The sequence below is a fragment of the Stylophora pistillata genome, chromosome 1 (assembly GCF_964205215.1).
Source record: "Stylophora pistillata chromosome 1, jaStyPist1.2, whole genome shotgun sequence".
Lineage (NCBI taxonomy): Eukaryota > Metazoa > Cnidaria > Anthozoa > Scleractinia > Pocilloporidae > Stylophora > Stylophora pistillata.
This window is the reverse complement of record NC_142519.1, coordinates 2,340,001-2,442,500: the sequence shown is the minus strand read 5'-3', so window position 1 is coordinate 2,442,500 and position 102,500 is coordinate 2,340,001. Positions and strand designations below refer to the sequence as shown.

Here is a 102,500-nt window from a genome sequence, read left to right as displayed (position 1 = left end):
AATGTAATTATTTAATTGTAATCCATTCTTCGTAAATATGTACTTATGACTCATTCAAGGTGTTGTTGTTGTTGTGTAACATAGAGTATATTGTCAATTCAGCTGTCATGCTGTCTGTAGTGCAATGAATCAAAATATTCATTGTACCCCTTTTCATGTAGTTCTTATTAACCGAGCGGGAGGTCTGTATGGGAGAATCTTGACCGAGATCACCAGTACAGACCGAATACAGTGAGGTCTGTACCAGTGACCAAGGTCAAGATTCTCCCATACAGACTGACCTAGCTCGGTTAATAAGATGTTTATTACATGGCTGTGTCTTATATGCCGTTTTTTTGTATACTTTTTACCTGTTTTTCTTAGACTGATGTAGATGCTGGTCTAGATGGAAAAATCTAGACGGCTTTCAACATTGATTTCAGCCAATTGATCAAATTTGTGAATTTGGTAGTTCCTGGTCTTCGTGAGACACAGCCATATAATAATTACTATTTATTAATATATTGCTGGTGTCTCAACTTAAAGTAAGTAATGTGATTGTATATTTTAATTAATTTCAGGAGGGGATGTTCACCCCTTATGTGGTCAACGGATTACCGTTAGGTTTCCAATGCAACTGTGGATCTGCCGAAGCAAGAGACATTGTGTGTTTTGATGAGCACGGTATGATAATTTTTAGCTTTGCACATAATAATCTGTAATTGAAGAAACTAAAAGGTACTTTATTAACTAAAGATAAGGTAGTCATGTACTCTTGTCCTGGTCTGCTGATTAGTATAGATATATGCAACACTGATGACGACCATATCATCTTCATATATGTTGCATTCCATAGATTAAGCAGCACATTATTTTTTTGATTATAATAGAATCTTTTTGGAATTCATTTTGAAATAAATAACATCCCTTTCAAGTTTTCATTCAGTTATCATTTTATTTTTAATTGTAGGCAATCAGTATTCAAAAAAAGTTTGGTTTTGTAATTGCTATCACCCAACCACAACACTAATAAAGAACAACTTGTGGCCAGCATCTCCTGATAAACCTGCCACAGCCTTCACATTTTATTTAATGGATCTGATGGAAACAGTGTTCTTGCACTGCAAAGTTTCCCTCAGAGAATTTTGTGAAGCCGTTGAACTGTTAAGGCCCTCGTTACAACCAAGAATGGTAAGAGCAGTAAATGCACTGCCTAATTATCCACTAGTTTTTCATGTTGATGAAACCTTTCATCATGTGCATTATGATCCCACGAATACATGCACATTGCATGTTGTACATTATTTTAATCACTCCCTAGCTAGAAGATGAGGAAATTCCTGCCAAAGAAAAGATGTTTCTTAAAGAAACAACATAATGGCTATTTATTAAATGTAATTTATTTTAAGCATGAAGTGAATTCTAGTAAGACTTGTAGTCTATACTATATCTATGGCTATGAGGCTAGCATCAAACAAGTACTCTCTCAAATTATAGCTAATATACATGGATGAATAAATTTTGAACTCATTGAAATTTTAAAGTTTTTTGTTATCACAGGTTTTTTCAATATATCAACTCCTAAATCAAGCATCTTTTGAAGAGTACAGGTAATTAATTGCATACTAATTTTTATTATGAAATATGGTACCATGTAGTCATGACTACCAATATTTTCTTATCATGTACCCATATAGCCATAGTCATGGCTACCCAATACTACATGGGTAGTCATAGCTAGCCCTATTATACATGACTAGCATGATACCCCAACGTATTATACATGGCTACCAATATTATTTTCTTATCGTTATGAAAATACAATCTTGTACATGTACATGTAGGTACTTCAAGTATCAAATTAAGAAAATGACTCAGTGCTTCCCAGACCTGTGGAATGGTACAGTTTGTCCGCTTTGTCCAAAGGTATTTCATAAATAATCTTCCTTTATTCACGATATTTTACATGTACACTTGATTGCAGAGACCTTGAATTGTACGCTCTATACATATACCTAGTTTATTCAGTATATTTAATGATATTCAAAACAGAAAACTCCCTTTACAGATTAGGAAACAGTGTTTAAAGTGCTTTTGAGTTAATTATTTAAATGTATAAAAGGTATATGTTGCAGGTAATTTTTTTTCTAAGGTAAATTTAATTTTTCCTTATGTACAATTTTTTAACCTGGGTAATTTTGCACCACAATATTTTTTTCACTTGCAGGAAAATGGAATTTTGATAGAGAGCATGGATGCATGCTTTGGTCTTTCCAGGAAGAAATGCCAGGGACTGAAATCAATAGGAGTTCCAAAACATGGACAGCTGATGTTTGCAGACCAAGATGATGTTGACAATTTTGTAAATGGCTACTGTGAACGTGCTTCTGAGGTTTCAAAGGTTTGTTAATAAAAAAAAATCAAGCCACATCACATTGGAAACAGTAGCCTAAAAATGTCCTGTACAAATATCTTAATTTTACTAGTAGCTATTCCTTTCCAATAACAAGGAGCTATCTGATTACCTCATTATGATGGTCAGTGATAATTATTTGGGAGCCTTCTCTCACCACACCATGGCACATACAAATTTATAAACTTATGTAGACACAAATGAAGCCATGCCGAATGTTAATTATTGATTTTTTTTTTGGTTGGTTGTTGGCAATATATTTCTATATTCCAGTATACATGTAGAGGTACTTTAAAACCCAATTAATTTTGTTTAGGACTGCAGCTCATTTCATACTGGTGAACTTGCAAGCTCCATTAGATCAAAAGGAAGGAATAAACTTTTTGATGAGAAAGGAGTCTTTGGTCGTGTCTGCAGACATGACTTCCCCAAAGGATTTCATAGCATCAAACATGGTGAAAGGTGCATTTCAGTAATTGATAATTATTATGTAATAGCAATGGACAAATGCATTGGCTATCTAGCTGTTATCCTTGAAGTGTTGTCATTACTCTTATTATCTCAATCTCTTTTTAAAAATCAATAATTATTATTTATTGATGAAAGTACTTGCGAAGATTTAGATGTACTTTTTGAAGTTGTAATAAATTTATATTTATGGCAGAGTTTAGTTTTTTATTGTGCTTGTGTTCTCACTTATTGTCTTTTTAGAGCACTTATAACATAGCGCACGTGCTTGCTCTGTGTAAGTGTTATTGAGCTGCTATGAACAAAATGTCCCACTGATGCATGCCGGTGACGTCAAATGCCTCAGGACAATTTGTTTTTCTTGCAGGGGACTTAAGCATTTTTCATTAAAAACCGGGAAAAACTTCGGTAAAAAACTAGACGTGGCAACAAGTGAACAAGCCGATGAAGATCTACCTATCTTTTTTTTGAGAAAGAACCCAGAGGAAGGGGAAGACAATCAATGCTGATTTCATCTCGTTCCTCAACTCTAACTTCATTTCCACGCATGAATGCACTTGTCAGTTTTTAACCAATGTGAGACGAGATCATTGAAGCGTAGCGAAATACTTTCCCAAAACAAAATAAACCACACATTGAGGCATAGGAGAGGGTATTTCCTCCCTTTATTCATAAACTACAGCGAGGAAAATGTTATAAAACAATTGGTACATGTGTCAGCTGGGTATTCATGGAGAAGTTGAGCACTTGGAAGTTTGGAGAGCACTAAAAAAGTTAGAGTTGCTCGAGGCACAGCCTCGAGCAACTCTTATACATCTTTCGTGCTCTCCAAAGTTCCTGCGCAGTCAAATCTCCATGAATGCATGCTGACGCATGAACCAATTGTTAAATTTAAACCACAACATATATACATCAGTATTGAAAAGGTGTGGTCACCTTCATTTTTTCCACTTTTTCTTATTTTTGATCTTTGGATCTTTTGTTTAATTTCAGGATTGGTTATCCACTTTATGAGGTTAAGCGCTTTCTTGATGAGAACGATAAAAGTCTAAAGTTTGTCATGCTCTATGACATTGCATGCATATTGTCTTCACATATGAAGGTAAACATTGTTGTTGTTATTGTTGTTTTCTACTACTAAATTTAATAGTTATAGTTATCGGAGTGTTTCTTAAGTTCTTTATATCATTTCATTCAGTTTATATTGAAATTATAAATTTAAGGCTTTTTGGGTGAAGTGTCCAAAGGCAGCTATAATATCTGTGTTTGTAATTACAATATACTAGATAATATAGTGTGTGGTTAGATCACAAACTTTTAAATTTTATGCTTGTGAATATCAACAATAATAACAATAATCTCTGTTTTAGAAAAATGCTCAAGAATTACTGTTCAACCCAACCCAGTTGACCTTGGGTATACCAATTTTTCACTGTTATGGTCACAAAGCTTCATGTCAGCTAACAAAGCATTCTTAATTTTAATTAATGGTAATAATAATAACTTAATTGTTATTGCTATGTATCAAATTAAAATTAACTCTTAATTCTTCAGATCAAGTATTCACCAAGATGTATTGATGGAATTGGTCTCACAGATGGTGAGGGTACTGAGAGGCTTTGGGCTTTCCTTCGTGACTATTCTAGGATAACAAAGGAAATGGCAGCAGATAAAAGAATTGATGTCCTTACTGATGGTCTTTTGCACTACGGAGATCAACTCCGTGAAAAGTTTGGTAAAGCTTGTTTAATCTATAAATGGTCCTTTTTGAGGGTATTTAGTGCTACTTTATAACAAATAAAAAAAGTCAACCTGTAAATGTTATGTGTTCACTTCTTCCTACAGTTTAGTTCAAAACAGCATTAAATGCCCATATGTAACAATGTTTCATTAATTTTTTTTTTTTACCTAGAGGTTTCATGCACAACAGCCTCGTATGTTTCTTCATACTTTTTAAAAGATGTGTATTTTGGTAAAATGAATGATGTATTTTTAGATAGTGTCCATCCATTAATTTATAATTTTAATGGACAATATCCAAAAATAAATCATTTGTGGTAACAAAATACACATCTTTTTTCTGAGAGTATGTTTTTGTTTTAACTTTATTTTTAGTGTTTAAGTTCCCCTTTGTGAAGTAGTATTGTTTCATAATTCATTTGATAATTAATATTTATCTTTCAATTTGTTTATTACAATTTTTGGAATGTTTTCAATGTTCCACAGGACCTTCATTGAAAAGAAAGTTTAGACGAAGTAAAGAAATTCTCCAAAACTCAACTGAAAAAATTGATTCCCTGTGCAAGTCTTTGTCAGGCATGTATAATATAGCAAAGTGATATTTATTAATTATACACACTTTTTGTTATAAAATACAACCTAGTGTTGCTATAATTGCACCATAGTCATGTACCCCATCTGCAGGTATAGCTAAAATTCAAGTGTGCACAATATCTTTAAAATTAAGTGGTTATACATATGAAAAATCTCTTAGTATATTAAATATTCAGAGTTTTTCTTGCTGCACAGGATGAAATTAATCCATTGTCCTTATTACACAACAGAACCTGTTACAGAGCAAGATATTGAGATGTGGATTGAGGCAGAAGTGTCCACTGAAAGCAGTGATGAAGGTATTGGGGTTAATCAGTTTTTTCCAGTGTGGTGAAATGTTCACTTTGGAGCTCTCACTCAAATCTATAGATTTGAGTAGATAGCAAAAAGTAGGGAGCAGCATCTCAACAGAAGAACCCAGCTTCTCACCACTGTTATGGACATTTCATTCTTTTATCAATCTTTTAGATGTTTTATCATGTGATATGACTGTGGCCATTAGTTTTAACCAGTTGATCTCAAATTGGCATGTGTTTTTACTAAAATTTAGATTGATTGTGTTAAATAGGTACAGTCATTACTACATAGATCTGAATAGTAGTAACTAAATATACTGTATGTTATTGCATCAAATCATCGTGGAATTATTGCAGATATAATAATTTACTATAGTTATTTTATTTTCTATAGAGCTGGAATGGGATGAGAAGTATGTTGAAAGCCTTAGCACTGCAAACGATCTTAAGTAAGTTACAAGGAATTTTGATGATGATAATGATGATAATGATTGTTATTTTTTTATTATTATTATATTTTCCAATATTATTTCAATTATTAACTTTAATAAATATAAAGTTAGTCATTCTCCCCAACTGCCCTTATTTAATACATCACATACATTTTGGCAGTCAAATATGGCACATTTATACCAGAGCCCACAAATGAAATTCAAATCATTCAAGTTACGCATTGGATGATCAAGGACAATCTATACAGTACTAAACTCAAACAAATGACCGAAGTTGATTGGTGCATGGCATGTTTGAGTTTCCATGGGAGGCTTAACAATCAGTAATAATTATCTACTATTCAGGGAAGTGATCACTGCAATAAAATGTTGTTGTAGCTGATTAGTGCTGTGTTACAAGTACTTATGATGCAGTATAAACAATGATAAAACTTGACATTATTATTTCTACGTTTAAATTGCAGTCCAATTCTGAGATTACTGCTCAGGAAGTTGAATCAATAAAGAAACAGTTACAGAGGTTTGTACTGTAAATCTCACAAATAAATCTCTAAAATTCATTCATCCACTACACCTTTGTATAACAAAAAATGTTTATAGGTAGGAAATAAGTGTGAATCAAAATCAAAACAGTAAAATGCAAAAACATTTGACACTGATGTATAAACAAATTATTATGTAATATTAGATTCATTAAATTCTTCAACTGCATACTCATGTGTATGGTATTTAATCTCCTTTATGGTTCTTCTAAGGAATCAAATTTTGTGTCAAGGAAAAGTATCTTAAAACTTAATTGCATGCTTGCTTCAGTATTTTTAACTCAGTGCCAGTTGTGATATTTCTTTCTGATATCCTTGTTTGTAATATATTATTTAGGCTTGAGAAGTTGCAAACATCTATTGAGAGACAACAAGGAATTCAAAGGAAGTGGACTGTGGCAAGTTCTTTGTACAAAGAGGTTCTTGCTCGCCTCAAGCTTAAACAAGGGTGTCAGTTACTCAAAAAACTACACCACCTAGCAGCGGAGCGGATTTTTGTTCTGGAAATGAAGAAAAAGTATGCAGGTAAATGATAGGTTCTTGATATGACATGATAATGGTGATAAACACTCTGAAGACCAGCTTTATGTGTGTGTCTTAGACAGGTGCACAGAATGATTAAAACAGAGGCTCAGGAAGTGTCTGGCTTATCTGGTTGTGGGCTTGGATAGGTTGTAGTGTAATCAGATTATTTATTTAATTGATATTTATTTACCTTATTTTATAATCTGCCTTTGCAGATGGACAAGCTATTGCTAAAAAGCTGAACAAAGAACTTACCAAGATAACAGCCAGTGTCAAACTGCTCATACCCCAACTGAAAGCTTTGAGAACAGCCCAATTTGGTGATCTGTCAGATGATGAAGTTTTTGTTATAGTGAAAGATCCGCAATCAACCATTTACAGCGCAGTCAACGTGGATCCTCAACGTAACACCCTAGCCCATTCTACAAAAATACAAATCATAAATGTGTTTTTGTTGAAAAAAAGGGCCAACGAAGAAATCATTCTTCTTAAAGCAGAGGTTGAAAGGTTTCAGACCTTTCTTTCTGAGGAAGTACAGAAAGTTGATTCTTGGATCGATAAGGCTTCCACTCAAAATAATCCAAGTCACAAGAACCTTCTTCTGGTGAAGAGAGCATCCTTAATCCAAGAACTAGCAAGCCTGCAAAGACTTTGGAAGGAAGAAGTCTTGTTTGAAACAGATTATGAAGAATTGCTGAAAAGAATTTTGGATGGAAGTGGAGAATCAACACTTTCTTTACTTGAAGATGAAGCTGCAAATGATAATGATGACGTTGATGATGTCAGTAGTGTTAGGGATGAAACTGAAGCTGATGAAAACGAACAAACAGACAATCTAGATCAATGATGGTGCATTTTCATTGTAAAAAATGTTGTTATGATAATAATAAGCCATTTGGTGACGATGCATAGTCGATACCTCATAAAAGAGAATATTTTATAACTATAATTACTAACTCGCATGAATATTATAACAACATGACTTAAGTGAAACATTTGGGCCAATACAATTGCAGCTTCGATTGTAATGCAATAAAACCTCTTGTTAAGAGAACCTACATTTTTTTCAAGTCAGCTTGAACAGGTTCCTATATAAATGGTGCTTGACTGAAAATCAGACTCGCTAGGTTCTTAAATAGGTTTCTTAATTCTCGCTAATAAAAAGTGTACTTGTATAAATGATTTGTTTTTCTGCTTTTTCTGAACCTTTTTCTATCTCTTTCCTAATGTTCGCAAAGGCGGATACAGGGAGGGGGAACGGGGTGACTTGTCCCTCCCTCTTCCACGTGAATTACAACAGGAATAACAATGCCTATCCCAAAATAATGAGTGCTTTTGGTCTCAATTAAAGAAAAGTTTCCCTATTTTGATTTTTTTTCTGCATCCGCTTTAGGTTTAGATCTTAGGTTCTACCCCTACGAACCTGCCCGGATGAGCACACAGCTTTATATCCCTGTAGGATCGATGTTGGATAGCGTGAGTATGAATGGAAACTGAGACCCTGAGTATGAATGGAAACTGAGACCCTGAGTATGAATGAAAACTGAGACAAAGTCGGAAATAAAGTTGAATAGGATACCCTTCGCGAACCTTGAAAAAGCATACCGTGTTCAGTGGATCATCCCATACAGTCATATATGTCTTGAAAGTGACTCTGCTGATAAGAAAGGTTGCGTCTGCTTTGAAATAGCTAGATCAGAGGTGCATGCATCGCCACTTAGAAAATGAAAATACCCAAGTATTTGTAAAATGCGGTACTCGCGTGCGATGTCTAATACTAGGGACTTTAAACAAACCACGACGGCTACGGCAACGAGAACGTGTGGAAAAACAATAGATCTAATTGGCAGAACAATAGCCCAGTACGTGCGTTTTAAAACTTTGTACATTTCTTAGACGTCCTTTGCAAAACAACAACGTGAAATCACCAAAATTTGCGTCGTATGCGAAGCGAAACCGCGCGGAAAATTATTTTGATTTACATTTGGAACTCAATGCTACTTGTATGCGTTATGTTGTGTTTGAGGTCTGGCGCCCTATGAGATGGTAAACACATGCAGCCATTTTCGAAATTCTAACTAAAAGTAGAAACTCAGTTTTTAATCGACGTCTTCTGTGGCGTTGCCGTCCTGACTGCTTTAAGTCCCTACTGGGAGCTTTTCTACGGGTAATTTGTGTTAATATTAACATTGATTTTACTGTATACGTTTTAACATGATCAGCATGTCAAAATCACCTGTTCACGTTATGGTGATATACGGTCCTGATCGATATGACTATGTTAGCATGTATTTACAAAGTTATTACACGAACGTCGATAACAAAATTAGCACACCGAAAACAAAATTAGCACACTTACAAAATCAGCTCGTTAACACAAGAAAATAATTTTGAGCGAATTTCATCAGCATATTTAAACCAAAAACAGTCTTTCAATATTTTTTGCTTTGTTAGCTATAATTTTTTTGCAAAGAATTAAGAGCTTTCGGAGGAATTGTGCAACGCTCGTACTTATGCTACGGGACTTGCGTTCAGTCAATACTGTTACCTGAGCCTTACTGACCAAATAGCGCAAATCATACGATATGTCCTTAAAGCAATCTTTTTATTAGGGCATCGTTTTTATTCTGTCTACACCATTTAATATTAAAGAACAAGCAATGAAAGACATATTTTTTACTTTCAAAATATCAGTAACAAAATTGGCACACATACATACAAAGTTAGCCCAACTCAGTGATCTCAGGGTTGTTTCAGGTTGTGTCACATTAATCAAGACATACCAAATTGATAATATACGTAATGCGATATTGCACTTTTTAATGACGATAGCCGAAAGGTTAAAAATGTTTGAAATCAGCCTGCATCAAGCGTGCAATCTGTCGCATAATATCTAGTCCGGGCGCTAGTATTATGCACGGGACTCTTGATATCTATTACGTACAATTAGAGCTTTAGGGTGCGAATGAAAATTGAACAGTCACCTTAGATGTGTCAGGATTTGTCAAAGAAAAAATAAAGCTTTCAGTGCCTTAAAGGTAAGAACTTATATTTTAACGATAATACGTTGCTTTTACAGGTAGCCAGTGAAGCTCTTTAAGGACTGGCGCAATTCGGTCATATTTTCGAGTGGCCGGACCAACACTCAAGGCCGGACCAACACGCAAGGCCTTAAAATAATTGAGAAGAATATGCTGCCTTTCTATAACATCGAGAAATGGTTTAGATATTCTAGTCTCGAATAGGGACAAACAAATGGAGGTCCCATCTCCTGCAGGGTTAGGGGTAGGAGACGTTAATTTCCCACGCACGAGATTACTGTGTGATGGATGTCTTCCCCTGGGGTGGGATGGGTGGGTGTTGTCTTGCGATTATATGAGCTTCTGGCTCGGGCAATATGGGCAACCCTGCCCCACGCAAATACATTAAACTTGATTACAGGAATTGCAGGAGACGAGACGCACTGCAGCATTTTGTACCCGCTGAACCTTATCTAATAAGTATTGTGGCAACTCACCCAACAAAGAAATGCGATTGTCCAGCTTAGATGTAATAAAAGCATGGCTAACGTTTCAGTATCTTTCTGTGAGTAAGACGTTTCTTGATTTTAGATAAATTGCGTATGTGAAAGAGAGCTACTTTAGAGATATTTTGAACTTGATGCTCGTGATTCATAACATCGTTAAACATTACTCCTATGTTTCTAGCTGACTCAGTTAAAACTACCCTGACACCAGCAATTTTGATGTGACATATTGGTGGTCGTGGGCGATGTTTGGCATGTATAACCAAAAACTCAGTCTTATCGCGATTCATCCTAAGCCCATTACATGCCATCCATGCATAGATCTCTTTAGCACAGGCCTCTATTTTCAACAGAGCAGCAGATTCATCATTAGGCATAAATGGCACATAAATTTGGCAATCATCGGCATACAGGTGGAACTTAAGGCCCTGTTTTCGAATTATGTCACCAAGGGTGGCCGTATATAAGCTGGAAAGGATTGGACCCAGTACTCATACTTGCGGCATAATAACCCAGAATGTTATTATATAACGGCAAGAAAAAAGGTAATTTGTAGCACCGTTGAGAAAGTTGAAAAACTTACGTTTCGGACCTTTGTCTTTCGTCGGAGTAAAAATGTGCGTGATATACGTACATTTTGCCGGGTCCTGTAGTCTGAATATTGTTTCTGGTTGTTAATAATTGTTGGTCAAAGAAAATGTAAACTGGGGGCATGGATGCTCGCCGAAAATGTTAACGCCCGCAAGAGAGACTTCTTTAGGTATCGCTGACCCAATAACTCGAAGGCTCTACAGTTTCGATGGAATAGCAACGGCATCTACGTTAGTGGCAGCAACATCCTAATTCCATCAAAATGTATTTTGACTACAGGCCAGGGTTTGAGAACAGTGATTTCCTGGGACAGTTGCGAGCTGAAAGAAGAATTGCAAACGAAATAGGTCTACACCTTCGTGCCAAATTCCTCAAAAATGTGGAAACGCTGTTACAGTCATTTCACCAAAGCGGCACATGTAATACACGCGATCTTAAGCCCACTAATGGCGATGCAATTGAAGTTATTAGAATGAAAATGAAGAACGAGGCACAGAAAGTGCTCCGTGTACTCGATGGTCGGGTTGAAGATGATTTCTCAGAGTCAGAATTCGAATTCGTGAGGCGTGAGTAGTCCAGTGGTCAGTGCGCTGGACTCTGGGTTAAACGGCCCGGGTTCAAGTCCTGGCTGGGGCTTCACTTTGAGTCCTTAAGCAAGACACTTCACTCACATTGTTTCGTCTTCTCGGATAGAACGTAAAGCCGGAGGTCCCGTCTCTTAAAGGGTAAGGGGTAAGAGACGTTAATTTCCCACGCACGAGATTACTGTGTGCTGGATGTCCTCCCCTTGGGTGGGTTGGGTGGGAAAACAGCAGGTCCACATCAGCTTATACAGTTGCCAATAAATTCAACCTGCTTGAACAAGTAAACATGATGATGATGATGATGATGATGAAAAGCCACACGATGAAGAGTTAGAAGACACAAGCGCCAGAAGCCACGTGGGTTCAGACTCACCAAAACAGCCTGGCTCGAAAAAGACGTATCGATACAAATGTCCAGTAAGTAATACTGTTTGTTATCAGCATAATACAGATTAATGTCGTCTCCGTAAGTTAAAACCAAAAAATTAATAGATAAGTCATCAAAAAGCAGTCATGTATACAGTCGGGTTACCATGGTGATATTTAAAGCTACATCACTTCTGTTGACTTATAGTTCATCTCAAAGTTTGATTTTCTAGTGACATCATTTATGACTCGGTATATTATTTTGATTGCCATGCAAAGGGCATTGTTTGTTATTTTTGTGATTCATGGATGTGGAGTTCAGCATGTGGCTCCTATAAAAATATTTTGTATTTACCCAAAACTTTGTGTGTTTTATTCATTTTACAGCTTTGTAACGAAAACTACACACACATTGCGAACCATTTGAAGTTTTTTCACAAACTCAAAAAGGAAGATGTCTCAAAAATAAGACTTCAAGAAAAGAGCAAAAAAATCAGGTGAGATACATGTATATAGTTGTGTCAATAAATAGATATCAGTGTGCATTGATCATTCATATTTGAAAACTTTTAGTAATATTTCAAATTTGTTGATACAATGCATTGTTCTTAGTTGACTTATCTCTAAAAAATATTTATTTCATTATTAAAGATATTCATTTCCTAAATTTTGTGGTTTTAAAACACATACAACTTCCAAAATTCCATGTCTTCTACTTTTTTAAATAAAAGAACTTGGAAAAATGCTACTTTGCAAGCACTGTGACTGTACAGTGTGTGGTTCTTTCTGATGTAACATCCATGAGAATGTTATTGAATTTCTTACTTTTAATCTAAATTAGAAAAGTCCTAAGTAATCAGCAAGAGGAAAAAGTAATATCAAGATTATTACAGTAGCCCACTACTCATCAGAACAAAGATTGTGAGTCGCCCAAGCAACAAAGAAAGGCAGATAGAACAATGACTACAAAAAAGAAGAGGCATTGTTCAACATTATCCTGCTTTTCGATGATTTTATTCTTTTTGCCCTATCACCAGCTTCATTCTAACAGTAGTGGGAGCCTCGATTATTACAATAGAAATCTAGTAAATGTTTTTTTCGGTATGTAATGTCCATGCTGCCTCATAATCACAAATAGTGAGTAAAATATTAAGCTATTGTGAAAATGCAAATGTGGATGTTGTAAGGCCAATATGTTTTTTGTATATCCAAATTTATCTAAAACAGCCTATTCTTTGTAACAAGAAATCCCTTTTCACGAATCATATTATTCATCTTACATCTTCAGTAACAAACAGGTATTACAACCATTTTAAATTATTGTTTTCTCTTCTAGAGAAGCAAAGAGTGGAAATAAGAGGCCATTACGACCTTGCCCAGTTAAGACATGCAAGTGGGAAGGTTACCGAATGGATTATCATTTGCCACAGAAGCACAACATAAAGAAAGGGTCAAAAAGGTACAAGGCTCTTACCTCTCTATAATTTAACCAAAAATCAAAGACTGTACTGATAAGTCAGAGACTGCATACAAGTATACCCCAGGCTCATACCAAAAATGGAAATGAGATGTATGTTTTACAGTAAGAATCACAAAACCATGACCAGACAGAAATATTTCAGGAATGGTTGTATCGGTCCTTGGCCAATCACAGACAAACAACATTCCTGAAAAATGTAATTGATTTGCACTGTAATGATAATGATGAATAAATTCATAATACCATAATTAATGTACCTAAGTGCCAAGATCTATTTTATAGACTGACAAATTATTTCATTGTGTTGAAATATTCGAATATTGTTAAATTTTTGTTGTAGTGTACATGTTTTCAAAACCAAAAATAGACTCAAGTCAGATAGATTTTTAGGTTATTTTGATAACACATTGAGTTCATTTTCCACTGTTTCAGTGTATTTGTTTCAATAATAGGGATATTCTGCCGTCCTGTAAGTCTGAGTATATTATGTTTTTGTTGAAAGGAATGAAATTGTCTAGTTGTTCTTTAGTCATTGAAAGGAAATCTTTTTTACAGTTGTGAAAAGTTACTTTGAAATTCTCAAATTAATCATATATCAATGTAATAATATGAACTGTCATAGTAAATTATTAATAATTTTACTGATTTTTGATTGCATGCACAATTACAAATACATTTATACAATAATTGTACGTCAGTAGAGCATTTTCACAAGTTCCATATTATTTATTACTTTAATATTGAACAACGAACAGTATCAACAAAATATAATAAATTGTTTTGCCCGTTACTACTGCTAAACTACGATTAATGCTGTATGCTAACATGAAAATAAGCTATGAAAATTTGTACATGCTTCCCAACTAGATTATGAGTAGTCTTATTAATATTTGCTGGTAAGATAAGAAACTTTCTTATTGCTGACAATGAGTTTAAAACGTCCACAGGAATAACATTTGGCAAATTCTGTTGATCGTGGCACTGCAGTATTAATTTATCAAACTCAACAATTACATTTGATGTGCCAATTAAAAGACCAACATCTGAACTATTTCTTGTCCTTTGTTCTATTTATATTGTTAATGTTAAATGAGCTCTAATAAAAAGTCAAATACCAAAATGGAAAGCACTGTTTGAGTGAATGATACCAATAGTGGCCAATAATTAATTGTGCAGCTGTGATCAGTTTATCATCTCCAGCCTTGAAATGATTCGTTGTCTGCAACCTTTATTATCACTATCCTTTCTAACTATGCACATTTCACACAACTACAGACAGTAGTCAAGTCCTAAAGAAAACATTGCACACTATTGAGGCTGGATATGGCAAACCCAAAAGTGTAAATTGTGTTTTTAAGTAACCCGGGTATCAGAGGTCTGAGAGCTAGGGAAAGAGGAACCCCTTATCTCAATCTCATTCACAAGTACAGATGTATACTGACAAAGTGTTGGAAAAATATCAAAAATACTCCCAGACCAAAATATATCAATTAACAGCAAATTAAAAAATTACAAAAACAAATAAATAAATAAATATTGTTTTCAGCAAATAAATTTCACAATCAGGCATTCCTGTCAAATTAATCACAAAATGTATGAAAACCTTTTTTGTACAATATTTGTGTAAGTTGCGGTTTTGAATGTTATAGTAACTTCCTAAAAGATATAATACATAGAGGCTTACAATAGAAGCTAAGAAAGAAAAATGGAAAGGGTTTAAAAAATGCAAATTAAAGTCTTGTCTGTATAAAAGTAGGTGTTTCAGTGTTGTTATTTCCCTTACTCCAAAAGTGGAGATATCAATGAATCAATTTTTCTACAAATAAGCAAATTTTGTTTAAAAAGTTAGAAATAAGTTAGCTACTGTAACAGTAGCTAGTTTTCAAAATAAGCAATAATAACCCATTAAAAATTGTTTTGCAAATTGTGAGAAACTAGAATGTTTTACAACCATGTTTGCTTATTATGAAAGTGGTACTCACTCACTCCCAGGTAACCATGCAAAGATACCCTCTTCTAGCTCTGTTGCCCAGGGGTATCAGATTAGTAATTAAACTGAGATACAAGGAAAGAATGCTTACCAATATAAAACATGTTGATCTTGACATTTCTGGAAAATTTTATAATCTCAGAAGAGTACATGTAGAAGGAACTAAAATTGAAATTGTGTAAATTTTCCTTTAACACAAACATTTAGTTCTCAAGCTTGATTTGTTTCATAAGAATTGATACGTAACTAGTACTGCAATTATAATCTCAAAATAAACAAATTTTAAACATCTTCAGGGTTGACTCGAGTTAATCCTCTTATGGCTTGCTCTATGGCAGTTTCGAACAATGCATCCAATTTGTATGTGCCATTTTGGGATGGCATTGCATAATACAAGTGGTAGAGGGGTGTGCCATTCTCGAGCTTGATGGCATTAAGCTTGGTGACACTGTTTGTCATGTCAGTGAGTAGTCGATATTCATTAGATGATGATGGAATCCTGTCTAGCCAGTGTCCTTTTAGTGCTTTGCCACTTGATGCTTTTAGAATAGTGCCCAGTTTCAGCGAGCACAAAAAAAGCCAAAACTTCTCATCCTCTCCTCCACTCAGCACAGGAAGAATAACACCACCATCATGCTATGTGTCATATTGAACATTGTGCCAAAGCCCTTTCCATGCATCTGTATCAAAATATGTGATGCCAAATGACTGTAGGATCCACATTTCATGATTACTGAATGTGAGATCTACAACCTCGGTTTCTTCTTCTTTTATGACACCACCACCACTAAGTGCACGCTTTGACACTCTGTCTCCAGCAATATGGGCTAAGAGGGATGCCAGTATTTGTTGAGTTGCTTCTGTTGGGATGGGCTCTTGTTCAATTGGAGTCTCAACAGCATCATCACTATTTCCTTGCAATGGGGCTGGTTTGAAGATGATGCTTTCTTTAGCCTCAAGAATTCTCCTCATTTGCATCCCGCCATGCATGAAAGGCTTCCGAAAAGGCAAATCTTCAGGAAGTCCCTCAACCTCAAAACCACCCTTGAGGTATGGCACTCTTGAAGGTTTTCCAACCATTTGACCTAAAGGTAATGAGAAAACGAAGCCAACATATAATAGTTATGTGTATATGGGATTCATCATACAGGTGTTATTTTTGATGATTACAGTACATTCTTCATGATCTTTTAATGGTAGCTAACATACATCATATTCATGATTCATACATGCACTTACAAACTCTCAAGATAATTTTAACCTAAAAACAAGTTTCTGTATATAATAATTCTGTTTCTACTGTGAATAGTCTATCAAAGAAAATATATGGGTAAGCAAATAAAAAGTTGAAGTTGAAAAACGAATTGATTACTACCAGTATTTGTGAACCTGTTCTTTTTTGCAATTTTAGCACTAAGATTTCGGAGAATGTAATAGTTTTCTAGGGCTGTTGAGACTTCCCAAAACTCGCCTATTTTGATTAAAATATTGTCTGGTGTATCCTTTTTTTTAGAGCTTTTTTGTGTTATATTTAGCATAGCTCCATAGATACCCCTGATAACAAGAATCTAAAGGCTTTCAATTGGCTGTACCAGTAAAAGCAACTATAGAATGATTAAGAAACCTGTATCACTGAGAACAGATAGTTTTATATAACGTTGGAGGACCTCTAATAATTATTCATTACGGCTTGCCCTTATAGGAAAATGGCAATATGACATCAATAACATTTTTGAGTAATTATGATATTAATGATAATGTAAAAGTTAAAATATACATTCTCAAACCATAACAAGATTGAGTATATTGGTGGTATTTAATGATGTTGGTCCCAAGACCCAAACAACAATATCTTTTACAACATCTATGAATAATAATGTAGCCTTTATAATAATTAACTCGTGGGGTATACTCCATGTGGACTTGGGTTTGGGTGTTCAGCCAGAACCCTGAAATGGTCAACCTGAAAATCTTAGATTCTTATATCGTATTTATGACAAATAAAAAGGGTTATTGCTAAATAACTGCCAGAATAGAAATATTTTTACAATTTAACAATTGTAGGGTGGAGGCCACATATAATTCTTTTGGTAAAGGTTGAGATTTAAAAGTGCTTAATTTGTATATAAAGCTATACTCTGAATGTGACAGAAAAAAATTGGAAATGGATTTGAATAGTCAATACCCTATTATTTGACACAGAGCTTGAAACCATTACAACCTTTTGGATTCCAGCACAAACCTTTTCATTAATAATTATTAGTTAATTATCTGGGAGTGTGTACTGTCATATATTTTGCTATGATAGCTAATATATATATCTTATTAACCAAGTACGAGGACCGTATTGGGAGAATATCAGCCCGAGGTCTTGACAGTACGGACCGAGCGCAGTGAGGTCCGTACAAAAAAGACCGAGGGCCGATATTCTTCCAGTGCGGTCCCGAGCAAGCTTGGTTAATAAGAGATTTATTATACGACTGAGGTTCAAAGGGACACAAGCGTGGTATCATTCGGGACAGTGCCCCGTCCAATACTTAGAGAATATTGGACCGGCAATAGAGCATTTTGATTGGTTGATTTTAGTTATTGGTCCTCTGACTGCCCGAGTCGTGTAATAAATGGGATTACACACTCCCAGAGAATTAACTAATAATTATTAATGAAGAGGTGTGTGTTGGAATCCAAAAAGTTGTAATCACAAAAACGTGCATGGAATCACACAAATGCATGCATACAATAATCATTGCAATCTTACTGTATTTTTGGTTGAATAATGCTGTTATGTCTTTATATGTAACATCTTTGTTGTCTGCACCTGCAAATAGATAAACATAATTTACTAGATGTTAGTAACTACTCCGAGGGGATATTCCAACTGGTTTAGGGAATATGGGTGTTCCACAGGATTCTGATACTATTACCCTTGTGACAAATAAAAATATTTTTTGATAATGACCTATCAGATCCGAAAGAGTTTAATTCTTGGGTGGTGGTCAATATCATTGAGGATAGTTGGTTATTTAGCATTGTAATGGTATATGAATACCCTGAATTACTTGACAGGAACTGTAGACAAAGTTGGAAATGTAGTTCAAAAGGATACCCTATTTATGACTCAAAGCTTAAGCTTGAAAAACCATACCCTGTCCAGCAGATCATTCCCGTATTCCGGAAGTCAGTATATGGCACAACCCCAAGCATCTTACACTTTACTCATGAAACTTTATTACATGTGACCTACATGGAGGTGTTAGATTTTGCAGAACTAAAACAATAGTGCAGAAATACTGCAAAAAATTAGTGAAAAGCTTACCACCAAAATGGCTTTTGAATTTAAACATCAACTCGGGATTCCTTGACAAAAAGTCTTGACCTGCAGGGGATCCAAAACCAAACAACTGTCCATGAGGATCTTTTTGTAGTACCGCAGTGCAACAGCCATATCCATCAAGAATGTTTACCTATATGAGACAGTTCAAAAGTTTCAAATGAACAGGCCAATATTTTTTCAGCATTATGAAATAATGATGGAGTTAACAAGAAGCTTATTTAAGCTGACAGGAAAGAATTTAACAAATCAATGATTAAGGATTTAATTCTGCGACTATTTTATTCTTTTTTCCTTCTTTCTTCCTCTTCTCCAGCTTTCTATACTTCAATCTTTGTTTTTTACCCTATTCATATGGATTTTTTTTCTCTTTGTTCGTTTTTTATGCAAAATTTATATGCTCAATTACTTACAGGATCTATCGATGTGGGGATTTGAAGATTTAACTTTTCACATTTGCCCCGACCCGTGTTGTTGAAGTATTTTGAGAACTGACTGAAATAAGTCAATGGAATCAATGTGGAATATAATATTTTGATTCTCGTCAAACGCCGAGGAATTGAAAATAATATAATATGACTCACCAGCTTAATTATTTGATCTCTTATCTTTTTGACGGTCCTTTCAATATCTTCGGGATTCAACTCGCCCGCTATATTCTGCGAACTCTTATATAAATTTTTTTCTTCAGCAGTGAGTTTCGCCCACTCTTTGGCAGCAAACGAATTTTTTTCTACCATAGAAAGGTTTCGACACTGATCTAGAATTTAAATACAAAGTGTGCATGAGCGTTTAGTTTAATTACTCTCTTGTTTAGCTCTAAACTATTATCCAATTACTAAAGAACGACAAAACCCCTACTCGATCAAGCATAGCTTGGATTAATTTCACATTGAAAAGAAACATAAAGTTTAAAACGGGTTTAACTTCTGTGTAGTTTGTTCGTAGTATTATATATGGCGTAGACGAATATTTCATGAACTTTTACCCTTGCTGAACAGCTCCCCACAAAAGTTATTGTATGACGTGGGAGCTCGTATGTAAGGGATGCTTTTTACGCTTTTTGCTGACGGTGCGGTATCTTGATCACTCGAAGTCGAACTTGCCGCTGCTTTTCTCTTCTTTCGTTCGCTTCCAATCCAATTCTAAATATTCAATACCAAATAAAGAACTAATAGTAAATCGAATCGGTTTTCATTGAATTCAAAAGTGTATAACTAATTTATTTCATAGTAAAAGCGCCTGGAAGATTTCACTACGGTGCGTGACATTCGCGGCAACCACCAGTAAAAGGGTCCGAAACACCCGCCTTACCAGCGAGATCACAGAAAAGGATCCAAGCAACATTCCATATTTACGCTACTATCTAACATAAATATATGGAATCTATAAAAGCATTTTAACCAATGCAAGTCTTACCTTTACAGTTTCCTTAGTCACTTTAGCTTCTGCACTGGCCTGTTCAATGAGATCGTTGTGGGCTTGACCCTTTCCAGTCATGCCTTGGTCAAAATACCGAGACAAAATGGATCTTTGAACATCAGTTAACAGATTATTTTTCCTTGATGAAGCCATGATGAAACGATTGGCACAATACTTAAGTCACGATTGACTATGATCTAGATTAGCTATGGTCACGATCAAACGCTGGATAGAGGATATGCGATCTCTTGAGGACGATCAGCTCTTGTTGACATGCCAACAGATCGACCGAAATGAAATCTGGGAATGTTTGACAACGAGAATGCTAAGAATGTATTTTGAAGTGGGCTGAGCCCAGCAAGGGAAATTTCTTTCTTCGGGGTGAGCCCATTTCCTTCGAGTGAACCGGGTGCATTACCACTACCACGCACTAATTATTACAGAAAAAGCTTTGGCTACAATGGCGCCACATTATGGAACAGTCTACCAAGCGATATAAGGAACACAGAGTCTCTGGGGTTATTTAAACGTAAGATCAATGACATTCTTTAAGTCTAACGCACGGCATTCACGGAAAACAGCTTTAGTGTTATAGTATGTAGTTTTAATTTTAAATATCTTAGCGTATGTGATATGTATTTTTATAGGCTGATGAATTAATCGTGTTTAAATAAAGATTAAATAAATAAAAAATAAAATAAATAAGCTTTATTTATCCTCGGATTTCAGTGTAGCTTACAAGCTAGTATCTCCGATCCTAATTACTAATTTTAAAAGTTACAGCAAGAACAAGGCTAAAAAGATAAAAAAATAATTCATAATATAATCATCATAAATATAATAATATAATGTAATATTAATGTAATATTAACAGAAACCGTGCACTAACAGCTTTAAACTCTTTACGGCGGCCAATTTGCATTAGCAGCGTAGCTGAGAAAATCCAATTCTCTCAAGAGAAAAACAGTTTCGGAAAAAAACTAGTGTGATTTAATGTTTCAATATATAAGTTTTACTCGGGCTTCCGTTGGAAAGCCCGAGTCTGAAAATGCAGGCCGTTTTGGTCGCCAAAAGGTGGGTCACGGTCCCAGGCGTTCCGTGCGTAAATCGCGGAAACTGGGGATAAAAGTGCGACAGCTTGTGTTATCGTGAGCTCGGTCTTCGCAAACAACGTAATTTACAGAATTCTGTGTTTTATGAAGACCGCTTTGCAAAGATTCCTGTCTTTTAAGCTCATCCCACATGCAATGATGTCGATTGTTTTCGGAATGGCTTGAAAGCTAGCCAAATGTGGAAAGTTCATACAAGTTCTCACGAGATAACAAAGGAGCCATATGTGAGTTCAAACTACGAAAAACTGGCAAAACTGTGACGGCCGATTTAGCAACAAACTATGACGCTGAGACGAACACCTCACTTGCTGAAAAAATCAAGAATGTTCGCGAACACAACTTCGAAGGTGGCGCTAACAACAGCGAATTGGATAATGATACTGACAGAAGCAACTTTAATAGTAAATATCCTGTTTTTGTAATTGGTTTTTATTGGGTTCAGTACTTGTAAAGTACGATTTGGTATTTCGCACATAGTCACTATTAACAATTGATTCATGCGTTAGCGTGCGTTCATCAAGATTTGAAACACGCGGGAAGTTTGGAGAGCACAAAAGATGCCTAAGAATTCCCTAAGAAATGCCTAAGAGTTGCCGGGAGCAACTCTAGCTTCTTGAGTGCTCTCCAAACTTCCCAAGTGCTTCAAGTCTCGATGAACGCACAGCTGAGACATAAACCAATTGTTTTATAACATTTTCAACGCTGTAGTTTATGTATAAAGGGCATAGATTCCCTCTCCTACCGTTCAATGCGTTGTTTATTTTGTTTCGGAAAATTATTTCGCTATGCTTCAATGATCTTGTCTCAGATTCGTCAAAAACTGTCAGGTGAATTCATGCGTGGAAATGAAGTTAGTTGCGAAACGAGATGAAGCCGTTGATTGTTTTGTTTTCCCTTTCTCTGGGTTCTTTCTCGGGAGTTATTAGCGGGACGAAAAGTCTTAGCGCATCCATTAGTCGTAGTCAATGAGATTCTTATTTCAGATTCATATTCAGTATCAACCAAATATGTACAAAAACAAAAATAACTTTTTAGATAACGAAATTTTCCCCTGAAGGCTCAGGGTTTAATATATGAGTCAATATTCTAGAATAAGCGGCCACTGAACTAAACGCTTATTCGTTTCGAGCATCTTTAATCTCAAAACATTTTAATAGCCTCTTGCAGTTCTGTTGACAAAGCCTGATTTTTATTCTATAGGTCATATGTTATTTTGACCAGAAGCAGGACTTATAGGTGGCTGTTTTTGTCATCCCGAGCTACTTCTCTCTAAGGTTAACGTCACTGTGATTAATAACAAGAAACAGGAAAAGGATAAAATCTTACTTTGGTGATGAATCGTTCAAAGAAGACACAAAGTGATGAGTCAACCGGTTGCTGAATGATAGCGGATGGGCAGGCTAGCTGACCTGATAACTCTTAGTGACTTCCGTTAACGTGAATCACTTTTAAGAGCTACGTGCTTCATGAAGTATCCCACGCAAATTCCTCAAAGCATTATTCGTCACTAGCACGCAAGAATTGCGTGTTTTGATTTGTATTCAACTAAATCGTGGGGAAGCAAATCGTTTCAGAGCGAAGGACGCCGATAACTATCCTTCCATCAAGTTAAATTGCATGTTTTTTTTAGGGATAAATAAATAACATCAGTCGAGGAGTTGTCTCTATCATATAGCTAAACTTTGGTGCATTCAAATCCATTTGCGCTAACGTAAGTCATCTTCCATTGTATGAAAAACTATATTCGAAGTTTGATTAATTTTTGCTTTTGATCATAGCCTGGAGGACAGACATACAATCTGACAATATTTTTTCCTCATTCCGTGGGCCTGTTGTGGGTGTTATGCCACTCTTTTGATCTTGCGTGTGATCTATATTAACAAACAGACGCATGGTAACTTGGAATCTATTTTAATGGTCATGAAACATGTGCCTTTAAAAGAAGCTTTTTTTATCACTATTGACTGCAAAGTTCCCGTAAGGCCGCGCGTTTTAAAAGTTTTCGAGATGGTTTTTCCGTTCCGTCCCTATTAAAATCGACTTTTAGGAGCTCAACATGAAAAATGATACTCGATTTGGAAAAAAAAGGTATACATTCATTTCTTAAAAGTAACAAAATCAGTTTTCGATCCTACAATACTTCCATTCACAAAAGCAATACGAATGTGAAGGTAAATTTTGTACGTAAATTTCACTTAACAACGGTTCAAGCGGAAGATGGTGAATTTCTTGACTGGGTCTCTTCCACGCAAGTAATTATGACAGTGCTCTGCGCTCGCTTCTACATAACATATTTAGCATTTCTTGGAATAAAGCTTCTTTCTCTTGTCTTCTTCTTTTCATCAAAACTTGACTGCTGAGTAAATATTTTGACAAAAACTTCCATTTTCATTAGCATAAATTATTTAACAGTTCTTATCATACACAACGAATATATGAAATTATTAAAACTGGATCACTGGATAATGCAATTCAAGACTTTTTATTGGCTTAGCCATTATGATATATGAGCCAATATACCATAATCTAATATCTGTACATTGTAACATCCGCTTTCTTCTTACAAAATAAAGTCGAGAAGATTTGTGCAATATCTTGGGGGCGTTTTTTTAAAAAAAAAATTATTCCACTCGCGCTTGTTGGATATGAGATAATTATAGCCAACTCGGCGCTACGCGCCTCGTTGGCTATCTATCATCTCATATCCAACGCGCGCTCGTGGAATAATTGTTAATCATCATATAAGGGCTAGCTTGTAAAAAGACGATTTATCCTGCTGTTATATTTTTCGATTACGCAATTTCAAGATATTTGTTTCAAACATAACGACATTTTCAACGATTTTGAAATTTGTCTAAAAGTTATCAGCCGGTTTATGTCGTTTAGGTTTTACTCAAGCGGGAAACTTCGGCCGGCTCATCAAAGGAACTCCTTTAGGAATGAATAGATGTACATACGACCACAAAAATCTTCGCTTAGGATCTTCCTACCTGTTACGGCAGCGACGACGGCATTGAGCATCGCCAGCTCCAGTAAAAAGGCACACGAAGTGACATCAGTGCTGTTTTTTCTTTAACCTAATTTTAGGCCTTATCCCTTTTAAAGGGGTTCTTCTGGACAAATTTAATCACAAACTTTCTTCCAACTGTCAGTTGAAGACGATCTTTTGGGTACGCTTTTAAAACCTAATAAATTTTAATGTTCTGGTTGAGCGTTTAGGTTTTAGTCAAGAATTAAGAATGAAGAGGAGGCTTTTCAAACACACTGACATATGATTTGCATAAGACGTTTTCCTGGAGGGAAGGCAAATTTTTATTAACTAATGAGGCCGTTGCTATGCTGGTACGCAATGTTAGCATCTTCACCTTTGGCAATTTTGGCAAAGAATATTTTATCTACCAGTTATCAATCAATCAATTTTAATGTTTGTCAATCTGAAGCTGCCATTAAGATAACAATCACCTAGTGAATTATTCAAAATATATCGGGCAAAACTAGCGAAACACAATTAAAAAAAGGAAAACTATGAAAGCTGGCATTTGCCAGAGCCTTTGCAAACGTTACTGTGGTAAAAACAGTCATAAGATACCCAGAATTTTAGCACATAACTTACAACCAAATCACATGGCTCACCCCGAAAAAATTGTCAGACATATTTTAATGACGTTTGATGTCTCACCAGCTCCTAGTGTGTCTCGCACTTACGTGTCACTTACCGCCGTTATCGTAAGTGTTTGGGTGCGGCAATCCGTCTAGAGGACAGTTTCTAACTGGGATTTCAACTTTTCAATCCGAAGCTTGACTCTGTCTCTAAGACCATGTTTTTATTTCTAAAAACGTCCTGGAAAAATCAACACATTTTTAGGCAGGCATAATGTCTACCTTGATGGCGTGATTCATTCCTCCGTTCGACTGAAAAACGCAGAAAGCTAAAGTTACGCCTCCCAGTGCTCTGCAGACTCTCTGGTGTGTTTGGCCTGCCAGATATGTTTGTCTTGAGGGCATTCAGCTCGTACTACGCTCGATATAAACAAGGGATTGATTAAAGATTTCGAAAGATTTTATGCGAATTTTTCTCCGTGAACACCGTTAGCGGCAAGTTTAGGAGATTATAAAATTAACAAATTCTTAGTTGCCTCTTTTAGCAATGCTTGATTATGAATGTAATCTTTTCTACCTAAGGTTTATATACTCGGTATACCTCGACAAGGTTGGTAAAGGAAATGTTTATATAATTTTCGCCATCTTTTAGTAAACGAAAAGGTTTATCTTGTCATTTCATTTTCGCCATCGATGCTTGCATGAAGCAGTGGTTAAGAATCAGTATTATGTTTTACAGTTAAAGATATATAAATTATGTTTGTAAGTAGCCGAATCACGAGGAATGTTCTTTCTAGGAGTGATGACTGTGACAAACTTGAAAACAACGATTCAAGTAATCTCTATGATGAAAAAGAACTTTTCAGAAATAAGGGCGATTTCATTTCTCTTTTCGCGAATGATCGTAGAGTAGATTCGCAAGGGAGACAAAACGTAGTCTCTCCCTTTCAAAATCTTTGTTGCAGCAATAAAATGGAAAGTGAGAGCAGCAATATTTGTACCATGAGTTAGTAAGTGCTACTTACGTTAGAATGTGACAGGTGATAAAAAATTCGTCGGCTTCAACGTTCTGTGACAAAGCTAGAGAGAATAAAAAGCAATTAAGTAAGATAAGAAAAAACGAAAGTAATACGAAAACATTTGACATTGTGCCTAATTTGACTACTTAAAGAGAACATAATTCTACTTATATGTGACAAATTTGACAAACAAGAACGTTACAGACAGGACTACGCGTTGGGAATTCAAGATGATAGGGTTATCGCAAAAACTAGAAAAGAAGGTAAAAGATATTTATAACCTTACTTTGGGGACGACGAGTTGGAAAGAACAGTCAACGAACGAGGATTTTTAGTGGCAGCCTTCAGCGGATTCTACGACGACTTTTTAGATATCTTACATATTCTTATATCTAATAGTGCTTTATCATATACTTCCGAATATTCTGGAAGCATGTAAACTGTTTATCAATGAGAAATTAAAAATAAAACAAAGACACCTTTGACGTAAATAGATGTGCAGCGTTTGATATACACCTAGCTACTTAAAAACAATGTCGGTAAAATTATTGCACTTCGTGAATCTCATTTCAGCTAAAGACTTACCTTGCGACAGTTTTTCACCTTGTTACAACAAAGTCTTTTGAATTCCTAAATTTCTCTATTTGCCGTGATGTATGGAAATTATGAACCAATCGCTGTGCGACTCAGAAAAAAACACCTTCCCAATTCACTTTACATAGATTTAGACGCGTTTTCGGAAAAGAAGTTCCGTTGTAGACATCGACTCGAAGATTCCAAATGACGTAATTAGGAAAAGGAGAGTCATTTTCTATTTGCGTTTCAGAAATAAGAACGCATGAAAAGGTATCAAGATACGATCTGCTGTGACACTTTTCGCTACAACTGTCTTAACATCTCTGGAACCGTCCGTTGTTGTTGAAAACTCTGCGAATAAACAGTTTCATACGAAATTTGAAACTTCACAAGAATTTCACTTCGTTTGCGTGCACTTTCGATTAAGTTCGCATGGCAATCTTTCCGACAACAAAGTTTTTAATAATCCTAAAATTTCCGCATCTAATTGTGACTACAATGTTTGCTTGGAATCGCGTTCCAAGATTTCCGTTTCAAAATCGACCATCGTGTCAATGATGGTGTTTACCAGATGTTACTATCATAGAGATTTGTAGAAATTTAAATAGCAACTTCAGTGATGAGCTAGACTTGGGATATATTTTAAAGTTCACACAACAACCCGGTGGACAATCAGACATGGTTTGATGCTACTCTGATTTAAAGATTTAATAAATGTAACCGGGGAAATCACATTTCATCGACCCAACGTTTCGTCACTGTCTAGTGCCATCATCGGGGGTGATCTGATCGTTGCAACAAGAGCTCCTTTACCTGCCCACTAATTTGCTGCCCTTTTTTTCTTACGAGGTGTAAATAGGCGTCAATTAGTGAGTCGCCATCATCACGATCTAAAGGAGTGTGGGCCAAGCTCCCAAACGTAGGCGTTGGTGGTAGCGGCGTTTAGTGTTGATAATTTTAGAATTATAATTATAGATTTCGGTGTAGATTCTTGTGGCTTTCAGGGTTGATATCTAATGGGAATATGCAAAATAAGTCTTTGAATCATTTTCTAACGATTGGGTTCAGACAATGAGGATCGCAACATTTCGACAGATGTACTGCCAGTCCGGAAACCACGAAAAACGGACATCCATGTATCATTTTATTAATGACAAACAAGCTATTCTTTTTCAACGAAAACATTCGAATTGATTAACGATACTTCTTTCCATGAGACTAAACCACAAATGCAGGAAATGAATGTTCGTTACAAAAGAGAAAGTAGGGACCTTAAGGGCAGTCAGGACAGCTTTAACGAGGAAGACTTCAAGTTAGAATCATACTAGAAGCTGGAGGTATATTAATATTGCGAGGTAGCCGCTAACTATTTGGCTCTCTATCAAGGACGCGATCCCGTTTAAGAAACCCGTGTTTTATCTGCCCGATGTTTTCTTACAATTTTATCACTATTATTTTTTTAAACAAATTTTGCCAACTTTGCACATGTAAAGGCTGTTAAGAATAGCATGTGATGCAAAATTTATTCCATCACCATTAATGAAACACACTCTATCAATGTTTAATCACAGGCTAGGCCAACAAAGATGTTATGCGGTAGGCGATTCTAGTCCAGCAACAAGCAAATGGAAAAGAAACTATTATAGCAGACTAGCTGCTATAAAATATGGGCTTTGTTATAGGCAAGCTTTGGAGGGTCGCATGTTTCCTTTATAAAGGCATATGTCTGGCATGAGCCTTCCAGTTTCACTGCTGTGATCTGAAGTATCTTCTTCAGTTGAAGTATCTTCTTAAAACCACCCGATCAGATTCAATACCGGATCAATTTACACGGCAAACGAAAGCAATCTCACTTAGTGTTATGGAATCGAGCTTCGAATAATAGCTCCAGTCTGCCGACAATAACATTAACAACCTTTACTACTTGGTACTGGCGATCGAGTCCTAGTTTGCAATTACGAAGTCTATTTAGTCGGGAAACTTTGCGTGGTAGTCGCGTGGTAGTTTTACGAGACAAACAATTCTAGAACATCTTTCGCATCTCCTGATTTTCTAAAAACTTTCAGAAACTTTAAGAGTCCAGTACGTTTATAGTACTCCATAACACAGTTTTTGACGTGATCCTGCTATTCGAGCATTACATCATAGTAACAGTTGTGAAGACAATTTGGTTGTACGTTTCCACCCAACAAACAGGTAACTGGTGAGTACGAGTTTCCGGCTCGAGGCGTAGCCGTATGTAGATCTGGCCACGTGAATATTAATGTTCCCAAAACTTCTAAATTTAGTACCTATTATCATACTTTCGATGAACACGCTGCTGAAGCAAAATCAAATTTTTACAAAGCAATGAATCGCAGTAGTTTACTTGTTCTAGAAAAAGAAGTTTCCTTTGTTACACTCGATGGATGAAGTGTCATTAGCGAGCACGAATATTTATCAAATATATTGAATAATGAACATGTTTACGTATCAAAAGTCAATGTTGAATATTCATTTCTGCGAAAGTCCGGAGAGGGTTTCCAAATGGCTCAGGAAAGAGGAAAGCTGATGACCTACAGTTTTTTCTTCTTCGCGTTTAGAGGGAAGGATCTCTTTTCATCTGTTGGATTTATCTTTGAATTATGTTACTGGGAAAGGAAAACAATCTCTCAAAATAGCATGTGTTTACGAGAAATAAATGTAAGCAAATTATCGTGAAGCAAATGATACCAGATCCCATCTCTACTGTTCTACGCCGGGGAACAGCGTATCCCTGTCTGCCGCTAAGGAAACTGCTTGGAATCTGAATTAACGCTTGAAAAGGAGAGTTGAATATATTTCTTGCCAAAAAATTTTCATTTAACAAAAGTTGTTTTAATTGAGGCTGCAACGTTGTGTTCCATTCTGTGCTGTCCAGTTGACTTTTCGTGTTAGAGTGGGGTCTGGTGCAGGGTATACTAGCAACGAGAAGCATAAGGAGAATTTCGAGATCAATCTCAGCTCCTTGGCATAACCTACAGCTTTTCGAGCACGAGTTTCATCTCACAGTCCTACATTATAAGACTAAGTAGGAGGATTTTTATGAATCTCATTTTGCGATGGCGTGCGAAATCTAGCATCTGCCACCGATCTTGAATAGAGTGAGAGTGTGACCTGCAAGGGTTACAGGGGAAGCCAAGAGCTCTAGGAACCAACTCGAACGCACTGCCCAAGCGCACAAACTTATAATAAGACGAAAACAACGTGTCGATCCACAGAAAATTTTTAATATAGTAGTAGTGATATAGCAGTGATAGCAGTTGTGATAACTAATTGCGGCGCGAACGAAATGGCAATAACAAAGAAACCATATTGTACTCTCTGTTATACTATATATATCTTCTAACAAACTTATGGAAATCACTTTGGTTATAATGAAATATATGAAGTTGATGTATTTTGAACTGCGGTATTAGATACGTATGATGCACGATCCTCGCAGTAGATAGCGCTATTTAAGCAATAGCGAAAATCAGACCTGAAAAAAATCAGGCCTGTACGGGATTCGAACCACTGACCTCTGCGATACAAGTGCAGCGCTCTACCAATTGAGCTAACAAGCCAACTGGGAGCAGGCCGTTAAGTTGATTCGTAATAAATCCGTGAAAGTGATAAATCAGATACAATGAGATATATGAATATATGGCTTGTAGCTCAATTGTAAGAGCGCTGCACTAGTATCGCAGAGGTCAGTGGTTCGAATCCCGTACAGGCCTGATTTTTTTCAGGTCTGATTTTCGCTTTTGCTTAAATAGCGCTATCTACTGCAAGGATCGTGTATCATATGTATCTGATACCGCAGTTCAAATATATGAACTTCATATATGTCATTGTATCTGATTTATCACTTTCACGGGTTTATTACGAATCAACGCAACGGCCTGCTCCCAGTTGGCTTGTTAGCTCAATTGGTAGAGCGCTGCACTAGTATCGCAGAGGTCAGTGGTTCGAATCCCGTACAGGCCTGATTTTTTTCAGGTCTGATTTTCGCTTTTGCTTAAATAGCGCTATCTACTGCAAGGATCGTGTATCATATGTATCTAATACCGCAGTTCAAATATATGAACTTCATATATGTCATTGTATCTGATTTATCACTTTCACGGGTTTATTACGAATCAACTCAACGGCCTGCTCCCAGTTGGCTTGTTAGCTCAATTGGTAGAGCGCTGCACTAGTATCGCAGAGGTCAGTGGTTCGAATCCCGTACAGGCCTGATTTTTTTCAGGTCTGATTTTCGCTTTTGCTCAAATAGCGCTATCTACTGCGAGGATCGTGTATCATATGTAAATAATAATAATAATAATCATAATAAAAAAGTGAGTTTCATTGAAAATGATTTCGTGTAAAACAAATAGAGCTGTTTGGGAAATTAAAGTAGCAGTTGTAGTAACAAGTACAAGCAAACGTACCAAAGACAAGTAATGGAGATCTACAATCGATTAATATCAATAAAGACTTAATTAAAGATAAATTGTAAATGAACCAATCATGTTGGACAGTCTCAAATACAAACAAGTCACAATTTCTTCGATTTCCACTCCCTTTATAAACATCACGATTATATGAGCTTAAGTCAGGCGTTATTCTGTTCATGAGAGATAACTTGTTGATAAAACTGCAAGTATATGAAATGAACAAATGTTTTCCTATTTTAATTTGGATATTTCAACAAAGTTGAAATGGTAAATTGGCAACCGTAACGATTACAAAAGCTGATGTTTCGAGCGTTACAGACACCTGTTCTTAAAGGCACAGAAAATTAGAAAGGTGGAATGGCGAAAAATCAGTCTAGAAAAGTAAATTCTCAACGAAGCGAATGATTTCAAAAATGAAAAGGCACCGCACGTCGGCGCAAAGTGAGTGTGAATATTTTCACAACTCAATAATTACGTGTATTGCTTCATGCTAGTAACACTTAAAAATCCAACAAGTCTTCAGACTCGCCGGAAAATTATCTTACAGAACTAATCTCTTGCTTTGTCTGGAAAACTATCGCTGTTTTTGACAATTCTGAAGGCGAGGGCGACTGACGAACCACGATCGCACTTCGTAACGACGGCCAGCTTAAGTCAGCAAACAGCACAAAACTCCAAACAAAATGACTCCCCAGTACCGCTATTCGTTAAGAAGTGGTTTTAGTATTAAAAAGCCATTCAAAGGATCAACCATAATAAACAAGGTGAAGTATCATGGATATTTTCCGACTTAAAACCATGCAAAATGCCGATGTTTTCATCGAACTCAGTCCACAAACACATGGAAGCGCTTGGCAGCCTAATGTTGATGACCACTGACCACTGTGACGTCACCAAAACCTATTTCCGCGGTGTCGGTAGCGTGTATTTAGCTGAAAAGTAGCTGTAGAGCATACCACGCTTATTGAAAGGCATCAGAAATAAGACTCTCCATCGACAATTCTTTCTCAGTCATCTGCAATCTCTGTTCTCGCAAATTCACTTCTCTAACCTCTCTTCTCCGACTCTAAATGACCGTCGTATGCTACGGAACTTACCATATATATCGAACAGAATTTTCGGAGAGAGTTGACTAGAGTTGATTAATAAGTGTAAGTAAGAGGCTCTTTGACTTACTGCGAATTCTATAGTGCCACTATTGGCAAAGAGGATTGGGCACGCTGGCCAACTGACTATGGAAGACTGAATATTTTGCTGTCACAACAGTAGCCAGTACCTTCGTCTCATCCCATGACAAAACATTCCCAAAACGGACGAAATCGCCCGAAACCACGTTCGAAACTCAACGAGTGAGAGCGTTTTACTGACCTTACGAGTAAAGTGTTCAAACTTTGGAATAAACAACAGCCAAAAAGATCTTGGAAGCGGAACAGAATTATGGAAAATCAACGAAAACACTTGGAGTAACCAAAAAGGAAAAAGTAAAGAAAAGAGCGAATGAATATCCGTTCTATATTTAGAATATGAGCATTCCAGACAGATAAAGAAACGAAAGCCATTGACTTGATAATGCTTACCGGTGGTCCTCTCAGATATGTACACGACATCACCATGTGTATAACTATCGAATTATTTGAAGGATGTGGAAATAAAATTGAAAGCTTTTTTTCTTATCTTTAGTGATACTAGCACTAGTATAAATGCTAAATCAATGGTCTTAAAATTCTCTTCGAAATTACTTAGTGGGGTTCTCAAAACCAAACGCGATATACAGGGTTATCATCTAATTTAAGCCTGGCAACTAAGATCTTCCGGATCCAAGCCACTATCTATATTCCCCCCTAGCCAAGCTAATAATGACCCCCATCTTGTATGTCCCAAGACTCCTTTCTATCATTAAATTCCTTCACTTAGTTTTTTTGTGGAAGAAAATCCGATGAGGAAATTATCGAAATTAAACACTTTGTGCTCTGTATTAAACAGCAGCAGGGTGTAACAATATTTCGATGGATCTGTTTAGGATTGTGCTATTATGATCTGCAGCCCTTTGATTAACTCTTGTATAATCTGTTTATGATTTCTGTAATTGATCCGATCAAATGGAAATTATTCATGTCATATCTTTATTTAAATGCGTGTCATCTATTTTCACTGATCAGAGACCTATTTCCGTAGTTCAGGCTGCTTCATTTCATAAATCTTGCAAGGAGTCATTTATAATCGCCTTTTAGACTATTTAAAAAAGCCCGAGAAAATCTGCGATAATTTATTTGGGTTTTTCAAACATCACTCCACCGAGTATATTTTAATTCTACTTATAACATCTTATCTTTTGTTATGAATATCGAGTTTACTATGTGGATGTTTATCGATTAATCTAAAATCTAGACACTATTAATTAATCACAAAATTTTTTTGGATAACTTAATGTATTATGCCCTTAGCCCTTCCTTTGTACGCTTTATCCTTTAAGAATTTGGTCATGCTTAGTGTACGTTTATCGAGTTATGGATGCACGCGGAAAGTTTGGTGCGCCTCGTGCTACTCTATCTTTTTGAGAGCTCTCCAAATTTCCCGCGTGCATCCATAATTCGTTATACGCACAGCTAATAGCATGAACAGATTCTTTTATAATAGAGCGACAACAAGGATCTGTGCGAGGAATCTTTTCTATTGTGATAGAGTGCAAAACTCGCACAAAGCACAAAAAAGTAAACAAACGTCCTTATTGGCTGGCCAAAAATAGGCCACATTTAACCTTTGGTTTAAGCGAGCGCATTTGATCCAGTTAATCGACAACTGTGAATAAAAAGCTTAAAATTAATGGCCGGGAAAAATGGAGAAAATCAATGCTAAATGAAGTCAAGTGTCACTATAGAATGTTTTAAAACTCAACGGTCCAACAAATTTGTGAAACGTGGAACGCGCGAGTTTTTTTCGGCTTTCTTTTTTCTGCTTGTTAGATCAGGACCTAAAAAGTCAATGCCGATAGAAAAATTGGGCAGTTCTTAGCTAGTTTCTTCCACATTTTAAAGGGAAGGAAAACTGCCCTGCAAATTAGCAGGATGGCAACTCTGTAGCCAGGTAAAAAACAAAACAAAACAAAACAAAACAAAAAAAAGCTCACGTCATCTTATTTACGCACGGACGTGCGTAAATAAAGATGTTGTTCACTGTGGCTCAATAGGACTTATATAGGGTAAACACGCGCGCTATGTTATAAAGCTTAGTTTATCCTTATCGTGTATATTGTGTTTTGCAGAAGGTGCCCCGTGTGTCTGCTTGCTTGTTCTTTGTGCATTTTTATGTATTTTTTGTCACTGTTATTATAACTATTATTATTATAGGTATTATCATTTTCCTTTTTGGTCGATCAGTTTTATTTATTATTATTATGATAGTTTACACCTTTATTGTATGATTAATGGTAGTTGAGAATTTTAAAGTAATAATGACAATTTGACTATAAGATAGACCGTGGCCACTAAGCATTTGAATAAAACGGCTCCAACCCTAAGCAAAGCCAGATGAAATATGGTTGAGGGGGAAATGTCCTCATGTGTCGTGCGATAAATATTTAAAAAGAGATTTTTCTTACTATATAGTGATAAGAAAAATAGTATGTTCGTTGTTCTGCGTGGTTTAAGAATGATACCCTACCCGTACAGTTGTTTTGTATCGTTCAGTCAAATTGTCAAATAGTGCAGCCGGCATTTAAAATCAAGATGAGAATGAAAAGCGGCAATGTAGTAGAATTGTTTGTGCTTGTTGTACTCAGACAACCATTGACTGTAACGTGGCTTTGGCTGGGGCATAGAGTCCACCAACACAATTTGTCTCTGAGCAAAGTGTCGCAGCTATTTAAAGTAACTCGTTGCTCTCGCAACGGAATATAATAGATAAAAATTTATTGCACAAAAGAAATGCTGACGTTATTGCATTGACGCATCTCGCTCTAGATATATATAAGGTAAGCTGGGCAAAGGGCTCTAACGAAAAACACGACTAATCAGTTTGCCTGGGAACCCAAGTTTCTGAGCCAAAGGCCGTTTGGGTGGGCAAATGAATAAATGATAACGTCATCATCTTTATAAAGTACCAATGTTTGATGAATCGAATTTATGGCGAATTCATGACTGATATTATAGCATTAATTCGCGCTCTGATTGGTCAAGGATCAAGCGACAAACCCCATTCTCCATCAGTTTACCTGCTGATAAACCGGAAAACACGAGAAAAGTTTGTAAACCACGAGGCGCAGATGTTTGTCCGATCAGAGCGCACGTTGTGTCTAAGTTATGTCATAAAAGCCTGTGAACCCAAATAAAACTGAAATATTTTCCCCTCCCGTCGAATAGCGCCACACCAAGCGAATTCCCAGATTTTTGATTTGTTAGAAGCGTTCGTAGAGGAAATGATGAGAAGCTTTAAACGCAACAAATAGGACAGAGATTTAATTCTTCTGACTTTATCAAAACTTAAAATTTCAAATGCACTTTAACTAACTGGTTGCTCCATACCTTAATTTTTTGCTACACGATTAAAGTGAAAGAACTTCAGAAACTCTCGACTGGAATCCCCAAACTTCTCGCCGAGAAGGAAAAGATGGCATCTTTCCGCTTCAAGAAAATTCTATCAACAAACTAACTGGATTTTTATCAACATATTTGTTTAGAATCGTATTTACACAATACACTCAGCCAAATTACAGACTCTAAAAAAAAAAATCACAAGTTTAGCTAATTTGCAATGATCCATAATACTCTCATATTACACCAGCTTCGACCCCTTTGCATTTGCTTTAATTTTAAATAATGTCTGTTAAATATTCATTGATCCCTCCGCAGGGATGCCTACTTGCTAACGCGTATTCATGAGCATAACTGAACAAGAGGAGTTAGTGCTTTGTCTTTCGCCCTGATAACAAGATTATGATTAATATTCACGGACAGTTCCTATCCGGTGTAAGTTGTGATCTGCCGATGGTTAATCTAATTCTACTGATCTTGTCGCTGCCTTTTATCGAATATCTACCCATAAAAATAGGAAAAGAATTTTCGCCCTCACTCGGCTTCTTGTGCTCGAATAAAGCAAATAAAGCAAATAAAGCATGCCGGACAGTAATCTCGAAAACATTGAGATTCTATTTCGTCAGTCAATACCCTCTGAGCTTTCTTTTGTTTTGTTTTTGTTGTTGTTTTTGTTGTTGTCTTTTTTGTTCTCTAGGAGGTGTATGTATGTATGTATGTGGAGATGTATGTATGTATGTATGTATGTATGTATGTATGTATGTATGTACTCGCGATCGAGTCCTAGCTTGTAATTACGAAGTGTATTAATATAGTTGGAAAACTTTGCGTGGTAGTTGCGCGGTAGTTTTACGAGACAACTGAAGTCATTGATAGAATGCTCTAGAAAATTTGATAAACAACACAGAATTGTAGAATTTCTTTCGCATCTTCTGGTTTTCTAAAAGCCGTTTCAGAAACTTTAAGAGTCAAGTACGTTTATTGTACTCCATAACCGACAGTTTTTGACGTGATCCGGCTATTCGAGCATTACATCATAGTAAAAATTGTGAAGACAATTTGGTTGTACGTTTCCACCCAACAAGCAGGTAACTGGAGAGTAGGAGTTCTGGCTCGAGGCGTAGCCGTATGCAGATCTGGCAACGCAAGTGTTCTCCAAACTCCTAAATTTAGTACCTATTATCATGCTATCGATGAACACACTACTGAAGCAGAATCAAATTTTTACAAAGCAACGAATCGCAGTAGCTTACTTGTTCTATAAAGAGAAGTTTCCTTTGTTACACTCGACGGACGAAGTGTCTTTAGCGAGCACCAATATTTATCAAACTAGTAAATTATAGGAATGTATTAGCATCCTTCAGATGTAAAAAGGATTTTAAGCGATCTTTGAATTTGTTTAAGAATTCAGTTTTTCTTATTGTAAAGGCAGAGAGTTCCATATGTTGAAGACGTGTACAGGCAGGGAGACCGAGAGCAGTAATTGAGAAGTGTAATTTGTAGTCGGGATCTATTAACTTGTTTAGCCTTTCAACTCCCATGAGTGACTAGCACGAAATTTCTCCTACATTATCAATACGATATCAAGCAGACAAATGAAGGGGTTAAAGAAAAGTCCATATAATGGAAATGCTTGTTCAGTGATCAATTACCAGATTCTTGAAACTAATATCATAAAAATTGTACCAGAGTCAGTAACAAGAATTAACCGATTAGATCTTGGGAGTGAAATGACTAGCTGTTTAGTTGTTGTTCAAAAATGCCCTAGAAAGGCGATTCTGAGACTACGCGCCGCTTACGCTACTTGCGCATGTACATGTTCATGCAAGTCTACAAGATTGTAATTACGGTACACCTGGAGTTAGTGCTCATAATGGGGAAATCGTGGATTTATGTGTAAAGTAGTGCATGTAGTGCTCAAAATCATGGTGAGCATGGCAGAAAATGAATTGTTTATTCAAAACTGATGTAGAGTTTAGATTTGCTCACTACTCCGATTTGGATGTCTTAATATTGCTTGCCCCGTGTGAATCGATAAAAGTTTTCCTAACCCAGGTTAATGTATTTTTTATTTAATGCGATAGTTTCAACTTCTTTGGTTCAAAGTAGATTTTTTATTTACATTAGTTTAAGTTACCTCAAAGCAACAAATGTACAACAAGAAACAAAAACAACAAAAGATACAAACAAAGAAAACGCAAAATAGAAAAAAAAAGAGGAATGAGGGAAAGAAATGGAAGGGATGGAAGGGGTGAAAAGAATTGACCGGAACCGGCACATTCCTGTACAATCATCAATATTGACTTTATGGCGGTTGGTAGATATTCGGAAAACACGGAAATACTAAAGAGACCTTTCAGACATTTCAGCAAGCGATTGTGCTCTTGTACAGCAATTTGCATTTATTGATATTTGATATTTCTGTAGAAGATATTGCGATGTTGTGATGTTGTTTACTGAATAGTTAATACTCCATGACACTTGTTCAAGGCATTCTTGTCCCTTATGGAACGAAAATTATTTTTTTGCCGCATTTGTACTACTTTCTAAACAAGTTTTAGCTTTGATAGTCATACCCTGCATTGAGGTGTATCTCGTGTGTTAATCTAATTTTCTTTAGGGTGAGGTAGCTCTAGGTGCATTATTAATACATCATTAAGCATTCTATCCGTTGATTCGTTGTGGGGTACAAAGCAAACTGGGTTTGTGTAAGTAAAGCCTTAAGAGACCTTTGAGCGCCGTTCTGCACTGGCGCATATAAGAAGTGTCATCCTTTTTTGTTGTAAAGTCACACACCCTTCTGTACCTTAGTTTCTATAAACAGCTCGCAGCAGGACGGAAGTACCCGACTGTTTAGGGAATTGCTTAAGGCATCGCCTGAGCCATTTTCATTTAGGTTCAGACAGACCTGCAAGCCAACAAATGTAGTTGAAACTTTACTCGAGTTTGATTACAATGGTCTAGATTTTATAATCTATCACTAGATTTTATATCGTTTAAACCACCTTATCTGACTTGTAGACAACGATTGGACTTCCAAAGAAATGTCGGCAACTTGTAGCAACAAGAGATCGAGACTAACTAAGCACACTAGAAGAATGTTTCTTTTGTCAGGCGATCAGGAACATATCAGAAACACATCTAATCTGCAGTAATTACAACGAACAAGGCATGCTTAAATATGATATCTGAATGATAAAACAGCTCTTTCCTGGCATTAGTTTCTTCATTGTCACCTACATCAGTCTTGGAGTCAGAGGCCTACATACCGATACTCATATATTCTAATTCAAAAGATAAGGCAGATTTACAATCTGGCTCATTTGGACATGAGGACAGCAAGCAAACGAATTTACATGAATCCATTAAAGTCCAGAAACAAAAGAAAACGAACTTCCATAAGGAAAGGCAACAACAACAAAAAAAAACCGAAAATAGAAATAGAAAAAAGAAACGGAAAATTCCGAGTGTGTTATTAGAAATAGTCGCCCGGACGATCACAGTTCCTCCAAACCGTTATTCATTGAGAACAGAAGCAACTTTTCTTCGACCTTTCCCACGCTCTTGGTTCCAAGTGACGGGGCCTCTACAGCATCCTGAGTAAAGAAGACTGTTTCGCATTTGCCGTTGCTCATATGGACCCTTGCGACTTTCTTTTGCCCTTCCAGCTGCGGTTTATCAAAGGAAAAAAAAATTGTGACGAGTAACCCAAAAGGCGTGTTTGTGCTTTGTTTGATTATTTGTTGTTGTCTATCTTCCTCAAATCCTGTTTTTTTTTTTTATTTTTTATTTAAGGCCAAGAGCGCTCCAGTAGTTTTCAAAGTAAAAGGGAAGCGAATGAGTGATGGATAAAATAGTTCTTTTTTTTTTAGGTTTTAGAGAACTGTAAACAGCTACATACACCTCAAAGAAGCATACTTGGGTTCCAGGCACACTTAGGCGTTTTCAAACGTGTCCTTTTTGTCTCAAACTAAGTGAAGCAAACTATTTTCACCCATAATAGCGCTTTCTTTTTTATCTCAATTGTCCACGCTACTCCGTTCTCATTGAAAAAGTATCCCTGTTGAACCGTGTTCGTCTGTCGTCCACGATAAGACGTCAAAAATGTAAATGAAAGCAACAGTACGTATACGATTTTCGACGTTTTCAAAAGCCTCTGTTTCCACTTGTCCATTCCATAAAAAGGAAAAAGAAAAAAAAAAAATAGAAAGAACGTTTACCTTTTTACCACGTTTACAAAGCATGTACCACCAAAGCCCCAAAACACCATTGATAAGCACAGTTATCACAGCACAAGATACTGCGACTGCTATCGCAATGTAAATGGTTGAGCTTTCTTGTAGTCTTACTGGTGTAATTGCTGTAAGATACAATTCAAACGAAGTTAGAAACTAAATGGCCTACAACCTTCATGACAAGGATTTAAAATGCTAAAAAACAGAACCATGTAAAGTCCAATTCGATCAATTAATTACAACTGCTACAGCTTCCAGGAAAACCAAAATGTATTCAGATCGCTGAAACAGGGCTTTGTAGTTCCGGTCTTCTAATGCTTAACCATTACAGTTTTTGAAAAATACACACCTAAAAGCTCTAGAAATGATAGCTTTCCACATTGTGGTAAATTCCCTGCTTGGAATGCCATGCCATGGCTATGGTCAATCTAATCAATTATGTGATTATTGGATTTATTTAGTTATATGTTATGTGATTGGGTGACGGACTGTTCGATCACGAGTGTTCGATTTCAACCAAATGTCCGCTGACAACACTACGGAATCGTGAAAGTTAAGGCATTCCCTTCATCAATCATACTTGAACAAAATGCAATGGTTGTTACCATCACTTGTGTAACCAGGATAGTTGAGAGTATCACCCGGGTCACGCTTGAACGTTCTAATTTAAGTTGATGTTTTAACGCTGGGTATTAATATGCAGATAATTGTAGATAGCAGAAAGGCGCGGGAAGAACGATTTAACAGAATATATTGTATGGCAAAGATACCTCGTATTTTGAGTCGTACGAGTTGAATAGCATAATTCATTTATTTCCAATGCTATTTTCGTTTTCTTTTTCAGTCTGTTTGATCATTATATTTATGTAAAACTTAATTCTTCATTTTAAGTTTCTTTCCATCACGTGTCAAGCGTGGCAGTTTGATTTTAACGGCGTTCCCTCGATTGTTTCCCTTCAGTCGAGGTCGAGACCGGGACGAATGGTGGGAAATATTATTGCGAAAGTCAATTGTAACTTGCACGCACTAAGAATATTGAGGTAAGGCAATCCAAACGTGTAATCAAGTGTTAAATCTGTAGCTAGTCTAACAAAACGAAGTTTGAAAATGTTTACGCATTGTTTTGTCAGTGCAAATTCATTCGTTTTGACTATACGGTCTGCATTTCAATTTTGATGACTTCGATAAATTTTTTTTCAGGAAAGAATGCGAGTTGTTCCCTTGATTTTAATAACTCGCCTTCCTTTATGTGTAAAGAAGCCACATTCGACGTCCTCTCTCCCGCACTGTTATTTACAAAGCATTGATATGTGCCTGCATCTTCCTTCGTCGCCTCTGTGATCAGCAGCACGCTGTGGGATTTTGTGTCATCTAAATCAAGAATGGTTCCTAACCTTGGATTGGTTTTTGTAACATTTGGATCATTGTTCTTAATCCACGTAATGTTTGGCTGAGGAAGACCCGTAGCGGTGCAGCTGAAAACTAGGTCGGAACCAATAGAATAAGTTTGGTTTTTTGGATGTTCGACTATCTCTGGCTTTTCTGTGATTATAAAAGAAAAAAAAAACACAAATATTATTGCAAAAGTGAGAATAAATTAATATCATGTTGAGAGGGGATTTCCCAAGGTAATTAAGATAAGAAGAGTAAATGTGACACTGTTTCTTTTAAATGTACTCAAGGCGTTCAACCTAAGTTATCATCATAATTTTTTTTCCAATGGAATATAGAAGCAAAACGCACTATAAAATGAACCAAATGAAGTTGCTTTATTTGGAAAATCGTGCCCTTTTCATTGGAATTTCTTGAAATAGCTTTTTTTTTTTGCGAATATTCACATGTATGAATGAAGTTAGCTAAAGGCACAAGCTAAAGCGAGTATCTACATTCATTTATTATATGAATCTCACCCAATTCATTATATAAATCTCACCTAAATTCCTTGGGCTTAGAAAAACTACTCCTGACTCTTTTCTCCCAACGCTGTTCTTTGCAATGCACTGATATATTCCATAATCTTCTTTCTGTACTCCTGTTATTAAGAACAGGCTACGAATGTCGTTGCCCTCCTGAACGAGACTTGTTCTGGGGTTGGACTGTAAAGGGTATGAAGCATTGTCCTTTATCCAATAAATGGTTGGCCTGGGAACACCCTTTACAGTGCAGCTAAATGTAGCATTGGAACCAATCGAGGCCCTTTGGTTCTTTGGACCTTCGACAATCTCAGGTTTTTGGACATCTGCAAATACACATCCAAGCAACTATTTGAGTTTATGTGACGCGATGATTTATAGATAAGGATGAAAAAGAAGAAGAGGAAAAGCTTATGACGAAGAAAGAGGTGTAGAAGATTTTCGCAATTTTGATGTGAAAAGTAAGTCATAGGAGCAACCCTCGTCAAGATCCTTATTTTCCCTCTTATTTAAAAAGTATCTAACCTATGTTTAAAACAACCACTCCTGATTGAGTTCTTCCAAAGCTGTTGTTTGCAATGCACAGGTATTTTCCATAATCCTCCATCTCTACCCCTATAATCAACAGCTGGCTGCGATTCGTTCGGCCGTCTTGAATAACTCTTCCTCTAGGGTTGGTTCGTAAAAAGCGTGAGGTATTGACCTTTATCCAATGGATAGTTGGCCTCGGAAGACCCTTGGCAGTGCAGCTAAAAGTAACATTGGAGCCGATCAGGACACTTTGGTTCTTTGGACCTTCAAGAATCTCAGGTATATGGACATCTGAAAATTAATATCGATCTATTTATTTGGATGCATGTGGCGCAGTGATTTATTTCTTTGAGCAGTGCATTTCAATTGCTGTCAGCCAATAGTCACAGGAAGGAGCCTTGCAGAATTTCCTTTAGTAATGAAATACATATTGGAATTGCCTGTCCATAAATTCCAGGAGTTTCTTAGATGCTGATTATTTGGCGCTTCCTTCTCCTGAATTAAACAACTTACCAAAAAAACCAAACCAAAACAAAACAACAGAAAAAAACAAAACAAAGCAAAGCAAAACAATCTTTTATCGCAGCATTTGCCTTTGTACTAAAGAAAACGGGATGTCTATTTTTATGTAAAATTCTGATAAGCCTGGTTTGCTTACCTGGGATCCTTATTTCAAATGAGCTCCTTGTGCAGTGTTTTACATAACCATTTCCCGCTTGGCAAGTGTAAGAGCCAAAGTTTTCAACTGTCAAATTTTTAAGGACCAATGGGCAGCTTAATTTAAGTTTATGAGCATGTATGTTCGAGGGCTGTAGGCATTTAGCTCCAACGTGTCTACCTTGTGGATCGTACCACTCGATATAATCAACCCATCTATCCAAATATCCTGAGTCTATCTTCCTGGGCTCCGCTGTACAAGTCAAGGTTATGGAGGCACCAATGTGTAATTTTTTGTTTTCTGGACTTGAAGAGATGTCGACAACGGGTCTAACTGTGCAAGAGAGAAAACTCGTGGATCAAAAACAAATGATTAAATAAATAAATAGATGAATTAGTTAAAAAATATAAATTTTTTAAGCACTCTATCTTTTTAAAAAAAGATAGAGATGCTCACTACTTACTTCTTAAGTTGGAATTACACGTTTCGCCTCTGACCAAAGAAAGACTCCATAAGACGCCGGTAAGAGTCAATAATAATGTGCACTTTGCCACTTCTCCTAACGAAGAGTCTGGAGTCATCATGAAACGTTAAAAAGTGTCAGTGTCGTGGTGGTTCCTAGAGCCTGTAAAAGGGATTGCCCATTGAAAAAAAAAAAAAAAAATGAAAATCAGCAAAGGAAAGGTTTTACTTGATCAAAAAGGATCTGACACCCTAACAAAATGTTTTCTATCTCAAGGCTTATCAAAAGGAGTTTGTATGGAACTACGGATAATAACAACTTTCAATTATGTTATTTTTAATCTGCTATAAAGAGATATCTTTCAGTAGCCAACAAAACAGGCGTAATTTTGGCGGGCCAATGCTCAGTATTATTAACGTAAAGTTTATAGCGCCATCTTTGATTTTTAAAGCAGCGAAAGGCTGGGAAGAGAAGTAAATTTGTACAAAGCGTGTAAGCGACAGTCAAAAATAAGGAAAAAGGAGTTGGTGGGCAATTACCCCACCACCCTCCCCAAAACGCCAACTATAGTTCTAATTCAAAGATGGCCGGCCGAGGAAGTGATTGCAGTCGCTCTATTAAGAAGCCTGTACCTCGGGCTAATCTATTACTAGCACCCAAACACTCAATCAAGTCGAAGCCGACTGCATATCGAAAATACTTTGTCGTTTGAGTCAAACACGTCGGGATTCAATAGTTAACAAAGAGTGACAAAGAATCTGTAAGGCGCACATTATACCTCGGGCTAGTTCGTGCTCATCTTGGCGACGCAACCCAGGTCTGGGAATCCCAAAGCATTAAACTAATTTCTAAACTGGAAAGTATCCAAGGACGTGCCACCAAATTCATTTTTTGCTTACCTTTTTCAACAAATATCTGTTACAAAGAAAGACTAATGTCTGTAAACCAACTTCCTGTGTGCTACTGGCACGAATTACTAGATCTAGTTTACTTTTACAAGGCTACACATAATATGATTTACTTAGATCCGTCCGTTGTTCCCTTCGTGCGCGAATGCGCGCATAGGATCCGTACATCCGTAATCAGCTCTCAATCCTTTGTGCCTAAAAAATGCAGGACTTCTACCTTTCAGAAATATTTTTTCGTTAGAACCACTAGAACCTGGAACCTGCTTATTAGTAGACTTGACCTAGATAATGTTACCCTTGAGAAATTTAAATCTGTTCTTTACGGTTATTACTCGCGGGCTGTAGAAATAAACTATGACCCGGATTCTCCAAGGAGCTTCAAAAGCATTTGTTTGAAATGTAACACAGCAAGGCTTTTAGACCAAGAAATTAGCTGCTACATGTGCTTTAAATAGCTACTTTTTTATGTACTTCATATATTTATAAATGACTATTATATATACTTTATATATTATCTGTATACTTTTAAATACTTTTATTTCTGGGTCCGCAGTAATTGGCCTCAGCTGTTGCGGTGTCGTTGCCCAAATTTTGAAGTTATTTATAATTGTATTATATGCTCTTATTACTTATTACTAGGCTTGTATTTCCTCATTTTTTTTTATTTTTTTTTATTTTTTATTTTTGGTAATCTTCAGGGCGAAGCTAATAAAATAAAATAAAATAAAATAAACAATACACAATTAAAAACTGGAAAAACATAAGTCCTACTTAATTTGGTAACAGCTCGTTCAAGAATGCGATAAAGCAGCCATAGTAGAAGCTGTAGCATGCGGGTAGGCTGGACAATCTACCGCAGCCACATGTTTGTTGCAAATCGCTTTAATATTTCACAGCTACGTGATCTTTTTTGATGACGTGTTAAATTTCCATGCAATGAAAGGCATTTTATATCGGAACAGGCGTGAAAGAAAATTTAAAACTACCTTAGTTTTGAAGTTTCTTTCAGAGACTTCAAAATTGAGGAAGTTTACCAATATGTTATTGGTAATATTGGTAATTACTAGCGGGACGAAAAGTCTTAGCGCATCCCTTAGTGTCAGTCAATGAGATTCATATTTCAGGCTCATATTTCCATATTTCAGGTTCATATTTCTTACCAACCAAATATGTACAAAAACAGAGAAAACTTTTTAATGGAACGACATTTTCCCCTGAAGGGTCAGGGTTTAATACAGCAGGCAAAATTCTAGAATGAGTGGCCATTGAAATAAACGCTTATTCGTTTTGAGCATCTTTAATCTCAAAACCTTGGAATAGCCTCTTGCAGTTCTGTTTGAAAAAGCCTGATTTCTATTCTATAGGTCATATGTTATTTTGACCAGAAGAAGGAACCTATGGGTGGCTGTTTTCGCCATCCCTAGCTACTTCCCTCTAAGGTTAACGTCACTGTGATTAATAACAAGAAACAGGAGAAGGATAAATTCTTACTTTGTGATGAATCGTTCAAAGAAGACGGGAAGTGATGAGCCAACAAGTTACTGAATGGTAGCGGATGGGCAGGCTAGCTGACCTGATAACTTTTAGTGACTTTTGTTAACGTAAAGCACTTTTAAGAGCTACGCGCTTCATGAAGTATCCCACGCGAATTCCTCAAAGCATTATTCGTCACTAGCACGCAAGAATTGCGTGTTTAATTTGTATTCAATTAAATCGTGGGGAAGCAAATTATTTCAGAACAAAGGACGCCGATGACTACCCTGCCATCAAGTTAAATTGCATGTTTTTTACGGATAAATAAAGAAGATCAGTGGAGGAGTTACCTCTATCACATAGCTCAACTTCGGTGTAATTAAATCCATTTGCGCGAACGTAAGTCATGTTCCACTGTATGAAAAGCTTAACTATATGCGAAGTTTGATTGATTTTTGCTTTTGATCATAGCCTAGGGGACATACATATAATTAACGTCAAGCTAACAATATATTTTTTCCTCCGTGGGTGTGTTGTGATGTTACGCCACTCTTTTGATTTTGCGTGTGATTTACATTAACAAGCAGACGCATAGTAACTTGGAATCTATTTTAATGGTCATGTAACATGCGCCTTGAGAAGAAGCTTATTTTTCCACTATTGATTGCGAAGTTCCCGTCCAGTTTGGCCACGCGTTTTCAAAGTTTTCCAGATGGTTTTTCCGTTCCGTCCCTATTTAAATGGACTTTTAAGAGCTCAAAATGAAAAATTATACTCGATTTGGAAAAAAAGATAGACATTCATTTCTTAAAAGTAACAAAATCAGCTTTCGATCATACAATACTTCCATTCACAAAAGCAATGCGAATATGGAGGTAAGTTTTGGCCGTAAATTTCACTAAACAACGATTCAAGCGGAAGATGGTTAATTTCTTAAGTGGGTCTTTTGCCCGAAAATAATTATGACGTTTTTCGCTTCTACATAACATATTTAGCATTTCTTGTAATAAAGATTCTGTCTCTTGTCTTATTTTCTTCTTAAAACTTGACTGCTGAGTAAATATTTTGACACAAACTTCCATTTTCATAAAAGGTTGAAAGTTTTCAAAGAAGTTACCTTGTAACCCCCACTGCGACTGCGTCATTGGGGGTAACAAGGTAATTTGGTTATATCGACTAAGATGAAATTACAAACTGGCCACCGTAACGAGTTGAAAAGCTGACGTCTCGACCGAAGGGCTAACGCTCGAAACGTCACCTTTTAAACTCGTTACGGTGGCCAAATTATATTATAACATAACCAAACTAAAGCGCTCGCTCTGATTGGTCGATTTAGCGTCCCCCATTTGCCCATGGGTGTACGCTGCTGACGTGAGCAAATGTTTCCAAGTGAGGAAATGTTTCGTTGGAAACTGTTTCTTTAAATAATGGCTGGAGTCTCTTCTGCCGGAAATATGGAAATGTCTTCGAAATTTCGGGAAAATGAGACAGAAATGCCATCCTTTAAATTATTTGATTTCTCATTTCTTGAGCCACCTACAAAGAGATTTGCGAGTTTAAGTGAAAGCGAACTCGAATTGCTTGTAAGCGAGCGGCACTCCAAAAAGACAAAAGAAACCACAAACTGGTCTGTGTCCACATTTAAAGGTAAAAAGCAGCTATCAGAGATAATCTGACACTTTTAAATAGGCTTCGATAAAGCTAAAAATAAGAACAAATTAGTTCCTGAAGCCTTTACCGATGAGTAAAATGTTTGTAACCGTGGAACCCCATTTAATGCTGTACGTAAACAATCTTGACGAAACCTTTTGAATTGCCTTTGTTAAAGAGCGTTTACGATGATTAGAGGTTAAAATACTGAAATTGAAAATTTAAGGTCTTAAAAAAAGAGAATTTTGACAGACCGTTTCTTTTTCTGTTAATTTCAGCTTGGTGTACAGAAAAAAAAATTCAAACCCCGCTTGAAGAGATGAGTATCGGCCAGCTGGATCAAAACCTACGAAGGTTCTATGCAGAAGCCAGAACGAAAAAGGGCGAAGATTACAGCAAATCTACCATACTGGGATTCCGTCACTCAATGGAAAGATATCTCAATGCCCCTCCTTTAAAGAGAGGCCTAAAAATTTCCACTGATTCGAGATTTTCAAGATCAAACTTGATGTTAGATGCACAAATAAGAAGCCTTAAGCGAAGCGGCAAAGAAAATGTCACACACAAACCTGCTATCGAAGAGGAAGACCTCCAGAAGTTGAAATCCAGCAAAGTCTTTTCCTTCTCTCAACCACTTTCCTTGCTGAGGAACGTTTGGTTTCATGTTGTCCTTTTTTTTTTGCCGAAGGGGCCGTGAAGGTCAAAGAAGCTTGACAACGAAGAGCTTCAGGTTCGAAATTGATGCGGCTGGACGAAGGTACGCAACAATGAGCCATGATGAAATGTCAAAGAATCATCCTGGAGGATTGAACGATGTAGAGAGCACAGAAAAAGAAGCAAGAATGTATGAAACACAAGATCAAGGAGACGGCTACAAAGCGCTGAAACTATACCTGCAGAAAGTCAATCCAAATTGCACTGCCTTTTTCCAGTATCCGAAGAAAAACTGTGCAGCCGAAGATGCAGTTTGGTACGAAGCACGACCGCTTGGAATACACAGCCTCACTAAAATGATGAAAAATATCAGCGAAGAAGCGAATTTATCCAAAGTTTACACAAATCATTGTGTAAGAGCTACTGCCATCACTCTCTGGTCCAACGCTGGGATTTCTAACCGCCACATCATGGCCATTTCAGGACACCGCAGTGAACAGTCTCTGGTGAGCTACAACTCTCGTCCATCGACATCACAACTGCACAACTGCAGTCAAGTCTTGTCGAGAGCCTTTTCTTCCTCCACTAACAACCACAGCAAGTCATCAGAAGTTTCTAAGCAATCCATGTCGTTCCAGACCAAACAAGTGGCAACGAAATCGCTTTTCGGCGACTGCAGTATTCAAAACTTGCAAATTGTTTTCAACAATTCTTCCTCCGAAATTGAGTCAATTTTTAAATGACATTTGAGTACGGTTTTTTACTTTCGTCAGAAACTTCGCTCCTGATTGAGCAATTGCAACGATTAGCTGTAGATACAAAGCTCAGAAAGAGCTTTTTTTCATGAATTTCAGTAAACATGATCACATTTGTCTTCGATTGACTTGACGAGGATACCCGTGCAATGACTACACGAACATTTTTGGTTCAATAAAAGGGAAATTCTATGGCTACATTGTATCGATGTTATGTTATAAAACAAATGGTAAACACCACAGTGTACACTATTGAGTTATGGATGCACTTGGGAGGTTTGCTAAGCACTCAAGAAGCTAGATTCGCTCTCGGCTATCGCCTCAGCGACTCTTACGCTTCTTTCGTGCTTAGCAACCTCCCGCGTGCATCCATAACTAAATAGTGTACGCTGTGGTGTTTACCATTTGTTAAATCTCAACTTAGTTGATATAACCAAATTACCTTATCATATTAGGGCTAGCTTGTATAAAGATGATTTACTCTGTTGTTTTCTTTTTTCGACTATGCGATTTCAATATATTTGTTTCCAAACATGACGACATAACGACATTTTCAACGATTTTGAAACTTTGTCTAAATGTTATCAGCCGGCTTATGTCGTTTAGGTTTCACTCAAGCGGGAAATTCCGGCCGGCCCATCAAAGGAACTCGTTTAGGAATGAATAGATGTACATACGCCCACAAAAATAATTCGCTTACGAACTTCTACCTGCCTGTTACGGTAGCGACGGCTTCAAGCATCACCAGCTCCAGCAAAAATTGCACACGTAGTGCCATTTCGCTTTTTTTTTTGCATTCACCTAGTTTTAGGTTTTATCCCTTTTAAAAGGGTTCCTCTGGACAAATTTAAACACAAACTTCATTCCAACTAGCAATTGAAGAGGATGTTTTAGGTACGCTTTCAAAACCTAATGAAATTAAAAATTCTGGCTGAGGGTTTTAGCATTGACAAAAAAGAATGAAGAGGAAGCTTTTCAAACACACTGACATACTTGCATAAGACGTTTTCTTGGAGGGAAGGCAAATTTTTATTAGCTAATTAGGCCATTGCTATGCTTATACCCAATGTTAGCATCTTCAACTTTGGCAATTTTGGCAAAGAACATTTTATCTGCCAGTAAACAATCAGTCAATTTTACGGTTGTCAATCTGAAGCTGCGAACAAGATAACAACCACCCGTGAATCATTCAAAATATATCGGGAAAAATGAGCGAAACACAGTTAAATAGGAGAAAAATGCGAGATTTGCATTTTCAGTTAAGTGTAAATATTTTTGGTAAAAAAATATTTGTATCATCGTTGGTATTAATCGCCTCGACCTCGTGAAGTGGGAAAAATTACGGAAGCCGAAAAGGGACAATCCAAAAATATTTTTCAAATCCTGAAAAATATTTCAAATCGCAATATTTATTTTAAACTCACTCTCGAAAAGTTTGAGAAATCCAAAGATATTTTGCAAATCCAAAAAAATATTTAGAAATCCAAAAAATTTTTTTCAAAATCCGAAAATATTTTGCGAATCCAAAAAAATATTTTGAAATCCAAAAAAATGTTTTCAAAATCCGAAAATATTTTGCAAATCCAGAAAAACATTTTCTCACGTGCTATTTGCGCCAGCAGTCACCCACTGTTACACCGGCGTTTTCTTGCCATATCCCGCGTCATCCCGCATTCAAAATGGCGAAGGAACGAGGTTAGAACATGTTCTGTCATAAATGTGGAAGAGAATGTTGGAACAATGAAGCATTCTGCTGTTGTTGTGGAACACTAAAATGGCGTGAAGAGGAAAGTGTCTTGTCCAGCGCGGGAGGCGAAAGATTGGCTATAGAACGTTACTTTAATAAGGGATTTCGTTACGAAACCATTGTTCACTTTCTGGCAGAATACCATGAGATTTCAATGAACTTGAGGACTTTGAAGAGAAGGCTATGTCACTATGGGTTACAAAGAAGAAACCACCTTCATTCAGAAGTTTCTAAGACTTCGTCGTTTATGCAGTGATGACTCTAATTTCTACCACAAATCAGAGTCAATGTGCCAGTTTTTCGATAAACGTGGTTACCCTGTTTCTGTCGTTCAAGCGAGTTACCACCACGCGCAACTTATTGATCGACATTCAGCACTACAAACGTCGCATAAGGGTGATTCCGACCGCATTCCATTCACTCTCACGTTTCACCCTTACAACCACTCAGTTAAATCCATCATTCTTAAAAACTTTAAATTACTTTAAAACGATCCAGAGACAAGCACTATCTTTTCGCAGCCTCCGCTCATTTCATTCAAACGCGACAAAAACATAGGCAATTTTTTGGTCAGAAGTTCTTTTCAGACTAATGACCAACCAGGCACTTTTAAATGCGCTCGTGCACGATGCAAAACGTGTCCTTTCATTCACAACGCTGATAAAATATCGGGACCTAAACGACCATTAACATCACCGATCACTTCACGTGCACCTCGACCAGTGTAATCTATTGCATAACTTGCACTTATTGCAAAAAGATATACATCGGCGAAACAGGCAGAAGAGTAGGTGACCGATTCCGAGAACACCTTCGAGACGTGGAAAGGAATGACAAGGACACATCGAAATCAGCCGCTAGACATTTTAATTTACCTAATCATTCTAAGCAACATATGGCAATCTGCGGTCTTTCCTTACACTTAGGTAGCACGGAAAGCCGTAAAAATCTTGAACAAAAGCTCATCTTTCAAACCGGCAGTCTAAATCCCACAGGGATCAACGAACGCTTTTCATTCCACTAATTTATTCTTGTTTTTCTGGTTGCCATGTTCCCACCAATAACGTAGCTCCATTCTCTGCCTTTAAAAGCACACACAACCCACAATTCCTCTATTCGCTCCTACGAAGGGCTAACGCTCGAAACGTCAGCTTTTGTAATCGTTACGGTGGCCAATTTACCACTTCAACTTTGTTGATATATCCAAATTATTTCGTTACTCCCACCGACGCAGCCCCAAACAGTTTCTTTCGAAACTATCAGCCTTTATTCATTCAGAACATACTGTCCAGGAAATAGTTAGACGAGAAATTGTTGTAAAATGGGGTTGACAGGCCTACACGACTCCCCAGCGCGTGTTTAGAGTAGCCTATTCAAAGTCTGGCCCCATTGAGTATGTCTTTGGGCGACCGTCCTCTTTTGTAAGATACGAGAAACGGATTTTTGTATATTTCGTTGAGTAGTGCTTGTGTTTCTATTAAATGCCAGTGTCTCATGAGAATTTGCTTTATGTTTGGCACTGATGGTTGGTATTGTGTAACCCAAAAGGCAAGATTCGTTGGTGCGTCTTTTGTTTCTGTTGAAGAGCTAATTTCCTGTTTTTTAATTCACTTCTGAGAGGGTTGTGCTATTGAGGTCCTCTCGGTAGCCTCACTTTAGCAAATGCGCTTTATTTGTAATTTTCTCCTCAAATATTGTTTGAGAGGAGTTAGAAGTCTATGGGTCTCCCCTTTTATGAAGTCTCTTTTAATTCCTTGTTGGTGACAGGAACTATAGTGTGTATACTAAAATTTCTCAGTTTGTTTAAAATGAGTACGCACATCAGGGATTGCGTCTTTTTAAATCGTTCGCCTTTGTAGATGTACAGCTATTTTTTTCACTGTCTCGATCGTTAAGTTGTCTTGATTGCTTTCAGATTACGCCACGCGCGCTGATTCGATCATACTACAGTTCTTAGTGTTCCTATTTAACACAAAATTTTTTGGATTTCAAAAAATTTTTTTGGATTTCTAACTTTTTTTTTGGATTTGGAAAATATCTTTGGATTTGTCAAACTTTTCGACAGTAAGTTTAAAATAAATATTGCGATTTGAAATATTTTTCGGGATTTGAAAAATATTTCTGGATTGTTCCTTTTCGGCTTCCGTAAAAAATCGGTCAGGCGACAAGGGTTTAAAAAGAAATATTAAAAAAGGAAACAAAACAACATCAAAAAAATCTAAAAAATCCCGTAGCTGATCGAATTAAACAAAAGACAGATCCAGAGATAATGATTCTGTTGCTTGCAAAGGAACAAGTAGGCTGCATAACCAAACGATGTTCGGGAATTGAGCAAAAGTCCCTCCTTCTTCCAACTCAAATACCAGAGTAGATGGGGTGACTGAAGGAATTTTTGAAGTGTAACAATAGTCTCTAGAGTATTCTTAATGGCTCTAAAAATTCCTAATGTTGCTGTCTATGTTTGATAGCGCTATGTGTTCATTTAGAGCGTTGGCGAGACATCACACGAGCTAAAAACTAAAAAGAACGCCTCAAAGAACAAACACAGGCCATAGCAACATTGGATGAAAACTCTTTGTTGGCTAAACACTATCATCAAAGAGATTTTGAGAGTGTTCAAATTGTTGACAGGTCATCAGCGTGTTGACAAATACTAATCCTTGAATCTTGGCATCCCGTGCGAGATTGGAACGCTAGAAATGGACTCATAGCGCTATCATACACATACGAAAACATTAAGAATTTTTAGAGCCATTAAGAATACTCTAGAGACTAATGTTACACTTACAAAATTCCTTCGAGATTTAGTTTTATCACACATCGTGTACATATACCATGCAGGACGCCGTTGGACATTTGCATTTTTATCTTTGCTGACCGAAGAAGGCAACCGTAGTAGGCGAAACGTCCTGAAAAAGTATATTTTTAGGCAGTGTCAACTTTTTAATTCTTTTTACCAAAAATGTTTAAACATGTCTGGCTGCGCACTGAATATTTTATTAAAAACAAAAATCGTTGCTGAGGCAGGAAAATGGAATGCGAAAGCAGCGATGCTTTTGGTTTAGCTCAGAGGAAAATCGAGCTATTGTCGTTGGAATGTAACAATAGGCTGCGAAACCTTCATTGAGCTTTGAAGTTGTGTGAAAAAATAAGATGGTTGAACCAAACAATAGAAAACAATTTAGCATGATATGGTGTTTAGTACAGAGTCAGACGGTTAAGAAGAGAAACAGACTAGTAAAAATAAAAGGTTAAAATTTGCTTACGATTTGCAGGAATGATGGCAGAAATTCAAAGATTTCCAAGGAGTAACCAGTTAAGAGGAAATGTGGCCAAAAATCGAACATTTTCAAAATATAGTACAAAATATATGAACCTCATATATTTCATTGTATCTCATTTATCACTTTCACGGGTTTATTACGAATCAACTTAACGGCCTGCTTCCAGTTGGCTTGTTAGCTCAATTGGTAGAGCGCTGCACTAGTATCGCAGAGGTCAGTGGTTGGAATCCCGTAAAGGCCTGATTTTTTTCAGGTCTGATTTTCGCTATTGCTTAAATAGCGCTATCTACTGCGAAGATCATGCATCATATGTATTTAATACCGCAGTACAAAATATATGAACTTCATATATTTCATTTTATCTCATTTATCACTTTCACGGGTTTATTACGAATCAAATTAACGGCCTGCTCCCAGTTGGCCTGTTAGCTCAATTGGTAGAGCGCTGCACTAGTATCGCAGAGGTCAGTGGTTGGAATCCCGTACAGGCCTGATTTTTTTTATCAGGTCTGATTTTCGCTATTGCTTAAATAGCGCTATCTACTGCGAGGATCGTGCATCATATGTATTTTCAAAATATGGTGGCAACAGCCGAAAAATCGATTCGGCTCATATTCTCAAGTTAGGTAGGCCTTATGGTGAAACAAAGCACTGCATACTTTGTTTGGCTGAATATCGATTTATTTTCGACAAAAATCAACAAAAGTTGAATTTCGTCCAAATGCCACTTTTGAAGCTCAAAATTTCAGACGAATCTCGGAGCGTCGCGCCACGAATTGAAAACACTTGGACCGATAAAAACTACCAAATCTTGAAAACAAAATCAATACATAATTAGACAGCAATTTGAGCAATTCTTGATCATTTATTTACACAACGTAATTGAAATTATCCCACCTTCTTCTAACAAGATTAAAAATAGGTCAAAAGTAACCTGTTATTTAACTATGTGCTATAGAAAATAATCGACTGAAAATTTGACTTTTGAAAGATGAAGTGTGGTTCTTTTCGATCCCAAAAGGATTTTTTGGGGAAATGATTCAGTGCGATTTAATCAAATTTTAAAGTTGGATAAAATGAGCTGATTTGACGATGCCGCTTTGAAGACCGCTTTGCAAAGATTCCTGTTTTTTTAAGCTCATCCCACATGCAATGATGTCGAGTGTTTTCGAAATGGCTTGAAAGCTAGCCAAATATGGAAAGTTCATACAAGTTCTCACGAGATAACAAGGGAGCCATATGTGAGTTCAAACTACGAAATACTGGCAAAACTATGACGGCCGATTTAGCAACAAACTATGACGCTGAGACGAACACCTCACTTGCTGAAAAAATCAAGAATGTTCGCGAACACAATTTCGAAGGTGGCGCTAACAACAGCGAATTGGATAATGATACTGACAGAAGCAACTTTAATAGTAAATATCCTGTTTCTGTAATTGGTTTTTATTGGGTTCAGTACTTGTAAAGTACGATTTGGTATTTCGCACATAGTCACTATTAACAATTGGTTCATGCGTTAGCGTGCGTTCATCGAGAGTTGAAGCACGCGGGAAGTTTGGAGAGCACGAAAGATGCCTAAGAGTTGCCTAAGAAATGCCTAAGAGTTGCCGAGAGCAACTCTAGCTTCTTGAATGCTCTCCAAACTTCCCAAGTGTTTCAAGTCTCGATGAACGCACAGTTGACACATAAACCAATTTTTTTATAACATTTTCAGCGCTGTAGTTTATGTATAAAGGGCATAAATTCCCTCTCCAACCGTTCAATGCGTTGTTTATTTTGTTTCGGAAAATTATTTCGCTACGCTTCAATGATCTTGTCTCAGATTGGTCAAAAACTGACGGGTGAATTCATGCGTGGAAATGAAGTTAGTTGCGAAAAGAGATGAAGCCGTTGATTGTTTTGTTTTCCCTTTCTCTGGGTTCTTTCTCGGGAGTTATTAGCGGGACGAAAACTCTTAGCGCATCCATTAGTCGCAGTCATTGAGATTCATATTTCAGGTTCATATTCAGTATCAACCAAATATGTACAAAAACAAAAATAACTTTTTAGGTAAGGAAATTTTCCCCTGAAGGCTCAGGGTTTAATATATCAGTCAATATTCTAGAATAAGCGGCCACTGAAGTAAACGCTTATTCGTTTCGAGCATCTTTAATCTCAAAACATTTTAATAGCCTCTTGCAGTTCTGTTGACAAAGCCTGATTTTTATTCTATAGGTCATATGTTATTTTGACCAGAAGCGGGAACCTATAGGTGGCTGTTTTTGCCATCCCTAGCTATTTCCCTCTAAGGTTAACGTCACTGTGATTAATAACAAGAAACAGGAAAAGGATAAAATCTTACTTTGGTGATGAATCGCTCAAAGAAGACACGAAGTGATGAGCCAACCGGTTATTGATGGTAGCGGATGGGCAGGCGAGCTGACCTGATAACTTTTAGTGACTTCCGTTAACGTAAATCACTTTTAAGAGCTACGTGCTTCATGAAGTATTATCCCACGCGAATTCCTCAAAGCATTATTCGTCACCAGCACGCAAGAATTGCGTGTTTTGATTTGTATTCAACGAAATCGTGGGGAAGCAAATCATTTCAGAGCGAAGGACGCCGATAACTATCCTTCCATCATGTTAAATTGCATTTTTTTTTACGGAGAAATAAATAACATTAGTCGAGGAGTTATCTCTATCATCTAGCTAAACTTTGGTGCATTCAAATCCAATTGCGCTAACGTAAGACATCTTCCATTGTACGAAAAACTTAACTATATTCGAAGTTTGATTAATTTTTTCTTTCGATCATAGCCTGGAGGACAGATCTACAAACTAAAAATATTTTTTTCCTCATTCCGTGGGCCTGTTGTGCGTGTTATGCCACTCTTTTGATTTTGCGTGTGATCTATATTAACAAACAGACGCATGGTAACTTGGAATCTATTTCAATGGTCATGAAACATGTGCCTTTAGAAGAAGCTTTTTTTACCACTATTGATTGCAAAGTTCCCGTTTCGCCGCACGTTTTAAAAGTTTTCGAGATGGTTTTTCCGTTCCGTCCCTATTAAAATCGACTTGTAGGAGCTCAACATGAAAAATGATACTCGATTTGGAAAAAAAAGGTATACATTCATTTCTTAAAAGTGACAAAATCAGTTTTCGATCCTACAATACTTCCATTCACAAAAGCAATACGAATATAAAGGTAAATTTTGTCCGTAAATTTTCCTTAACAACGATTCACACGGAAGACGGTGAATTTCTTGACTGGGTCTCTTCCACGCAAGTAATTATGACATTGCTCGCTTCTACATAACATATTTAGCATTTCTTGAAATAAAGCTTCTGTCTCTTGTCTTATTTTTTTCATCAAAACTTGACTGCTGAGTAAATATTTTGACAAAAGCTTCCATTTTCATAGGCATAAAGTATTTAACTGTTCTTATCATACACAACGAATATTTAACAATTATTTCACGAGCGCGCGTTGGATATGAGATGATGGATAGCCAACGAGGCGCGTAGCGCCTCGTTGGCTATAATCATCTCATATCCAACAAACACGAGTGAAATAATTGTTTTATTAAAAACGCTACATTAAATTATTAAATTCTATTACATTTTTAGCTCCCTTTCAATTTTAAGCTTATGCGTACGCTTACCATATCGTATTTTATGGTATATTGGCTCATATACCATAATGGCTAGGCCAATGAAAAGTCTTGAATTGCATTATCCAATGATCCAGTTTTTAATAAATGAAATTATTAAAAACTGGATCATTGGATAATGCAATTCAAAACTTTTTATTGGCTTCGCCATTATGAGATATGAGCCAATATACCATAATCTAATATCTGTACATCGATGCACATACGACCACAAAAATCTTCGCTTAGGATCTTCCTGCCTGTTACGGTAGCACGACGGCATTGAGCATCGCCAGCTCCAGTAAAAAGGCACAGGAAGCGGACATTTTGCTGTTTTTTCTTTAACCTAATTTTAGGCCTTATCCCTTTCAAAGGGGTTCTTCTGGACAAATTTAATCACAAACTTTCTTCCAACTGTCAGTTGAAGACGATCTTTTGGGTACGCTTTTAAAACCTAATAAATTTAAAAGTTCTGGTTAGCGTTTAGATTTTACTCAAGAATGAAGAATGAAGAGGAAACTTTTCAAACACACTGTCATATGATTTGCATAAGACGTTTTCCTGGAGGGAAGGCAAATTTTTATTAACTAGTGAGGCCATTGCTATGCTGGTACGCAATGTTAGCATCTTCACCTTTGGCAATTTTGGCAAAGAATATTTTATCTACCAGTTATCAATCAATCAATTTTAACGTTTCTCAATCTGAAGCTGCCATCAAGATAACAATCACCTAGTGAATTATTCAAAATATATCGGGCAACACTAGCGAAACACAATTCAAAAAAAGAAAACTATGAAAGCTGGCATTTGCCAGAGCCTGTGCAAACGTTACTGTGGTAAAAACAGTCATGAGATACCCAGAATTTTAGCACATAACGTAAAACCAAATCACATGGCTCACCCCAAAAAAAAAATTGTCAGACGTATTTTAATGACGTTTGGTGTCTCAGCAGCTCTTAGTGTGTCTCGCACTTACGTGTCACTTACCGCCGTTATCGTGAGTGTTTGGGTGCGGCAATCCGTCTAGAATACAGTTTTTAACTGGGATTTCAACTTTTCAATCTGAAGCTTGACTCTGTCTCTAAGACCGTGTTTTTACTTCTAAAAACGTCCTGGAAATTTCAACACATTTTTAGGCAGGCATAATGTTTACCTTGACGGCGTGATTCATTCCTCCGTTCGACTGAAAAACGCAGAAAGCTAATGTTACGCCTCAGTGCTCCGCAAATTCTCTGGTGTGTTTGGCCTGCCAGATATATTTGTCTTGAGGGCATTCAGCTCGTACTACGCTCGATATCAACAAGGGATTGATTAAAGATTTCGAAAGATTTTATGCGAATTTGTCTCCGTGAACGCCGTTAGCGGCAAGTTTAGGAAATTACAAAATTAACAAATTTTTAGTTGCCTCTTTTAGCAATGCTTGATTATGAATGTAATCTTTTCTACCTAAGGTTTATCTACTCGGTATATCTCGACAAGTTTGGTAAAGCAAATGTTTATATAATTTTCGCCATCTTTCAGTAAACGAAAAGGTTTATCTTGTCATTTCATTTTCGCCATCGATGCTTGCATGGAGCAGTGGTTAAGAATCAGTATTATGTTTTACAGTTAAAGATATATAAATCATGTTTGTAAGTAGCCGAATCACGAGGAATGTTCTTTCTAGGAGTGATGACTGTGACAAACTTGAAAACAACGATTCAAGTAATCTCTATGATAAAAAAGAACTTTTCAGAAATGAGGGCGATTTCATTTCTCTTTTCGCGAATGATCGCAGAGTAGATTCGCAAGGGCGACAAAATGTAGTCTCTCCCTTTCAAAATCTTTGTTGCAGCAGTAAAATGGAAAGTGAGAGCAGCAATATTTGTACCATGAGTTAGTAAGTGCTACTTACGTTAGAATGTGACAGGTGATAGAAAATTTCACGGTCGGCTTCAACGTTCTGTGACAAAGCTAGAGAGAATAAAAAAGTAATTAAGTAAGATAAGAAAAAACGAAAGTAATACGAAAACATTTGACATTGTGCCTAATTTGACTACTTAAAGAGAACATAATTCTACTTATAAGTGACAAATTTGACAAACAAGAACGTTACAGACAGGACTACACGTTGGGAATTCAAGATGATAGGGTTATCGCAACAACTAGAATAAGGAGGTAAAAATATTTATAACCTTTCTTTGGGGACGACGAGTTGGAAAGAACAGTCAACGAACGAGGATTTTTAGTGGCAGCCTTCAGTGGATTCTACGACGACTTTTTAGATATCTTACATATTCTTATATCCAATAGTGCTTTATCATATACTTCCGAATATTCTGGAAGCATGTAAACTGTTTATCAATGAGAAATTAAAAATAAAACAGACACCTTTGACGTAAATAGATGTGCAGCGTTTGATATACACCTACTTAAAAACAATGTCGGTAAAATTATCGCACTTCGTGAATCTCATTTCAGCTAAAGACTTACCTTGCGACAGTTTTTCACCTTGTTACAACAGTCTTTTGAATTCCTAAATTTCCCTATTTGCCATGATGTATGGAAATTATGAACCAATCGCTGTGCGACTCAGAAAAAAACACCTTCCCAATTCACTTTACATAGATTTAGACGCGTTTTCGGAAAAGAAGTTCCGTTGTAGACATCGACTCGAAGATTCCAAATGACGTAATTAGGAAAAGGAGAGTCATTTTCTATTTGCGTTTCAGAAATAAGAACGCATGAAAAGGTATCATGGTACGATCTGCTGTTACACTTTTCGCTACAACTGTCTTAACATCTCTGGAACCGTCCGTTGTTGTTGAAAACTCTGCGAATAAACAGTTTCATAGGAAATTTGAAACTTCACAAGAATTTCACTTCCTTTGCGTGCACTTTCCGTTAAGTTCGCATGGCGATCTTCCTTACAACAAAGTTTTTAATAATCCTAAAATTTCCGCATCTAATTATGACTACAATGTTCGCTTGTGATCGCGTTCCAAGATTTCCGTTTCAAAATCGACTATCGTGTCAATGATGGTGTTTACCAGATGTTACTATCATAGAGATTTGTAGAAATTTAGATTGCAACTTCAGTAATGAGCTAGACTTGGGATATAATTTAAAGTTCACACAGCAACCAGGTGGACAATCAGACATGGTTTGATGCTATTCTGATTTAGAGATTTCATAAATGTAACCGGGGAAATCACAATTCATCGACCCAACCTTTCGACACTGTCTAGTGCCTTCATCGGGGGTGATATGATCGTTGCAAGAAGAGCTCCTTTACCTGCCCACTAATTTGCTGCCCTTTTTTCTTACGAGGTGTAAATAGGCGTCAGTTAGTGAGTCGCCATCATCACGATTTAAAGGAGTGTGGGCCAAGCTCCCAAACGAAGGCGTTGGTGGTAGCGGCGTTTAGTGTCGATAATTTTAGAATTATAATTATAGATTTCGGTGTAGAATCTTGTGGCTTTCAGGGTTGATATCTAATGGGAATATGCAAAATAAGTCTTTGAATCATTTTCTAACGATTGGGTTCAGACAATGAGGGTCGTAACATTTCGACAGATGTACTGCCAGTCCGGAAACCACGAAAAACGGACATCCATGTATCATTTTACCAATGACAAACAAGCTATTCTTTTTCAACGAAAACATTCGAATTGATTAACGATACTTCTTTCCATGAGACTAAACCACAAATGCAGGAAATGAATGTTCGTTACAAAAGAGAAAGTAGGGACCTTAAGGGCAGTCAGGGCAGCTTTAACGAGGAAGACTTCAAGTTAGAATCATACTAGAAGCTGGAGGTATATTAATATTGCGAGATAGCCGCTAACTATTTGGCTCTCTATCAAGGACGCGATCCCGTTTAAGAAACCCGAGTTTTATCTGCCCGATATTTTCTTACAATTTTATCACTATTATTTTTTTAAACAAATGTTGGCAACTTTGCACATGTAAAGGCTGATAAGAATAGCATGTGATGCAAAATTTATTCCATCACCATTCCTGAAACACAAGACACTCTGTCAATGTTTAATCGCATGCTAGGCCAACAAAGATGTTATGCGGTAGGCGATTCTAGTCCAGCAACAAACAAATGGAAAAGAAATTATTATAGTAGACTAGCTGCTATAAAATATGGGCTTTGTTATAGGCAAGCTTTGGAGGGTCGCATGTTTCCTTTATAAAGGCATATGTCTGGCATGAGCCTTCCAGTTTCACTGCTGTGATTTGAAGTATCTTCTTCAGTTGAAGTATCTTCTTAAAACCACTCGATCAGACTCAATACCGGATCAATTTACACGGCAAACGAAAACAATCTCACTTAGTGTTATGGAATCGAGCTTCGAATAATAGGTCCAGTATGCCGACAATAACATTAACAACCTTTACTACTTGGTACTGGCTATCCAGTCCTAGTTTGCAATTACGAAGTCTATTTAGTCGGGAAACTTTGCGTGGTAGTCGCGTGGTAGTTTTACGAGACAAACAAGTCATTGATAGAATGCTCTAGAAAATTCGGTAAACAACACAGAATTCTAGAACATCTTTCGCATCTCCTGATTTTCTAAAAACTTTCAGAAACTTTAAGAGTCCAGTACGTTTATAGTACTCCATAACACAGTTTTTGACGTGATCCTGCTATTCGAGCATTACATCATAGTAAAAATTGTGAAGACAATTTTGTTGCACGTTTCCATCCAACAAACAGGTAACTGGAGAGTAGGATTTTCCGGCTCGAGGCGTAGCCGTAAGCAGATCTGGCTACGTGAGTGTTCTCCAAACCTCTAAATTCAAGTACCTATTATCATGATCTCGATGAAACTGTCTGCCGAAGCAAAATCAAATTATCACAAGGCAAGGGAACGCAGTAGTTCACCTTTTCTATAAATAGAGGTCCCCTTTGCTACGCTCGATGGATGAAGTGTCATTAGCGAGCAAGAATATTGATCAAATATTGAATAATGGACATGTTTACGTATCAAAAATCAATGTTGAATATCCATTTCTGCGGAAGTCCGGAGAGGGTTTCTATATGGCTAAGGAACGAGGGAAGTTGATAACCTAGAGCTTTTTTTTCTTTGCGCTTTAAAGGAAGGATTTCTCTTTATCTGGTGGATTTATCTTTGAATTATGTTCCTGGGACGGGAAAGCAATTTATCTCAAAATAGCAAGTGTGTACGAGAAATGAATGTATGGAAATTATTGTGAAGCAATTGACATCAGATTTGATTTACTTTCTACTGTTCCACGCTCATCGCAGACGTCAACAGCGTATCCCTGTCTACCGCTAAGAAAACTGCTTGGAATCTGAATTAACACTTTAAAAGAAGACTAAGTAACTAAGTAAGAGGATTTTTATGAATCTCATTTTGCGATGGTGTGCAAAATGTGACATCTGCCACGACCTTGAATGGGGCATTTTAATCATTTCAAGCTCTTTATTATAGTTTTTAAAGAAAGCGACAAAACTTTTGAGTCTGTAAAGCATGTTTCGACAGAAACGTCTGTCATCCTCAGTTAATTACTGTGAAGCGTTCGAATTTGAGTTAAATAGTAAGTAGAACAATGCATATTATGTTAATAAGTAGTACCAAGAAAGTTATCACTTTTTATTATAACCAGCATTGTTCTAATTACTATTTAATTCAAATTCCAACGCTTTCTTCATGCCAATTTGCACGGATCGTACGAAACCCTGAAAAGTATCTTAAAAGGATTACAACGTTGTGTCGAGCTATGATTGAAGAGGGAAATTGTGAACAATGAGAGACTTAGCGAACTTGACTTCCATACCCCGACAATCCCATTTCTAATCAAGTGTTAAGATTTACACTAGGCCTATGCCCAGGAGAAGGATCATTAAAATTTCTTCTTCTTACAAGACAAATTGATTAACAGCTGAATAACTTTTTTTGTCCACTGATCATACCAATTGGTAAACGTTAAGAGTCTGTTGAACCAGTATTTCGAGCGTGAGCTCTTCATTGAAGCAAAAAGACGAATTGTGGGTTTTGTGTGATTTCTAGAGAGAATAATGACGCTCCGCTACTGGTGGAATGGGTTTGTCGATACGGGCAGTGATTAAGAGTCCCGATTTGAAATATCAATTTTTGTTCTAGAATTTTGTGCATTTCCACAAGAATACTCTTTGGAACTTATAGTAATATCTATATTTTTACCGCCGGAAATTTTTTCTTATCAGTAAATCAAAGATCAATATTTGAATACTTCACTTAGATACCGTTGAAAGCAACAATTGTTGGATGAAAGTATTTCGGTCTTCTGAGTATTTCATTTCGTTTCAACTAGTTATTCATTGGTTGATCAGTACGATAGCATCAAGCTGAATACTCATTATTCTCGAGAAATTTACTTGCACATTATAGATCTGTTATATTTTAGGCGAAAGGTAATTTAGAGAGCTTCGATGGGTCGAAGTTTACCCTAACCCCAAGCTTGCTTTAGCCCATTAACTTGCTAAGGCAGATGCTATAAGAAACAAAGGCGTAAAATACCATTGTTCATGTGATTGTTAGTATTCTGCGTGATGGAGCAAAGTGAGATGTGACTCAGGGGATGGGAGGGAAGTGAATTGATTATCCAACCCTCGGCGGAAAGCAATCTTACACACAGTACATTACCGGAGTCGGACTTCGCGTGAGTTAACATTATCACAGGAAAGCTTCGCAAAGTGATAAACCGTCAACTTCTGACGCAGTTTTCGAAGAGGTGCTCTGAGGTGCGATCCACTTAATGATTAGCCTATCGGCCAAGAGGAATAACTAGGTGTACTTTTTGGTCAGGTGTAAACAAGGAATGGTGAAAAAGTAAACAAATAAATAAAAGAATGAGGACCCATTCACAAGGATTTACCCTCGAAAATAGGTGCTCTCTTTCTCACTACAAAATGCTTATATAACTCGTAAATCCAGAAATCAGTAGCTAAAAGTTTTCGAGGAAAAGTTTACCTCTCTAGTTCGCATATCTTACGATAAGGGAAAAATGAACTTCAATTTTCCTCTTCAAAACACCACAACCACTTGGTAGGACTGCCGTGTTGGAATGGAATGATGTGAAGCGGGAGACGAATGCTCCACAAAACCTTTTAATTTTAATCTCCGCTATTCGGAAAAAAAAATCTCAAACTCCAAAATTCAGTGTGTTTCAAGGAGAAACCATGAACATAAAGAAACCAAAATTTTGGACATCTGTTTGGCCTTGGTATCGGGTATTTTACTGAAAAGTAGCTGCAGAACGTACCACGCTTATTGAAAAGCACCAGAATTAAGACTCTCTATCGACATTTCATTTTCAGTCATCTGCAATCTTTGTTCTCTCAAATAAACCTCTTTAACCTCTCTTCTCCGACTCTGACTGACCGACCGACTCCGACTCTGACTGACCGATCGACTCCGACCGACCGTCGTGTACTATGGCATTCGCCATACGTCGACCAGAATTCTCGGACAGTGTTGACTAGAGTTATTCAGAGTAATTAAGAGGCTCTTCGACTTACTGCGAATTCTATAGTACACACTTTTATCTACAGTATTGGCGAGGAGGACTAGCTGGCCATTCTGGCCAAGTGACTATGATAGACTGAATATTTTGCCGTCACAACAGTAGCCAGTCTCATCACAACAACGGTGGTGGCAAAACATTACCAAATGGTTGAGATCGCTCGAGACCGCAATGGAAATACAACGAGTGAGAACGTTTTACTGATCTTACGAGTAAAATGTTCAAACTTTGGAATAAACAACAACCAAAAAGATCTTGGAGGCGGAGCAGACTTATGGAAAGTCAAAGGCAACACTTAGAGTAACCAATATACTACTAGCACTAGTATAGATGCTAAATCAATGGTCTTAAAATTATCTTGGAAATTACTCAGTGGGGTTCTCAATACCAAACGTGATGTAAAAGGTTATCATCTAATTTAAGTTTGGCAATTAAGATTTTCGGATCCAAGCCACTATCTATATTCCCCTAGCCAAGCTAATAATGACCCCATCTAGTATGTCTCATGGCTCCTTTCTATCATTAACTTCCATCACTTAATTTTTTTGTGAAAGAGAATCCGATGAGGAAATTATCGAAATTATACACTTTATGCTCTATAACAGCTGCAGGGTGTCATAATGTTTCGATGAATCTGCCGATTTAGGATTGTACTAATATGATCTGCAGCCCTTTGATTAACTCTTGTACAATCTGTCTACATGGCTTCTGTAATTGTCCCCGATCAAATGGAGATTGCTCTTGTCATACCATTTTTTAAATGCGTGTCACATCTATTTTAAGTAATCATAGACCTATTTCCGTAGTTCAGGCCTTTTCATTTCATAAATCGTGTAAAGAGTTATTTATAATCGCCTTTTGAACTATTTAAACAAGCCCAAGAAACCTTGCGATAATTTATTTGGGTTTTTCAAACATAACTCCATCGAATATGCTTTAGATCTTTTTTTTTATGACAATATGTCTTCTGCTGTGAATATCGAGTTTACTATAGGGATGTTTTTCGACTAATCTAAAACCTTGACACTGTTAATCACGAAATTTTTTTGGATAAGTTACTCTATTGTGCTCTTTAGCCCTTCCTTTATAACCGTTACGTGCGCTTTGTCATAGCTTAGTTTATCCTTATCGTGTATATTGTGTTTTAAAGAATGTGCCCTGTGTGTCTGCTTGCTTGTTCTTTGTGCATTTTTATGTATTTTTGTCATTGTTATTATAATCAACATTATCATAGGTATTATCATTTTCCTTTTTAGTCAGTTTTATTTATTGATTACTATGATAGTTTACACTTTTACTGTATGATTAATTTTAGTTGGGAAGTCTAAAGTAGCAATGACAAGTTTGACCGTGACCACTAAGCATTTGAAAAAAAAACCACTCCAACCCTAAGCAAAGCCAGATGAAATATGGTTGAAGTGGAAATTTCCTATTGTGTCGTGCGATTAATATTTAAAAATAAATTTTCTTACTATACAGGGATAAATTAAATATATATTGTTCGTTGTTTTGCGTGGTTTAAGAATGATACCCTACTCGTTCAAAGACTTGCCTACAATAAGAAAGAGTACACGCAAAGATTTCAGGGACAGTAAGAGACTTTTTGTTCGGGAAACAAAATAACGCCATTAATTGTTTTGTATCGTTCAGTCAAATTGTCAAATAGCGCTGCCAGCATTTAAAATCAAGATGAGAAAGAAAAGCACCAGTGTAGTAGAATTATTTGTGCTTGTCGTGGGGCATAGAGTCCACCAACGCAATTTGTTTCTGAGTAAAGTGGCGCAGCTATTTAAAGTAACTCGTTGCTCTCGCTTGAGCGGAATATAATAGATGAACATTTCTTGCTCAAAAGAAATACTCACTTTAGATATATATAGATGATCGTTGAACAATATATCACTAAATCAATTAATATGTCGTGAAAGGAGATATCGTAGGAAAGCCCCTATACATGGTCGACTTCACGTGGTGATGAAATGCGCGACATATAGCTGATATATCGACAATACCACGGAAGAATAAAGCGCGATGATCATGAGGCGATATTCGACGATAACCGTTTGCATCACATTTGCGCAATACTATATCACTGACATGCAACTCTGTGCAGCGCCTCAGTCCTTTTCAATCTCGTTTAAAGAAAAATTTGAGTTTAGTAAATTTTTTACATTGCTCGAGATGTCTAGTCTTCAATGAGTTCAGGTTGAACAATGAAATGTTGTTGAGATATGATATGCCAGGTAAAATTACAGATTGGGTGCATTTTTAAACATGTTCTGTGTCATTGCTTAAATAATCAGGCAGTGCATGATGGTAAAGAGGAGCACAATAATTGAGTACAGGTCTAATACAAGTCAGATTGAAACTGATGATATCATGAGCTGGAGCATAGGCACGCTGAAGCAATATGAGAAAAGACATCTGCTTATTAGCCTTTTTTAGTACATCAGAAATATGGCAATTCCATTGTTGGTGATAGCTATTATTGTTCCTAACACTTTAACACTGTTTACACATTCAAGTTCCTTAGAATTGACAGTGATCACATCAAACTGGTGCTCTGTTATTTTAATTAAAGTCAATCAGCAGTTCTTTACACTTGTCTGGGTTCAGCTGAAGCTTGTTTGTGATAGACCATTGCTCCCCAGCTGTAACAGCAACTTGCATTGTGACTCGCACCATCATTTATTTTTTGACACATATACAGTTTTTGTTGGTCTACATGTAGTGCCCATGATTTTGTACAATTATCATAAGAATTTTCTTTTCCTGTTGGCAACCTACAATTAAACTGGAACTTTTGTCTCATGTGGTTTCTTCATTTATTGTAAAAGATACACTGGTAAATACTTTTTTCTTAAAGATGTCCTTAAATTCACTGCTCATCTACATCCCAGAGGATAGAAGAATCCATGCAAGAGATATTTCCAATAGACTAGCTTCTGTCTAGTTTCTGCATAATGCAAAATCCACCCACAATGCTTTTGACTTGTGTTACTTTTGCTATATCTTTGCAGGCCTATTTAGAAGAGGCCGAGAAAGATAAAGAACGTTACATGAAGGAACTAGAAGTATGTCAACAGACTGATGCATACAAGAACTTTGTGGCCAGGCAAAAGGCAATGAAAAAAGGTACAGCTGCATTTATTAAATGGACATGATCCATTTTTACTGTAAAGCATTTAACACACTTGTACATGTACACACAAACAGTTGTTCAAAACCACCTTTGTGAACATGACTGACCTTTGGCACACAATCAGTTGAGCTTATTGCATTAGTTAATAAGCAGTGTGCAGTCAAAATGTTGTGATTCACTTAATACATTTAAATACTGTAGAAATGGTCGTATTTGTAAAATAGGGGATAATGCTTGAATATCTTGTAGAGGTAGTGTCTAACATATTTTGGCCTTCCTTTTTTCAGGTGAACGAGATGTCAATGGTGCAGAGGTAAATAAACTAAAATATAAGCTTTCTGTACACTAATCCTTTTATATTTTGTACTTGCAATACTAACCTTTCTTAGCTATTGGTAGATTCAATGTCTTGAATTTCAATAATAATCGTGACGTTATATTATCTCCTTCTCTAGGGAAATGATGACTTGTTCTGCAGTGCTTGTAACTTATACTTCAATTCACCACACAACAAGCGTGAAAACATGTCTGGCAAGAAGCACTTGGCTGTAGTCTCTTCACAGATGGACAAATCTGAGAAGCATGAAGAAAAGACAAATGGCAGAGATTCATCAGACACAAAAAAAGTGGAAGAAACTTCTGATTCACAGCCACTACAAATTCCTTTAGATGGAGATATTCCAATATTTACAGATGAGTTTTTGAACTACAATAAAGGTAAGGCTCTGCCAAAAATAAAGCCAATCTGCTGCCACTGTGCTTTCTTTGTACATGTATATCATTTCCAAATATTCTCTGTACACATGTTCATGCCTGGTCCTGGTGTAAGAACCAGGATTGAATAACAATGGAAAAAGCCACAGTAATGGATGGTAATAATTATGAAAATCTTACCCAGCCCACTGCATGGACTTCATACCCAAACTGTCCTAATACACAATTTACATCTGATTTGCAACATCTGGCTGGTAGAGGAACCAGACCTTCCCTGTGGAAAGATAGCTCTCCCCATTCCTTTTTTTTTTTTTTTATCTGGAGACCATGGGTTTTCAAGCAAGAACACTGTGAGGAATTTGGGAATGGTGGACTGTACTTGTACTTGTACATTGTAAATACGTGTATGTTACATCTTTGCTCCATGCGCTTTCACCCCAGGAATATGCACCTTATGTATTTCTATTGTTGTTTTTCTATTCATTTCCAGCTCGGGAAAATGAACGGAGGAAACTGAGGAAAGTGAGGAAAGTGAACACAGAGTTTCAAGAACAGAATGCCATTCTTAGTAAACACATAGAGAATATGAAGAAAGGCATCGACAAACTGGTAGGAGAGAGGAAAGAGCAACAAAATTAAATCAGTGCACTGCAGAGACACCTTGCCAGGTTGCGACAAATAATTTCCCGTAGTTTTTGTTGATATTCAAATTCCAGGAGTGACAGATCCCTTAACGTCAGAGACAGTGGACTCATTTGTAGCAAAACTGCAACAATATATTCAAGAAAATAATAAAGAAAACTTGGAGTTAACATCCAGAATAAAAGACATTATAGCTTCTCTGGACTATCCCAAGTAAGTGAAAATCATTCTTATGTCTTCTGTTTTGCAATGTACAATATATATGTACAATCTTTGAGAGCCGTAATGATTCCATTTAGAAGTAAGTATCCTCATTCTTTTTTTCCGTGAGCACCTCCCTCTAATAAGTTCACCCACCCACCACCCTCCCCTTTGATTTGGTTTTGGTTGATAAGTGCCCCTATTCCAATAAGTGTACGTATTCCAATACGTAACCTCTATTCCAATAAGTGCCCCATTCTGTTTCAGTGATAGCACTGTTACGATATGTTCATGCGGGTGCACAGCTCCTTAAAACGGATGATGAAGTCTTCAAATTTTGTGGCGTGGGGATGGGCTTGTCGTTCTAGTAAGGAAAGATCAAGAAAAACTAATTTGTTTTACAATTTCCCTCACCCTTTTTAGATAAACATCAAAGTTTTCTCTGTACATTATGCTGTTTCTCAAAAAAGTTGAAGGAGCTTCCCGTCCCTAATAAGTGCCCTGTTTCGTGTAAAGTACCATAATTAAATGTGCCTCGGGCACTGAGTCGAATCATTACGGCATACATGTTAATGGTACTTTGAATGTCATTGTTTGGTTAACATTGTCACAATTTTTTGCGTCTTTTTCATGTTAATTTTGAAGGAAAACTAAATGAAACTTTAGTGGAATACACGTATAGACTATTGGTCATTAAGTTAAGTTTTCAAATTCACCAGCATGACTGCAGAATAATTTAATCTTAGTCTTTTTTTTTTAGTTTTTTTTTTTTGCTGTCGCTTTTAATTAGTTGCCCAAAATTTTTTATGAAATTTATAAGAGATGAACAACAGTGAAGGAAGACAGACAACAAAAGATTTGGTGTCAAAGAGGCTCCATGATTTCGTTATTTTTGGGAAAAAAACGTTTTATTTTCTCGTTTACCTTTCAGATATGTACTTGTGTACAGGTTTTAATGTATTGATTGATTACATATTCTTTGATAATTGTTCTACACTTTACTATTTAACAATTGGTTCATGCTTTAGCGTGCACTATCGAGTTATGGAGCACGCGGGAAGTTTGGAGAGCACGAAAGAAGCGTAAGAGTTGCCCGAGGCAATAGCCGAGGGTAACTCTAGCTTCTTTCGTGCTCTCCAAACTTCCCACGTGCTCCATAACTCGATAGTGCACAGCTGAAAGCATGAGCCAATTGTTTTAGAACATAGCAGGTGGAATTGTGCATCAAATCCGACCGCGAAAAACGGACAACAATATCAATTGAAGCGAATCGTGACGGCGCTGATGCCGAGTCTCCTTTTCCGTTGTTTTTCCCTTTGTCTGCCTCATTTAAGAACTCTAGCCCGAGGGAAAAGGTCGAAAAATGTTCTTCATTTTGGGACTAGTAGGCCGAGTCTCTGTTTGTATCCATTATTGTCGCGAAATATATTATTTTTCCCCTCGCTAACAATGGCCACTTACGGGAAAAAAAAGTTTCTGGCGAAGCGATTTGCTGACGCTATCAGCGTGCACTATTGGGATTTTCGGCACGCTTACGTATACTGAATTTGATTGGACGGCACTGCTAGCTATGTTCTAATTGTTTTTTAGCGTTAAGCTCAATTAAGCAGTTATCATGTTTATTTTCAGTTGCCTAACAGTTGATGCACCTCACATCACTGATGCTTTGATCTGCAGTTAATTCTTGTTCCACTTTTTTTCTTTTTTTTTTCTTACTGTAGTGACTTTGTTATTCTAGTTAGCTGTGTTAGTATTGTAGCTGCGGATTCATTCTTCCGTGTAGAACATTTAACATGTGATAAAGACGTGTACAAGCAGCGAGACCGAGAGCAGTAATTGGCAAGTGCAATTTGTAATCGGGATCTAAAACCTTTCAATTCCCGTGAGTGACCAACACGGAATTTCTCCTACATTATCACTACGACATCAAGCAGAAAAAATGAAGGGGTTAAAGAAAACTCCATAATGGAAATGCTTGTTGATCAATTACCAGATTCTTGAAACTAATATCATAACAGTTGTACTAGAGTCAGTAAGAAGAATTAACCGATTATATCTTGGGAGTGAAATGGCTGTTTAGTTCTTCAAAAATGCCCTAGAAAGGCGATTCTGAGACTAAGCACCACTTACGCGTACTTGCACATGTACATGTTCGTGGATGTTTACAAGATTGTAATTATGATACACCTGGAGTTAGCGCTTATACTGAGGAAATCGTGGATTTATGTGCAAAGCAGTGCATGTAGTGCTCAAAATCATTGTGAGCATATAGGAGAACATGAATTGTTTATCCAAACCTGATGTAGAGTTTAGATTTGCTCGCTACCTCGATTTGGATGTGTTTATATTTTACCCTGTGCGAGTCGATATAAGTTTTCCTGACCCAGGTAAATGTCTTTTTTTATGTGATAGTTTCAACTTCGTTGGTTCAAAGTACGTTTTTCTACATTAGTTGGAGTTACCTCAAAGGCGAGAAAAGCACAACAAAAAACAGCAATAACAAAGGATACAAACAAAACACAAAATAGGGAAAAAAAAAGAGGAATAAGGAAAAGAATTAAATGGAAGGGGAAAAGAAATGACATGAGCCGGCACATTCTTGTACAATTATCAATACTGACTTTATGGCAGTTTGTAAATATTCGGAAAACACGGAAATACTAAAGAGACCTTTCAGACATTACAGCTAGCGATTGTGTTTTTGTACAGCAGTTTGTATTTATTGATTTTGGATATTTCTGTAGAAGATAATGCGATGATGTTTTGTTGGTTACTGAATAGTTAATGCTCCATGACACGTTTTCAAAGCGTTCTTGTCCCCTGTGGAATGAAAATAAATTTTTTTGCTGCATTTTTACTCTTTTCTGAACAAGTTTTAGCTTTGATAGTCATACCCTGTATTGAGGCGTATCTCGTTTGTTAATCTAATTTTACTTTGGGTGAGATAGCTCCTAATACACCGTAAAGCGAGTGTAGGAGGTGGTGTTACGGTCACGAAATTGACTTTATAGGAGCTAACGCTGGCCCAAAAAAAAAATATTGAAATACATGAACAAAACAAAAAACAAGGCAAAAAAAAACAAAAAAAAAAAAAGAAAAACCTCGATCGTGGCTAAAGTAGGTAATCCTGTTTGGGTTGAAGTGACATATTTATGTTAAGCATTCTATGCGTTGGTTCACTGTGGGTACAAAGCAAACTTGGCTCGTGTAAGTAAAGCCTAAAGACACCTTTGAGCGCTGTTCTGTACTGACGCATTTAAGAAGTGCCATCCTTCTTAGCAGTCACGTCGAACACTCCTCTGTACCTTACTTTGTCGAGGCAGCTCGCAGCGCGAAGTACCCGACTGTATAGGGCATTACTTAGGCATCGCCTAAGCCATTTTCATGTAAGCTCAGACAGACCTGTGAACCAACCGATATGTAATTGACGCTTCAATCGAGTTTGGTTACACTGGTTTAGATTTTACAATTTACCACTAGATTTTACATCGTTTAAACCCCCTAATCTGACTTTCTGACTACGACTGAGCTTCTAAAGAAATGTCGGCAACTTGTGGCAACAATCGATCGGGACTAAGTATTCGAGAAAAATGTTTCTTTCGTCAGACAATCAGGAACATATCGGAAAAACTTTAATCCGCAGTAGTTACAACGAACAAGGCATGCTTAAATGAGATATCCGAATGATAAAACAGCTCTTTCCTCGAATCAGTTTTTTCACTGTCACCTACATCAGTTTTGGAGTCAGAGGCCTACATGCAGATACTCGTATATCTTAATTGGAAAGATGACGCAGGTTTACAATCTGGGTCATGTGGACCTGAGGACAGCAAGCAAACGAATCTACAGGAATCCATTCAAGTCGAGAAACAAACAAGACGAATATAAATAAGGAAAGGTAAAAAACAACGGAAAATAGAACAACCAAATTGCACTAAATTCCTATGTGTTATTAGGAATAGTCGCCTGAAGGATCACATTTCCTCCAAACCGTTATTCATTGGAAAACAGAAGCGACCTTTCTTCGATCTTTCCCACGTTCTTGATTCCAAGTGACGGGGCCTCCACAGCATCCTGAGCAAATAAGACTGTTTCGCATTTGCCGTTGCTCATATGGACCCTTGCGACTTTCGTTTGTCCTTTTGGCTGCGGGTTATCAAAGAAAAAAAGAATTACCGACGCGGAACCCAAGAAGCGTGTTTATGTATCTTCCTCAAATCCTGTTTCTTTATTTTACGGCCAAGAGCGTTCCAGTAGTTTTCAAAGCGACAGGGAAGCGAACGAGTGATGCAGAAGAGGTGATTTTCTGAATTTTTTAGGGAACGGTATCAAAGGGAATCTATTTCAGCTATCGCATGCAGTGATTCCAAGTTCAGTCCAAACTGAATACACCTCAAAGAAACATACTTAGGCTCCAGGCACACTTGAACGTTTTCCAACGTGTCCTTTTTGTCTCCAAGTAAGTGAAGCAAACTATTTTTATCCACAATAGCGCTTTCTTTTTTCTCTGAACTGTTCACACTACTTCGTTCTCATTGAAAAAAAAAAAAAAAAAACAAGAAGAAAAGGAGAAAAAGAAGAAGAATGTTTACCTTTTTACCACGTTTACAGCGCATGTACCACCAAAGCCCCAAAACACCATTGATAATCACAGTTATTACAACACAAGATGCAGCAACTGCTATCGCAATCTGAACGGTTGAGCTTTGTTGCAGTATTGAATGTGTACTTGCTGTAAGATACGATTCAAGACGAAAAATCAAACAAAGCTAGAAACTACATGGCCTACAACCTTCATCGCAGGGATTTCAAATGTTTAAAAAAAAGAAAACAGGCCCATGTGGAATCCAATTCGGTAGGCGATCAATTAATGATAACCAATACAACCTCCGGGAAACAAAAATGTGTTCAGATCACCGAAAGAGGGGTTGTAATTTCAGCCTTTTCAACATTACAGTTTTAGACAAATACACTGAAAACCTCTAGAAACAGCTTTCTATATTTTGGTAAATTCCCCGCTCTGGATGGTATGCCTACTTTAATCAATTCTGTGTTCAGCGGATTAATTTTATTAAACGTGATGTGATTGGGTGATGGACTTTTCGATCTTGAGTGTCCGATTTCAACCAACTGTGGGCTCACAATACTACAGAATCGTGAAAGCCAAGGCAGTCCATCCACCAGTCTTATTTAAGGAAACGGCTTGTGTAACCAGGACAGTTTCGGGTGTCACCTAAGTCACACTTGAACGTTCTATTTTAAGTTCATGTTTGATCATAATTCAAGAATCTAAGTAATAGTTTTTCCCGTAATTGAAGACAGCAGGAAGATGTGGGAAGAACGACTTAACAGGGCATTGTAGAGCAAAAAGACCTGGTGTTTAGAGGTTGGACTCGTATTTGAGTCGCAGGAGTTGGACAGCGTAAGTCAGTTATTTTTTAGGGCTTTTTTCGTTTTCCATTCTCATCTGTTCGGTCATTATGTTTATGTAGAACTTAATATTTTTAAAATCTTTAGTTCTTTTCCACCGCGTGTCATGTGATTACGTGTGATTTCAAGAAATCTGAAGTAACTGTCTAGGCGTGACATTTTGGTTTAAACGGTGTTCCCTAGATTGCCTTTCAATCGCAGTCGAGAACGCGACGTAGGGTGGGAAATCTTATTGTGAAAACTAATTTCGACCTAAACGCATGAAGAATATCGAGGCGAGGCAATCCAAACGTGTAATCAAGTTAAAAATCAGTAGGTTATCTAACAAAACTGAAAAAAATTTCAAATTGCTTCCGCACTGTGTTTTGAGTGCAAATTTATGCGTTTAATTATACGGCCTGCATTTCAACACGAATTGTTCCCTTGATTTGATAACTTGCCTTCCTTTAACTGTAAAGAAGCCACATTTGACGTCTTCTCTCCTGCACTGTTATTTACAAAGCATTGATATGTGCCTGCATCTTCCTTCGTCGCTTCTGTTATCAGGAGCATGCTGCGGTATTTTGTGTCACTTGAAACAAGAATGGTTTTGAACCTTGGATTGGTTTTTGTAACATTTGGATCATTGTTCTTAATCCATGTAATGTTTGGCTTGGGAAGACCAGTGGCAGTGCAACTGAAAACTAAGTCGGAACCAACAGAATAAGTTTGACTTCTTGGATGTTCGACTATCTCTGGCTTTCCTGAAATTAAAGGAGAAGAAAAAAGTAAAAATATTATCGGAAAGGTAAGAAAAAATGAATACTAAGTTGAGAGGATATTTCCGAAGGGTAATTAAGGTAAGAAGAGTTAATGTGACCCCGTTCTTTTAAATGTACTCATCATAATTCTTGTTTCCATGAGAATATAGTAGCATTAACCACTAATTATTATATAGCTGGTAGCGCCCGTAGGCGAGATGAAGCGAATCCAGTGCTCTGATTTGCTACCTGAGCGGGCAAGGTGGGCCCATCTTGCCCACTTGGGACTGCCCACGTAAGAGAAAAATTGCGAGGAGCAGACTTTCAAAGTTCGTAACTTTTAAACAATGTCGGCAACGAAGTCGCAAAAAGCGACAAAAGACAGTCAAAACAAACCGAGCCTCTTAGGTCTGCTGTGCTAATAACACGGTTGGTTTTCTTTCCGAGCTCTCGAAATAAACAAGTCATTTTCTATTCTTATTAAAGCGAAATATTTTTGCTATATAATAAATGCTTTATTCACCAAGCTTGTTCGGTTAGGATGGCTGGATATTAGCCTCGTTCTTTTTCTGCGTTTTTATGGACCTCGACTTCGTCCTGGTCCATAAAAACGCAAAAAGGAACTCACGATCGGCCAAAATCCAGCCATGTTGACCTCACGTTTGGTCAGTAAAGCGTGAAGAATGAGCCAAATGAAATCGCTTTTCTAAAAGTCATGCCCTTCTCTTTGGGACTTTTTAAAATAGTTTTCTTTGTCCTTTATTAATATTTATGAATGAAGATAGCCTCAAGGCACAAACTGAAGTGAGTATCTACTTTCATTTATTACATAAATCTGACCTAAATTACTTGGGATTAGGAAAACAACTCCTGATTCTTTTCTACCGACGCTGTTACTTGCAATGCACTGATATTTTCCATAATCTTCCTTCCTTACTCTTGTTAATAAGAGCAGGCTGCGAATTTTGTTGCCGTCCTGAATGACACTTGTTCTGGGATTCGACTGTAAAGAATATGAAGCATTGTCCTTTATCCAATGAATAGTTGGCCTGGGAAGACCCTTAACAGTGCAGCTAAATGTAGCATTGGAACCAAAAGAGGCACTTTGGTTCTTTGGACCTTCAACAATCTCGGGTATTTGGGCATCTGCAAATTAATACCGATACAATTATTTCCTTGCATTTGGCGCTGGGAATTGTCTTTTTGCGACCGTTCTTTAAGATGTAGGGAGCCTAAACCGCCTCCCGGTTAGCTCAATGGATAAAGCGCTGGACTGTTGTGCGGGAGGTCGAGGGTTCGAGCCCTGGCCGGACCAACACTCAGGGTCTTAAAATAATTGAGAAGAATTTGCTGCCTTTCTATAACATCAAGAAATGGTTAGATATTCTAGTCTTCTCGGATAGGGACGAATAAATGGAGGTTCCGTCTCCTGCAGGGTTGGGGTAGGAGACGTTAATTTCCCATACACGAGATTACTGTGTGATGGATGTCCTCCCCTGGGTGGGATGGGTGGGTTTACAGAGGGCCATGAGTTAGAAAAATCTTTACTAGGTTAATCATGTATTTACCCTCTTGAAATAAAGAACATTGTATTGTATTGCATAAACCCCGTGTGACATCCAAAAGAACCAGTTCCCAGGAGACCACTCTTTATGTGGAATCTTGATGACGAGAATACTGAGGAAGAGCAGGAACCTGATAATACTAAGATGAAAATTAGAAAATTCTAACCGGAGCTAACAACCTACTTAGGGACACCATTAATATAGGTGCTGTTTAGCACGTAAATGAAAGACTTGTTTGGTTTTCAACTTGAAGGTGATAAGGAAAGCAAACCCTAGTACATGTGCATGTCTCACCTGATCCTTTCGGAGTTAAGGAAGCTGAAAGTGATACAGATTTACCAACGCTGTTTTTCGCCTCACATTGATATTTGCCAAAATCTTCCTTCTTCACCCCGGTAATTAACAACTGCCTTTGTATACTTTTGTCGCCCAGTGAATTGTTAATGAGCTTCACCCTTGGGTTGGATTTTAAGGCAAATGAATCATTGTCCTTTATCCATGAGATGCTTGGATTAGGAAGACCGGTGGCGGTGCAGTTGAAAGTTACATTGGCCCCTATATCAGCACTTTGGTTTCTAGGAACTTCCACTAATTCTGGCGCATTGCCTGAAGAAATAATTCACATTACGATAAGCATCTCCTCTTAATATCAAGATAATCTAATTCGAAGCTAATTCAATCGCAATAAGAGAGTGACAGTGGAAAAAGAATATATTTTAATCATCATCCCACACTTTTGTGTCACACGAGAAAGATGAATTGCATAGGAGGGTGCTCAGAGGGAACTATTTCAGGGCCATTCTCCCCTGCATGAGTGTGTGTCCGTGTTTTCTTTTTAACATTACTATTAGTTTATTTTGTATCACAGTGATGGTTTATTTTGTATAACGAAATAATTCTTTTCGCACCTACCGAAGAATATGTAGGTTTTTTTTTTTTTTTTTTTCTGCTACAGATTCCCATCGTTTTGCTAAGAATCAGTTCATCATAACAGTTAATAACAGAGTGCATCATTCCAGGTAAATTAAATTGCTCCTAATTCAAATTTAATTGTTATCTGCGTGAAAAAATTTGTTTGTATTTCATTTCGATTCCTTTTAACCAATTGTCACATAACACTTTGCAAAATTTTATTTTAGCAGTGAATCGTATATTGGACTTGCCTGTTGTAACGAAGTATCCAGAAATAGAGAGAACAATCTAGAACACTGAATTACCACATCGCTATTTTATAAGCTGTGCTAGAAACTTTTTCTTATTCCGCAACCCAATGATTCTGTTGATTTATTTTAAGGATATCTTTCCAGAGGCATCTAGAATGTTCTTACTGCTAAGAATTGTGTTTTAAGAAATAGGTATGACTCAATCGACTACTATGTATAAGGCTCCAGAACGTAAGACTTAGTTAAGGTTTTCAGAAGTTTAAGATACCACTGTCAAGTTATGTCGCAGACCAATAGTGTTTTAAGTGGAAAAGAAGAGTCCTCTCTTGGCTTCGTGGCACCCATCCATACATTTCAGGAGTTTCTTAGATGTTGATCATTTCAGGCTACTTATTCCTGAGTTTTGCCAAAGAAACTAGTAATAATATGTTAGCGCAGCGAAACCCAACACACGGCACCCACCTTTGCAATAAAGAATATGGGATGTCTATTGTCATATAAAGGTATGATGAGTCTGGTTTGCTTACCTTGGATCTCTATTTCAAATGCTTTCCTCGTGCAGTGTTTTAGGTAACCATTGCCCGCTTGGCAAGTGTAACGGCCAAATTTGTCAACTGTCAAATTTTTAAGCACTAAAGGGCAGCTTAATTTAAGTTTATGAGCATGTATGTTTGAGGGCTGTTGGCATTTTGCTCCAACTTGTCTACCCTGTGGATCGTACCACTCGACATAATCGACCCATCTATCCAGATATACTGAGTCTATCCTTCTGGGCTCCGCTGTACAAGTAAGGGTTAAAGAGGCACCAATGGGTAAACTGTTGTTCTCTGAACTTGAAGAGATGTCGACAACGGGTCGAACTGTGCAGGAGAGAAAACTCGTGGGTTAAAAAAGAAATAATGAATAAATGAATGGATGGATTTAGATTAAAACAGTTAGTTGTAAAAAGATTGAGATACTCTTCAAACCACGATGTTTCACCACTTACTTTTTATATTGGAATTACATGTTTCGCCTCTGACAAAGGGAAGACTCCACAAAACGCCAGTAAGAGTCAATAGTAATATACATTGTGCCACTTCTCCTAACCAAGAGTCGCGCATCATCATGGAATGTAAACTTGAAAACTATGTTTTGATGCTTCCTAAAGCCTGTTTAATGGGATTGCCTATTGGAAAAAACCGGAATGAAAATCAGCAAAGAAAAAGTTTCACCTGACCGTAAAGGACCTGACACCCTAAGAAAATGTTTTCTTTAAATCTATCTGAAGGCTTACCAAAAGGAATGTGTATAGAACTATGGATGATTAGGATTTTCAGTGAATTCAATAATCTGTTACAAAGTGATATGTCAGTTGTTTGCAAAGCAAGCTTAGTTTTGGCGGGCGAATGCTCAGTACCATTTAAGTGAAAATTTTAGCCGTCATCTTTGATTTTTGCAGCAGCGGAAGGCTGAGAAGAGAAAGAAATTTGTACCAAGGGGTAAGCAACAGTCAAAAAGCGGAACAAACAAAGGAGAGGGTGGGCAGTTACCTTTCCCACTTCCTCCCCTCTCTAAAACGTCAATTATACTAGATGGCCGGTCGAGGACATACATGTCCAATACACCCAAACCGTTGCGATTCGTCTACGGTCGTTAACGAATCGTAACACCGGATGTGAAATCGTACATTAACATACCGGAAGTCAAGAGGCGTAAGCAATATGTGAGATTACCATGGTATGCCGGAAGTCGAATTGTCCGTTAACACACCGGAGGTGGCACGTGAGAAATGAGTGAAGATAAGTGACATGGTACGAGAACATGACAACATGAACCTTTCACATTCTCAAAGCGTGAAACGACCGGAAGTCTATCGTCAGAATATCATAAACTATACAGTGTAGCAAATGTTGACGATTCGACACCATTCGACTCGAATCGAACGACTCGTCACAGCAAATGACCACCCGTCATACCGGATGTCGATTTGCAGAAGACGAGATGGATCTCCCACGTTTTTAAAGCGTGAAGCGACCGGAAGTCTATTGTCAGAATTTTCTGAACCCTACAGTGTAGAAAATGTTGACGCTTCGACACAATTCGACTCGAATCGAACGAGTCGTCACAGCAAATGACGACCCGTCACACCGGATGTCGATTTACAGAAGAAGGCAACATTCATTTGAGCGTTGACGATTCCAACGGGTCTACTAGACGCGTTTTCAGCGAAATCGATATCGATTCGCAAAAAAAAAAAAAACAAAAACAAAAACAAAAACAAAAAAAAAACCCTTCACTTCCTTACATTACATAGAGCGTTAAATTGGGGTATTCAATTTATTCGAATCTACACGGGTCGACTCCACTCGTTTTTTCTTGAGTTTGAAATTTATTCGCAGAAGAACACAATACTTTGACGATTCACGATGGTGAACCACCCCATTTGCACGGGTCGAATCGAGTCGTCAGCAGGAAAGTTGAACAACCCTCAAAACCTATTTTAAATCCTTACATGTTTTGAACAATTCATTAATCGTTTTAAAAAGACTAGAATAACCAAATGATTTCAAATACAAGGAAATGTTACGCTTTGAAAAACCTTGTGACTCAGTATCTGCCCAAGCTGCAACATCTTCTAACCCTCCTTTACAGGTACTTGCAGAATATTTTCTAAGTGTCTTGCAAATCGACATCTGGTATGACGGGTAGTCATTTATCGTGACGAGTCGTTCGATTCGATCGAATTGTGTCGATTCAACAACATCTCACCTCCCCCTCCCCCCCTTCACAGATATTTGCGGAATTTTTTCTGTCTTGCAAATCGACATCCAGTATGACGGGTCGTCATTTACTGTGACTAGGTCGTTTAATTGGACAACATCTTCACCCCCCTTCACAGATACTTGCGGAATTTTTTCCAAGTATCTTGCAAATCGACACCCAGTATGACGGGTCGTCATTTGTTGTGACGATTCGTTCGATTCGTATCGATTGGACAACATCTTCAAGCCCCTATCGTAGACACTCGCGGAATATCTTGTAAGTCTCTTGCAAATTGACTTCCGGTATGCGTTTTCATGTCCTAAGAGATGGTTTCTCAGACCTCCGGTATTTACAAACGATGCGCAAGTATTAGCACAAGATATTCCTGTCGTTGATATTGATCCTGAGTCTTATTTAGAACACTCTACTCATTCGTTTTCTTTACAAATTCCGAGCGTTGATATTGTGTCTAACATTTTGTCGAAAATTGACGAAAAGAAAGCCACTGGTCTTGATATAATTCCGAGTAAATTATTGAAAATAGCTGCCTATATCATCGCACCCTCTCTTACCTCAATCTTCTCTAAGTCTATCCTCATGGGGATATATCCAAATGATTGGAAAACGGCCAAAGTGACTCCTCTCTTCAAAAAGGGTATTAAATCGGATCCTAACAACTATAGACCAATATCTGTAATCCCTATAATTTCCAAAGTTTTTGAAAGAATTGTTTACAATCAACTTTTTCGTTATCTAGATGATAACAAATTGCTATTGGGTTGCCAATCAGGGTTCCGTTCTCTACATAGTACGCTTACGGCTTTGCTTGAGGCAACAAATTCTTGGTCGGTAAATATCGACAGTGGTCTCTTAAACGGTGTTGTCTTTGTTGACCTTACTAAGGCATTCGACACCATTCATCATGAAATAATCTTGCGCAAGATGTCATACTTGGGTGTCGATCTAGCAGCTATTAAGTGGTTCTCGTCGTACTTGACTGGCCGAACTCAGAGATGTGGTGTCGGTGGCAAACTACCATCTGCCCGTACCCTCAGTTGCGGCGTGCCGCAAGGTAGCATATTGGGTCCTTTGCTATTTTTAATATACATTAATGATTTTCCCAACTCCCTGCGGGGCGCTGCAACAAGAGAGTCGACAAGACCAAATCTTTGGGTCTTACTATAAATGCCCAACTCTCTTGGGGTAGCGACGTTGAAGAGATTTGCAAGAAAGTCTCCTCAGCTATAGACGCCCTAATACGTGTACGGCCCCTTATATCAAAAGAAACTGCAATTCAAATAAATAACGCTTTGATTATGCCTCATTTTGATTACTGCAGCCCTGTCTGGGACTGTTTAAGTGGCTACTTAAGCGATAAGCTCCAAAAATTACAGAATCGAGCAGCCAGAATTATTACTAAATTACCCTTTGATAAGAGTTTAAACCACCTTCTCTCCACCCTCGATTGGGAGAGGCTATCTCTTCGACGAAAGAAACAAAAAGCCCTAATGATGTACAAAATTATAAACAACCTTGCTCCCCAATATCTACAAAGTCTTTTCTCTCAGCGTCACTCTGTGTACGACATAAGAAACTCTGAGGGGAGGTTGGCCTTGTCCAAACCAAACACCAATTATTTGAAACGAAGCTTTTCTTACAGCGGGACCATATTATGGAATAAATTGCCCAAAAACTTAAAAAGTGCTTCATCCATTAACCATTTTAGGCGAAATCTTAACGTAGTCGATATATAGGATTCCCACACGGCAATCATGTAAAGCAGTTAATTAATGTTAGTTTTTATTATGTAACTGATAATTTTCCGTGTTTAAATTAAGATTTAAAAAAGAAACTAAATAAAACGCCTCGTTGCCGCAAATCGACTTCCGGTTTGACGATTCGTCAACTGCCTTTTACGATTCGCAGCGGTTGGGTGTATTGGACAACCCTAGCTCCTCGAGGAAACGATCGCAATCGCTCTAATAAGACGCCTGCACCTAAGGCTTATCTATTACTAGCACCCAAACCTCGATGAAGTCGAAGACAACTGAATATCGAAAATACTTTGTGGTTGAGTATTGAACGATTGAGACGAACATGTTTTTCCTTTGAGAAAGATGTTACCCTTTACCCTTATTAACACGTTGTTTGCTGTTATGACTTGATATGGCTTAAGGTTTTTCAAATTAAGTCTCATTCTTGTATAAATTCCCAAGTCTCTTGAGGTTTAGCCGGCTCACAAGGAGTGTCCTGATTTCGGAAGTTATAACCATTTCAGTTTCAACCAGTTTAAACCAGTTTTAACCAGTTTTAACCTTGAGATGAGAGATGTTGGAGCGAACTCGATTTATTTGATGGGATGAACAAGTTGAGGTGAGAGCGAACTTGCAGGGAGTGAGGTTGCACTTCTATTTTGTTGTTTTTCGTTATTTTTCTTCTTTGAAAATTGACTTTGATGAAATTGGACGACCGTACCAGGTACCAATTGAATTTGTATCCCGTAGCCTAACATTAAATCAGTGTACAGTTAAATGAATTGTAAATAAAGCGAAAGAAATGCAATTTTTTTATCGCTTGAAATAATAGCTCACATCAGTTTTACACGTTCCTTTTGGTTCGATGATAACCTTTATAAATATTCTTTCTGTCCATCCCTAATTTGAAATCTGACAAATTTCAGTCCCGGTTTTGTTTTCGAACACTTGATATCTATAAGTAACATCTTAAGTTAAAATTTAGAGTAAAAGGTCATTGGCGAAGAAAAAAAGTATACTTTTTTGACTGCCTATATATCAAGAAAATATAAACTGTTTACATGTTCTTGCTATATATACAAGAAATTTAGAAGAATAAAAGAGCATATTGTGACATTGTGTGATAAAGAATGAATCTGCCTCCACCCTACTTGTGACGTATAGAAAAGTATACTCTGAAGGGTGAAGGAAACTTTAAGGTGGATATGTAAAGGCCATCTTCAGCTCGAACAAAAAGTCAAACTCGTCTGGATTCAATAGCTAGCAAAAAGTGAAAAATGATTAAAAAAGGGAAAAAACATTGGGTCTTACTTTGCAATTGGTGCCAGCTCGTTCAAAAATGCGATAAAGCAGCCATAGTGGAAGCTATAGCATCCGGGTAGACTGGACAATCTACCGCAGATTACTACACCTTTGTTGCGAATCGCCTTTATATTTCACAGCTACGTGGGCAATGCCACTTAGGCGTATCTATCTTTTTCGAGTACGTGTTAAACTGAAAAGCAACCTGTTTTGAACAGGCGTGAAAGGAAATTTAAAACTTCCTTAAATTTCAAGTCTCCGAAGGAGTGAAGACGTTTTCCCGTCTGGTGCTAACTTAACTTCAACAAATATTAATCACTTTCTGACCCACACACAAGACTAATGGCGCGCATTAGGGGATATCACTATTGCTAATGAAGGGGCCAGTCTTGGCTTCTAAAGTAATTTTCTCCATGTTTAACTGAACCACTCACTCAAGGACAAATTTTAATGAACCAAAATTTGCACTTTCTATGATGAAAATGCTCGTGACTCTTGTTGTGAAATTCTTATCACTTCCTTTAGAGGGCTAACGCTCGAAACGTCAGCTTTGAAACTCTTTTAAAGGCGGCCAATTTATATCAGCAACATAGCTGATAAAACCCAATTACCAATGTTTTATTAGAAATTACTTCTCTCGGGGTCCAGTGATAGGGAGCTTTAGCAACGACGACGACGACGGCAACGAAAACGTCGTGTCGAAATCTAACTTTTGGTTTTTGTAACTCTTTCGAGGTTATTCCGATGTGTTTCACTTGGAAAATGCTGGCGAACTATTCAGGGACTATATCACTACGGCGTTAAAGTAAGGAGAAAGAAAGAAAAATTAACCTTCATGCGCTCACGTTCTGGAGAAAACCTAAAGTTTGGTTATTTCACGTTGTTGTTTTGCCGACGACGGCAAAGAAATGTACCAAAATGTTAAACGCACGTGCAGGGCGATTGTTTTTGCTCATTATGCCTATTGTTTGCTGCCGTTCTCGTTGCCGTCGCCGTCGTCAATGCTAAAGCTCCCTAATATCTAGCAGGACGAAAAGTCTGAGTGCACCATTAGTAGCAGTCAACGAGATTCATATTTCAGGTTCAAATTCAGAATTAAAAAAATTATGTTCAAAACAGAATTAGCCTTATGTGGAGAGACATTCTGCCTGAAGGCTCAGGGCTTTATATATCAGTCAAAATTCTAGATTGAGTGGCTATCTTTAATCTCAAAACGTTTCAATAGCCTCTTGCAGCCCTGTTTGAAGAAGACTGATTTCTATTCAATAGGTCGTATGTTATTTTCACTAGAAGCAGGAACCTATGGGTGGTTATATTTTTGCCATCCCTAGCTACTTCCCTCTAAGGTTAACGTCACTGTGATTAATATCAAGAAACAGGAAAAGGATAAAATCTTACTTTGGTGATGACTCGTTCAAAGAAGACAGGAAGTGATGAGCCAACCGGTTGCTGAAGGATAGCGGATGGACTGGCTAGCTGACCTGAAACCTTTAAGTGACTTACGTTGACGCAAAGCAATTTTAAGTGCTACGTGCTCCATGAAATACCCCCACGCGAGTTTCTCCAAGCATTATTCATCACTAGCACGCAAGAATTGCGTGTTTTGATTTGGATTCAATTAAATCGTGGGGAAGCAAATCATTCAGAGAGCATAACGCCGATAACTATCCTGCCATCAAGTTAAATTGCATGTTTTTTTATGAATAAATTTTAAGATCAGTTGAGGAGTTATCTTTATCACATAGCTTAATTATATGCGACGTTTGATTGATTCTTGACTTTGATCGTAGCGTGTGATCTACACTGACTGCTTTAAGCATCACCAGCTCCAGTGAAAATGTACAGGAAGTGACATTTCGCTGTTTTGTACATTAACCTACTACTTAAGGCCTTATCCCTTTTAAAAGGGTTCCTCTGGACAGATTTAAACACAAACTTTATCCTTACTGTCATGTCAACCGTCAATTGAAGACGATGTATTTGGCGCGCTTTTAAAACCGGACACATCTTAAAGCTTTGGCTGAGCGTTTTAGCGTTGACAAAAAAAGCGAAGAGGAAGCTTTTCAAACACACTGACATATTTGCATAAGACGTTTTCCAGAAGGGAAGGCAAATTTTTATTTAACTAAATAGGCCGTTGCTATGCTCATACAATGTTAGCATCTTCAACCATGGCAATTTCGACAAAGAACATATTATGTGCCAGTTATCAATCAATCAATTTTAACGTTTGTCAATCTGAAGCTGCCGTCAAGATACCAATCACCTAATGAATTATTCAAAATATATCAGGCAAAATTAGCGAAGCACAATTCAAAACAAGAAAACTAGGAAAGCTGGCGTTTGCCAGAGCTTGTCCAAACGTTATTGTGTTGATCTAAGATCTGGAAAGATTTTATGCGAATTTGTCACCGTGATCACCAATAGCAGTAAATTCAGGAAATTATAAAATTAAAAAAAAAAAAATGTAGTGCCTTCTTTTAGCAGTGCTTGATTATAAATGTAATCTTTTCTACCTTGGGTTTATCTACTTGGTATACCTCGACAAGGTTGTAAAGTAAATATCTTTATGTAATTTTCGCCATCTTTCAGTATACGAAAAGGTTTATCTTGCCATTTCATTTTCGCCATCGATGCATGCATAGAGCAGTGATTAAGAATATTACGTTTTACAGTTAAAAGTATATAAATATTTTTGGTAAGTAGCCGAATCACGATGAATGTTTTTTCTAGAAGTGATGACTGTAGCAGACTTGAAAACAGAGATTCAAGTAATATCTGTGACAAAGGACTTTTAGAAAGGGGGCAATTTCATTTCTCTTTTCGCGAAAGATCGAAAAGTAGATTCGCAAGGGAGACAAGACGTAGACTCTCCCTTTCAAAATCTTTGTTGCAGCAATAAAATGGAAAGTGACAGCAGCAATATTTGGACCGCGAATTAGTAAGTGCTACCAACGCTGGCATGTGACAGGGGATAAAAATTTCGTCGACTTCAACGTTGTGCGACAGAGAGAAAATAAGAAAGCAATAAATTGAGATGAGAAAACAACGAAAGTTATAGGAAAAAAACCACTGAAAGAAAACACAATTATAATTATACATGACAAATTTAACAAAGAATAATGTTAAGGACAGGACTGCGCGTTGGAAATTCAAGCTGACAGGGTTATCATAACAACTAGAAAAGAATATAAAAGACATTTATAACCTTACTTTGTTGACGACGAGTTGGAAAGAATAGTCAATGAGCCATGATTTAGCAGCAGTCTTCAGCTGATTCTGCTACAACGTTTTAGATATCTTACATATACTTATACCTTATAATATCTTATCACATACCTCCAAACATTCTGGAAGCATAAAAAACAACTGTTTATCAATGAGAACTAACAATAAAACAAAGACACCTTTGACGTAAATAGACATAGAGGGCCACTGTTTGACCTACGCCTACTTAAAAACAACGTAATTATCGCACTTCGTGAATTACATTTGAGCTAAAGACTTTCCTTATGACAGTTTTTCACCTTGTTCCAGCAAAGTCTTTTGAATTCCTAAATTTCTCTTTTTGCCACTGTTAATTATATTGATAGTGATAAAGAAGTGTAACGGAAACTGGACTGTCTCATCGATTTATGAAATGTTATTCATAAAGAAGAAAAGGCCATGCTTGAATACACAATCAGACTCCATACGCCCAAAACTATTTATTTAAATTTTATTTAAATAATCACTTTTTGCATGCATACTTTACGCTTTATCGCCTTACACGGTATATATTAAATTGTCAAAATTTTATTCTCTTTTCACTTAAAAATGATGACATGGCGTCATCGAAACGTAGTGTAAAACTTCTTTCGCTTATTTTTATCATTAGATATTGAAGATGTACGGAAATTATCAACCAAGATCGCTGTGCGACTCAGAAAAAAACACCTTCCCAATTCACTTTACATAGATTAAGACGCGTTTTAAGAATAGAAGTTCCGTTGAAAACATCGACTCGAAGATTCTAAATGACGTAATGAGGAAAAGGTAGGGGTCATTTTCTATTTACGTTTCTAAAATAAGAACGCGCGAAAATGAAAGTGATAAATCAGATACAATGAGATATGTAAATATATGGCTTGTTAGCTCAATTGGTAGAGGGCTGCACTAGTATCGCAGAGGTCAGTGGTTCGAATCCCGTACAGGCCTGATTTTTTTCAGGTCTGATTTTCGCTTTTACTTAAATAGCGCTATCTACTGCGAGGATCGTGTATCATATGTAAATAATAATATAATAATCATAATAAAAAAGTGGGTTTCATTGAAAATGCTTGCGTGTAAAACTAATAGAGCTGTTTGGGAAATTAAAGTAGCAGTTGTAGTAACAAGTACAAGCAAACGTACCAAGGACAAGTAATGGAGATCTACAATCGATTAATATCAATAAAGACTCAATTAAAGATGAATTGTAAATGAACCAATCATGTTGGACAGTCTCAAATACAAACAAGTCACAATTTCTTCGATTTCCACTCCCTTTATAAACATCACGATTATATTAGCTTAAGTCAGGCGTTATTCTGTCATGAGAGATAACTTGTTAATAAAACTGCAAGTATATAAAAAGAACAAATGTTTTCCTATTTTAATTTGGATATATCAACAAAGTTGAAATGGTAAATTGGCCACCGTAACGATGACAAAAGTTGACGTTTCGAGCGTTACGGACACCCGTTCTTAATAGCACAGAAAATCAGAAAGGTGGAATGGCGAAAAATCAGTCTAGAAAAGTAAATTTTCAACGAAGCGAATGATTTCCAAAATGAAAAGGCACCGCACGTCGGCGCAAAGTGAGTGTGAATATTTTCACAACTCAATAGTTACGTGTATCGCTTCATGCTAATAACACTTAAAAATCCAACCAGTCTTCAGACTCGCCGGAAAATTATCTTACAGAACTAATCTCTTGCTTTGTCTGGAAAACTATCGCTGTTTTTGACAATTCTGAAGGCGAGGGCGACTGACGAACCACTATCGCACTTCGTAACGACGGCCAGCTAAAGTCAGCAAACAGCACAAAACTCCAAACAAAATGACTCCCCTCTACCGCTATTCGTTAAGAAGTGGTTTTAGTATTAAAAAGGCATTCAAAAGATCAACCATAATAAACAAGGAGAAGTATCATGGATATTTTGCGACTTAAAACCATGCAAAAGGCCGATGTTTTCATCGAACTCAGTCCACAAACACATGGAAGCGCTTGGCAGCCTAATGTTGATGACCACTGACCACTGTGACGTCACCAAAACGTATTTCCGCGGTGTTTGTAGCGTGTATTTAGCTGAAAAGTAGCTGTAGAGCATACCACGCTTATTGAAAGGCATCAGAAATAAGACTCTCCATCGACAATTCTTTCTCAGTCATCTGCAATCTCTCTTCTCGCAAATTCACTTCTCTAACCTCTCTTCTCCGACTCTAAATGACCGTCGTATGCTACGGAATTTACCATATATATCGAACAGAATTTTCGGAGAGAGTTGACTAGAGTTGATTAATAAGTGTAAGTAAGAGGCCCTTTGACTTACTGCGAATTCTATAGTGCCACTATTGGCAAAGAGGATTGGGCACGCTGGCCAACTGACTATGGAAGACTGAATATTTTGCTGTCACAACAGTAGCCAGTACCTTCGTCTCATCCCATGACAAAACATTCCCAAAACGGACGAAATCACCCGAAACCACGTTCGAAACTCAACGAGTGAGAGCGTTTTACTGACCTTACGAGTAAAATGTTCAAACTTTGGAATAAACAACAGCCAAAAAGATCTTGGAAGCGGAACAGAATTATGGAAAATCAACGAAAACACTTGGAGTAACCAAAAAGGAAAAAGTAAAGAAAAGAGCGAATGAATATCCGTTCTATATTTAGAATATGAGCATTCCAGACAGATAAAGAAACGAAAGCCATTGACTTGATAATGCTTACCGGTGGTCCTCTCAGATATGTACACGACATCACCATGTGTATAACTATCAAATTATTTGAAGGATGTGGAAATAAAATGGAAAGCTTTTTTTCTTATCTTTAGTGATACTAGCACTAGTATAAATGCTAAATCAATGGTCTTAAAATTCTCTTCGAAATTACTTAGTGGGGTTCTCAAAACCAAACGCGATATACAGGGTTATCATCTAATTTAAGCCTGGCAACTAAGATCTTCCGGATCCAAGCCACTATCTATATTCCCCCTAGCCAAGCTAATAATGACCCCCATCTTGTATGTCCCAAGACTCCTTTCTATCATTAAATTCCTTCACTTAGTTTTTTTTGTGGAAGAAAATCCGATGAGGAAATTATCGAAATTAAACACTTTGTGCTCTGTATTAAACAGCTGCAGGGTGTAACAATATTTCGATGAATCTGTTTAGGATTGTGCTATTATGATCTGCAGCCCTTTGATTAACTCTTGTATAATCTGTTTATGATTTCTGCAATTGTTCCGATCAAATGGAAATTATTCATGTCATATCTTTATTTAAATGCGTGTCATATCTATTTTCACTGATCATAGACCTATTTCCGTAGTTCAGGCTGTTTCATTTCATTAATCTTGCAAGGAGTCATTCATAATCGCCTTTTAGACTATTTAAAAAGCCCGAGAAACTTTGCGATAATTTATTTGGGTTTTTCAAACATCACTCCAACGAATACATTCTAATTCCACTTATAACATCTTATCTTTTGTTATGAATATCGAATTTACTATGTGGATGTTTATCGATTAATCTAAAATCTAGACACTGTTAATTAATCAAGAAATTTTGTTGGATAACTTAATGTATTATGCCCTTAGCCCTTCCTTTGTACGCTTTATCATTTAAGAATTTGGTCATGCTTAGTGTGCGTTTATCGAGTTATGGATGCACGCGGAAAGTTTGGTGCGCCTCGAGCTACTCTATCTTTTTGAGAGCTCTCCAAATTTCCCGCGTGCATCCATAATTCGTTATACGCACAGCTAATAGCATGAACAGATTCTTTTATAACAGAGCGACAACAAGGATCTGTGCGAGGAATCTTTTCTATTGCGATAGAGTGCAAAACTCGCACAACGCACGAAAAAGTAAACAAACGTCCTTATTGGCTGGCCAAAAGCAGGCCACATTTAACCTTTGGTTTAAGCGAGTGCATTTGATCCAGTTAATCGACAACTGTGAATAAAAAGCTCAAAACAAATGGCCGGGAAAAATGGAGAAAATCAAAGCTAAATGAAGTCAAGTATCACTATAGAATGTTTTAAAACTCAACGGTCCAACAAATTTGTGAAACGTGCAACGTGCGAGTTTTTTTCGGCTTTCTTTTTTCTGCTTGTTAGATCAGGACCTAAAAAGTCAATGCCGATAGAAAAATTGGGCAGTTCTTAGCTAGTTTCTTCCACATTTTAAAGGAAAGGAAAACTGCACAGCAACTTAACAGGACGGAAACTCTGCAGCCAAGTAAAAAAAAAAAAAGAAAACAAAACAAAAAAAGCTCACGTCATCTTCTTTACGCACGGGCGTGCGTAAATAAAGATGTTGTTCATTGTGGCTCAATAGGACTTAGATAGGGCAAACACGTGCGCTATATTATAAAGCTTAGTTTATCCTTATCGTGTATATTGTGTTTTGCAGAAGGTGCCCCGTGTGTCTGCTTGCTTGTTCTTTGTGCATTTTTATGTATTTTTTGTCACTGTTATTATAACTATTATTATTATAGGTATTATCATTTTCCTTTTTAGTCGATCAGTTTTATTTATTATTATTATGATAGTTTACACCTTTACTGTATGATTAATGGTAGTTGAGAATTTTAAAGTAATAGTGACAATTTGACTATAAGATAGACCGTGGCCACTAAGCATTTGAAAAAAACGGCTCCAACCCTAAGCAAAGCCAGATGAAATATGGTTGAGGGGGAAATTTCCACATGTGTCGTGCGATAAATATTTAAAAAGAGATTTTTCTTACTATATAGTGATAAGAAAAATAATATGTTCGTTGTTCTGGGTGGTTTAAGAATGATACCCTACCCGTACAGTTGTTTTGTATCGTTCGGTCAAATAGTCAAATAGCGCTGCCGGCATTTAAAATCAAGATGAGGAAGAAAAGCGGCAATGTAGTAGAATGGTTTGTGCTTGTTGTACTTAACCATTGACTGTAACGTTGCTTTGGCTGGGGAATAGGGTCCACCAACACAATTTGTCTCTGAGCAAAGTGTCGCAGCTATTTAAAGTAACTCGTTGCTCTCGCAACGGAATATAATAGATAAACATTTATTGCTCAAAAGAGATGCTGACGTTATTGCATTGACGCATCTCGCTCTAGATATATATAGGATAAGCTGGGCAAAGGGCTCTAACGACAAACACGACTAATCCGTTTGCCTGGGAACCCAAGTTACTGAGCCAAAGGCCGTTTGGGTGGGCAAATGAATAAATGATAACGTCATCATCTTTATAAAGTACCAATATTTGATAAATCGAATTTATGGCGAATTCATAACTGATATTATAGCATAAATTCGCGCTCTGATTGGTCAAGGATCAAGCGACAAACCCCACTCTCCATCAGTGTACCTGCTGATAAACCGGAAAACACGAGAAAAGTTTGTAAACCACGAGGCGCAGATGTTTGGCCGATCAGAGCGCACGTTGTGTCTAAGTTATGTCATAAAAGCCTGTGAACCCAAATAAAACTGAAATATTTTCCCCTCCCGTCGAATAGCGCCACACCAGGCGAATTCCCAGATTTTTGATTTGTTAGAAGCGTTTGTAGAGGAAATGATGAGGAAGCTTTAAACGCAACAAATATTCTTCTAACTTTATCAAAACCTAAAATTTCAAATGCACTTTAACTAACTGGTTGCTCCATAGCTTAATTTTTTGCTACACGATTAAAGTGAAAGAACTTCAAAAACTCTCGACTGGAATCCCCAAACTTCTCGCCGAGAAGGAAAAGATGGCATTTTACCCTTCAAGAAAATTCTAGCAACAAACTAACTGGATTTTTATTAACATATTTGTTCAGAATCGTATTTACACAATACACTCAGCCAAATTACAAAGACTCTAAAAAAAAAAAGTCACAAGTTTGGCTAATTTGCAATGATCCATAATACTCTCATATTACACCAGCTTCGACCTCTTTGCATTTGCTTTAATTTTAAATAATGTATGTTAAATATTCAGTGATCCCTCCGCAGGGATGCCTACTTCCTAACGCGTATTCATGAGCATAACTGAACAAGAGGAGTTAGTACTTTGTCTTTCGCCCTGATTACAAGATTATGATTAATATTCACGGACAGTTTCCTATCCGGTGTAAGTTGTGATCTGCCGATGGTTAATCTAATTCTACTGATCTTGTCGCTGCCTTTTAGCGAATCTCTACCCATAAAAATAGCAAAATAATTTTTGCCCTCACTCGACTTCTTATGCTCGAATAAAGCAAATAAAGCAAAAAAAGCATGCCGGACAGTAATCTCGAAAACATTGAGATTCTATTTCGTCAGTCAATACCCTCTGAGCTTTCTTTTGTTTTGTTTTTGTTGTTGTTTTTGTTGTTGTCTTTTTTGTTCTCTAGGAGGTGTGTGTATGCATGTATGTATGTATGTATGTATGTATGTATGTATGTATGTGGAGGTGTACGTATGTATGTATGTATGTAGGTATGTACTCGCGATCGAGTCCTAGCTTATAATTACGAAGTGTATTAATATAGTTGGAAAACTTTGCGTGGTAGTTGCGCGGTAGTTTTACGAGACAACTGAAGTCATTGATAGAATGCTCTAGAAAATTTGATAAACAACACAGAGTTGTAGAATTTCTTTCGCATCTCCTGGTTTTCTAAAAACCGTTTCAGAAACTTTAAGAGTCAAGTACGTTTATTGTACTCCATAACCGACAGTTTTTGACGTGATCCGGCTATTCGAGCATTACATCATAGTAAAAATTGTGAAGACAATTTGGTTGTACGTTTCCACCCAACAAGCAGGTAACTGGAGAGTAGGAGTTCTGGCTCGAGGCGTAGCCGTATGCAGATCTGGCAACGCAAGTGTTCTCCAAACTCCTAAATTTAGTACCTATTATCATGCTCTCGATGAACACACTACTGAAGCAAAATCTAATTTTTACCAAGCAACGAATCGCAGTAGCTTACTTGTTCTATAAAGAGAAGTTTCCTTTGTTACAATCGACGGACGAAGTGTCTTTAGCGAGCACCAATATTTATCAAACTAGTAAATTATAGGAATGTATTAGCATCCTTCAGATGTAAAAAAGGATTTCAAGCGATCTTTGAATTTGTTTAAGAATTCAGTTTTTCTTATTGTAAAGGCAGAGAGTTCCATGTGTTGAAGACGTGTACAGGCAGGGAGACCGAGAGCAGTAATTGAGAAGTGTAATTTGTAGTCGGGATCTATTAACTTGTTTAGCCTTTCAACTCCCATGAGTGACTAGCACGAAATTTCTCCTACATTATCAATACGATATCAAGCAGACAAATGAAGGGGTTAAAGAAAATTCCATACAATGGAAATTCTTGTTCAGTGAGCAATTACCAGATTATTGCAACTAATATCATAAAAATTGTACCAGAGTCAGTAACAAGAGTTAACCGATTAGATCTTGGGAGTGAAATGACTAGCTGTTTAGTTGTTGTTCATTAATGCCCTAGAAAGGCGATTCTGAGACTACGCGCCGCTTACGCTACTTGCGCATGTACATGTTCATGCAAGTCTACAAGATTGTAATTACGGTACACCTGGAGTTAGTGCTCATAATGGGGAAATCGTGGATTTATGTGTAAAGTAGTGCATGTAGTGCTCAAAATCATGGTGAGCATAGCAGAAAATGAATTGTTTATTCAAAACTGATGAAGAGTTTAGATTTGCCCGCTACTCCGATTTGGATGTGTTAATATTGTTTACCCCGTGTGAATCGATAAAAGTTTTCCTGACCCAGGCTAATGTATTTTTTATTTAATGCGATAGTTTCAACTTCTTTGGTTCAAAGTAGGTTTTTTATTTACATTAGTTTGAGTTACTTCAAAGCAACAAATGTACAACAAGAAACAACAACAACAAAAGATACAAACAAAGAAAACGCAAAATAGAAAAAGACAGAGGAATGAGGGAAAGAGATGGAAGGGATGGAAGGGGTGAAAAGAATCGACAGGAGCCGGCATTCCTGTACAATCATCTATATTGACTTTATGGCGGTTGGTAGATATTCGAAAAACACGGAAATACTAAAGAGACCTTTCAGACATTTCAGCGAGCGATTGTGCTCTTGTACAGCAATTTGCATTTATTGATATTCGATATTTCTGTAGAAGATAATGCGATGTTGTGATGTTGTTTACTGAATAGTTAATACTCCATGACACTTGTTCAAGGCGTACTTGTCCCTTATGGAACGAAAATGATTTTTTTGCCGCATTTGTACTACTTTCTAAACAAGTTTTAGCTTTGATTGTTATACCCTGCATTGAGGTGTATCTCGTGTGTTAATCTAATTTTCTTTAGGGTGAGGTAGCTCCAGGTGCATTATTAATACATCATTAAGCATTCTATCCGTTGATTCGTTGTGGGGTACAGAGCAAACTGGGCTTGTGTAAGTAAAGCCTTAAGAGACCGTTGAGCGCCGTTCTGCACTGGCGCATGTAAGAAGTGTCATCCTTTTTAGTAGTAAAGTCACACACCCTTCTGTACCTTACTTTGTCTAGACAGCTCGCAGCACGACGGAAGTACCCGACTGTTTAGGAATTCCTTAAAGCATCGCCTAAGCCATTTTCATTTAAGTTCAGACAGACCGGCAAGCCAACAAATGTAGCTGAAACTTTACTCGAGTTTGATTACAATGGTCTAGATTTTATAATATATCACTAGATTTTATATCGTTTCAACCACCTTATCTGACTTGTAGACAACGATTGGACTTCCAAGGAAATGTCGGCAACTTGTAGCAACAACAGATCGAGACTAACTAAGCATACGAGAAGAATGTTTCTTTTGTCAGGCGATCAGGAACATATCGGAAACACATCAAATCTGCAGTAATTACAACGAACAAGGCATGCTTAGATATGATATCTGAATGATAAAACAGCTCTTTCCTGGCATTAGTTTCTTCATTGTCACCTACATCAGTCTTGGAGTCAGAGGCCTACATACATACATTCATACATACATACATACATACATACATACATACATACATACATACATACATACATACATACATACATACATACCGAGCCCACATACCGATACTCATATATTTTAACTCAAAAGATAACGCAGATTTACAATCTGGCTCATTTGGACATGAGGACAGCAAGCAAACGAATTTACATGAATTCATTCAAGTCCAGAAACAAAAGAAAACGAACTTCAATAAGGAAAGGCAAAAGAAAAAAAAAAACCGAAAATAGAAATAGAAAAAAGAAATGGAAAATTCCGTGTGTGTTATTAGAAATAGTCGCCCGGACGATCACAGTTCCTCCAAACCGTTATTCATTGGGAACAGAAGCAACTTTTCTTCGACCTTTCCCACGCTCTTGGTTCCAAGTGACGGGGCCTCTACAGCATCCTGAGTAAAGAAGACTTTTTCGCATTTGCCGTTGCTCATATGGACCCTCGCGACTTTCTTTTGCCCTTCCAGCTGCGGTTTATCAAAGGAAAAAAAAATTGTGACGAGTAACCCAAGAGGGGTGTTTGTGCATTGTTTGATTATTTGTTGTTGTCTATCTTCCTCAAATCCTGTTTTTTTTTTATTTTTATTTACGGCCAAGAGCGCTCCAGTAGTTTTCAAAGTAAAAGGGAAGCGAATGAGTGATGGATAAAATAGTTCTTTTTTTTTTTTTTTTTTTTTTTTTTTTTTTTTTTTTAAGTTTTAGAGAACTGTAAACAACTACATACACCTCAAAGAAGCATACTTGGGTGCCAGGCACACTTAGGCGTTTTCAAACGTGTCCTTTTTGTCTCAAACTAAGTGAAGCAAACTATTTTCACCCATAGTAGCGCTTTCTTTTTTATCTCAATTGTCCACGCTACTCCGTTCTCATTGAAAAAGTATCCCTATTGAACCGTGTTCGTCTGTCGTCCACGATAAGACGTCAAAAATGTAAATGAAAGCAACAGTACATATACGATTTTCGACGTTTTCAAGAGCCTCCGTTTCCATTTGTCCATTCCATAAAAAGGAAAAAGAAAAAAAAATAGAAAGAACGTTTACCTTTTTACCACGTTTACAACGCATGTACCACCAAAGCCCCAAAACACCATTGATAAGCACAGTTATCACAGCACAAGATACTGCGACTGCTATCGCCATGTAAATGGTTGAGCTTTCTTGTAGTCTTACTGGTGTAATTGCTGTAAGATACAATTCAAACGAAGTTAGAAACTAAATGGCCTACAACCTTCATGACAGTGATTTAAAATGCTAAAAAACAGAACCATGTAAAGTCCAATTCGATCAATTAATTACAACTGCTACAGCTTCCAGGAAAACCAAAATGTATTCAGATCGCTGAAAGAGGGCCTTGTAGTTTCGGTCTTCTAATGCTTAACCATTACAGTTTTTGAAAAATACACACCTAAAAGCTCTAGAAATGATAGCTTTTCACATTGTGGTAAATTCCCTGCTTGGAATGCCATGCCATGGCTATGGTCAATCTAATCAATTATGTGATTATTGGATTTATCTAGTTATATGTTATGTGATTGGGTGATGGACTGTTCCATCACGAGTGTTCGATTTCAACCAAATGTCCGCTGACAACACTACCGAATCGTAAAAGTTAAGGCAGTCCCTTCATCAATCATACTTGAACAAAATGTAATGGTTGTTACCACCACTTGTGTAACCAGTACAGTTGAGAGTAACACCCGAGTCACGCTCGAACGTTCTACTTTGAGTTGATGTTTTAACGCTGGGTATTAATATGCACATAATTGTAGATAGCACGGGAAGAACGATTTAACAGAATATATTGTATGGCAAAGATACCTCGTATTTTGAGTCGTACGAGTTGAATAGCATAATTCAGTTATTTCCAATGGTATTTTCGTTTTCTTTTTCAGTCTGTTTGATCATTATATTTATGTAAAACTTAATTTTTCATCTTAAGTTTCTTTCCATCACGTGTGAACTGTTCAAGCGTGGCAGTTTGATTTTAATGGCGTTCCCTCGATAGTTTCCCTCCAGTCGAAGTCGAGACCGCGACGTAGGGTGGGAAATATTATTGCGAAAGTCAATTGTAACTTGCACGCATGAAGAATATTGAGGTAAGGCAATCCAAACGTGTAATCAATTGTTAAATCTGTAGCTAGTCTAACAAAACGAAGTTTGAAAATGTTTACGCATTGTTTTGTCAGTGCACATTCATGCGTTTTGATTATACGGTCTGCATTTCAATTTTGATGACTTCGATAAATTTTTTTTCAGGAAAGAATACGATTTGTTCCCTTAATTTTAATAACTCGCCTTCCTTTATGTGTAAAGAAGCCACATTTGACGTCCTCTCTCCCGCACTGTTATTTACAAAGCATTGATATGTGCCTGCATCTTCCTTCGTCGCCTCTGTTATCAGCAGCACGCTGTGGGATTTTGTGTCATCTAAATCAAGAATGGTTCTTAACCTTGGATTGGTTTTTGTAACATTTGGATCATTGTTCTTAATCCACGTAATGTTTGGCTGTGGAAGACCCGTGGCGGTGCAGCTGAAAACTAGGTCGGAACCAATAGAATAAGTTTGGTTTTTTGGATGTTCGACTATCTCTGGCTTTTCTGTGATTATAAAATAAAAAAACACAAATATTATTGCAAAGGTGAGAATAAATTAATATTATGTTGAGAGGGGATTTCTCAAGGTAATTAAGATAAGAGGAGTAAATGTGACACTGTTTCTTTTAAATGTACTCAAGGCGTTCAACCTAAGTTATCATCATAATTTTTGCTTCCATGGGAATATAAAAGCAAAACGCACTATAAAATGAGCCAAATGAAGTTGCTTTATTTGGAAAATCGTGCCCTTTTCATTGGAATTTCTTGAAATAGCTTTTTTTTTGCGAATATTCACTTGTATGAATGAAGTTAGCCAAAGGCACAAGCTAAAGCGAGTATCTACATTCATTTATTATATAAATCTCACCTAAATTCCTTGGGATTAGAAAAACTACTCCTGATTCTTTTCTCCCAGCGCTGTTCTTTGCAATGCACTGATATATTCCATAATCTTCTCTCTGTACTCCTGTTATTAAGAGCAGGCTACGAATGTCGTTAGAGTTGCGTTCCTGAATGACACTTGCTCTGGGGTTGGACTGTAAAGGGTATGAAGCATTGTCCTTTATCCAATAAATGGTTGGCCTCGGAAGGCCCTTAACAGTGCAGCTAAATGTAGCATTGGAACCAATCGAGGCCCTTTGGTTCTTTGGACCTTCGACAATCTCAGGTTTTTGGACATCTGCAAATACACATCCAAGCAACTATTTGAGTTTATGTGACGCGATGATTTATAGATAGGGATGAAAAAGAAGAAGAGGAAAAAGCTTATGATGAAGAAAGAGGTGTAGAAGACTTTCGCAATTTTGATCTCAAAAGTAAGTCCTAGGAGCAACCCTCGTCAAGATCCTTATTTTCCCTGTTATTTAAAAAGCATCTAACCTATGTTTAAGACAACCACTCCTGATTGAGTTCTTCCAAAGCTGTTGTTTGCAATGCACTGGTATTTTCCATAATCTTCCATCTCTACGCCTATAATCAACAGCTGGCTGCGATTCGTTCGGCCGTCTTGAAGAACTCGTGCTCTGGGGTTGGTTCGTAAAATGTGTGAAGTATTGACCTTTATCCAATGGATAGTTGGCCCAGGAAGACCCTTGGCAGTGCAGCTAAAAGTAACATTGGAGCCGATCAGGACACTTTGATTCCTTGGACCTTCAAGAATCTCAGGTCTATGGACATCTGCAAATTAATATCGATCTATTTATTTGGATGCATGTGGTGCAGTGATTTCTTTCTTTGAGCAGTGCGTTTCAATTGCTGTCAGCCAATAGTCACAGGAAGGAGCTTTGCAGAATTTCCTTTAGCAATGAAATACATATTGGAATTGCGTGTCCATAAATTCCAGGAGTTTCTTAAATGCTGATTATTTGGCGCTCCCTTTTCCTTAATTAAACAACTCACCAAAAAAACCAAACCAAACCAAAACAAAACAAAACAAAACAAAACAATCTTCTATCGCAGCGAAACACAGCATCTACCTTTGTATTAAAGAAAACGGGATGTCTATTTTTATGTAAAATTCTGATAAGCCTGGTTTGCTTACCTGGTATCCTTATTTCAAATGAACTCCTTGTGCAGTGTTTTGCATAACCATTTCCCGCTTGGCAAGTGTAAGATCCAAAGTTTTCAAGTGTCAAATTTGTAAGCACCATTAGACAGCTTAACTTAAGTTTATAAGCATGTATGTTTGAGGGCTGTAGGCATTTAGCTCCAACGTGTCTACCCTGTGGATCGTACCACTCGATATAATCAACCCATCTATCCATATATCCTGAGTCTATCTTCCTGGGCTCCGCTGTACAAGTCAGGGTTATGGAGGCACCAATGTGTAATTTGTTGTTTTCTGGACTTGAAGATATATCGACAACGGGTCTAACTGTGCAAGAGAGAAAACTCGTGGATCAAAAACAAATGCTTAAATCAAGAAATAGATTAAGCACTCTATCTTTTTAAAAAAAGATAGAGATGCTCATTACTTACTTCTTAAGTTGGAATTACACGTTTCGCCTCTGACCAAAGGAAGACTCCATAAAACGCCGGTAAGAGTCAATAATAATATGCACTTTGCCACTTCTCCTAACCAAGAGTCTGGAGTCATCATGAAACGTTAAACAGTGTCAGTGTCGTGGTGGTTCCTAGAGCCGGTAAAAGGGATTGCCCATTGAAAAAAAAACAGTATGAAAATCAGCAAAGGAAAGGTTTTACTTGATCGGAAAGGATCTGACACACTAACAAAATGTTTTCTATCTCAAGGCGTATCAAAAGGATTTTGTATGGAACTACGGATAATAACAACTTCCAATGATGTTATATTTAATCTGCTATAAAGAGACATCTTTCAGTAGCCAACAAAACAGGTGTAATTTTGGCGGGCCAATGCTCAGTACTATTAACGTAAAGGTTATAACGCCATCTTTGATTTTTAAAGCAGCGGAAGGCTGGGAAGAGAAGTAAATTTGTACAAAACGGGTAAGCGACAGTCAAAAATAAGGAAAAAGGAGTGGGTGGGCAATTACCCCACCACCCCCCCCCCCCTCTCCAAAACGCCAACTATAGTTCTAATTCAAAGATGGCCCGGCCGAGGAAGTGATTGCAGTCGCTCTATTAAGAAGCCTGTACCTCGGGCTAATCTATTACTAGCACCCAAACACTCAATCAAGTCGAAGACGACTGCATATCGAAAATACTTTGTCGTTTGAGTCAAACACGTCGGGATTCAATAGTTAACAAAGAGTGACAAAGAATCCGTAAGGCGCACATTATACCTCGGGCTAGTTCGTGCTCATCGTGGCGACGCAACCCAGGTCTGGGCGTCCCAAAGCATTAAACTAATTTCTAAACTGGAAAGTATCCAAGGACGTGCCATCAAATTCATTCTTTGCTTACCTTTTTCAACAAATATCTCTTACAAAGAAAGACTAATGTCTGTAAACCAACTTCCTGTGTGCTACTGGCACGAATTACTAGATCTAGTTTACTTTTACAAGGCTACACAGAATATGATTCACTTAGATCCGTCCGTTGTTCCCTTCGTGCGCGAATGCGCGCATAGGACCCGTACATCCGTAATCAGCTCTCAATCCTTTGTGCCTAAAAAATGCAGGACTTCTACCTTTCAGAAATATTTTTTCGTTAGAACCACTAGAACCTGGAACCTGCTTATTAGTAGACTTGACCTAGATAACGTTACCCTTGAGGAATTTAAATCTTTTCTTTACGGTTATTACTCGCGGGCTCTAGCAATAAACTATGACCCGGATTCTTCAAGGAGCTTCAAAAGCATTTGTTTGA

At 37.2% G+C, this 102,500-nt stretch overlaps 7 protein-coding genes, 1 long non-coding RNA gene, 1 other non-coding gene and 2 pseudogenes across 13 annotated transcripts in view; 3 read left to right on the top strand and 8 right to left on the bottom strand.

Moving 5' to 3' along the window:
- LOC148740797 (uncharacterized) overlaps window positions 1–8,191 on the top strand; it is a 9,905-nt gene extending 1,714 nt beyond the window's left edge. Inside the window, exons 3-15 of the mRNA XM_088757411.1 lie at window positions 561–663; window positions 950–1,170; window positions 1,540–1,589; window positions 1,824–1,905; window positions 2,207–2,380; window positions 2,709–2,854; window positions 3,854–3,962; window positions 4,415–4,595; window positions 5,087–5,176; window positions 5,425–5,493; window positions 5,885–5,939; window positions 6,822–7,009; window positions 7,225–8,191. Of these exons, the coding sequence (XP_088613537.1) occupies window positions 561–663; window positions 950–1,170; window positions 1,540–1,589; window positions 1,824–1,905; window positions 2,207–2,380; window positions 2,709–2,854; window positions 3,854–3,962; window positions 4,415–4,595; window positions 5,087–5,176; window positions 5,425–5,493; window positions 5,885–5,939; window positions 6,822–7,009; window positions 7,225–7,856 (2,100 nt within the window). The 3' untranslated portion in view covers window positions 7,857–8,191. The remainder of the gene's footprint in view (window positions 1–560; window positions 664–949; window positions 1,171–1,539; window positions 1,590–1,823; window positions 1,906–2,206; window positions 2,381–2,708; window positions 2,855–3,853; window positions 3,963–4,414; window positions 4,596–5,086; window positions 5,177–5,424; window positions 5,494–5,884; window positions 5,940–6,821; window positions 7,010–7,224) is intronic.
- The window catches only part of LOC111319636 (peroxidasin-like), a 42,323-nt gene extending 19,502 nt beyond the window's left edge, over window positions 1–22,821 (bottom strand). Inside the window, exon 1 of the mRNA XM_088730957.1 lies at window positions 22,738–22,821. The gene's annotated coding sequence lies outside the window, so the exon portion shown is untranslated. The remainder of the gene's footprint in view (window positions 1–22,737) is intronic.
- LOC148740796 (uncharacterized) lies at window positions 14,768–19,855 on the bottom strand. 2 transcript variants are annotated; one of them, XM_088731114.1, is made up of 4 exons: window positions 19,462–19,855; window positions 18,863–19,010; window positions 18,305–18,364; window positions 14,768–16,631 (listed from the first exon to the last, which is right to left on the bottom strand). In XM_088731114.1, the coding sequence occupies exons 1-4, from the start codon at window positions 19,615–19,617 to the stop codon at window positions 16,183–16,185; spliced, it is 813 nt and encodes a 270-aa protein (XP_088587240.1). In that variant the 5' UTR covers window positions 19,618–19,855; the 3' UTR covers window positions 14,768–16,182. The 2 variants fall into 2 exon arrangements, with proteins under 2 accessions (XP_088587240.1, XP_088587246.1); XM_088731120.1 differs by having other exon boundaries at window positions 18,923–19,010.
- Window positions 19,852–21,120, bottom strand: LOC148740795 (uncharacterized). Its single transcript, XM_088757341.1, has 2 exons — window positions 20,297–21,120; window positions 19,852–20,022 (listed from the first exon to the last, which is right to left on the bottom strand). The coding sequence occupies exons 1-2, from the start codon at window positions 20,450–20,452 to the stop codon at window positions 19,852–19,854; spliced, it is 327 nt and encodes a 108-aa protein (XP_088613467.1). The 5' UTR covers window positions 20,453–21,120.
- Window positions 22,822–30,117: 7,296 nt separating the features above from the next.
- On the bottom strand, window positions 30,118–30,190 carry Trnat-ugu (transfer RNA threonine (anticodon UGU)). The gene has a single exon. It is a non-coding gene; the product is annotated as a tRNA-Thr (tRNA).
- A 7,435-nt stretch (window positions 30,191–37,625) lies between these two features.
- On the bottom strand, window positions 37,626–60,021 carry LOC111340795 (roundabout homolog 3-like). Of its 2 annotated transcripts, XM_088730927.1 has the most exons (9): window positions 59,959–60,021; window positions 59,381–59,439; window positions 43,375–43,536; window positions 42,912–43,244; window positions 42,248–42,544; window positions 41,743–42,048; window positions 41,049–41,351; window positions 39,795–39,934; window positions 37,626–39,242 (listed from the first exon to the last, which is right to left on the bottom strand). In XM_088730927.1, the coding sequence occupies exons 3-9, from the start codon at window positions 43,493–43,495 to the stop codon at window positions 39,072–39,074; spliced, it is 1,671 nt and encodes a 556-aa protein (XP_088587053.1). In that variant the 5' UTR covers window positions 43,496–43,536; window positions 59,381–59,439; window positions 59,959–60,021; the 3' UTR covers window positions 37,626–39,071. The 2 variants fall into 2 exon arrangements, with proteins under 2 accessions (XP_088587053.1, XP_088587048.1); XM_088730922.1 differs by lacking the exons at window positions 59,381–59,439; window positions 59,959–60,021 and adding an exon at window positions 45,774–45,948.
- LOC148740794 (uncharacterized) lies at window positions 47,064–49,012 on the top strand (annotated as a pseudogene). Its single transcript, XR_015990882.1, has 2 exons — window positions 47,064–47,402; window positions 47,684–49,012. The product of XR_015990882.1 is annotated as an uncharacterized LOC148740794 (transcript).
- A 1,115-nt stretch (window positions 60,022–61,136) lies between the features above and the next one.
- LOC111319061 (high mobility group protein 20A-like) lies at window positions 61,137–72,451 on the top strand (annotated as a pseudogene). Its single transcript, XR_015990950.1, has 6 exons — window positions 61,137–61,283; window positions 68,022–68,136; window positions 68,431–68,456; window positions 68,599–68,860; window positions 69,348–69,712; window positions 71,330–72,451. The product of XR_015990950.1 is annotated as a high mobility group protein 20A-like (transcript).
- An 859-nt stretch (window positions 72,452–73,310) lies between these two features.
- On the bottom strand, window positions 73,311–74,441 carry LOC148740793 (uncharacterized). The gene is made up of 2 exons (XR_015991010.1): window positions 74,293–74,441; window positions 73,311–73,846 (listed from the first exon to the last, which is right to left on the bottom strand). It is a non-coding gene; the product is annotated as an uncharacterized LOC148740793 (long non-coding RNA).
- A 162-nt stretch (window positions 74,442–74,603) lies between these two features.
- LOC148740792 (muscle, skeletal receptor tyrosine-protein kinase-like) lies at window positions 74,604–87,728 on the bottom strand. The gene is made up of 6 exons (XM_088730967.1): window positions 87,613–87,728; window positions 79,587–79,766; window positions 79,126–79,458; window positions 77,730–78,041; window positions 76,711–77,016; window positions 74,604–75,873 (listed from the first exon to the last, which is right to left on the bottom strand). Exons 2-6 carry the CDS (start codon window positions 79,705–79,707, stop codon window positions 75,536–75,538), a joined length of 1,410 nt encoding a protein of 469 aa, XP_088587093.1. The 5' UTR covers window positions 79,708–79,766; window positions 87,613–87,728; the 3' UTR covers window positions 74,604–75,535.
- An 8,957-nt stretch (window positions 87,729–96,685) lies between these two features.
- On the bottom strand, window positions 96,686–100,291 carry LOC148740791 (protein sax-3-like). Its single transcript, XM_088738435.1, has 5 exons — window positions 100,092–100,291; window positions 99,580–99,891; window positions 98,913–99,215; window positions 97,659–97,798; window positions 96,686–97,085 (listed from the first exon to the last, which is right to left on the bottom strand). Exons 1-5 carry the CDS (start codon window positions 100,171–100,173, stop codon window positions 96,915–96,917), a joined length of 1,008 nt encoding a protein of 335 aa, XP_088594561.1. The 5' UTR covers window positions 100,174–100,291; the 3' UTR covers window positions 96,686–96,914.
- Between the last annotated feature and the right edge of the window lie 2,209 nt (window positions 100,292–102,500).

Excerpts from the sequence above, each read along its gene's own strand:
- LOC148740796 (XM_088731114.1), bottom strand. The coding sequence starts at position 19,617 with ATGGTAGAAAAAAATTCGTTTGCTGCCAAAGAGTGGGCGAAACTCACT. Across the intron at positions 19,011-19,461 it reads GAGATCAAATAATTAAGCTG|GTAAACATTCTTGATGGATA; the intron begins GTGAGTCATATT and ends TGTCTCATATAG. Across the intron at positions 16,632-18,304 it reads ATTATTCAACCAAAAATACA|GTCAAATGGTTGGAAAACCT; the intron begins GTAAGATTGCAA and ends CATTACCTTTAG.
- LOC148740795 (XM_088757341.1), bottom strand. The coding sequence starts at position 20,452 with ATGGCTTCATCAAGGAAAAATAATCTGTTAACTGATGTTCAAAGATCC. Across the intron at positions 20,023-20,296 it reads TGACTAAGGAAACTGTAAAG|AATTGGATTGGAAGCGAACG; the intron begins GTAAGACTTGCA and ends TTGAATATTTAG.
- LOC148740792 (XM_088730967.1), bottom strand. The coding sequence starts at position 79,707 with ATGATGATGCGCGACTCTTGGTTAGGAGAAGTGGCACAATGTATATTA. Across the intron at positions 78,042-79,125 it reads ATTTGAAATAGAGATCCAAG|GCAATGCGCCAGAATTAGTG; the intron begins GTAAGCAAACCA and ends TTATTTCTTCAG. Across the intron at positions 75,874-76,710 it reads CCTAATCCCAAGTAATTTAG|GAAAGCCAGAGATAGTCGAA; the intron begins GTCAGATTTATG and ends CTTTAATTTCAG.
- LOC148740791 (XM_088738435.1), bottom strand. The coding sequence starts at position 100,173 with ATGGAAGATTATGGAAAATACCAGTGCATTGCAAACAACAGCTTTGGA. Across the intron at positions 99,892-100,091 it reads AGTGGTTGTCTTAAACATAG|ATGTCCAAAAACCTGAGATT; the intron begins GTTAGATGCTTT and ends GTGTATTTGCAG. Across the intron at positions 97,799-98,912 it reads TTCTTTACACATAAAGGAAG|CAATTACACCAGTAAGACTA; the intron begins GCGAGTTATTAA and ends TGTATCTTACAG.
- LOC111340795 (XM_088730927.1), bottom strand. The coding sequence starts at position 43,495 with ATGATGACTCCAGACTCTTCGTTAGGAGAAGTGGCAAAGTGCACATTA. Across the intron at positions 43,245-43,374 it reads GTGTAATTCCAACTTAAGAA|TTAGACCCGTTGTCGACATC; the intron begins GTAAGTAGTGAG and ends TCTCTTGCACAG. Across the intron at positions 42,545-42,911 it reads ATTTGAAATAAGGATCCCAG|ATGTCCATATACCTGAGATT; the intron begins GTAAGCAAACCA and ends ATTAATTTTCAG.